At 43.9% G+C, this 128,228-nt stretch overlaps 2 protein-coding genes across 6 annotated transcripts; one reads left to right on the top strand and one right to left on the bottom strand.

The window, feature by feature from the left end:
* The first annotated feature begins 13,752 nt into the window (after nucleotides 1–13,752).
* On the top strand, nucleotides 13,753–108,281 carry ABCA1 (ATP binding cassette subfamily A member 1). Of its 5 annotated transcripts, none has more exons than XM_030470608.1 (51): nucleotides 13,753–14,076; nucleotides 14,483–14,569; nucleotides 30,720–30,870; nucleotides 35,945–36,038; nucleotides 39,912–40,053; nucleotides 40,955–41,076; nucleotides 59,146–59,267; nucleotides 61,243–61,434; nucleotides 68,609–68,692; nucleotides 73,148–73,388; nucleotides 73,980–74,119; nucleotides 74,807–74,923; nucleotides 77,829–78,017; nucleotides 79,130–79,335; nucleotides 79,427–79,603; nucleotides 80,183–80,405; nucleotides 80,741–80,962; nucleotides 81,588–81,792; nucleotides 82,330–82,443; nucleotides 82,905–83,076; nucleotides 83,620–83,751; nucleotides 84,272–84,411; nucleotides 85,457–85,594; nucleotides 86,138–86,358; nucleotides 86,829–86,901; nucleotides 87,429–87,631; nucleotides 88,638–88,686; nucleotides 88,800–88,913; nucleotides 89,262–89,410; nucleotides 89,848–89,972; nucleotides 90,351–90,449; nucleotides 91,562–91,751; nucleotides 91,902–91,996; nucleotides 92,389–92,421; nucleotides 92,994–93,099; nucleotides 93,797–93,871; nucleotides 94,291–94,460; nucleotides 95,347–95,524; nucleotides 96,077–96,192; nucleotides 96,281–96,425; nucleotides 97,099–97,222; nucleotides 97,854–97,983; nucleotides 98,117–98,237; nucleotides 98,418–98,480; nucleotides 98,946–99,052; nucleotides 99,481–99,622; nucleotides 103,090–103,224; nucleotides 103,975–104,078; nucleotides 104,194–104,286; nucleotides 104,458–104,701; nucleotides 104,901–108,281. In XM_030470608.1, exons 3-51 carry the CDS (start codon nucleotides 30,805–30,807, stop codon nucleotides 105,039–105,041), a joined length of 6,783 nt encoding a protein of 2,260 aa, XP_030326468.1. In that variant the 5' UTR covers nucleotides 13,753–14,076; nucleotides 14,483–14,569; nucleotides 30,720–30,804; the 3' UTR covers nucleotides 105,042–108,281. The 5 variants fall into 5 exon arrangements, with proteins under 5 accessions (XP_030326468.1, XP_030326465.1, XP_030326466.1 ...); XM_030470605.1 differs by having other exon boundaries at nucleotides 89,259–89,410; XM_030470606.1 differs by lacking the exon at nucleotides 14,483–14,569 and having other exon boundaries at nucleotides 89,259–89,410.
* A 1,991-nt stretch (nucleotides 108,282–110,272) lies between these two features.
* LOC115601088 (protein NipSnap homolog 3A-like) lies at nucleotides 110,273–116,263 on the bottom strand. Its single transcript, XM_030470610.1, has 6 exons — nucleotides 116,074–116,263; nucleotides 114,462–114,669; nucleotides 112,314–112,475; nucleotides 111,095–111,244; nucleotides 110,639–110,725; nucleotides 110,273–110,528 (listed from the first exon to the last, which is right to left on the bottom strand). The coding sequence occupies exons 1-6, from the start codon at nucleotides 116,149–116,151 to the stop codon at nucleotides 110,452–110,454; spliced, it is 762 nt and encodes a 253-aa protein (XP_030326470.1). The 5' UTR covers nucleotides 116,152–116,263; the 3' UTR covers nucleotides 110,273–110,451.
* Between the last annotated feature and the right edge of the window lie 11,965 nt (nucleotides 116,264–128,228).

The following is a 128,228-nucleotide window of genomic DNA, read 5'->3' as shown; positions in this document are numbered from 1 at the left end:
GGAGGTTTAGCTCCCTTCCTCAGTCAGTGTTAAGTCAGAAAGGATGGGACAAAAAGTAAAAAGAAAGAATGGTATGTCATATTGGACAGAGAAGAGGAGAGCTGATGGGTAGAACAGCTAAGCTGTAGGTAGAAGAAGAGAACCAATAAGAAGAGGTTGGTTGGCAAAGAAAGAACTCTTGAGGTGAGTTTTAGGAAAGAGAAAGACAGAAGGACAGAGGATTTTGCAGCTCAGCACCAAGAGGAAATGAAACATCAGGAAAGCCTAATTTTCATTTTGAAAATGTAGTAGTTCTGTTAACAACTATCTGACTAACAGGAGAACCCACTTCATGTGTGCCTGTGTGTCTGATACAGTTGAGAGCCTTTGCCCAGGCTGCTTAGCTGTTAACCTTCCAGCAGTTAACCTGCCGTCTGTTTGGCAAACTACAGAGGTATATCAATAATGGATCAATAATGGATCACATAACTTTGCAGGAAAGCTATGGTTTTCTTGTAGCTTTTTTTATCATTGGTTATATTTCAGTGTATTCAGCATATTTGTCTTCACTGGGCCTCAAGGCTGAACTGCACTGGACTGGATAGTCTTCCAGGCTCATTCCTGAGCAAATATTCACCATTCACCATACTCAGCATGACCAAACAGTAGTTTACTTCTTGCACACTGAATCTGTCCCCAGGAGAAGAACAGTGCTCAGCTGTAAATTCACTTTCTTCCTTACTAAGAAGTAGCTTCCTTGTGTAGACAAGCTCTAAGTCAGTTTGTGTTTAAACTAGCGATATAATGGTCTATGGAGATGGAGGAATGTCTTCCAGTAATTAGACATATTTGCAGCATGTCCCAGCAATTCAGCAATTTGCTGACTTGAAAAAGCAAGCTCCCCATGTGCATGAGCTAGGCTTTTACATTCGTGTAATGTAACTGTGGCATTGGATGCACCCTGGTTTATCCTGTCACAGAGTCCAGCTCCGTGGGCTGCTGTTAACTAGCGAGGGATGTATGTACAGGTGGGGGACAGGGAGAAATAAAGGAAACCTATTTTGTATGGAAGAAGGAGGGAGAAAAGTACAAGGGAGGATGAGGTCTGAACTGGCATAGATGCTAAATCACATTAGTTATTCCATGGAGATAATTGTGTCTGTCCAGCATGGAAGCTTGTTGATGTTTGCTTTTGTGCTACATTTGTCCTTGGGATAAATATGGATTAGATGGTTTAGAAACGAGTCTTGTCAAAAAGAAAAGGGATGTAAGAGTGTGCTCCAGGTAGGTTCCCACCCATGTATAATTTGCATAGTTGCATTAACACCAACAGATAAGGATTCATCCATTTATTTAAAGCTCATTAAACGTATGAGAAATTAATTACGCTTGTGAGAATTTGAAAAGCACAAACTTTGTTATGAGAGTCCCAGTTTTAACCATCTCTAATGTTGTCTTGCAGCTAGCCATAGTTGTGCAGGATTTAAATGTCATTGTATATGGCAGAAGGAAGCTTTTCTCATAGATTGCTTTGACAGAAGAATTTGAAAAGGGTTTTCCTTTCATATGTGCATGCAAGGCCCAGGTTCTGTAACGCAGCTTCATATAAATCAGTAGTAGTATTGTAGCTGATGTAATCTCTAACTAGCAGAAAATACTGCTTTCTTCATCCATGAATATATGAAAGGCTGAAATGAAGTTTACCAGCAGTTTACCACCTGGATTTAAACAGATTATGTAGGGAAGATAAGGGCTGATTTTGTCCTCTCTGTGGCTGGGGACTCTCCTTTATTTTGTGTTTATATGGAGCTGAGCACAACTTGTCTTTGGCTGTAGCTGGTCACCACTAATATAATATAATCACTCCTCTGATCCAGAGCAGCAGGGAGGAACTTGACACAAAGGTGGGTGGCAGCGATTTGTGGAAGTGTCAGAAGTGGGGTCATGTGTGTTGCTTTGCAACCCCTCTCTCCATTACCATTATCTAGACATATTGTTGCATTCAGTCTCTACTGCATGGCCATACATGGCTCCAAGTCAGTTGGTGCATCTTAAAGAAAGGAGAAAGGCCTGCCATCTGCTCCGTACTGCTGCTGCCAGGACTCCGCAGAATACTAACAACAAAACAAAGCTTAGCTGCTGGCAGTCTCCACCTAGGATGCACCATGGAAATACAAGATGGAAATACAAAACCTTACCGTCTGCAAATCAGTCACAGGAACAAAAGCTGGAAGAGACAGGGTCTTGAGATTCTCAGGAAAGTATGGGTGAAATAAATGTATGCAAGATTTGCATGCAGTTGTGATAACTCACTGTATGTAAGGGAATACATAGTTAAGTGCAAAGTATATTACTGCTCACATTTGAAGACACAGGTCAAAACTAGAGTTTTAAGTGCTGTTTTTTATAAAATCAAACTTGCTTTTTCTTTGTTTATCTTCACCAGAGTTTTCCTCAGCAAATTATTTAGGCACACAGGCTAGCACATCATCAAATCTTAAGACACATGCCAGAAGATTGGTCAGTGAGGATGTTCTCTAAAATTGCAACTTAAGAGGCAAAGGGGTGTGTTTGACTTCTATTAATGGCTAATACCAAGCATGTAAATTCCATATGTCAAGCAGTTTTTAGTGCATGGCAGGCATAGTACTGTACAGTGAGAGCATCTGTGAACAGCAGTGGGTCATTCAAGTCTCCTGTCAGTTCCAGTTGGTAGGGTAGCCAGTAACTCCTGTACTGCTGGAAAATTCTGAAACCTGAAGCGCAGAGGCTTGCATAAAGCTCTGGTAGCAGTGAGAGTAGTGGCAGTAGTTTTCATTGACATTCCCAAGGTGGCTGATTCTTTGTGAACAGAGGAGGTGCCTCAAAACTCCTGACTGCTGGTCCTCCCCTAAGCAGTTACAGTGTAGTGGGATTTTCACCATATGTTTTCCTGTGATAACAGGGCTTCCAGCCATGGCACTGTAGTTGGTTTCACACCTCTTCTAGCTCCTCTGTGGCAGCATGTACAGCTGAGCATGTTTGTGATACAGCAGTGTTCAGGTGTACTTCCTAGTAACGCTCTGCTCCTTGTCGGGTGAGTAATGTGGAAAAACAGGGTGGGAAGATCCCTTAAGAAATAATTTTCTGCACAATGTTTTTCCAAAGTAGGATTAACTAGACTTAAACTTTCCTAACAGAATAGCTGGCCAAATTTCCCCAGAGTACGGGGTGAAAAAATGCCATGGGTTGACACAGTGAGAAAATTAAAGATATATCAGTGTAAAGATAATAGTGTAAATATAGATGGATTCCTGTTTCACACTGTCATTCAGTGGTAGGTTGTAATGAGTTTTTCAAAGTGGCAGTATGGAAGAAGGGTTATATTCCAGCTGTAGGCTGCAGGGACACAGCTGGGGCAAGAGCAGCTAAGCTGCTTAATGGACAGAGGATGCTCAGTTTTCCTTGAAAAATGACCCAAAGAAACCTGTGAAAGAAAGAACATATCTTTTTTTTTTTTCTGTTGAAGAAGTTTGTCCTTGTGTAGGCAGGATCGGAATGCATCCACCAATCACTGCTGATTCTGTTTGTCCACATGCAACAAGCTAACAAAGAACAAGCTAATCAGAACTGATAAAAACATCAATAATTATTCTCTGAAAGATTTGTGGTTGAATCAAAACTGAACAATTTTTTCTTCTCAAGGGCATTTTTTGTTTGTTTATTGTCTTACACTTCTTTCCAGTTCTTCTGACCTATTTGTATTTGTCGTTGCTTTTTTTTTAAATATTTCCATTAAAAGGGTGGCAGTAAGGCTAACAGACAGAAAGAACAAAGAAGGTGGAGTCATTTTATGCTTGAGTTTAGGGTAAGAAAACATTTTTTTATTCTGTAGCAAGCAGATATTTTTTCATTTTTACTTTTCTAGAAAACCCATCTCCCATTTTTAAAGGCTAATTCTGGGGGCAGCAAAGCTTCGGTTAGCTCAGTTAGCTCTACAGCCTTGGTTCCAGCCATGCAGCCTGAGTTTTCCCAGCTGTAATACGCTATAGATCACTTGCTACATATGATCTTGTATGCAGGAATCCACTCAGAGCACAGTATTACCTTATTTATACAATATTATGTGCTTATATGTCTAATGTGTAGTTGCACAGGGAGGAATTTTGCATAAGCCTTCTGCCATCAGAGATTTATTTATCATGACTACTGAGGCATGTATAAACAGGTAGTTAATATTATCCTTAAACAGTCCCCTAATCATTGTGCACAAACTTTAGAAGTAGAAGAGGAAAACAGGTAAGACATTGTGGCTCCAGAGCCGTCAGTCTAGAACATCCCAAAGAGATTCTAGCATTTGTTGGCAGCTTCAAAGGTACTATTCTGTGAGAGGTTAACTTGATGATTCATCAAAAATAAAAACAAACTAGAAAATTAAACCTGAATGCCCAAACTCAAAATTTTCTAAAGCAGTCTTGGAGAGCAAGAATGAAATTCTGAACCTATCACTGTGAGTGTATTCGTTAAAGTGGCAGAAACTGGGACAAACACTTTCCATTTAATCGAGGACTTAAATTGCTGGGCAGCTTTTAAAATCCAGCCTTAAGTTGCTTTTCAGAGTCAGTGAAATGCTTTACCTTGATGCATGAAAGGGACTGCAAAACATGCAGATGGGCTGCGCAGAATCTGTCACTGGGAAAAACTCACTAAGCTCAATCAGTAGCAGGTTGAATCTAAAGAAGACTGAACTTCTGTGAAAGAAATTGGTGGATGGTAAACATGTATTGTAAACAAGGAATGCTGACAGACATCCATATAGTTTCTTGTCTTTTTAAGATGAAAAAGTGGTAATGGAATGGGGAAAAGAAAAATGAATAATGTCCATATGGGCCTAGTTTAACATGAAATATACTCTGTGAAGAAACTCTGGATATGAAGTTGAGCTAATGAAGTAACACCCAGTTGATCAGCCCAATGAAGGTTTAGAGGGAATATAATCCTGCAGGAATGGATGAGACCCAAAGCCCATCTAATTAATCTCTAAAAGCAATCACAACCAGATGCATTACAAAATGGTGTGTGAGCACTGAAGTAACTCTACAAAGCTTTATCAACTCCTGACTCCCTATGATTAGCACAATGTATTGTATGAACTACTAAAGGCACTAATGGAAAAACAATGCTTTTGCAGATGAGATTGTATAAGTTTCCTATATAGTTTTCTCATATCATAAGAATCATAGCTTCTTATGAGGTAACACTGTTTCTGGCACCTGGATTGCAAGAATTTATCAAGGTTATATTTCATTGATTTTAATAAAGAAAATGGAATATGCCAAAACCTAAAATGCATGTTCATCTTGTGGTTAACCTTAGGAGAGCTTTATATGCTAACATAGGAATTCAGTTTGTCTCGCATCCATCTGTGTGTGCATCCCTTGTCTTGGTGTTACATAGCCCTCAGTTTTCTCATGCCTTCCATTTCTTTATATAGGTCTTTTGGAAACTAATACTTTTGGGCTGATTACTGGGAATCATTTTTCACTGTAGATTTCTTTCTGGTATGATACAATGAATGATTCGATAGCCCACACATCACTTAAGACAAGTCCTGGAAATCTCAGTCAAAAAACTTGTCCCTGATCATAACTCCCTTTAGAAAGTATGAAAGTCAACAGTGATGACCAGCTTAGGGAGGGAGCCTGGACAGAGATCACAGGGTACAGCAATTGTAACAGATTTCTTTCTGAAATGTGCAATAAGAAAGTGGACAAGTTCTTATGGCTATCAAGAAAAACAACAGCTAATGCTGAAGACATTGCTTTTCTCAAGGAAAAGAAAATATTTTATTGGCTGCCAAGGAAAGGCCCAATCTAGTGGATCCTCACTTGGGAAAAAAATGACTGGTTTTTGTTCCTTTTAAGGTAGTAGAGTCAGTAAATCTAGCTAATTCCTGTACAATTACGTGCAGCACACTGAAGCCTAAGAAATGAAGGAAACAGCTAATAGAAGAGAGAAGAAGCTCCAGAATTATTAGTTTTTATGAAAGGTCTGGCTAGCATAACCAGGAGCAAGTGTAGCAGGGTAGAATGATTGTGTAAAGACTTGAGGACAGAGAAATGGAGGTTGATTGCCTGTCCTTCTCCAAAAGTAGAGTGCCTCTACAAGGTTTCATTATACTTGTTACAGGGGGAGGTGGGATTATGCTGCAGCAGAAGCATCAAAATGACAGAGGTCCTCTAAGGACAGTTCTGAGCAGAAACAGAAGAAGTTCTACTGAAGGAGAAGAAGGATCTGGATATTGAAGTTAGTGAGTTTTGATGCTGAACAATAAAAAGGCAGCATTTCACACTTGAGCATGCCACATGGGGATACAGAGGAAGACTGGCCAAGAACGATAACAAAGGATGTAGCTTAGGTACCAGAGTCTCTATGGAAATATACAATAGATTGTGTCTATTGAATCCCTGGGAAGATTGCTGATATCCTGACTAGTGGCTGCAGAGCCTCCGGCACCAACACTGGAGGCAAGTTAAAGACAGCATTTGCAGCAATGGGATTAGTCTCTCCAACTACCTGGCAAGATCACACAGTAATGGGTGGACAGGGTGGAGGGGCACCAGAGAAGGTTAACCAGAGAAGGTTAAACTGGACCATGTCCTCTTGCTGCAGATGCCGCAGAGATAATTAACAGGCACAAGGAGATCCTGTTCTTCAGATTAAGACAAAATGAGCAAAAGCAGGATGTGGCCCATCTTGGAGCCAAGAAGTGGATTACGTCGGCAGAGCATGCTGGCTACACCCTAGATCCAGTCCCGGATGCCTGCAAGTAGCTAAAGAATGTAGAGGTCAAACCTGTTGCCTTGATAAAAGAGCTGGAAACATTCAGAAAGTGAAGCTATTTCAACAGGGCAAAAAGTAACAGCTGGCAGAACTAAAAATCTGCCCAATTTTTTATTTAAAATACAGTGCAAAGCAACCCCCAAACTGAACACCTAGTGAGAGGAAAACAAGGTAGGCAGTACAGAGCAGACTGCAGTGTTTGTAAGTGTGGAAGATAGCTTGCAATTCTTAGCAGCTGTAGAAAGATTTGGGTTTGAATAGAGGTCCTTCATTCTGGAGTATGAGTTCATCTTGGTGTCTTGGGAAACTCAAGATTTGCAGAGACACCTTTAAAGCTCACTTGCAGAACGTTCTTCTCCAGCTGTATAAAGAGAACAAAAGGAGAATCTGGTCTCGGTCCTATCTCTGGAAAAAGTCATTCCCGGAAAAGGAATCATGAAACAGGTGTTTCTTGCCTCCTGGAAAGCAAGTCCTTGTAAAATGTCATGAACACACAAAAGCTCAGTAATGTGGAGTACTCATGAGCTCAGTAGAGGCCAGGGATGGGAAAAGAGGAGGAAATGGTTCTGGCAACAACAACAAGAAAGTGTGACTTTTACTTCAAGGGCACTGTAGTTCATGGAGACAAGAAACCTGTATCCTCCCTTCTCATAGATGTGGAGATGCTGTCAGGAGAAGGATGGAGACACTCGTCCAGCTCCACAATGGAGGTTTGATGGGTACAGAGTGAGCTGGAGGAAGCTGTTGTGAAGCTGAAGAGCCTAAAAGCACACCTTGGCTTGGGTGGAGGCCAAGGGGCGCACTGACCTGTGTACTGCAGTGAGGCTAGATAAATAAAAACCTTCCAGGGCCTTAGAATGGCTTGCTCTGAGTATAGCTCTTCTGCTAAGATGGGAGGCAAGGGACAGCACACTTTCCTCTGTGGTGTCTGGTCATAGTGGTGCTGAAGCAGGATGTACAGTTAGGGAGTAGTTCTCTCTTTCCTTCTGGCCCCCAGGCCAGTTTTGAACATTTGACAGCGCATTTCCTTCCTTTCTTGACTGTTGTTATCTAGTGAGGGAAAAACATCAGTTCCTAAACTGATCTTCAACTTGCCACTGAGATTTGGACTGTATGCTGTTGTCTACAGCTCTAGAACTGTGGGTGAAAGAAGATTGTTAGTCAGGGACTGACTTTATCTACAGTTGAAATTTAGGGGGGCAATGCCAGCATATGCAGTCAAATGCAGAAGTGCCCATCTCCGCTGACTTAATGGAGCTACTCCAATACATTCTTTCTATGTAAAAGGCTGAAGCTTTTGCAGTAATGATCCCAGTGTAGGAGTCCTTATTCAGGCAAAAGTTGCCTTGATTTTCATGAGACCTGGTGGAGTAAGGATCTTAAACAGTCAAATTTTGATCTGTCTTAAATAATTGTCTGAGAAACCAGAGTGCTGCAACTGATGTGAAATGGCATTTGGCTGCATAGAACAAAATTTTGCTGATTGACCATTTTAACTTTAATCTCATGGGCTAAGTTGGTGAAGTTTACATCCTGGTCGATCCATTTCACACGAGTGAAGATGTGTCCATCAGTACACTAGCTGAGGTTAGATAAAACCACATTGCATCCTTTTATTTGTCTGTCTTTGCATTTGACTAGGTTCTGTGTCTACGACGCTTCACTTCTTGTTTATGATGAATTTTTGATTCCTTGTTCCAAGCACTGAGGGTGTTACTAACATGGACATTTATCATGAGAGAGGAAGTGCAGAATTTTTAAAGCATGGGCTATGTTCTCATTGAATTTCTACATTTTTCATAGCTATCCATCCAATGACATTGCTCACACAGAAACCGTGACTCATGCAGGTCAGTCTAACCCTATAAATGTTGACTGGCAATGAAAATGTAGTGCGCTACTTCTGCAGGAGACCTGGTTTGGGCTAAGTTTTAAAGACTGCACTGAGGAAGGTTGAAACATTAACACAAAAATACATTCATGCCTTTATGCAGAATACCTCTCGGGAATCTAAGAAAGGAAGAAACCTAACCTAAAATTAAAAATGCTACCTTATATAAGTTTCCAGTATTTTAGTTAGTGACTCTACATACTTTCTTTGCTCTTCAAACTATAGGTTAGATCCATGATTGGAAAAATCAACTTATTTATGGCAAAGTCAAAGAATTTTTACCACGTAATATTCGGCTGAATGTGTATTTTACATCTAAAATGGAGTAATTTTTTTAACAGTGAGCTTCACAGCACCTGTTGCACATAAATAACTACAAATGTAATTTTCCTCATATTTAATGTTAAGCGTTTGTGAGAAATTACAAGGCTATGTTTGTGGCAAAAGACTCTCAAAATAACAGCAGTCAGTTGGCAAACAACCATCATGAGAGATGGCTTTTAAATCACCCTTGTTAAACATGAGGTATGTTACATTAAGAAATGTAACCCATAACTGCTTAAATCATGGCTTGCTCATATCTGAGCTTCAATGTATTTATATTTTATTTAAAGGACTTAGAAGCATCTTATTAATGACTGCAACCAGTTTGAAGCCTGTATTTATACTGAGATGGAGAGGATGAGAGCAAGCTCTTTTGCCCTCAGCAGGCACTGGGACAGGCCTGCAAGTTCTTTGATAGGAGGGCAGTAACTTCACAGATTTGCTTCTTCACGTGGCACAGATAAGCACTTCGGAGCTTCTTTGCTGCAGGGCACAATGGAGGACATAGGGGCATTTAAACCTTAAACCTTAAGCCTGTTTCTATCCAGGAGGAACATCTAAACAGCATCTACCTGTTACCAGTATTTGTATAAACAGAAAGGTGGGAAGAATAGTGAGTGTGGCAGGTTGCAGTAAACAGCATGATGTAGTCACTTGTACACACTGGGCTGTAAACCAGGCAGGGATGACTAACTCATGTTAGGAAATATAAATTGAAGCTAGAATGCTTATGTTGCTATAAAATAATGACAATGCAATTATTTCGTACTAAAAGTAAGAAGGTCCTTCCAGGAAAATCTTATAAAAGCTGTCACCGTCCTCTGATTCAGATATTGCAAATCAAGGGAGAGTAAAACAAGAGAGAGCAGATGCTTGAAATGCAGATTAACTTCCAGTGTGTATCCCAAGATAAAATAATGAGGAATTTTGAAGTTGTGCTACAACACTGTCAAGTAACAGAAAAGAGGTGAGCAAAGCTCTTTGAAAAGTAATTTTCTGAATATAAGTATTACTAATCTGCTACCTTTCCAGATTCCTGAATTTAGTCCAAACTAGGTCATCCAGGGCTAAAAAGAGCTTGGGTTTCCAGGTGAAATATCTCAACAGCTGTCTGCAAAAGGTGTCTTAAACTGTGGCTTTTTTTTATTGCTGAAAATTGTGTTAGACCTCTTCAGTTTATACCAAGGCATTTTTTGATGTGCTTTAAGCCCACAGTCTTCTCTAGTATACTGATGTTAGAAGTCATCAATCTTGCAGAAGTCATCAATCTTAACAATGGTGTGTTTTGCCTTGTAGAATTAACAAGTATGAAGAAACAACTTCCTCCTTAGCAACAACACAATACTTTCCTGTCTTCAGTTCCACCCCTTCATTGCACTACATAATGTCTTTTCCATGAACAGCAATTTATGTGTCCTCTGATTTCTCAGTAACTGACGTAGCTTACAGTCCTTTTGCAGCTCTGTAGCTCTTCCCTTGCACACAGCCTTCGACCCCAGTATGGGCTGCTTGTTCCTGCTTGGAAAAGAACACTGTAGTGAGGGAATAGGTTGAAGGAGAATACTAGCCTTTGGAAGAGAAGAAAGGATCAGGTCTAATCTGAAAGTGCATGTCATGGGAACTGTATTCTGGGCATAACCAGCAGGCTTTTAATAGAAGGGGGCTATAAGGGAGGAGACCATGAACTCTTCTGTGCCAGTCACTGCTGCTTTCAGCCAGCTTCAAAAGAGGTGGAAACAACCCACTGTATGCCAAAAGGTCAACTAATGAAAGCAGCGCATGGCACCTCTGCTCAAACATATTTGAGAAAGAGCAGCAGCCTTTAGGGCAAGAGTCACTGGAGGAGACGTGAGGAGGTCTGTGAGGAGACAGAGGAGGAGGAAGTAGAAGAGAAACATGAAAAGGAGAGACACAAAACATGGAAAGGAGGGTCTTGGAAGGAGGCACTCCATGCCAGAGCACAGGCATCCCTGGAAGGAACTGTGGCCTGTGGAGGATGCACTGTGAAGCAGAGGAACAGTAAGAGGCAAGGAACAGGGAAGGAAAATGAGTAAAAAGCAAGGAACAGAAATAAAAAACCATTATGTGCTGACCCCAACTTACCACATTGCCCAGTGCCTCACAGAAGCAATTGGGACGGACTGAGTATAACACCTTTTGAAAGCAAGGGATGTCAAAGACCAGGAAAAGGATAGGAGAGGTGTTTAACTGGAGCTGAGCTTGGGGAGGGAGGAGAAAAGGTCTTTCCCTAAGCGTTTATGTCATCTCTTTCTCCCCTCAGTATCCAAGCCAGTAGCTGAAATTTTGTGTTAATTGATAATAAATTAAATTAAGCAGAATTCCCTGGTTGAGATTGCTTTGCCAGCAGAGCCCTATCACACCTTTCACAGGACACAAAAGCCAGCATAGTGCTTTCTGTGGATGTGAGACTTGGGAGATACAAATGTCTTTGAGAAACCTATAGGAGCCACATCTGCTCATCCACTCTCAAAACTCAAGCCACCCAAATAAGAGTACAGCCAGTGTTATTCTTAGAAACTATTCTCAGTGTGGCTATTGACTTTGTGTTTGTACAGGCTAGCCATCAGATCTAAATATGCCCCCGCCTGTTGTTATCCTTCTTGTGCCATTTGTCCGTGCTTTTCTCTCAGTGACGTAACACCACTCTCATGCAACCAAGTGAATGCTGAAGTGGAGAAGTGCTGTCCAGTGATACACAGATTTCTCACCACCCTACAGGTATTTTAATAGAGCAAATTAAACGCTCCATTTGCTTCTCCTGAACAGCTGTATATTAGCTGGTTTATTGGAAAATGATCTCCATACGCTATAAAACTTGCCACTGATACCAGTTTCCAGAATTGAAAAAACTCAGCCTTATGATGATACTGAAAACTCCAACACTCTCCTTAGAGGAACCTGGTTTAAGGAGACACCAGTAGCAGGGCAATTTTCAGCTCTTTGGTATTGGCGTAGCATTGTTTCCATTGATGTCAGGTCACTAATTCTTTTTTAAAACCCTATCCGGTATATCCCACTCTCTTTCAAATTCTTCACTGTGTGAGATGAGCCGTAACACTCTGTTCACAGTAAACTAAATATACTCTTTCTCCCTGTGTTCTGAGTAAACAGGCTGAAATAATTTATTTTAGAATTTAAAATTACAATTCAGTAAATGTTTGGAAATGTGTTAAGATGGGAAGCTCTAGTATATGGTGAAAAACACATAGCTGCATTTATACATTAAAGACACAATTTTTATTTGAGTTTTACAATCAGATAAAGGTACAAACAGAGGGAGTCTGTTCAAGTTGGTGAAGTTATGCACTGGGGAAAACAAGGTCAAAATCAGGAGCTTTTTCATTTTGTCCAGCCCTGAGCACCTCTGTGAGATGGTGACCGAGGGAAGGGTTAGGGTCACTGTCGAAATGAACGTGTCAGCTTTTATTCAGTGTAGAAGGTTCTGCATTATTGGTTTGAATATTTATTGCTGTCTGTGAGACTCCAGTGCACAGTATTATTTCAGATTACAATCAGCCCGAGATCTCTGGAGTTTGCTTTTGGGTATTTGTATTTCTATGCCACTTGAAAAAATACAATGGTGGTAGGCTGAGCATTGAAATACAAGTCAGGAAACTCAAAGATACAGGTCCCTCAGTAACCATGTATCATCCAGATTGCTCCTAATAAGGCAAAGCATTAACAGCATGAATGATAACATCAACCACTTCACTGCCCAAGGCCAATGGCAGTGCATTATGTCTGTAGAGGGAACCATAATTTAGAGTTGCCTGCCTTTTGTGCATTACTTGCTTCCATTCACAGAGCATTTTATGCACTGAAAATGCACTACTATGCTTCTACAGATAGTGCTGCAGTGGTTTTAAGTGGGCCATGTAATAAGCATAGATTTTGGTATAGGTTGTGCAATGGGTGATGTTTCTAGGGGAGAAGCCCACTGGGGAGGACAAGGAACTGTGACACTGTCAGCCATCTGAGAATTTAGTAATTGCTAAGATCAATAGCACAGGCCATTTCTCAGGTAGCTAAAAGACTCATTTATGGATTTTGTGTTTGCAGCAAGTCAGGTTGGGCACTGTAAACCTTTAAAAATAAACCAAGATTTTTTTTAAAAAGTTTTGCTTTTAAAGTTGTCAATTTCTCCAAGAACGACATGACTGAATTCATCCTAATTTACAGATAAGTATCAGAGTGTTAGTCTTCACAGTTCCTTGTCTTTTCCTCACCATAAGTGATAAGGAGGACAGATTCTGGTTCTGTTGAGGTTGGTCACTACTGATTCCTGCCAGACCAGCTCTCTGTAGCTGGACAGCGGCGGATGTGTCTGTGCCCGACTCTGGCGATGCAGAGAGCGGGCCAGGAGCGGAGCGGATCGAGCGCGGTGACCCCGCAGGTAGCTCAGCGCCCGTGTTCCTGCAGGGTCTGCCCGCGGTCCGCGGCAAAGACCGCCCGGAGGCCACCGGCGAGGGGCTGCGGTGCCTCTCACGCTTCGGGGAGCGCGGAGTTTCTCTAAAGCCAGGCCGCTATCCCACGACACCCGTGTCCCGCCGCGGGAGCGGGGCACCGGGCCGACCACGCACAGGCCCGCAGTTTGTTTTTGGCTGTAACGTGCACGCCCACATGCAAATCGCGGCGTCCCCGCCCTCCCCCCCCAAACACCAGCCGCTGCAGAAGGAAAGGGAAAAATAAAAAAGCGAGGGGAAGGAAAAGGAGAGAGGAGGCAGGAGAAGGGAAGAGGAAAAAGAAGAGACAAAAAGGAGAGAGGACACTAAAGGAAAAGCAAAAAGCAGGCTGCTGGGCGGCCCCAGCCGGGAGAGGGGCAGGCGACCCGCCGCGGACGCTCCGCGCCGCCTATAAGAGCCGCTGCGGGGCACGGGCGACCGGTAGCTGCAGCGGGGCGGGAGTCGGGAGCAGAGCGTAGATCGTAGAGCGCGGAGCAGTGGCTCGGCTGCGCTCGGCTTGGCTGAGCAGAGCAGAACTGAAGTGAGCTGAGCTGAGCTGAGCTGCCCGCGAGAGCGACGGCGGCTGCCGGCCGGGAGGTAGGCGGTGGAGAGAGGACAGAGCCGGACAGGCACTCAGCGGGCTGCTGTTGGGGGAAGCTTCCCCGTTCCGCCCGGAGCAGGCGGCAGAGCGGGAGGAACAAAGCGAAGAAGTGGTTGGGGTTTTCTGTTTTGTTTTGTTTTGTTTTCGTTTTCTGGCGTGGCGCCGCTCGCTGTGCCCGGCGTGGCTCGGAAGATGGTTTATGGGGTAGCGGGGGCTTGCGAAGGGGCTAGTAGTGGTGGTTTTTTGTTTTGGTGGTTTTTTCGGTTTTGGTTTGTTTTTTGGGTTTGGGGTGTTTTTTGTGTGTGTTTTGGTTTTGGTTGGTTAGTTTGGGGCGGGATTTTTTAGGGGGTTTTGTGTGTGCTGCCTTTTTTTTTTCATACATGTATAATTATTTTATTGTAGCTGATCCTGAGCGAGGCGACTTTGGCTTGACAGCGCTCGCGTAGGGTGGCTTACCTTACCACACCACCGCCGCCGCTTCCAGCCCTGGTGGGTGCTACAAGATAACGGGAGGGTTTTTACCCCTTTCGCTCTGACGCGAATAAAGTCGGGGGAGAGGGATGGGGAGGAGGAGGCGGAAAAATGGGAGGACAGGACCTTGGGATGAGGGGGAGTGTAAAAATAAACGATCGATCCGGCCGCTTTTGTGATGGTCAGGGGGGCTCAGCTGCATGCAACAAATCCTGCTTCTGCATGCCAGACTGTTGTTAAGTCTGGACTGCTACATTACAACATATCATCAGCCTGTTTCAAAATAAGTGCTGCTTAGTTCTGGAGGTGCACGACTGCCCAGATGCTTAAAATATATCAGGAAAGAGACTTCAATTTTAAATTAAAATTTCATATTAAACAGTATTTTTGCATGTTTTAAACAGAAAGTGGAAGTGCCGTCTTCCCTCCACCCCCATCCCCGCAGCTGTTGGCCTTGGACATTTTAAGATTGTACAAGTAACTTATTTGAAGGATCAAAGTTGATCTTTAGTGTGTCAGAATAGACCTTACTGAAGCCAGAGGGATGTAAACATGTGCTTACATACTTGTAAACGTGCTAAATTGAAGCCTAAAGATGAGTCACAGTTTCTTGAAAACTATTGATCTCACTAAAGTTCATTTTGGAGGTGCCTTTGAAACTGAGTTGGTGCTTGTACTGCAGAGAACAGTCATATCTTGGGGATGTTCCATTAACAACAGATGGCCAGGCTTGCTGTCGAAAGGCTTTTGTAATGGAGCAGTCTCGCTCAGTTTTGAAAGAGGGTCATGGTAGTATGCATTCAGTGCAAATGCTTTTTGTGCGTGGTCCTTATGGCACAGCTTGCCTTCCTAAAAAGTGGGAGTGGGAATGCATGCTTCGACTTTCCCATAATACAGATTAGTGCATGATTAAGTTATTCAGATGAATGCGTACTGCCTGGGACTCTGCAGTGTGTTAACTGGTGTAACATATACAAGTGCTGTTGGTGGGTCTTCACAATTCACTGTGCAAATGTGAATTAATTTATGTGAGAGTGGTGTGAAACCATCTGTATCTGATAAGGTCTGGACAAGTAAGGGCAGGAGTCTGATGCCTTTGTTATGTCATGGAGCACCTTATTTCTCATGTAATCATAATTTGGTAGGGCCAGTTAAGGTAAGAATTAGTAGTCAACTCTTGACAAAGTATGGATAAAAGTTCAATAGCGTTGAATGTGAGAGTGTTATGGTAGAATTAAAGTTGAACGTGCTAAGTTGAGAATGCCTGGCTTTAAAAAAATAATAAAAATCACTGCTTTTTTTTATGCTCACCATAGGTGTTCTGGGGATATACCCGCTGGCCTCTGGGTTGCAAGAGATTGCAACTGCTATCGTCTGAGGTTCGAGTCTAATAATCAAGCAGCTAGCCCTAACCATTTACAGTAATTCTCCCCAGATAAGTTGCTGCTGAAGTGCACTTAGCCATATGATGTAAAACAAACTCCGTATGTGTACCTAGCTATATGTTAGATCTTGGCATTTGCAGGAATTGTGGTAATCCTTTGGATATCAGTTCCAAATTTCTTCTGAATACATCTGCATAGCAGTGCAAGCAGGTATGTTGAAAGTTTCTTAATGGTGTCACCCAGCAAGATTGAGGCATGTTTATAAATCGGTTTGCCACAGGCAGCTGCTGGCAAACCTTTTTGTAATGCTAAATTTGTTTTCAAGAACATGTGTCGCCCGGTGCTATTGGTGCAAGCATAGACTTGGTCCGGCACTCCAAATTCAACATCTACCATTACGGTATAAATAAGAGTGGCTCCTGGCAAAATGCAAAATTACAGAAAATGAAATCCCAAGAGTTTAAAAAGAAGGTGAGTAAAACTATTTTGGCTTTTGTCCAGGAGTAGCCTTTACTCTGGCGTTCTATAAGCTGAACTGGCTGTGCGAGGGTAAAACGGTCTGCTGTGGCTCAAGTCACAAGCCGTAGTGACTTGGAGAAAGTGGCTGGGGACCTCCTAACCAGATTCTGGGCTGGAGCATTTTCATGTGTTAGTCAAGTGTGATACACACAGTTCATGAAGCAAGTCTCCTTGACTTCATCTCTGCAAGCCTGTTGTCTCACCAATGAGTTCACCTGGCAGAGTCAGACCCACAAAGACACAGCAGGAGGAGGATGGGTCCTGAGCTCATCCATCTGTGGCCAGATGTGATCAGCTCTGCTGGTGTTTATTATATGTGTTGCACCATGAAGGCAGAATATTTCTTGGGGTGTGGTTCCTTCAAAACTTTAATCCAGAGTAATTGAAGGTTGCTAGTGAGCTAGTAATGGACCTGCTTCATTTTCCCCCAACTGCCCGTTCTCTTTTCTCTCCTCATCCATTTCATCCTCTGTGCTGCCACTGGAGTTCGCCAACCCACGGTGAGTAGTTGATAGCAAACTCTTTTTGCTTGGTGATTTTTTTTATTCTTTATTTTTCTTCATCCTGTCTTCAGAGTCTTCTCATGGCTTTGTAAGCACTGGTGCCAGCACAAAGATGATGACAGGAGAAGAGCAGAAAGGGAACCAGACTGCCACTTTGTTTAAGTAACCTCAGAGCAGGCACCCCTGGTGTTTATATAGATCTCCTAGGCTGCGCAAGACACCAAATCTTGAAATAAGTTCAGAGGCCAATGCTGACCAGACACCAGAGTGTTTCTGTTAGGCTGGTTATTCCTGGTGACTCCTGCTGTGAGAGGGGCTAGAGTCAGGACACCCTGTTTAATAAGACGTTTTATACATGTGACATATTTTCCTTGTTCATCTGAGGCAGGTAGGGGCTCTACCCACTTTCTCCACGTCAGACTTAGTAGAAATTCACTCTCTCTGAGATTGTCTTATATTTATGCTGGGTGAAGATCTGAACCTTGAATGCTTGAAAGTTTTCTATGCAGTTAATGAGCATGTACATCCGCAGTTTACTGATATTAAGAGTATTTTAATCTACAGGTTAAAAACACCATGGTGAGACTTCACTTGCAGTGTTCAAAAGATGATTGCCACAAAAACGTTGAAATATTTCATATTCTGTAGCTACATGTCATGTATTTCTATTGGTCGTATGAAAGTCACACAGAGCAGCTCAGAAGAATTAACATGATTTGAACTACTGACTGGAGCACCCTGTTCTCTATTTTTCTTTTTTTTTTTTTTTAGTCTATTTCTTTAAAATATGTGGCAGCAAAGCTAGTCTTGTCTTTTTTAGCAGTTGTCATTGGGGGGGAAAAAGCATGTGAGCTTGCCTCAAGGACTGAGAGGGAGACAGTGTAAGATGGAAAACTGTTGATGCAGCTTTCCTGACACAACAGGCTAATACTGTAGGAAAATGGGAGCATTCAGACCTTTTTCACTGGGTTATTAGTGAAAAAGCTTGGTCATAGGTAGTAAGAATGCACATCAGTTTGAATGTCATAAATATCCATATACAAGCTAACCTTTTTCCTCTTGTGTTATTTTCTGGAGGAGTGTTGCTTAGCAGAGCTCTAATTAGAGCCTAATGTGATGAGATGGGTTTGTGTTATGCTAACTTTGTTAGGAACAATTGGTATTAGGCAGAAAATCGAGAATGAAAGAGCCTTTCCAAGGCTTTTCTGGTTCGGACTAGATAGCAAGGTCATTCTCTGGGAAAGAACAAACAAAGTCAGAGCCTCTGACCACACAGTTCAGAGATCGCTCTGGAGATCTGGTTTCCTTTTTAACAAATAACAGGCAGGGCTGCGTGGAAGATAGAGGTGGCCAAAACCTGTTACTACCCTTCTTGCTTGGCTCCCTGGAACAATCTGCAGTTTTGCTAGCACATTTCCAAGTGAATGCTTGTTACCAGGAGCAGGCAAGCACACCGTGCAACTAATACTCATTAGTGTTCTTGATTGTTAGCTTAGTAAATGCTAAAATTGAGCCCTGTAGAAGCTCTCAGAGCAGCGGCGGTGGTGGCGTGGGTGAAAAGAGCAAGGCTAGGGAGCAGGAGAACCTGGTTCCCAGCACCTGTGCCCATCTTCTAGTGGCTTGCCCTTCTTTCCTCTTACCTGCTTTCAACATTGTTGTAACAATGACATGACAACAGACTTTTCATCGTAGGAGTGAAAATGTGTTTTTCTCACCCGTGGCAGGTAAAGCATCTTTTTAAAGACAGTGTTGCTAGTGTCAGCAATCTAGGTTTACGTTCCAAGTTTTCAAATGTAGTGTCTGCTTTTCCAGGTGAATTCTTTTGCCTTCAAAAGAAACAAGCAAATTATCATGTGTTCTTTGTCTGTGAGCTGTATTCATGGGGAGTATATTGATATTCCAGGGATCTGTTGATGTCTTTTTTCCTCTTCCCCATATTGTAACTGTGCTCTCATAACAAGAGTCTGTCTATGGCAGCTGATAAAAGCAGAATTAGGAACAAATTTGAATGGATTAAAAAAATCTGAATCCTCATCCAAACAACAAAACAGCACCAGCTTTTTCTGAGCACAGACACACAGACATTTCATTCTGGTAGCAGTACAGGAGTCAAAGTTCAAAACCTACTCCTCCCCTAGATTAAATGTTCCTGTTTAATAAACTAAATTGATCCTGCATTTTTCATTTTTGTTTTACCTAATAGGCAGTGTGTTTTTTATCTAATTTCTTTGTTTAAAAGTATTTTAGACATTTTAATTATTCTTTACCCTATTAAACCAGAGCAGTAATTCATACTGCTTTGTTTCCGAGCTCTCTTAAACCTGTATTTAAATATTCATTCAAAAGTAAACAGTATGAGTTTTCCTACTGTCTTTGGAGAGATCTGGATTTGCTTCCTTCTTCTAGTAAACTGATACCATCACCTGTATACAATCTGTTTCCAGATTTTTTTCAGGTCATGTTTTTCCCATGTTATTTTGTTGTTCTCTTGATTGCCATGTCTTCCAGACCTTAATTCCTAGTCCTTGTGACCTGCTTTTAATTTTCCCCACCACTACATCTATCTTCCCAAATGTATTTATATATAAAAGCAGACATAATTACAGTCAATTTGGTTGTCTGTGGGAGTAGGCTTTCGCTCTGTTGGAACTTTCTCAGCATCATTAAGGATAGCCTAACCTAAGAATAAATAAGTGTTTTGGATCCTGTATCTACTAAAAGCTTGCAGAACTTTCGTTCACAATTCTCTCGTGCAAGCTTTCTGCTGTTCCTTTTGGTATTTCATGCCACTTCTGTGCTTATCTGAAGTGTTTTCTGTTCTGAGTCATTTGCTTGAAATTTGGTAGGCAGCAGCTCTTCACCTGTGCTTGGTTCCTTGAAACTATTGGAGCGAACGTACAGAGCTCTGTCCTGAATCCTTCTGCATCATGAGATGTAGCTTAGGACATGAGCAAAGTCTGTCAGCTTTCTCTTAGATCTGTCTGTGCATGATATTAAAATAGCTGTACGTTAGGCTGCTTTGCAAGTCTAACTGTTGTGCTGAGCCTAAGAGTTGAAGCTTCAGCAGTAGTGAGGGTATGGGTTATACAGCTAGAGTTAAAGAATATAAAGTGTGTAGAACAACTGCTCCCTCTGTGAATCAGGCAAAAAAGGGAAGATTGGCACACACTTTCTGTGTGTGCTGCCCTGTGCGACACCAGGCACCCGGGCTTCCTTATCATGTGTGCCAATTATTTTCATATTCTTCTATGAATAATCGTAGAGATAAGTGGTTATTGAACTCTGTATTGGTTGCCATTACCAGAAATTCACTCCTCTCCGTAGCTGACACTTAACTGCTTTCAAAAGTACTTGGACATCTGTTTATCACTTGAGTGAATTACTAGCTTCCAAATCCATGCAGTTAGATTGTAGCCATGTGGGAGCCAAGGTCTTCTTGGAGGCTTTAAAGGATCAAACTCTGCTCAAGCTGACAATGGCTGCTACATACTGCCTTTGCCAGATTATTGCTTTTTTCCAGCAACGTCATTTCCTTTCATTGTGCTAGAGGCTTTTTCTTGGCTGATGTTTTTCTTCATAGTTTAGAGATATTTTCGTTTCATCTGCTGTTACTTACATCTGTGCTGCAGATATCAGTGTGGTTGTGTAGGTATCAAGCTTAACAGACAGCTTATTCTTTATGCCAGTGAATCTCAAAGGCATCACTGAGATGTTTTCTACAATATAAGCCATGTTGTATTCTGCTCTGCTCATGAACATACATACTGGTTTATGGCATGATGGTCCCAAATAGGAAAGATTAAAAGGAAAATAACAGTAAAGTTTCTTTTGATGTTACAGGGCAGGCATACACCTCAAACAGCAGTATAATCTTGTACTGGGTGCAGTTTGTGTCCATGTCTTTTCCCAAGATAAAGAGCAAGTCACAAAAACAAGATGTAGAAGATATTCTTTTCCAAAATATCCTGATGGAGGTGATGGCAAAGCTGTAAGGCTTGGTAACTTTGCTCAGTAGAAGATACAAGCATACCAGTGATGCTCCCTGTACTGTGCAGTAGAATCGTGGAGCATCTATCAGCATTACGCTTTGCTAAACCAGATGTAGGGCTGCTTTGTCTGAAGTGATCCAATGACCAGGATGTGTTATGGAAGGGGTGGTGTTTCAAAGTGTTTCTGTCCTAATACCATCTGAGCTCATGGATTTCTTTTTCTAAAAGTTGATGAGGCTGATGACTTTCATGGGGAATCCCAGTCTTCCTTCTCCTCCTCGAGGCTGCTGCCAAGCAGAAAAGTACTTTTTCCAATGTGAAATAATTCATCATTTTTCCTTGTTGCAAAGATAATGTCCTTAAGTAGGATGCGTCATCAGCTGGCAAAAGAGACAGAGGCTGTGTAACACAGCCTTTTGCAGACTGTGTACTGACGATACCGTAGTTACTCAGAGATCAAAGCTTAATGGCATGAATTGAGCTCAAATGTTGCAATTATTATTTTAGCAGGATATTCTATTATTTCGAGATTCCACTAGAGAAGAGCTCATTCTTTGAGAGCCAAAAAAAAAAAAACAAAATCTGCCAATATGGACTATGGATTTTTGGACATTGGCCGTGACAAAGCAAATTACCTTTTGTGTTTGCTTTTGCCAAAGAATGGACTAGGATTTGGCTTTCTTTGTAGGGGGAAAGTAGGGGACGTTCAATGTGATGTTGAAAGTTGAAATGCTTCATGTATTTCACAATCTTCCAGTGGAAGCTGTTTTTTTTTTTTTTGTTAAAATAGATGACTGTATTTCATTTTGAGTGTTATATTTGACATTTAAGAAATTCCTCTTGGCTAAGTCCATGCCACAGTCTCTTTCATGTGCTTTTCTTTGGGTCAGTCCAGCTGTGGTGCATGCAAGCTTGACATCTTCCATTGTACTGGAGCTGTGCTTGTTTTCACCAGTGAGCCTTTAAAGCATGCTAGAAGTAACAAGAACCAGTTGTTGTGGTCATTCTGGCAGGCAGGCATTGCTCCCCTGTGACCTGGGACAGGTTTTCAAAACAGCTTGACATGTTGTGGCACAAAGGAAGCTTATAAAATGCCAAGCTGTGTCTCAGAATGTGGCTGTATGTAAATGTCTAAGGAGGCACTGAAGACCTTGGAAAACATAGTTCAATTTGCGTTACTGAGTACTGTGTAAGCTAGTGCTTGACTCTCTGGGAGACTGTCCGCTATGGTTTAATTCTGATTGGTAGGGATGGGCCCACCTGTGGCTCAGACATACATCTTAGGAGTTTAGTTCTCACAAAAGAGGAAAATGGATACTCTGAAGACGGATTTCAGGGCTTGTTATGTTACTTCTGGGCCAGGTCTTTCAAAATCATCATCTACTCAGCTGTTCATAGCAGAGCATTCAAAAAGGTTCAGCACATAATACACTGACTTTTGAAAACCACATTTGCACAGTCCTAGTGCCAAAGCTAAATACCTTTGGAAATCCCTTACCTTTTTGCCTAATTAGTTGGGAAACCAGACATCTGCCCCTAACGTAACACTGTATTTGCTCCAACTCTTACCATGGCAAGATCCAAGCTCTTTTCTCTCTGTAGTACCTACTGCAGCAGACAAAACCAAGTATGGGGTTATGTCACTAGCGTTTTAATAACAGCAGTTAAAGCAGGCTATGACTAGGTATTTTATTGTCAGCCTGTGCTAAAACAGGTGGAGTCCTTTTTCACTGATTATCTCTGTCTCCAATCTTTGGTGAGGTTGGGCACCTTAGAAAACATCTATTTGGTGTTTTGTAGCTGTGTGCCTGCTGCCTTAAGGATTCTGTGGATGAGTGAGATGCTATGTGTCTCAGTTCTGTCTGGACCAGAGGTGGCAGATTGCTAGAGGGATTCCATGAGACTGTTTCATCAGCTTCCTGATGTTTTGGCACTATCCTTTAGTATTAGGTTTACAAAATTTGACATGCTCCTCAAAGAGGTAAAAGGAGTTAAGCTGGTGCTGGATTAGCATGAAGGTAGATCTTAAAGTATGTCTGTCATACAAATCATTGTTATTTAGAGGGCAGCAATGTACTGGTTGCTTTCTGTGTTAGTAAGCACTGGAGAAACAAAGACAGAACCTGCTTACTACCTAACCTAAGGCTGGGTAGTGTGCATAAAGTGATGTAAACTAGTAGAGGATCTTGCCAAGAATTGCCACCCCAATACTGTTGTTTGTGGTCCTAATTAAATTCTTGCCTGCTGACACAGAAGCTCTCAAATTCCATTGTTAGCAACAAGGAGTCAGTGTAACCCTTGTGAACTGACTGGGGTCATTTTTGAAGAAGAAAGCATTTCTCACTGATTGACTTTTTAGATGGAATAGGAAACGTGATGTCTGATACTCATTTGGCAAATGGGAGAGAAATGTCCTCTGTGGGGAGGTTATGAAAGACCTGCTTTTAGTATCTGTGTGTCTCCACTGATAACGATCCTGTGTCCCAGGCAGCAGGCTGTAGGTTCAAAGCTCACACCTCCACTGCTGATCCTGCATTGCTTGTGATTGCTACAGAGTTTAACGGTGCTTAAACTAGGAGACTGAAATGTGAGATCTGGTGGCCATATTCTCATCTCTGCTTTTGCTTTGCTTTGTGGCCTCAGGTGAGTTGCTTTAACTCTCTGTGCTGCTAATGCTTTTCATGGCACCTTTTTGTAACTTAGTTCAGGCTCTTTAGGTTAACCAATTGCTTTAAAAGAGAAATACTGTTATTCTTATGAAGTCATCATTGTTTGGGTGGCAATTTCCCCTCTTTCCTAGAGCTCCAGTAAATAAGTTTTTTCACTTCTTGAAAGTTTGATACAGGAATACCAGATCTGCTCCTATGGGTTTTGCAAGCTTTGTGTTAGTTGTTTTGACCACAGAATGGACATTAGTTCTGATTCATTGTGCACCGGCTCTTTCTGATATGATGTTATCTTCAATTAGATTTCTAGAAGTGGGATAAAAAATTGCGTTTGTCCGCAGCTGCTTTTTATCTAGCCCAATCTCAACAGAATTGAAATTAACGCTGTCTCCTCCTCCTTAGTCTCATTTGAAACTGCATAGATGAAGAGTGCTTTTTCCTTTCTGGGATTTGTGGAAGTTACAGTGAGGGTGCCCACCAAGTACCTGTGCCTTGAGAGCTTCTTAAGGTCTTGCAGAGTCATAAGTTGTACAAAGTGGATGTAGTTGTGTAAGCCTCTTGGTTATAGCTGCTATGCTGGAAGAAGCTAACATCCTGGTGCTCTGCGGAGAAGTGGCCAGCACACTAGACCTTGGTTTGGGAGATGTGGATTTAATTCTGGAATCTTGGCTTAATCTGCACTTCTGTTACCCAAAAGCCCATCTAGGCCAGTACTTCTCTGATGTTTTTTCTTGTTTGAGTCAAAATGTCAGTTCATGAGGTGGGCACTTCTCTCTCACCTTGGGGTTCTCAGCCATCATGGGAACCTGCTCTCAACTGATGGCATATGGAGCACTGGGGGACTTCAGCCTTGGATCTGGGCTTTGCAGAGTTTACATGGCTTATGATATTGCTTTCTTCACAAAATGCAGCCTGACACTGTCTAAAGGAAATGAAATGTTAAGACATTTCTCAGCATTTCCAAAGAGGACTGTATTTCCGCTGAAATCTGTTGTTTGTTCTTTTGTTGTCCCTTTTCTTACAAAGTGGGTTTTGTTTGACTTGATACATATGTAGGCAAAAGCTGTTGGAGTTAAGCAGATGTACAACGTTTTGTCTAAGGCAGAAAGTGTAAAGTGCTATACCATGTCTGATCATGGGAGAGGAACAGCACTGGCGCTAGTAGCTCAAACCTGTGCTGTGTCCAGCAAATAATGCCTTCCTCCCCACCCTTCCATAAGGGCATCATCTTTAGATATTAGACTGGTGCTCTGCGTGGCTGCTTGGTCTGTGTAGCCACCAGGGGTGGTAGCTGTTGTGATATGGGAAATCTGACCAAGAGAACAGGACAGAGGCTGATATCTGATTTCATGGATGCCACTGAACCTTCATCAACTAGTAAAAGCTTTTAACTCTGCTGACCAGGACTGGGTTTAAGCCATTGTGGAGACATAAAGGGTCTTCCTGCCAGAATCCTGAAATGTTCTAGTCTCATAAGGTTTGATAAGTTCGGCTTGTTCCCTGCCTAAATAGTGATTTCTTCACTAGGGGAAAGGGTTTTTTTTGCCCCCAAAAGAAAGCAAACAGCTGCGTTGTTTGCAGAAAGCTGCTTTTGAAGGCTGTTTTATGTTTACTTAGTACAGACACCAGGCATGGGGGTGGGGAATTGATTCTCTGCCACTTGAGCCTTTTTTCCCCTCTTTAAATCTACAGCTGTAAAAATACATTGCTTTGTATTTAAGATAAATTGGACCTGGAAACTCTTGGCATACCAGCTAATGGACTTTTCAACAGCTATTCTACTTCCAAGTAGTGAGTAACCCTGATGTAGAAAGAAAGGGTTGGTCAAAGCATGTGTTTCATTGTCAGCGCTTTCAAAGGTTGCCTTTTAGTCTAGCTTTCTCTTAGGAGTAATTTTCTGAATTGCAGCCCTGTAGGTCTGGAGGCTGTGCAGGGTTTCTGCGGCGCGGGGGAGGTGTCACGTGTAGTAAGGCTTCTGCAAAGGCAGACCATGGGACAAGTGTGTGGATCCTGTGCTTTAATTATGGTGGGTGGGTTGGCCACTAGTCTGGGCAAGTGGAGAAGGTCCTGGCTCGGTATTAGAACTTTGCTGAGAGCAAAACAGGAACCCCAGGCTGGATCAGAAGGTACGTGCAGATTGCTCTGCACCTCCCATCTATCTTCTGATGTCCACTGGTTCTGCAAGCTAAACAATCTCTTTGTATTTGTAAGGGTAATCTCTTCCCTAGGAAGAGACTGGGGGAAGCTCTATCAGAAGGTCTTGCGAAGTATTCGGATGTTTTTCCTTGATCCCTCCCTCCTGTATATTTTTGTCAGGAACTGGGAAAAGTTGAGACATCGGACAAATAGCATGTTAAGTGTGCACATGTCTCAATGCATGTTGGTGGATCATGCAGGGACCTTTGTATACTGGATGCCCACCATTTATTTGCTGGCAAAATACAAAATGGCTTCTTAATCCTTACTTTGTCTTGGCTAGCTGGTTAACCAAATAGTCGTTCCTATATCTACGCGTTGCATAGGGCATATGTCTGGATTTAGGACGTTATTCCAAATGTGCATTGCTTGTTTGAATTATCAGACAGCCCCATCTGATGACATCTGTTTATTTGTGTGAAGATAGTTACTGACTGTTAAGTCAGTTTGAATTTGCACCTATGTTACTAGACTGCTGCCAGTTGTACCTGAAGTAGTAGGTAGTTTGAGTCTCCCGTGGTGTGCTCCATGTGGTCTAAGTTTTGCAGTTGTGTACTGTATGTGGTGAAGAGGTGGAGAAATGATGAAGCCAAGCTAGACAAAAATAGATTTCTGAGTGATGAAGACAAGTAATTCATAGTTTTCCAGTACAGGTGTTCACACAATGAAAAGATTGGATGTGAAAATTGGATGTCTTACACAAAGACCTCTCCACAACTGAGCTGCATTACTTGTTGCAGTTAAGGAAATTCTTCCTACTTTCACAGAGCAAGTGCTTTGTAAAAGCAAGAGATTGCACTTTCAAAGTGTCTGTCCAGTATTAGCAGGTATAAATCCCCATTCTCTTCAGCAAAGCTGTGATACTTTGCATTACAGAAAACTTAACGCTATGGCAATGGATTTACGCAGCTTTTCTTATTCTAGACAGAAACAGTATTGCTCCTTTAGACAGTAAAGTGTCAGGAGTGATCATGGATACCTACTCTTGGCTCAAAATTCTACTTAGGTGAGACCCAAAAGCCTGCGTTGAAAACTTGCTGGTATTTGTGTCTTCTGGCTCTGTAGTGCTAAATGGCAAGTTGGATTACCCAGCTATGTTGCACTTACCAGACTAGTCTGAAATGGAGATACAGATGAACTTCAGCTCCATCTGAGCTTGGAGTGTTGCATCTATCAGTTTCTGCATCTCTGGCTTACAGTTCTTGTCTATTTTCAGCTGGAAGAACATCTGAAAGGGTGCTAACCCATTTTCCTCTGAGATTCTTAGTTTGCAGAGGATTTTCTGATGTGCTAGTAATTCAAGTGGACCTAGTTAACTTGTATCAAAAGTGAACCAAATATGTCAGCCTCTGTGGATCAATATCAGAGACAGCTCTAGGCATCAACAAACCTGTACTACCTGGTCTGTAACAGATACTGGGGCAGAGTATGTCTTTGAAACAGTCATGACTGTAAGAAGAACTGGACATGGTTCAGGTTTTGTGCTGATGGTGATTAGTCCTGTATTAGATCCTGTCCCCTAGTTTAATCACAGAATCGTAGAATCATAGAATAGTTAGGGTTGGAAAGGACCTTAAGATCATCTAGTTCCAACCCCTCTGACATGGGCAGGGGCATGTCGCACTAAACCATGTCGCCCAAGGCTCTGTCCAATCTGGCCTTGAACACTGCCAGGGAGCTTCCTTGGGCAACCCATTCCAGTGCCTCACCACCCTCACAGTAAAGAACTTCTTGCTTATATCTAATCTAAACTTCCCCTGTTTACGTTTGAACCCGTTACCCCTTGTCCTATCACTACAGTCCCTTATGAAGAGTCCCTCCCCAGCATCCTTATAGGCCCCCTTCAGATACTGGAAGGCTGCTATGAGGTCTCCACGCAGCCTTCTCTTCTTCAGACTTAGCTGGTAGTACCTACATCTGGGCCAGGTTCTTCAGTCTTCAGGCACAGTCTTTATAAATCAGTATTTTTGTTTCATTTGAAACTTGTATCCAGGCAAACTAGCCTTATTTGAAGGCCAGAACATTTGCTTTGGTCCCTGTAAAGTTTAGTTGGAGTCCAAGCAGATGGCCACAGCTGAATCTTTGGCTGCACAGGCTTCTGCTGATCAGCTGAGATGTGTTAAATGATTAGATATGTGCCCTTATCTCACTACAGTTTGCCAGTGCAATGTGAACCCTACACCCTCTACAAAGCAGTATTTCTGTGTTCTGGATCCTGTGGGCTGACTGCAGTTGTGAAGGACCAGTGTCTGGATTTTCACTGGTGTGGATTAAACCCGTGATTAGTTCAAACATCCCACAGACTGCTTCAAACTTTATTCTGCCTCTGTGCAGGGTATTAAGGCACGGAAGTTGGGCGTATTTACATTAGTGGCTTGGTCCCTTTGGCTCTCCCTAGGATCCTTCCTGCACTCTTCCTATGGCACTTTATATTTGTGGATTTTGGTGTTTGGCTGTAATTGCTAGAAAGCATTGGTTAAGTAGCTTGTTGCAGAGAATTGACAATGTTGTAGAGGGGGAATATGGAGTGGGTACTCTTAACACCCTTCTGAAGGTAAAACCAGTGATTGTAGAAGGTTGTGCAGTCCCTTCCCGTGCTCCACTTCTGTATACTGAGCTTGTCCAGTGGCTGCAGGATTGGACTTGGGCAGAAAGGCTTACCATTTGTGGCACGCTGCAGAGTACAGCAGAGCACATGGAGGTCTGTGACTCACAGACCAGTATCTTTGTGGGGAAAATGCTTGAAAAGAGCAATTCTCCTAGTGTCCTGTGAAAGATTTTTGCACCAGGTTAGTGGTCACAGAGCACTTGTGCACCATGTAAGTAGCATTCCAGGTTGCTCAGAGGGCGAGTAAAGGCATTGTTGCCAAATTCCCTGAATCCTGAGCAGAAATGGGTCAGTGGAAGGGGTACAGAGGAGGAGTGGTAACATTCCCTACTTAGTTTCATCTCTGGCTAACATGTTAATTGCAGCTTTGCGTAATGATGACATGCAGGCGAGGTGCTGCAAAGCTCCAGTATATCCAGGCCGGTAAGCAAAGGTATGCTTTGGGTCTATGAGCATGTGTGCACAGTCCTCAGCAGCCAGGGTTTGTCATCTGAGATTGTTCTGGAAGAGCAGTGTTTTTTTCTGCTGTGGATGTGCTATTACCCTGTCAAATGTCTGAGTGTGTGTAGGAATTCACTAACAGCCAGATGTGCATGCAGCTGGAGTGTGTTAGCATCAGGGTGCTCCAACCAGCAGGAAGCACTGGGCAGGGGAGGAAGGCTCTTATCAGGGCAGTTGTGCATCCCTCTGTGAAGGAGCATCTGTAGAGGTCAAATCGGTGAATTACAGCAGCACGTGGCAGAAGTTCATGAGCCTGTGCTGACTGTACACTCAGCTGCCTGCATGCTGACATGAGGTTCAATCTGTAGGGTTTTGTAGGTGTCTGTTATTGTTCTTTGCTTCCCTGTACTGGCATTAAGAAGCATTGTTGTGCTGTTATGATACTACAGTGTAATTATCTGTAGAACTTGGTGTAATGGGTTTAATTGTTTTTGTTAGTCATGTTAGGGAAACTTTTTTTTGTTGCACAGACTTATATTGTTAGTGACAAGTTTTTAGTCTGCAAGTCATTGTATTAATGTCATTTACTTTTGGGAGAGACTTAAAAGCCACAAGTGTTCATTAACTTAAAGCTCACAGCCAGAATTGCCATTTATTGTGTAGTCTTACTCCAGCGTAAGACTGGTCAGAGCATTTCCTGGGCAAGTCTTATGTTCCTAGCACAATTACGGATTTTGGGAACATTTTCAATGCAGTTTGCATTCAGGCATGCAACTCTGAATCTGAATAGGGCTAGGGTACTGGTATGTGGGACAGTAGAATCAAAAGCATGTGTGTTCCCAGTTTAACAGATGTTGGAGGGAATGGTTGTCTCACTGTGTGTTTGGATCGGCTGCTAGCTGTCCTGTTAACACTGAGCCTGTCAGCAGAGTGTGTTCAAGTACGTTAATCAGATAATTTGATGTGGGTTAACTAAATTCCTGTGTGGACACCTACTCAGGATGAAATTACTCTTAATCTGAAGTGGCCTTAAACTCAAAGGTAAATTAATCTATGCCAAACTAATTCTGGTAAAAAGGTTTAATGATGCTTAACTAATACACAGGAAGCTTCCATTTGACTGAATCTTCCTGGAAGTCTGTGTGTACCCAAGCCTATGTAATGATATTATTAATAGCCACGAAAATAATGAATGTGGTTTTTGACCCTTTATACTTTCTCATACTCTCACAAGGTGCGTACTGAAGGCACCCAATTGACAACAGTGTTGGAAGCCAGGTGATTACAAAACCTGAACACTGATTCAACAGCAATTTTCCATTCACTTTATCCAAATATGAACGGCTGCAGGGCCATTCTTAGTCACTTACCTTCAAGGAAATGGATGTTTCTCCTTTGCCTGTTAAGTGCATAGCACTTTCTCCTGCAAGTGGCAGTGTTAACTGGACTTCAAAACAAAGGCTTTCCTAATTTGGCATCAGGCTTTTCACCATTATAAAAGTAAATATGGAAAGAAGCTGAAAGGAAAACCAAAAAGGGTTGAATTGTATGGTTCAGCCTCCTTCAGGAAGAGTCTCTAAGTCAGCTTTCAAAGCCTATGATTTATTTTTCCTTCTTCTTGCTCTTGGAATTTTTGGGCAGGAAGGAAACAAATTGTTGTCCGACAGGTATGGCATTCTTTTGTGCCTTGGAGCTCTGAGGTAAGAGACAGTGAGTCTAAGTCTGATCTTAACTGAGGCCCATGAGACTTGGCTGGAATGCATCGGGTAGGAAAGCAGTGGTGCCTTTTCTGGTCTGGCTGATACAGCTTTTCCCTTTCAACTCCTTTTTTTTTTCTTTTTGCTTTTCTTTTTTCCCCTAGTTAATGCCCAGCCACATCATCTCTGCTGTGTTCTGCCACTGCTGCTGCACAACAGGAGGGAGCTCCTAGGCTTTGCTGACAGAAGATGGCTTTCTGGACGCAGCTGGGATTGCTGCTATGGAAGAACTTCACCTACAGAAGACGACAGACTGTAAGTATCAGCCAAAGCATTTTTTTTTCTTTTTGAGGGCTAAGTTGTAGCCTTGTAGCTACAGGGAAACATCCTGTATCTTGATGTTTTATCTCTAGTGGTCCCTGGCAGAACAACTGATCTGTCTTTGGAAAGACCCAAATCAAATTGAAGAGTGGTGGGTGGACAGAAACCAGGGGTTTGAAGGTGTTCAAGACTTCTGTCCTGAATCCCAGCATGAGAAAGTGTCGGAATAATGAAATGCTCATGTCAGACCATGGCAGAGAGTGTATCACCGCCATGTGCGGCAAGGAAGATGTTAAATGAAAACCTGTGCTATGACCTGCTCTGCTCTGCAGGTGAGGCATTGCCAGACTGCTGGGATGTGCGCTCCAGTCTAAAAGCTTTTGACTGCTGTAAGCTGCAACAACAACATAATTGTGCCATTTCCTAATGACAGAAGTGGTGGAGGCAATAGCAGGCATTTTCAATCAGGGAGAGAAACCCAAGCCCGTTGTGTAACTTTACCGCAGGAGGTATACTTTAAGGAACTGGCATGAGACATGTTACATTGGCGTTAAGACAAATTCAGACAATTGATGTTTTTCTACCAAGGTGCATTCTGATTAGTTTAAGTGCTAGCCTCACCATCTGTTAGTGGTGTGGGAATGTACCTGTTAGACAATATGCAATCAGAGTTTTTCAGCGTGGACAAAGGCACAAGAGCCTGAATCCAGTATGCTGTTCTTAAAATTTGTCTGCCTTTGCATTAATGAGACCTCACAGAATGCAGTAACTCCTGCAGGCAGCTAAAAGCCAGGAAAAAATGTGCTATTTGTCCTCCAGGGATTTAGGGGATAACTGTGTTGGACAAGGGCATGTCCTGTACAATGGGCCTCTACAGAGGATCTGTCCTGTTAGATCTGACCTTGAGGTGGTATGAGTAGGGAATGTGAAGGGAACATGAGTTGCTGAGGTGGTGAGTGGAAAGTGGTCTCTCCGATAAGCTTTCTCAACCCTGCAAATGTCAGGGTGCTTGCCAGCTGGTTGGGGCTGGGTTGTTTTAGAAGCTTGGAGTCACAAGGGAGGGGAGGCTATCATATTCACCACTGGAGATGGAGACAGTCCCTGAAGTCTTTGCTCAGGTGTCTGACTGAGGCTTGTTTTCATAGGACTTGGGTCCAGTGAACTCAGAGCTCGAATTAGCCCATTCTTAAATAAAACCAGACAGAGAAGGCTCATGGCATCTTTGATTTTTCCTGTATGCCTCTGTGGTTACAGAGCTGCCAGTGATGGCAGTAATATCTATGGGATAGATATTAGCAATAGGCTAAGCGTGTGTCAGTGAAAAAGGCCTTCCTGCTTGTAGTTTTGTCATGATCTTGGATCTTCTCAGCTATTTCTTGGTACTTTCTGGCAGCTTCTGTATCAGTCTCCCATGAAGTAGCCCAAAGAGGTGGAACTAGAAACTGCTCATAGTCTCTTGTTTCACACTGGTATTATCAGTCCATTCACAATGAAGGCCTAAGACATTGCTTGGTTTTGTGGGGTTCCTGTATTTGTAGGGTTTTTCTCATTAGTGGTTTCCATTTGCACTTTACCTGAAGGTATCAGGAGGGGAGCCCCATTTAACAGAAACTGGCAGAAAAGTAGCAGAAGATCTCACCACACTGTTATCATGGCTGAACAGTTTTAGCTGTTGCTTTTACTTTTAGGAGAACCGTTGTCCTTGAGCTGGGTGTGCTGGTGATGGCTCTGTCCCATTTGTACTTACTGAAGAGGTGGCCCAGAAATAGTTTGATCCTTAGCCTTCTTCCCACAAGAGGTGTGGGCTAGCCTTTGCTTCCCACTGAACCCTCTGCCTTGGCTGCTGTGAGTTTGGGCTGCATTGCGAAAGCTGGGGTTCAAAGCTCACCCTGACATGTGCAATTCAAAGTGTTACTTTGTACTGGACAACTTCCAACAGCACTGGAGTGTGGGGGAAGGAGCTTACAAAGGGGAGGAAGAAAGAAAATCATGTGTGGGGTTCACTGTGTAAAAACACTTCTTTCTCCCTGCTGTCTTGTGAATGAGGAGATGCCTCGAACTTGCATAGAGAAACTGGGCAGCTGCTGGTAGTCCCTGCATTGAAACTGGACCACAAAGGTAAAGAGAGTGGTTGACAGTGAGACAGGGTGATCGTTCGGTTAGTTCTTGCTCAACAGATTTCCTGTTGACACAGTGTAGATCTCAATATTTAATGGTATCCTGTGTCATCAGCCAGCTGGCATAAATTTGGCATGCTTCAGGGACTAGCCTCAGTAAAATTAGGAGCAGTTCGTTCTTGGCTGAGTACTGCCTCTGGATTCACCTGCCCAGTGCAAATAGGATGTTCTTCCAACTCCAGATGGAGCAGGAGTGGCAGAGGGGTTGGAGATTTGAAGGTTATTTCACTATCTTTTACCCGGCTGGTCTAGCAGTTGCAGCATGAAAGGAGACTTGATTTTTCAGTGTCTACGTAAGTATGAACCTGAGTGAGACATGTCCCCTTCAGTATCTCTGTCTTTCTTCCTCTGCAAAGGCCACAGTGGATGAAAAATGCTGTCACAGGAAGGTCAGGAAGTGTTAGGGAAGGAACATACTGACCTTTAGGAGCAGAGCAAGAGAATTCAGTTTTTGTTGAACAGCACCAGAGGCTAGCCAGGGAGTCCAACCTATTGAAATGCTACTGACACACTGAGCTTGACCCTGTGCAAAACTCTGGTACAGTAGTTGCCAGCTCTCTCTCACTAAGGGCATTTCAATGGCTGCCATGAAACAGCAAGTCTTCAGCTGTAAAGGTGTAACTCAATCAGTCCAAGCTGCATCCCTCCTTTCTCTGTCTTCCCTTGAGACTGTCAATCTGAAGTTAGACATATGTGTGCAGAGGTATATGGCGTTGTGCATGTAGCCTGCATGTGGTTACCTTCATGATTGTGTAATTAACCATAATCAGGCATGCTTTTGAGGAGCTTCTCTTTGAGGAGCTATGTGTGCAGTTGGCCAGGCTAGCCCTTCAACAACAGCATTGTTTGGACACTACTGCCCACCCCAGTGTGGTGTCACTGGGGCAGATACTTCTCTGAGCAAGCCAGGGCATGATCTCAAGGGCAGCATTTTCTCACTGGTTCTGTAGCAGTAGCAGGACTGTGAGAGGCTAACTTGAGTACCCTGAGAAGCCTCCACAAGCTCAGCTGATGCCGCTCTTCCCAAACAAACAGTGTAGTAGCAGTTGCATGCTCCTTGCCTACGGTCAGAGTGGCAGAGGGCTGTGATGTATGCCAAAGCATGGCCATTGATGCTGGAAGAGAGAATGACTTGTCCTGGTTTCAGAGCCACCTTTCTGTCAGGAGGAAGAAGAGCTCTGCTATGCCATCCTGGCAGCAGCTGCGAGGGGATCCTGAAAAGGGAAGGAATATACAAGTTGTCAGTGCCCCAGCTCTAAGCATCTGACCTCTGGGAACCAGACCACTGTTTAATGCAGGAGGAAGCAGGCTGTGACTGTTAATGGCTATGTGTGTGCTGCCACTACATTGTTTATTGTACAAACCGAAACCAAAGATACTGAGACATCTGCCTGGCATCTTTTTTAGTGTATCTTATCCAGTAGTCATACAGTATGTGCATGAAAAATAACGGGTGGGAAACAGTACCCCAGACTCGTCCTGCAGAGCCTGGCACTGTTACCAGATGTGCCTTGGAGAGTCTGATGCTCAATTCTTATGTCTTCCAGATGGAGTTGCTATTGGTTTGATGTCAGCCATTAAGGGTGTCTGTGAAGAGCTATCTTAGATGGATCAAGTGGCATTTGCTTTAATTTGATTTAATGCGCTGTTATTACAGCATGAGATTATTTTGAGGTACGACAGTGACCTAGAAGTCTCATCTCAAAGTTTGCATGGAGTGTCTTGGGCTGAGTGTCAAGAGCTTAATTTTAGCTGTTAATGGTGTAACATGGGAAAACATGTTTGCAGGGATTCTCTATCCCATTGGTGTGCAGGTCTTATCCTGACTATTCGGCTTGTAATAAGAATGATGTAGACATCATATTAGAGAAGATGGGGTTTTTCAGGGAAGAAGGGGAAAAGATTTCTCTTTACTCAACTGAGAGAACACTCTGGTTTCCTTCTCCCAAAGGAGGAAAAACATAACAAGTAGCAGCATAAAAAGCTTTACATTTCCCTTGTCTCATGGCTTACCTAAAATGTATGTTTAGGCAGCTTTTCTGGAGTGGGAATGGAGGGGTATGGCTGATGAAGCTCAAGCCTGGGAAACCTCAGCTTGTGTCTCAGAAGCTCTAGGCTGAATTGTTGCTTTCTCCGCATGCTTCTGTGGGATGCAGCACATCTCAGTGAATTTTTTTGTGCTTCAATTTCCTGTCCGAAGAAATGCTCTCCATTTAATAGCAGACCTTTCTTACATTCGTGTCTTGTCCCTCTAAATAACTTGAGTTCTTTGTCTTTATCTGACACTCACTACCTATCTGTAGGTACCCTGGACCAGCGAGTGCCTATCTTTGGGAACACATGTGTACTAAAACAAAACAGAAACTAAGTATGAGCTTAATTTTAGAAGCTCTGCTTTCCTGATACCAGTGTACTTGTGCAGCACTGAAATGGAAATATTTGGCATAGCTGTGCACTGGCACAATTTCTGTGCCTGATATGTAGGCACAGAAAGGGTGTAGAAGCTACATGGTTTACTGTGAGAATGGGATGCAATTCCTTCCCACTACTTCTAAAATATGAGGCCAAAAATCCAGCTCAGTTTTGGAAGATTCACAAGAAGGTTTCTTTCAGTCAGGGAACAAAAAGAACTACAAAAAGCCAGAAATAGCCCTTAAGCACATCCAGTTTAGTCCCATAACTGGCACATATCAATGAGAAAAGTCTGTAATTCTTTGCAGATTATCCTCTGAAGCTGGAGGAACAAACTTCTTGGTCGTGGAATGCATAGGCAACCTGAAATGAGGCAGTACTTGCACAACTGTCCTGGCTTACAAGCGGATTGTCCTGGAAACTCTCTTCTGTCCTGTATTTTGAATATGATGTCTTAATATTTTCTTTGTTGCTTCCAGTTCCAGCTGCTGATTGAGGTTGCCTGGCCTCTGTTTATCTTCTTCATCTTGATCTCTGTAAGACTTTCATATCCGCCCTACGAGCAGCATGAATGTAAGTACCAAACACAGCAGCTGTACCCAGAATGGTGGTGGTTTAGTAGTTAAAAGGTAATAATATAGCTGGCAAGAAACAAAGAACAGGGGCAGTGGTTACATACTTCAGTCAGAAATCTCTAGAGAAGTTTTAATGGTTCCTTTCCTTCTACCTTGGGGACTGCAGTGTGTTCTGACATGTTAATCTTGCTCCAAATTATACACATTGTGGATGTTTTTCTTGACATTTCTCCCCCCCCCCCCCCCCCCCCCCATATATGATGTATTAGCTGCGAATTTGCTGTAGAACTGTGGCAAATCTGTAAAACCAGCATAGAACCCAGTCTTACTTCTCATTGTTGACCTGTATGTGACTTAGCATAAAAAGAAAGCAGTGTTCAGATCTGTAAGAAAGCAATCTCATTTTCAGGCAGTAATGTGTGTTAATGTAACACATTAAAGAGCACAAGAGCAATTCCATTCTTTCTAACTATTATACTGTCAATTCTGTATTCAGTAGATTCAGCAGTCATACATTTGTGGGGAAAGGCTATTCTACTTTTTTCTTTACCTTTTAAAATGGGTACATTTCTGCTTTTCTTTCAAGCAAAGTTTTTATTCTTGCTCTGCAAATAATGATCTTTAGGCCTCTGTGATGGTTGCCACTTCATTCAGGAAGTGTGACTTGTTTATTAGCAACATGCTACATCTTACTGTGGTTGATGACAGCCTCATACTGCAATTAGCTGACTGTGGAAGAGCTATTTCTTTATCTTTCCTTTGCCTGATTACTGCAAGGAAGGTTTAAGGGTCAGCATAACCTGATTTTGGAGGACATCCTGAAGTGTTTCATCCTTAAAATAGGTAAAGAACTGGCTCTTGCAGCACTTACCCTGTGGCTCTTTGTGATGGCTGGGGCATTTTATGCTGCTTGCTAGGCTATCAAGGATCCTTTCAAAGCTGAAGTGTTAATGTGCACAGTTTCCCATTACACTTTGGACACTGCTGGTCCATGTACTGCCTAACTCACTTTCTACAGTGCTTGGCAGTGTAATTGAAGCTTCCCTAAATTAAATCTCATGCTTTGCTGCATGACATTTAAGTTGCCTTTTCTGACTGAATGTTATGGTGGTATTAGGAGAGACACCTGTAATATGGAGCTGAATTGAAGCGAGAGAAGTAATAAGCAGTTTACTCAGCTGGTATAAATAACTAGCAGCCTCAATGGTTATTTGTTTTAGATGTCGCAGTGCTGTATATAAAGTCAAACCTAGCAAGAGCTGCCTTTTTGTAGAGCTGTTTAAATTGGGCTTGTTAGTCATTAGCCTCCTAGTAATCCTTTGCTCTGGCACCCTGGTGCAGAGTTTTGAGTCACCTGCAGCCCTTTTCCCTTCCCATTTATGTTGACTGAAAATGGTTTTGTCTGCCTTTTCCCTATTACGACATTAGGAACTGCTGAGTGTAGGGCATCTTGTAACTTTGTAACTCACTTTTTTTAATGGATAACTCCTCTCAATTTTTCAAAAAGCTTCTGAGAAAATGTAACTAAATTTCATTTAGGTCTGCGTTGGTTTCACTGAACACTCATTTATATGCTGACAGATACAGATGTGTTGTATAGTGGAACATTTTTTTGCTAAACTGTGAGCAGAGGTAGAAAGAGAGAAACCTTGAGTTCATGCTGAACTGTGTGGCAACCCTGTGGATGCCTTAAGGGAGACAGGAATGTTATCTGTCATGGCAGTGTTGTATGCTGTTATGAAACCAGTTGCAGGTAAATGCCTGATGATAGCAGTAACAGAGCTGCATGCAAGTGCTTTGTAGCCTCCAGATAGCCTCAGTATTTTAATGGTATAGTCCTTTTCAACAAATAGGAAAGTTTTTTCCTATTCCTATCCTATCCTATTTTTTTTCAGTTCTCTTCTCTTGTTTGAGGAGCCCAAGGATTGGGCTGTTTCTATGGGCAAAGTTTCCAGTCAGGGCTTTTTATTTCTAGCAGCTTGGCCTAGTGCAGTCTAGATCTTGCAGTCTTGCAATCTTAGATTGCTATTGCGCAAGATTGCTGACTTGTGTTCTGTACAGATTGACTTTTCTGTTCCTGTGACTGTTTAAAGCATTCAAAATGCACTTCATTTGGGGGAAATAAATCTGACAAAAAGTGACTTCAGTCTCCTCCAAAAAGCCAGATGTTTGCAGCAATGTTACTGAAAATGGTGTGCTGTTACACTGTTTTCTGTAATCTGTTAACAGTAATCTTACTTAAAACTGGCAGATTCCTGCTTTCCTCCTCCAGAAACTGCTGTTACATGCATCACTGTATGTAAAAAGCTACCGTGAATTCTTCATGTGTGCTCTTCTTTCACATTGCTTTTAATAGTTTGAGTTCTTCACCATGTAAAATAAAAGACATGAAGTAAAGAGAAGGTGATTCTCTTGGAAATGTTACAAAAAGAATCTGCAAGTCGTAGCATTTTCCCTCTTCTCCCTACCCCAAAGCCCCTCAGCCAAGAAGAATAAGAAAGCGAAATGAAACAACAGCCAGAGAGCTCAGGTAAATAGCTTTTCTATTTTAAACAGAGAACTTAAGAACAAACAGTCCCGTGGGTACTGGAAACAATGAACCTTTGGTTCCTTCACCTTTCTCCTGGACAGAGTTTTTGGCGTTCTCCATTGGAGGCTTGATAAGCTCCCTGTCTTCCTTCAGCCTTCTATATTAACCAACCTTGCTGTAATTCGGCAGCTTTGACCTCTCTTCCTCCTGTGGCTTTGGTATGTCCATTGTGGCTGTGGAGGTAGGGAGCCAGCCCTGACGTTTGATTGCAGGCACGCTGTGAGGACAAGGTGGGCACCAGAGGAGGGAATGTGCATCTCTTGGTCAAAGCCTTGAGCAACTGCTTTGAGTAGCTGTGAGAGATAGTGAGGAAGGGGCATAACTTTCCTCTGCTCCCCTCCCTTTTGTGGGGGTGAAGAACTGAGTCCATTTGCAGAAAGCAGCCTAACAGCTTGTATAAGGTGCAAGGGAAGCCTTTCTTCCCCCATTGCTGGAGGTTAGGGGATTCAGGAGTGCCCAAGTGGCGTACTGGTGGAGATCTGCCACAAGTAGTTTGTTACTGCTTTAACTCTTGACTGGAATGCAGAACATAAACAGGACATAAACTCTGGGCTATGATGTAAGTACGTCTTCAGCAGCAAGAGTTAGACTTCAGCATAAAGGTTTGAAATATGTCAGGCAGATGCCTAAATGTTTTAGGAACTCTGAAGTTTTAATACTGACTGGAAATCAAGCTGGTATGGGACAGCAATGACATGCTTAGGGGAACAAATGTAGGCACCCACCACACAATCACTGAGCCTTTGCTTGGTGTTTACAGTATGTGCAATTGAGGTGAGCTGATTTTGAAAACCAAAAGGACTGAATAGGAATATTAGGTGTATTCAGAACCCAAACCCTGACCGCGGGTTGTCCAAGTGGCCTCAAGCCAAATCCTTGTGTTAGTTAAGCATGCAAATCTGGAGGAGCACAGCAGGTTGGAAAGGATGTGTGCATGTGCTCACCACTGCCAGGCTTTGGAGTTGCCTACTGTTGGGCATCCCTCAGCAAAAAGTACTATATCCCTGTCAGTGTGGCCAAAACCATTGCTGCAAAGGTGACACTAGCAAAGAGCTTCTCCTACAGGCTTAACAAAGTGTAGTTTTTCAGTGGAGGAGGCTAGAAGAGTGTGGGGAGCTTAACATGAGCTCAGCCCTTCTTAGTGTTGGCTGTTCAGCTCTCTCATAAGCAATTTGGGGCAGTAACCAGCACAGGATTAGCACTGCCTCTCAAATGCAATGCTGTGCAGTAGTGGCTTGTATCTTGTGTTTCTGTCTGCTAACTCTTGTGTTTCTGTCCTAGGTCACTTCCCAAACAAAGCCATGCCTTCAGCAGGAACCTTGCCATGGATACAGGGGATCATCTGCAATGCCAACAACCCTTGCTTCCGCTACCCGACTCCTGGGGAATCCCCTGGTATCGTTGGGAACTTCAATGCCTCCATGTGAGTCTGCCTGCTTTTTCCTCACCTCTGTTCTTGGAGGAACACGTAGAGAAGGAATAATTGGAAGTCGCCAGCTAGCTGTGTAACCTTACACAATCAAGGGTTTTGCTGTTCCTGTTGCCACTGAGGTACCAAGCTCGCTACCAAGTTCAGGGGGGCTTAGCAGGGGGCTAGGGTATGTGTGCAGTGTCCCTGAGTCCAAGCAGTTGAAGCTCTTGGTGAATGAAAAGCTCTGTCTTACCTCTATGTAAGCAGTAAGTCCATTCTCTTATCAGTTGCTTACAATTTGGCCCATAAAAAGGCAAGACACAAGCTATTTTTTCAGAGGGCCTCTTTCCTTGATTAATGAACCTCTGAGATGGACAGTGTAGAGTGAGGCTGTTAAAAAGCAAGTCAGGGGGATACTCCCTGACATTTGTCACTTATTGCTGGCTAATGTGTTTCAGAAAGCTCAATTTATGGGCAGCTTCCTTACACCCTGCCTTGCTTGCCGCACTCATACTGCTCTAGGCCAGCTAGGCTTAATGCAGAGTAAAATGTGTCTGCAACTTGTAGGAGCATCTGAAAGGAGCAAGGACATACTTAAATTACTGTGCTTCTAAGAGGAAGCAGTTTACAGGCAGAAGGAGGACCCCTCCATCCCCATCTTAAGTAAATGCTTTCAAATGCATGGAGGTTTTCCCGATGTAACTTTGTTTGACCTTGCATTAGCAGCCATCACTTACTGGGCTCCTTTCATTGTCTTGGGGTGGTAACTGAAGAAAGGGCTTATTGTACTGGAGAGGGCAGTGACATAACTGAAAGGGACTGCAGTTTGGAATTGGGATGTGAAACTGTATCTATGGATGCTGGTTCACCGAGCTGATGACTGCTGGTTGTTTTTGTGTTTTCCCGTCACCAGTGTTTCCCGCCTGTTCTCAGATGCCAAGAGGTTACTTTTGTACAGCCAACAGGATACGAGCATACGGGATGTCCAGAAGGTCCTGGGAAAATTGCGCAAGTTGGGAAATTCCTCTGGCACAGGTAATGGCATGGTAGAAGGAGACACCTACATCTGGCATTTATGTTCTGGTTAATTCTGCATGTGTGTAAACTTCTGAAATGTACCGCAATGGGAACATGCATGGTTAGAATTTACAACTCACAAAAACCTTTCCAGTGCTGCAGAAGTACCTTAAGCCTCTCTTGTGCCAGAGCTTTGTGTGCCCTTTAGCTTCTTCAGCAGAAGAGAAGAGGGACGGTCTGTAATGCCAAGAATAGCAGCTCTTTTGGATGTGAAATTACCATCTTCAGCCTACTGAAGTCAGTTAAAATGCTGCCTTTCTCAAAGGAGTCCAAGCAGCGGGTCTTTTTGGAAAACACTAGTTATTTTGCTATTTTGTCAGTGAAGTAGCCAGTGCAATATAGTTACAATGTAGTGCTCTACCCCCTGAGCTCCAGAGAGAAGTGTCCTGGAAGAACACAGATACGGAAGAGCTGATATTGGCTCCAGTTTACAAACTCAGAGCTGATAATTATCAGAGAATTAAGTCTCTATTTCTTTTTTTTTTTTTTTTTTCCTTTTGTTTCTGTATGACTGTTTGGTGTAGAATGCTTCAATCTCTGCTATGGTCTGGCAGGCTTTTGAATGGCAGGGTCCAGAAGAAAATATTTTGTCTTTGGGGCTTGCACAGCTCCACTTGCCATAAGAAATAAGAATCCTCCCAGTTTTAGCGTGCGCGGGAAGGTCTGGTGTGCCTTTCTGTCTCGTGCAGATGAATAAGTGGCTAGGGTGAGATCACTCAGGAAGCTTGCAGCAGAGCTGGGACATGAAGCAGCTCTGCCAAGTCTCAGGAAAAGTGGCAGTTCTCATGTTATTGCTGGGTCTCTCTGACATGGCAACTTGTTAGATTTTTTTTGGGGTACTCTTCTCTGAAAGCTTATTTCTCTTGGCTGCTGTGTTAGTGCTGCATGTGTCCACTGGAAATGATGGAAAGTAATGGTTTAGAAAGAAGTACACCAGAGAAATAGAGGTGGGAACACAGCCATTAAGTGTCTTCACCTACAGTCTCTATCCAGGCACGTGGAGTCTCTATCCAGGCACATGGAGTTCTTTGAATGTAGTGGCACTTTAGCATTTTGTGAAAGCTGTCCCTGGCTTTGCAGTTGTGAGAGCTCTTCCGAGCTCTCTTCATTTGGGCATGGCTTAGGCAGGCTCCAGGAAGAAAAATATCTGACCTGGTGTGATGTGAATAGTTTAATGTCTGATGTGTCCTGAGCATGCTTTTAAAGCAGAGATAGTAGGTTTTTTACATCCTTTCTTGTGCTGCTCAGTACATTGCAGGTCATTTTGAAATAATCTGTATTGCTAGTGTCAGGTTGGCAGATGTTTACTGGCTGTATGCACAGACACAAATTGTGCAAGGGATTTGGCTTGGATATATAACCTTTCTCTCTTCTCTTCAGAGCTGTGCAGAATCCTGATGTGATCAGATCTGCAGGTGGTACTGTGGTCTACTGACTTTTGAGCATAAGCTTATACTTTCACTTACACATAAGTTACCCCCTTCCTTGCTGGGCTCAATACCCGTAGTGCCGGGTTCCCCTCGTTTAAGTGGCATCGTCATGCTTTTACCTAAATATGCAGGAGTTTAAAGGGGAGCACATGCAGAACGAACAGTTTGCACAGAAATGGACGCATAATGGACACAGCCAAAGTGAGCTAAGATTACTATTTCCCAAAGAGAGGTTTAATGCTCTTTTTTCATGGAGATCTTCGTTTGTCAGAATGACATATTTTTGTTACTGGATTTTATACTTCATGCCTGCAGTAGTATCTGCTAGTGGACTCTTCCAAAGAGAGTAGATACTGGTGTTTTGTATTGAAAAGTGCAGTGAACATCAGGCATGGGTATTTACAAGAAAACTTATCAAAGCCATAAGCTGAAACTCTCATTGCTGGGAAGGTTTGAGGGGGAGGAGTGATTCCGAGAAGCATCCTGCATAAAGAGTGTTGTACAAGTTGAAAGTCAGAAGGCTCATGTTTCTCTATACTATAAAGACTAGCAGACTGGCTGCAAAAATATGCCTCAGACTCAGTCATCAAAGATTGTATTTGTATAATAAAACATTTCAAATGTGTAATAAAAAAAATCAAATCTCTCCATTAGAATGACAGAGTGCCCATTGTTGGTAAAGCTTATAGGAAACAAAGCCTGTTTGTCCTTTTCGCGATATGCTCATTTACATAAAGCCTCCATCTTGAGGGTCCTTGCTGCCCACTACTTGGGTGCTGATTCATTCTCTGGCAGCATGCATAAAGCAGCATCTTCTGTTCTTACAAGTACTTGTGTATTTGTGCGTAGAAGTGCTTAATTCCTGTGCGAAGAAAAGAACTACAGGTCAAGCCTTCAGCTATTGTGGACAGTGAGGTCTGAGAGGTGCTTAAATGCTTTCCTTTCAGGGGCATTTTCTCCAGTGGCTGGAAACGTAAGATGACAGTAGGAGTAGATGTCAGATATAAGCACACCTCCAAATCCGAAAGCACTGCCTTTATACATGTATTTTGCCAATTAGCAGGAAGGCTGATAACCTTATGAGCTAATAACTGGAAACATTTGTAATACCACCTCTGTCCCAGCTCTGGCCTAGGCCTGAAGCCATGTGGTCCAGAGAGATGCAGCTTTGCAGCTCATGTTTCCCTGTATGTTTTATGCTCCCTATTTGTGGAGTCTCTGCAGCTTCCTCATACCCTCAGGCTGGTGTGATGTCCTGCTCACATATATGCTTCCCATGGCTGCCTCCTGGCTTTGAAAGAAGCTTCAGGACATGATCTTCCACTAGCACACAAATTGGAGCAGTGGTATAGATTTTGTTCTAATGCTAGTCATGCAGAGCATGCATATCTGTATTTGATTTCAGATGTTTGAATCTGCCAAAGTCCTTTCATTTCAAGCTTCTTTAAAACAACCCTCACAAACCAGTGTTCAAGGTGCAACAGTTAATATTGCTTGATTTGAAATTAGGCATAGGCCGAACCCTGGGGAAGGAAGACTTGTGGAGGATGGCAGGGTGCTTACACAGGTGCCTGAGAGTCAGTGTCTTAGTTAAAAACAAGTTAGGACACTCAGGTTTGTTAAGGCATTGCTGTGCACTCATACCAACAGGCTTTATGTCTCAGTCACCTTTTGATGAGATAGGAGGTAGCTGCTCCTAACAAGATTGTCCAGGAGCTTAAGGAGTGACTCCTGTTCTCTGCTGCTCTGAGCTCCAGAACAGCTCCCTGGCCGAGAGACAGGAATGTGTTACCAGTAGGGAACAGCCCACCGTTGCTTCATGTAGCACGTTTTCCGTCCAGGATGAAGTACTAACCAATGGTGCGAGGGAGTTCAGCACAGGCAGCTATCACGCTGTATGGGTGCTGCTGTCCTGTGGCCACGTTCAGCAAGCCCTGAGCAGTGAAACCTACGTGCAGGCACACACATACCTTAACATAATCAATTTTGCAGGCAGGTGCCAGGTGCCCTCTCCTTCCCAACACTTGTTACATCTCTGTCCAGCGATGTCACCAAGGTCTTCAACACTCATGATAAGGCAGAGTGCAAATCAGAACAGAGAGTCAAAGGCCTTGGTGACGGCACTTCCAAGACCATGACATGGCTGCTGGGATTGCCACCTGCAGTAGGTTTGGGTCATTGCTTGCAGGCACTGGATTTGCAACCAGCCTCAATGCCACTCTGGCAGGAGATAGTGTTTGCAAGAAATAAGCTTTCCTCCTGTTTTGAAAGGTGGAGATACAGCTTGCTGTTGGCTGTGGCACACCATTTTTCTTCCTTTTCTCTACAGGGCTCCCCAATACTTTTTGTTCTGCAGTGCCACGGGGTAATAAATCAACAGGTTAAAATTAAACCACCTTCTTTGGTTGTTGCTAACAGTTGCACATATCAGCCAGTCTAGCTGGTATTTACTTCATTGCTCTTAGTTTTCAGTGATCCCAAAGGGCATGTTTCTATTTTTCTTGAAACCAATCCAACTAAACAAAAATGGAGCAATGAAATAGGCAGAGGAAAACAAACATCACCTAAAATTGCATCAGTTTTCAGGCTATTGTTCCACATGTCCTGCTTTTCCCAGTTGTTTGCTGGATTAGTATTGCTTGTGGTTTAGGAGAAACTCTGATGTTCTCTGCTGATGTTGCACCCTGCTGTACAGATAAAAGTTGGGACTGAAGGAGTTTGCAGCCTCTCTGGTCAATGCTAATAGTGCTACTTTTATTTAACACATAAAGGATGATGGAGGGCTTCGGCTGAAGAGCAGCCTTGGGTGAGGCCTTCTGGTGGTATGTGTGCTGCTGTGTGATTATCAGGGTGCTCAGGAAAACAGGATGTTTCACCTAGATGACGTTAAGATGATACCTGACTCCCTCCTCAGTATCTTCTTCCTAACAAAAATGACCCCACACCCTCAAGCTAAACATTCAAATGGATTCTTATACCTGCCTACCTCTCCCTAATTAAGGTGGCCTCCTCCCTGATTTGCCTGGAGAGGGATCCTAGCAAAAACCAGCCAGGCCAGAATGAGGACAAACAAAACCACACGTACACTTGGCCTTCACCCCCAGAAACACCTGCAGACAGCAGGGACGGCAGAGTGGCATTCCTGCCATTGCATGGCTGCACATAAATATACGGCTGGGGTCTCTGATGCAGCACCCCACAGTGACGTGCAGGTCCTTGCCCTTCCTTGAGGCCGGGAAAATGTTGCCAAAAATTCTGCCTTGTGGTATTGGTAGAGAGATCTTGACTTGTAGCGGTGGGTGGGAAGGCTGCTTTACTTCGTGGTTTTCAGCACTTTGTGTTAGCCCTCAGCAGAACTCCCCATGGCGCTCCTGGCTGTGGCTGCCTCCCAGCCCAAAGCATCCAGCCAAGAAGAGGAGCCTGGTGTGACTTCTGATTTGGTCAGATGCGATCTGTCGGGGATGGAGCAAGTAGAACAAGCTCCCATACTGGATACTTGGATTGTGCAAAGGGTTTTGTAGTGTGCCATGTTGGTCAGGCAGGTAGGAGATTCAGGTAGACATGGCAGTTTTTCTACATTTGCCTAATGAATTTTTATTTAAATCACTTGGTCACTGAATAGGCACAGACTTGAGTGTCTTTAGATTTGGTAGGATTTTTTTTTTGGTATGTGAATGGAAGTCGTGCGGGTGACTGCAGATCTTCTGGAAAAATCTTTACAAAACATTCCTAGAAGGTCTTTTACTATAGATAGTGGCCAAAGCCTCTGTGGGAGTCCAGTGGGACCATTATTTTTTATTGTCCTAAACTGAAACTGGGAGGCTGACAGTCAAGAGATATGCAAGGGTAGAGAAGAGTTTTTATGACACTGTGGGTCTACTGTGGGTCTCAGGTTGTGTGTTGCTTTTATTAGTAAGGTGGTATGATATTTGCTGAATTACATATTTGCATATTTAGCACTTTCAGTAGAGACTACTTCTGCTTTCCCTAATACTTCAAAGCCAGAGGTGAGATTGAAGTAATAGAATGATGTTGATAGAGGTTTAGTCATAAAGGTCTGCTGCAGCATTAAATCTGTTGCCAGGAGAATCATACTTGTTTCTCATGGGACTGTCCATGAACTTTCAGAGGTTTCTTTATCTGTAATAGCATTGCTATTGCATGACTTTGCTTAGAGGTTGAAGTGGGTAAACAGATAGGGTGTAATGTGCATCTGGAGTGCCTGTAATGTGTCTTCTGATTCTGCAGAACTGGGCTTTAGTTCCTGGTTTTGGTCTGAACTTTTTTTCTGCTGAGATGCTTTTGAAGTGAGAGATTTAGAATTATGCCGGCTAGGATCTTAGGTATGGATGTGGGAGGGAAAGACTGAAATCCCTTTGAAAGTGGAATTGAAAAAAACCCCATGCAGTGTTATGTTAAATCTGGCCTTGCTGTAGTGTCTGTGTTATACAAGGTGACAGAAGGTTAAGAATTTATGAGAATTCTATCACAGAAGACTAGGAACCCTATTTAAAAAACATGAGGAGAATCACAAGCCTGTCAACATTGGACTGCACTGGTGAAGGGCTGCACTGGCAATTTGGTTACTTTAAGACCTGGTGCCAGCTAATGGTTTGACTGCATGCTGGGGAGCCAACAGTGCTCATATCTACAATTAGCAGCACAGCTATTCCAACTGATACCAAATCACTGTACCTTAAAGGCATCATCCTTATCTTTCTGTTAATTGTCTAGATAAAGACACAGTGGTAAAGAAAACAAGAATTACTTCATGCACTTGTTACTATATAAGTAATACTAGCATCTGCTGCAGAAGCAGAACAGTATTAAAAATTTCTGGGTGCTTTCTTTAGTCTCCTAAAACTCTTTAGCCTGTTCTGTCAATGCTGACTTCTATTTTGAACCAGCAAATAAAACTGAGAGTGTTAAGTAAACAATTACACCTTTTACACTCTCCTATTATCTCCTTTTTGTGTGCAACCTGATCAGTACGGCTGGCTAATACCAGCATTCTGTTAGTGAAAACTTATGCTCAATGTTAACTCCAATTTGCATTTATTTTCTGTTCTCCACTCTGACACAATTTCTGGATTTGTTCTCAGTGACTTCTAATCTCATTCTCAATAAATTGCCTGATTTGTGGAAGATTGCACTTGGTTTATTTAAGCTACATTCTGAGGCTGGTTGAGAGCAGGATAGGGACTTTTCACATTGAGCTTGGTGTTAGCAGTCCCCTAGGAAATCTGTACTGCTGTCATCTGGTGAAAAGTTCAACTTTCTTGGGGGATTTCCATGGGACTGAGCTCTCATGGGACTGGTGGTTATGAAATTGCCACAGTTGGAAAAAGCCCTGTCCGCTCCTTCATCCGACTTGGTACTAAAGCTGGAGTGCCTAATTTGGATCTGACCTCCTGTATCTCTCAGGTTAATATTCAGCTTTGACAACTTAGTGTTCAGCTCTGGAGCCTTCTCTAGTAATAATATGTTTTCATCTTCATTGTGCATTATGAATACTACCTAATTTTTACAACATTCCTGAGAAATTAACAAATGGCTGCCAAGGAACTGGAGCCCTCATTCTGAAACACTGTAGGATGTGGCAGTTTTCAGTGTAATCAGCGTGCAATAAAAGGTGATGGCTTTGAAATATTGTTGATGTTGATTCAAAATTCCTTTTTTTTTTTTCTTTTTTAAAAATCCATGAAAGTTCAATTTTTGTAGGCAGCCTTTTTCATGGGAAACAGATGCTGTTTTATTTAAATATTTTTGGTCACAAAATAAGTGAGTGTTAATGCCAGGATTCTGGCTAAAAGCAGACAACATATTCTACCACCTGTTGCTACAATTCTTCGCAGCTTCAACAAACTGCAGCATTCTTCATCTCCACCCCTAGGGTTCTTTTTTGTGTTGCCATGTTTTATCAGGTAGTGGTCATGTCTTGTTTCAGATGTATTTTTAGTTCAGGTTACATGCTTACATCATACTTTGCATATGCTATTGTTTCCAAAATTCTGGAAAAATCCACTGAAATTAAATGGAAAAACTGCAGAATAAAAAAACCCCAGGCCTATATTTTTACGTGTTAACTGTTAAAAATTAACTGAGATTGTTAAAACTACGTATTGCTTATGCTGTGGCCTAAAATCATCAGTTCATGAAAAATTGGTGTAGCTTTGAAAATTCAGTGGAATGCAGCTCACTTATTAGCTGAAGATCTCACCCTAGCTTTTTTATGCTGACCGGGCAGCACTGATCTGCTATATGTGCAGGAGATTTCAGGCTTATCTGTGAAACACCCTCTGTAAATGGCCAGTTTCCTTCCTTTTCTAATTTAGTTTTTGTTTTAAGGATGGTGCATTAAAGGACCCTTTTAAGGGATTTTAAATAAAGATCCTTTCCTGTGCGTTTTGTTGTTTTATTTTATTCTTTTCTCCTCCCTGAACCCTTCTGTTCTTCTTGCCTTTTCAGAGGCAAATACTACCTGTGTTAGTCTTTAAATGCGTTTTTGCTTGACACTGGCAGGTTTACATGACTGTAGCCAGCCAGAACTTAATAAGCATGAACTATTACATTTCAGAGGGTCCCTTCTTTGTAGTTTTTCCATCTATTTTAGCAAGTGCATTTGAAACATAACAGGACCACATCTGAGGTTGACTGAGCATACATGTATGCCAGAAGGGGATTTGCTGATCGGACAAAGACAGCTTACTGCAAATATAGCAATATCTCAACTCTAAGTGCTTGTTCTGACTTTTGCCAACTGGCTGCTTAGGAAAGCAGCAGCTTGTTTTCTACCAAACAAAATGCTACTTCAGAACAGTAGGGACAAAATCCAACCTACCAACAGCTTTACCACTTGAGACAAGATGTAAAGAACCACACATGGAAGTGTGTTGTCCCAACAACTTTCCTTATAGCAAAGGCACAGCTGTGTCACAACGTGGTCAGCAGATGTCAGTTACGCCTGCATGCCTATACTACTACCCTGCTCCGTTCACATACTTGCCCACTGCCCAGCAGGTGGGGGAAAGTGTGCTGTAAAGCCAGAGATCAGAAATCAACACAATGGAGTAGCCCTCTAAGGCCCCAAGTTTCTTCACCTACCTAGTCTCCTTCCTTCCTTTGCTTGTTCTCTTTTGCTGCTACCTGAAGAAAGTACAAAGAATTTCACTAGTGCATCCATATATAATGCAGAGGACCAGTCCAGCAGTGCATGCTCAGTTTTCTTCAGGTTATTTGCACTGCTTTGGGACTCTGGTACACAGGACCAAGTTCCTAAAGCAGCAAGAGACACTGCTGTTTTCTATGTCTAATGTTTCTGTCCTCTGTAAAATGCAGTAGATACTAATATTGGTGCAAGTACTCCACGGTGTATTTTCAGCCAGCAAGTTACGTCAGTGCTGAATGGAAGGAATTGTTAGTATATCAACAGTCCAGAAGAACACCAACCTGAAGGATGAGCTCCTCAAACTATTAAAGCAGGGACTGTTGGGAGCATCCCAATGTGAACAGCAGTATACTGTCACACTGAGGATACAAGAGATGTGATCTCTGCCCAGGACTTTACATGAGTTTGGGTAATCTTATCTACTGAGCATCTGCTTTTCAGTGTTTCCCAAAGATTGGGAAAGTTCTTTTTAACTGTTTTGAAGTATTGTTGCTCAACAGTCTGATTTATACTAGTGAAGGGGTGAATGGTTGCAAAGGTTGCCCTAAACTCTTGAATTGGTTTGACCCTTTGTTCTGGAGGTGGCTTCTGCTCTTGTGTGCTAGATTAAGGGCATTAGGACTTGGCACTAAATCCAGAAGTGAAAGGTCCTCCTGAATGTAGGGAAAGCAAGAGCCACTCTGATCTGCTGACTGCAGACTTGATATCTTGGTAAACTTTAAAATAAGTCAGATGTGAAGTTCCCTGAATTTGTGACGAGTGAGAGGAGGGGAGCCATGGCAGGGCGAGGCTTCACACCCAAGGGAGGGGTGGGTTCTTCTCTTCTCATCAACCTTTCTGTGTAAGGCAAAACAAATAAGTACAGGAGTCAGGGTGCTTTGGTCCTGGGCAGCTCTGCCTGTCATTTTGCTTTAGGTACATCATTACCCATGCCAGTTTTGTGGGGGAAGCCTTTCACACTGAGTAACTGATGCTGTGATAAGTTTTGAGTAGCATGGTACTGCTGGGATGATTCTGCCTGCTCTGTTTTGGGGCTTGAAATGGTTCTGATATAGGTGTTTCCTGTTTGCGTTTGGGCCAGCAGTTTCCCAGATGCAAGCTCACATAGCCAGCTCATGAAAACCCTTCTGTTAGTAATGGTCATTTGATTAAAATGTCCAGCCCTGCTTTTTCCTGTGACTTGAATTTCCACTGAATTTAAGGTCACTTGCTCAAGTACAAGGAATTCTGGATAGGGTTTTTCTTGGTCACAGCTCATACTTTAAATTTCTGCTTAGCTCCATGCTTTTAATACTATAATGTCATTCCTTGTATGCTCCCACCAGCGTTTGCCGTTAGAATAGTGGTATGTGGCTGGATGTGACCATGGCATTTGTTTTCCAGTCCGTCTGCTGATTAATTCTTTCACTGTATTTTACTGTGTCTGAGTTGATGTTTTGAAACATCTAAAATGTGTGTATTAGCTAGGGCATAATGTTCCTAGTGCAGGCAAAATCCAGTCTTAACAGCAAACACTTTCTGCCTCTTCAGAAGCACTTTAATTTCTCTGAGCTGGGTTTGACCTTTACAGACCTTCTCCATAGCCTGTACCAGCCCTGAATGTGTTCTGTATACCACTCCTGAAAATAATTTGCTGCAGTGATGAAGTATCGTATCTGGTCATACCTGAGTTATGTCATCTTTGTGGCTAACAAGCCAATTTGAAGGCCGAGAATTTTGCAGTTTGCCCTTATTTTGTGAAAATTAGCAGGAGAATTTTCAGCCAATTATAACTGCTATGCAGTTTGGAGCTCTGCTTGGTATTTGCTTCTTAAAGCAATACAGTGAAGATACTTAGGATGTTTTCTTTAAAACTGCTTCATTTTTTGCACTGTTAAAATAATTTTTTTTCTTTTTTTTTTCCATTAGCAAGCTGCATTTCACAGTTGTCTGTACTGATAACAGAACTTGGCTTGCAGCAGGGGAAGACACGAGAATATCTCTCCTGTGGTGTTACACTGAGCCTAGGGAGGTGGTTGGGTGTGCCTCTTCATAGACAGTAGCTCTGCAGGCGGTGGGTGACCAGCCGGTGACTTTCGTGTCAGTGCCTTGTGTCTCTGCTTTCTCATGCAGAGTTTGTTGTGTGTGTCATACAGGAGGGGGTTCTGATGGCATGTGGGAGTTAAAGCACTACACAGTGAGAGGTTTGAGCCTTGTGTTTCCTGCCACTTTCCATTCAGGTTAGAGGTGGGATCTCAGCTGGCTTAAAAGGGCTCTGCATCCTTGAAGCCAACATACCACGAGAGAAGGCTAACCAAGGACCGATCTCTTGTGCGTGCACCACTATATGGTGTCAGCTGTGCTTTCTGCCAGAGTGACTGTGCTGGCCACTGTTTTTAAAGCTCTTCCAAGTAAAAATGGTGACTTGCAGATGAGTGGAGATGGTCCCGGTGTTTGCAGTCCCAAGATGAGAGGGAAGGCCTTGGGTGTGTCATTTCCCTTTCTCCCAGGAGAGATCCTAGCTGCTGGGATCAGCTGCAGTAGAGGCTGCCTCCCTCTACTCACATCACTGTTTGGCATGGCAAATATATGAAGATGATGATCTCTGGTTAAATGGGTGTTCTTATCTAATGTCTGCAGAGGCAGACAGACACAGAGCAAAGAGCTGTAGCCTACCATAAAAACAGGTCAAGCCATGGCTGCAGAATGAACAGCACTTAGACTGTGAGCAAATTAGTCTTGTATTTTCACACTAGCAGATGCTGCACAACATGCCTACTGAGCTGTTTGATTTCTTGTTAGCAAACCAAGGTACAGCTGTCCAGCTACTTCAGTTTCAGCTCCTGCCAGTATCAGTAGGGATACAGGTAACTAAGAGAGCTGTTCCCACCACACAGGAGGTGGGAATACATATAGCGGAAGGCTGCCCTATAGGAAAAGGAAAATAAAAGCGTAGTAATCGCTTTTAAAAAAACCCCAAAAAACCACCCAAACAAAAAAAAAACCCCAACAAACAAACAAACAAAACCCCCCAAAACCCAAAAACCCAACACCTCCCCTCACCCCCCCAAAAAAAATACTTTATCATGCTTTCTATATGTGTTGTCCAAAGTTAGGAATATAATGAAGGCAGATGAAAATTTGCTGCCTTGGCCTTGCTCCATACTGGCCTATCTGAAAGTTTTGCTTTTCACATTGCAGGTCAGGGTCATTGGCTCAGTAGGGTACAATGCTGTAACAGGCCAAGATCTCCAGCTCTTAGTCAGCTTCCTGTGGCCAGCAGGACCAGGGCAGGGATCATCCCCCTGTACTTGGCACTGGTGAGGCCACACCTTGAACCCTGCGTTCAGTTCTGGGCCCCTCACTACAAGAGAGACATTGAGGTGCTGGAGCGGGGCCAGAGAAGGGCAATGGAGCTGGTGAAGGGCCTGGAGCACAAGTGTGATGAGGAACGGCTGAGGGAACTGGAGGCGTTTAGTCTGGAGAAGAGAAGGCTCAGGAGGGACCTTATCGCTTGCTAAAACTACCTGAAAGGAGGTTGAGTGACATGAGAGTCAGTTTCTTCTCCCAAGTAACAAGCAATAGGACAAGAGGAAATGGCCTCAAGCTGCGCCAGGGGAGGTTTAGATTGGATATTAGGAACAATTTCTTCACAGAGAGGGTGCTCAGGCATTGGAACAGGCTGCCTAGGGAAGTGGTGGAATCACTGTCCCTCGATGTGTTCAAAAACCATGTAGATTAGGCCCTCAGTGACATGGTTTAGTGGTGGACATGGCAGTCCTGGAGTAATGGTTGGACTTGATGATCTTAAAGGTCTCTTCCAACCTAGCTGATTCTGTGATTCTATTCTATTAATTAGCCCCTTCATGTGCTTGTGTCTTGCAAAAACTCCTGTTACTGGAAGTACGACCAGTGAACAAGTGATGCCCAGGGTGAAGCATGCCTGTATGACCATGGAGCATCGTGACCTTATCCTCCAGTGGTGCCTGAGTGCTGTGGAGTGATGTTGCACAGTCTTGAGAGCCAGCTGTGCAATCAGACTGGTGCAAGTTACTGTTCTCATGTGAGAGTGCTACAGAGGTTGCTGCACACCCACCTTCCCTGCTGCAGAAGCATGGTTTTACCTGAGTGGGGAACTGGAAGCTACGAATATGAACTCTGTGCAGGGAGAAGAGGATGCCTTATTTGGTCACTTGCCACTCTTCCGTACCTTGGTCTTTCTATGAACTGGTGGAGACTTCTGACTCCATTGTGCTGGGAACCCACTTGTCTGTCTTGTCTCGTTCAGGCACTTGTGGAAACCTGTTTACTCTGAAGAATGAAGCTAAAGTTTCTCATGCCCTGTCCTGTTACTATTATTTCAGCTTGCTCGTGATGCCTTAATGCTGCTGTTATGAAAATGGTTGGGTTGCCCTATAAGCAGTCTCTGTGATGAGAAATAAAAAGTCATAATTTAACACCAGCTTCTCTGTTGCCTTGATGCTTGCCTATGAGGAATACAGACTTAGCCAAAGGCTAGTAAATCCTCCAACTGCAGTGGATATACAGAAAATAACGTGTTTTCTGTCTTGCACGTTCCATCAGGAGGGAGTGAAAGACAAATAGTCATGTTTGTAGACAGGACAGAATGCCCTGCTTTCCTCTTAGCTTCTGAATTAACATATGGCGTGAATCCCCTTCTCCCCCTTCTTTCACTCAGCTCCTTGTAGGAACTTATGGCATGTGAAGCTGGTAAGTAAACAATAGATTTGACTTCACATTGTTTTCACTGAGCTTGTTAGCTTTAAACTGGCTGAAAATCTGATTTATTGTGGACGGTGGGCACAAATCCTTTGGGCAGAAACCCCACAAATTGAAGTCAGACCTAGCGAGCTCTGTAGTCTATGATAGAGTGAAGATATGTTGAAATACCACTTGTATGCCTTTTATTTTTAAAAGGCAGTGTTCAGGATATGAAAACTGTAGCCACAATTTCCGTGGGGTTTTGTCTTTCTAACATATTGTTTAATTTTAAAAGACACTGCACCATTAAGTTTCTGGAGGAAAGTATGAGCCCTCCATGCTTCTAAGTGAAGCAAGAAAGAATAGAAGTTTGAGGGGAACAGTCTTGCTCTGTAAATTGTCCCTAGAGGCTTTTTTGTCCCACTTGTCTGTGGATCTTCCCAGTGCTGCTGGAAATGGTTACTGCTTACTGTGAGACCCGTCATACTTTAGTGAGAATAGAAAATTAAAACTGGTTCCTCGCTGTGGTTTCTCTTGCTTTTCCCTGCACTGAGCCACAGTTTGAGCTTGTGAAAGTAACTGGGGATGTGTTTCTAGAGCACTCTAAAAAATCTCTGGCTGTGGAGAACATGCAGACTGTGGACAGTTTCTTCACTGCACACTCAGTGCTTCAGTTCTGAGCTGCATGGAATGGAGACCCCACATAACACTGACTTGCTATTTTTTATAATGAACAATTTTTGGTTTGCTGTTTGATTTAACCAGTAATATAGCAAGCATGGAGGTTCTGGTTTTCTTTGCTAATTTTTGTGGATGTCTTGAGCTTCTTGAGTAGGTTTTATTTTTTTGTTGTTGTCCTCTTGTCACAATGATTTGATTCTCAAGCAAGGAATGACTGACCTAGGTCTGTGTTCAGGCATGAAGGTGCTGGAAAAGGTTGAGATGTCAGGAAAATGTAAATCTTACAAAGATGTAAAACAGCGTGTTGGTCCTGTAGGAGATGTTCTGCAATCTGAAGATTGTGAGCGTCCGGTTTCCATGCCCAGAATTCAGCCCCCAAGGTCGGTTTGAACTGTGTGGAAACAAAGGACAGCTGTGCCTTTCATGCAGTCAGTGTCCATGAAATTGTGCCATGTGTGATTGTCTGATCCTGACCTGTGACTTGAGAGAGGAAGGTGGTTTTGTGGTTAAGGCACAAGACCTCCAGCTCTGGGAGCTCTGTTCTGCTGGAGACTTCCTTATGTGACCATAGGGAGGACCTTTCTCTCCTGCCCCGTGTGGGAAAGGGACTTCTCCTCTGCATGTTTCATGTGGATGGGGACTGTCTCCTGCTTTGTTGTGCACAGTGCCTGAACTGGAGCTAGGTAGAACAAAAGCATTTCAGACCCTACTGGGCCTGCTGGCATTGAGGGTTATATGCATGGCTTATAAGCAAAGCCTCTGATTATGTTCTCTGCTGTTGGTCTTGTGGGATTGCATCTGTAAAAGTAGTCTACCATAAGGACAAGCTACCTCAGTGTTTCTTCTGCAGACGATCATCCCATTGGCTGTCTTTGAGCATGATTGCTCAGTTTGACCTCAGCTTCATCTCCACATTTGTACCTGGGGCTTGTCTTCGTTGCTGAGACCTGAGGTTTCATGTGGTGGTGAGGGGAGCCTGCGGACTGCAGGTCCCCTGGTTTTCTCTTGAAGATGAAGGGGAAAGGGAAGGAGAGACTGCATGTCCTTGTCAGCAAAAGTACATCTCTCCGATGCGCTGTCTGGATGTTGCAGATGCATTGTTCTGTGCCAGCCGGCTTGCAATAGTTTGACTGTGCGAGTGCTCTTGGTCAGTCTCAAGCATGAGAGAAGATGCACGGGTTAAATTACATCTGAGCTGACATATTTTGCCTCACATTTTTCGAGTAATTTGATAGTGTGTCTGAGCTGTTACGGCAGGAAAATATTGCAGTAGTAGGCCTATGGTTGTAAAATGTGTTGTTCCATTCCACATGTTTGCATTATTAGGTAACCTTGATATTACCCTTCAAAAGACTTGCCTGTTTCTTTTGTTTTCTATTTTTGGAGGACTTCTTTTAACTAGTGCTCTTGTATTTCCTTAGGCCCTAGTGGCAAGCTCTCTTGGAGGAAAATGGCTGCTTTCAAGAGGAAACTTCTACTAACTCTTGCCTTTTTGAAGTATCTAGGGCAGGAATTTAGGCTGACTGCAGTGTTTGGTGCTTTTCTGTGGTTTCATGTGCAAGTCATTATGCATGCCTCCATGATGAAGGAGGATTGCGCAAGACACTGAGCCACAAGTGCTGGAAGTAGGACCAGATGGGGTAGGGGAGCAAATGCGTGGTGAGAAAGGCTGGCTATTTGCTTAGGGCACTGCAGGGGGACTGTGGTGTTGGGATTCAGTCCCTTGGTCTCACAGAAATTCCATATGTGGTCTTGAGCAGTTATGACCAGTGAGCAAAGGTTTGTGACCAGACGGCTGGAAGCCAAGCATTGTCCCACAAGCAGTTTTGGTGACTTTATGTTCTGTTCCCTTCGTGTTTTCATCCAAATGATGATGAAAACTCCTTTGGACATTTGTAGGAGTTGCCTTGGAAGGCAGCTTCAATTTTCAGCAAATATTCTATCGTAGAGCAAGTATGAAAATGCTCAGCATGACAAAAAGGCAAGTGAGAAATGCTCTGTTAATGCTGGGCTGGTTAACTGCGGCCCTGGAAGATGACAGACTCTTTGTTACTCCCCGTCGTGATTACAGACAGGTTAGCAGGAATCCCAGTGTAGTTCAGGTTGCTTTCCTGCAATTACTTATAGATTATGTTCCTGACCAAGAAAATCCTGCTTCCATACGGCAAAAAAACCCGAAACCAAACCCTCAGACAAAAAAATCCTAGGCAAACCCAAAAGCAAAGCAGCAATGAAGAAACAGAAAAGCAGGAGAATTATTGCTTGGTTACATTTTCAAAAAGGTGTGTGGCCCTTTAAGAGGAGCTAGAAAAATGTTTTAAAAGGGAACACATTAAATGAAAAAGCTTGCAAACATCTGATCTCTGCATGCCAGTGTGCCTGCAGCCAGCCACCCCTTTGTCCATCTGAGTTTCTGAACTGTTGATGATCTCACCCAAAACCAAACAAGCTGCAGAAGTGTTTAGGGAGTTCAGTGCATTTGGGAAGTAACCAAGGAATCAGGGTGGGGGGAATTTTTCCTCCAGTTGCAGTGAAGCAGGGTGCTTTAGCCTCCGCTGGAAAGAAAAGGGCATTTTTATGTTACTGCAGGAGCTGTCTCTTTTTCCCAGCCTTTATCCCAGGGGATAGTGTTTGATTTTGGTGCAGTGGGGCATTTGCATGGGGTGGTCAAAACCAGTATATTGCTGAGTGGTCCTGCTGTGGGAGGAGAAAGGAGGGCGAGGGAGGAACTTTCGTCCCAAAGTAACCTCCGTGTTGCCTCAGCAGAGGAGGGTGATTTACTTTTTCGTGTGGAACAGAAAGGCAAGAGGGAATTTGTAACTGGAGATGTGGCTGAGGGAGCAATGACCGTCAGTAACCCCGTGTGCTTCATGCGCAAGAGCAGAGCGTGTGGCTGCCTCCCCTCGATGGCTGCTCTGCCAAGCTCAGCCCAAGAAGCAGAAGTGGCACCCGCACCCCTGCCAGCATGCCTGCTCCTCCAGCAGCTCTCGCATGAGGGTTGGGCTTTCTGGAGGCTATCACCCACTGAGCTAAGCAAAAACCATGGAAATGGGGAAAAAAACAAATGTTCTGTAACAGCTGTTCCCTATAGCAAGGGGAAGGTGCAAACCCTTGGGGCTCCCTTGCATTACGTTCCCTTTAGGGCTCGTTGTTTTCTATTGTTTGCTGTGCGCTGCGGCATCCTCTCTTTCTAGAGTAGGAAAGGCAGTGTGACACCTAGCTGGCTGAACTCGTCTGGGCATGGAAATCTTCACCCTTGTAAACTTGCTCTCTCAGCTCCTCCTGGCATAGCTCCTTTCCTTATTGTATCCCTAACCCAAAACAGGGTGAAGGTCAGTTGCCTAAGATCCAGGCTTATAATTTCCGGATGGCTCTCCTCTGCTGCAACAGAGGTACAAATTTGTTTTAAAGCCAAGAGCTGAAACACCAACGGCTTTAGAAGGTGAAGCTTTCGAAAAAGAAAATGTAATTAAAAAGCATTTGCAGAAACTTTGTCAACCAGTTAAGATTCTTTTCTAGACCTGTGTGCAATTCTCTGTCACATCTGTGTGTCTGCATATGTCAGACTTTGAAATTTATGGTAGAGTACATCTACTATTAATAACATACAGGCTAGTAGATCCCTCAGTGGTCCATGCACCAGCTCAGTCCCGTGTTTGGTAACAACACAGGGATTAAGTGAAGCTGAATCTTTGTGCAATGCTAATGCTGGAGTAGGTTTCACCCAAGATTAGGGAAGCACCTTGGTGTGCCTTGTTGCTTCTGCGTATGTATGTGCAAACTGAGCTGAAGTAATAATGTTAAAGGAGTTGCTTTTAAAGGTTCCTTTTTTCTTTTTAATTGAGATCAGACATCATGGATTGACATCTCTGAAAGCTGCCAAGTTTCAGAGCAATTTGCCAGCAGCTCCTCTTTTCCCTTTGTACTATGGTTTGTGTAATTCCCCCTCCCCCGTTTGTCAGCTTTCTTTTCCTGTTCAGAGTTCTCACGTGAGTTTCCATTCGGCGTTGCCCTGACAAGAATGTTGCTTGTTTTGTTGCTTTCCAGACTTGAAACTTCGGGATTTCCTGATTGACAATGAGACATTCTCAGACTTCCTCCATCATAATGTGTCCATGCCATCATCTGCAGTGCAGGATCTACTGGATGCAGATGTCAATCTCCAGCAGGTAAAGAGCATTTTCAACTACTACCATAATGTTGGTCTACTGTTTCATCCACAGTGTAGGACCGCTCTGTGCTAGGTGTTCTACGAACACAGAGGAAAATTTAATCCCACCTTCTCTCTTCCCTCTTACCTTTAATTTAATGTCTTATGTGGTTATAAGCTGTAAAATGATGCTGAGATGTGTGGAAGGATGCATTTGAGTATTATGGAGTACGAGTGAGTACTGATCGAAAATGAAACTCCTGAGTGCTCTCATGATGGCCTTCATAAAGATAGGCAGTGGAGACCCTGTCTTGGGATGGCTGTCTGCCATGTCAAGCTTGGAACATGTGTTTTGCTAGGCGGAGTGAATTAGTCCACTAGCATCCTTTCTAATGTAGAAGTCAGAACTGGTTCCTTCAGACTTCAAAGGAAGAGCTGTGATTTTCTTAAGGAAGTGCAAAAGGTGATGTGCAAAAGGAGGATGAAATCCATTCTGCTACCCAACTCCAGACTAGATCTTCTCTTTAAAGTGGAGTTGATAAATAGTTCTTTCAGACTTCATTTTCATGAAGTTACAGATGCTGTCCCCCTTTGCACACGTTGTCTCATTCTTCAATGAATTCTATCAACCCATCTGGTTTAGTGTAGTTTGATAATTACTCCTAAAAGTTAAAGATATGTTCTACTAAAATGTTGAAGACACCATGGTTTCAGATGACTTGAAATGGTTGCACAGAATTGGCTTGGTGTGACTGGATGTTTTAGTTTAAGGGGATAGGCAGAGTCATTGTTCTAGGGTCACATGTTATAGACCTCACTGCGTTTGGAAAGAGGGACTTTTCTCCAAAAGAGCTTAAAATCTGAGCAAATAAGGTGGGCAGACACAGAGGATGGTGGAAGGTTTGGTCACCTTTACTTTTTTGACTGAGCATCAAAGCACTGGGAGACACTGGTTTTCTTTATGTCCGCCCAGGGAAGCTGCTTTAGACTCACCTCAGGTCTCCTGAGTATTATTCTAGAGCCACAGGAATACCCTCAGCATGGCTACAATGGCAATAGTATCTCTGCTGGCAAAAAACCTCACCCAAACTGTTTCAAAAGGCCAGCCTTTTTGATACGAGAGTTATCTCATTTATTCAGCTGAGTTTGCAGCATGGAAACATCCTATTTTTGGCATATGGATGCAAACTAAAGTTAAAGGTTTGCACAAGTATTGCATTATAAATCTCTTCCTTCTCCTATCAGTTCCATCTGCTTGTTTTCTGAACATAGTGCATTTTTTTCCCCCTGGACTGTTGATGCCCTTTTGGTTCTGAAAGATGAGAAAATTCGCAGGCTTACCAGCGTGATTCAGGAACTGCAAACTCCTCTGAGATGTAGATCGATCCTCTTTAGTTCTAAGATAAAAAAAGGTAGTTTTTTTTTTTTTTCTTTTCCACTGGTACATTATCTGCCCTGAAATACTGCAAAATGTTTCGCTCAGCAGTGAGTAAAGAGATACGTTAGAGGAAGGCAGAAGGTGATCCTGACTCAGAACAGCACAGAAAATGTGCCAGGCGGATACCTCTACAGAGTTTGGACACAGGTCTTTTGCCCTTCACATACATTTGCCAGACTTGTGTCTGGTCACAAGCCTTGTTTTGTCTCTGTGGCTCAGTTCCCAGAAGACTGAAAGTTAGGCAATGTCTGTACCCTTGGTTGGAGGAAATGGCTGCTGTGAAGAACAGAATCACTGCTGCTCTGTGCAGGTTTGTAGAGAGGTGCAGAGAGACCTGCCTGCCCCAGGACTTCTCCCCTGTGTACCCAGCAGGGAAACATGTTTTTTCTTGGAATTGGGTTGTACATGGGTCAGGGCTGCGCAACCTGTAGAGAAGAATGCCCTCTTACCTCTATCTAGAAATGTTATGAATGGTTAGTTTTTTCTAGGAGATAACCAATTTTGTGCTATGAATCTTACACAGAGAGAGACTTACATGATTTCTCCACTTTTCCAGGTCTTTTTATCCGGTTACCGAATGCAAGTGCAAGATCTCTGCAATAGATCAGCACTGTCTGAATTTCTTACAATCCAAAATCAGATGGTGGCCATGGACTCTGAAGCCTACATTTGTACCTTGCCAAAGGAAAAACTCCATGCAGCCGAACAAGCCTTCCGTGCTAACCTGAGTCCTTTGAAGCCCCTTCAGGTGAGTCCTCTTGTCCCGCCTGTGAGGGGCTATTGTTGACACAGTGACATTTCCTAGGGCTTTCAGTCTAGGAATTCATCCCTGCGTTTCCAGAGTGAACTGTTCATTGGAAGTAAGAAAGACGAAAGATTGTGTTTATCACTGGAGCATGAACAACATTGCTTCTTCCTGTCATTCTTACCCTTCCTGTTGCAGTATAGTATTTGCAGAGCATGAACATATGTGGTCTGCAATTCAGTTTGTCAAGAGAAAAATATTTATGCTGAGTAGTAACAAACAGGCTCTTGGTTGTGTCTGTATTTTGGTCAGATGTTGTGTCTTGGCTGGAATGAGCCCTCTGCCCCTATGATGGGTCCACTGAGCGCAGAATTTTCTAGCCACAGTCTTTGAGTATGTTCAATTCATACAAAGAAGGCTCAAGTTCTAAAGTCCTGTTTCAAAGATTGACCAGCTGAATGGGGTTTGGAGCAAGAATTCATTGAACTCCATGAAAATATGTTATTTAGGGGTGACTGGAGCAGATTCAGCTGTTTATCTAGGAAACCCCAGTGATGCTTTGTTATATGTCCACTATATCTGGTAAAATACAAAAGCTTGAGGAAGTTAGTGCTGGAAATATCAGTAGAGAAGAAGGGACCACAGAACCCACTCTCTTACCCTCTAAAACAAACACTCTATTGTCTGCTGTGGAAGAAATAAACACTTCGGCTGTGCACGTTTCCAGATTTGATGAGCCTTTCAGGACAGAAAGTCATGTACCACTTGCTTGGCTTTGTCCCCAGTCAAAGAGGGTCATTATCAAGTACTGGAATCATATTACTGTTCTGCACAGTACATAGTGGTCAGTACTTCTTTCCACAGCTCATCTTCTGTCTTCCACGTGCCCTCCATGTGTATTTTTTCTTTCCTGATTGTCCCCATAACAAAGATGGGCTGTTTGAAAATGAATAGTTATAAGTGGTTTCTTGTGTTCAGTTAGATGCATGCATTTGCTTTAAATCTTTCAGAGATGCTAGAATTCTGGAGTCTGAAGGGGGTGAAAATAGCCAGCTATAGTACAACTCAGTATTGGTCTTCTGGGCCCTCTGGAAGCTCAGTCTGGCTTTTCTCATTCGTGGCAATCCCTACAATTTAGATGACAGAAGTAGGTACTGAGTGTATCTGTGTTTACATCCATATTGTTTGTTTGTGAAAGAAAGCAGTCAGCAGCCACCCTGTGCCACTTGGCAACAGCAAAGTATATTAAGACATTATGTGCAATTTTGGGGGACTTCTCAGAAGCTGGCTCATGATTTTGGCCTCAGAGGGAAAAAAGCTTGAGTCCAGAAGCCAGCAGTTCTAAACCTGCTGTATACTGTACACCTTGTAAAGGTTCACGATTCTCCTCAGAAAAATGTCACAGGCTACCCTCTAGTTAAGCTTCTGTAATGCGTCAGTGAATGAAATAAAACCTGACTGGCTTCAATGTCGCTAGACAAAATGCATAAATTAAATCTAGGATCATGACCAGCACATTTGTAACTTAGTGTTTTCAAAAGCTAAGAAGTGCCTTGACCTGCAGTACCATCTTTGAACAAAGAAGGAACTTTCTGTTCATGAACAAAGGAGGCTTTTGACATAGTTTATCATTAAAGGCATTGTGGGTCAAATCTTGGACATGCACACTGAAGATAGCATGTACCGTATCTACTACAGAGCCTGTAAACCAGTGCTAACAATTTGCCCAGAAATTTCATTTTAATTTTTTTGCTTAATCTGCTTGATATACTTCACAGTATGGCACTTCAGTGAGTGAAAGTAAGGACCAAATCAAATGTAGGTATAAAGCAATTTAGAGGCCTTTTTTTTTTTTTTTTTTTGCTCATGTAATAGGATCTGGGCTCCACTAGCTGCAGCATTCTGTGATTTATGGAGAGGCAGCATCTTAATATGATTAGGTCAATACAATTGGGGTGAAAATGACTTGCAACTGTGTGCAATAACTGTGTAAATTCAACACCAAAGGCTTAAATAGTAATACAGGAGGTTTTGCCACTGGGGCAGTAGAGCAGCTGTAATTTCTGGAACTATCTTAATCCAGAAGACTCAGGCCAGCATCTACCTGCTTGTTCCTGCCTCTGTACATTCCCATTTGTTGTTCCCTCTGCAAGACGACGCAGTACATTACATCATGGAATTGATCCAGATTAGAAGTGACTGACCTGGTTGTGTGCTTACACAAACATTTGTGCTGAAACGTGAAGGGGAGGGTGCAAGATTGAGAACCCAGTGGACAGGGCGTATGTGTGTGTGCGGGCTGAGACCCTGATGTCAGCACCAGCGTCTGCCAGTGTGTGCATTTGCAGCCTGAGGGAAGCTGTAAGTGTTCTAGGTAATTTACAACAAACCAGTAATTATTAGCAAATTACAGACGGAGCACAGTTTTGAAAAAGAAATTAAAGTGCATGCATGGTGAAATACATGAGCTCTAAATGTCACGGCACTGTTAAGGATGTTTTCTTTTTAAAAGGAAGGCAAAAAAATACATACTTTTCTTTACATACCTGTTCATCAGTTCTATCCAAAACAGCTTGAGTGTTGCCCAAAATGCCATAGCACAGTTAAGAAAAAGAAAGACTTCTGATTAAAATTTTCCACTAGGATTTCTAGCTCTGCCACCGATTCTCTGTCTGACTTCAGTTTAGTTCTGTAGCATGAGAAAACAGAGCCAAGCACATAGAGGCATGGTGGGGGTTAAAGTGTGTCTCCTTATTACTTCTTATGTAAGAACCTGTTTGGGAAGCCTGTTCAGATAAAAATCCAGCAGAATATCCAGGAGTGATCACAAGGCACCAATGCACAGGATCAGCTTTCCTTATTGACTATTCACTCTACTAGAAGCAACAAGTGTCTAGAAAAGTCAAATTTGCTTTTCCAAGACACACAGTTTTCATCCATTCTATGAAGCTTTTTGGCCAACGAGTACTGCGGGGCATAGGACATCTTGTACAGGCCCCTTGTGGACACATCTTCTTGAGATTTACCTTGCACCAGGTGTACTCAGTGAGACTGTGAGGCAGGAGAAGCTGGTTTGAGAGCAACAGTGAAACAGTACCTCTGATTGCATGCACACAAATTTCCTTTCTGGCTTTCTTCCTGTGCCAGGCCAGCAGTTGTCCCATGGAAGAACTACACAGTTTGCAAAAGGCACCTACGGTCAGCAAGAGCAGTGGCAATAAGTCAGAGATGTCCCACTGGACTGGTGTTGAGATGGGTGGGGACTGTTTCCTATCATAATAAGACCTGTCTGTGGGACAGCTTTGCCTCTGCAAAATTATTTGGGGGGAAGGTTAAATGACAAAGACAGTTCAGATTCGTCCTGTGGGATTTCATCTCTGCAGCGCTGCCTCAGAAGGCCTTTGCCACACTCACTTCCAGTGGTGTGAGTCTGTAATAAGTCACAAATGTGTTGTGGCTTGTGTACTATAGTGGTCCTTGAAGGAGTGTGGATAAACTAATGAAAATCTGGTTGTTTTTTCCTTCCTTTGTAATACGGGTGGTATTTTGTCATATGGTTAGCATGAACTGAGCATTGAATAATAAATGCATTCCAGTTGAAAAATGGCTTTAGAAGAGGTCTCTTAATGTAAATATATGCTGCAACTGAACTTGTGGCTTTCCTTGCTCTTTTGAGAGTGTTTCCAGTCAAGGACAATGATGTCATACTTTTAAGCAGCTGCACTTTGGGACTTTGACTCCCAGGAAACAAAAGCAGAAGCTTTAAAGCACATGACTTTTCTGCAAAGTGCAGTGTAAAGTTTCTGCTGAGATCAGTATAAAGTTATAATAATTCTTTCAAAGCAAACATGGCACAGTGCTCTTATTGAGCAAAACCAGTTAGCTTTATTATGCAGACATTGTTTTTTGTTCACAACATGAATTTTGTTGTGACCTCTCAGCACTTGAAACATATGCATGTTAAAGAAACACACTCCTGCATGTTAAAGAAACAGAGTTGTCCATACCTTCTAGCAAGAGCTGACAGGTGGACTTATTCAAGGCTTGTCTTGATTGTGCAGTCAACTCTAGTCATCTCAAGTACTTGTCTCTATTTTGAGTCTTGTAGCATGCATGTATAGAGTACACTCGGTGCAATCCATACCTCAAGAGATTATGATGCCAGCCACTAACACAGTAATTGTATGGGGCACCTCTGTTCAAAACCTGCTAGAGCTTTGTCTTTCCACAGTGTGACTGGAAAGGGTAGGTGATGGGGGTTTTGCAGCGTTTCACTGTAAGATTAGTCACTGTCCATCCATATCCCACACCCTCAATGCTGTCCATACACAACCCCGTGATGTAGTCCTGACACGTACTGAAGACAGTCTCACAGTGCGACCAACCTTCCTGGAGCTGCCCAGAATCTGGAGGACTCTTACGAATGTAATGAACTACTTTACTTGATAAGCCACAGAAAAAAGTTATTTTCGAGGGAAATGCATCTATTCAAAGAAGATTGGCCACTTTTAACTGATTTTTGTCATTGTCTCTGGAGATACGACTTGAGAGACTCCCTGAGTGGGCTTTTGAGTGCAAAGGGTGGTGGTAAAGAAAGCAAAATTCCCTCCAGAGCAATGGAGTCATTGCAAGTTCTGATGAGAAATGAACTTGGAGTGCTGTGAATTTGTTAGGGAAGAAAGGTTGGGGTGGTGGGGTGTGAAAGGATAGGTGGGTTCTCCTCACATTTCAGGGTAAGTTTGCAAGATCTGTGAATCACCTAAGACTTGCATAGTGGGCCAGACCAAAGTCCTGTTCAGCTCAGTGTCCCCTGAGTGCTAATCCAACAGTGTCGCATAATGGAGACATGTAAAAGAATCTAGCCATGGGTCAAGTATCTAACAACATTTTGTCAATGTAATGTCCTATTAGTCAGTAGCTTGCAACTCAGACTTACTCAGCTACTGCTAGGATCTTGGTGTTCAATAGCACCTGGTAAGCTTTTTTCCTTTAATGAATTCTTTAGAGTCTTTCTCAAACCCACATTTTCTCAAACCCACAATGCTTTCGGTACCTTCAGCATTGCACAGTATCTACTGAATTTCTCCATTTTGACCAAGTTCTGTGTGCAGTAGCTCCTTTGGTTTGTTTTAAACTGATCTTTTCACTGGAAGCCTTCTAGTACTGTATGATGAGGCGCAGTGAATAATGATCCCCTATTCCCATTTTATGTCCCACTTGTAATTCTACAGACCTCTGTCATAACCTCTGTTTGTCCTTACAGGTCCCATTGGAAGAACTGTAGTTTATTGTTCTTCCTTCAGAAGCCATTCTTATCTTACGTCATACTTGTGGCCTTTTCCTGTACTTAAGTTCCTTCAGAGATGGAGCACCCAAAATTGCACATAGTACTTCAGAAGCAGGACAGCACTGTAGATTGATGTTGAGCTGTCTTACCACTGTAATTCTAACATCTTTCTGTGTGGCAGTACCTAGGTCAGAGCCATCAAAGGGTATCTTAAGGTATAAAACTGTCTTCTCCCTATGTACTGTACTTTGCAGCACTGAATTTCATATAATATATGCAATAATTTATACCAGTGTGATAGCATGAGACCTTTCACTAATCCTTTGCAACTGGCTTTTAACTTCTCACTGTTCTGAGCCAATTAGTATTATCAGAAAAGTCTTTCTCATCCACACTGTTCCTGAATCACCTCCGAATACACTGAACAACACAAATCTATGTAGAGCTTGATAAGGTATATGGAGGTGAACAAACACGTCTACTGTCAGGCATTAATCTAGGACTTTCTACCTCGTCATGTTGCTGAAGTGGTAGTGCAGCCGTGTAGCCTTGATATTTTCCGCCTATATTTCTTTAAATATGTATTGAAGGTCTTAACATGTGAGGAGTTTGAATTTCTTTTCTTTTAGCCCTAATGATATGTCTTGATTTATCTGAATCATAAGGACTGTGTTTAGTAGAAATCCACAGAGGTCAGAGAAACCCGCCCTGAATTTGCAGCTGTCTTTGGAGCAGGCACTAACTGTGCACTCAGAAAAGTTAGCTGGGTCTTAAATGCCCCAAGCAGATCAGTGGAGCAGTACCTATTTATAGCATCTGGCACCAACCAGGTCTTATCACCCTCCAGCAAATCAACTGGTACAAGTGAAAGCCTCCAGACTTTGTTTCCACAAATTACCCCAGGAAAGATGTGAAAATGGAAAGCTTAAGCCCAAAAGATGTGTGCTAAAATGAAGGGCCTTGGCTATTCCTCTATGTGTCACAATGCTCTAACTTTAGCATGCTTTCAGATGCTGCAATGTGTAGCTGCGAATGTGAAATCTTAGGAAATTATTTTAATCTTCATACCCTTGAAACATGGATTGTGTCCAAATATTACCTATGCAAGATAATCCAGATATGTGAAAAGACAGGGAAAAGAACCCCACAAACCAAAACCCAGGCCCACTGGTTACATGTAGAGCAACCGGAAACAAGGAGTTGTCTTCAGTGTGACTCTCTGCTAGAGCAAATATTTTCCTGAAAGCTGTGCCTTCCACTTTTGGAAACCTGTCAGTCTTGTTCTTGTGGTGACGGTGAGTGTCAGCTGTTTCATGGAAGCTGGTTGTTTTAAAATACATCCTTAGTTTAGATAAAAACCATCCAGTCCTGATGGAAGGACTTGAGTGATGAAGATGATGAACATTGCATCAGAAGTTCTCTGTATCTGAGCTGGTATTTGTGGAGTCCCACTAAAAGCTTGTGTCTTCCAACTGGCCTTTTCCTCTCTTGTATAGACTTGCATTCAGTTCTTAGCACTGGCTGGCAGAATTTCAGGTCTGTTCATGTGCTGTCCTGTAGGCTGTGCTTGTTTTGTGACCTGGAATGCAAGCCGTCCTTTGCACTGTAAGTGTACATGCATGCATTTAGCATTTTATTGGGATGGTTCTGGTTATACCATCTGTGTACCGAATCTGTGAGGAAGGAAAGGGGTGTCCCCATCACATGGTGGGGCGCTGAAGGCCACGGCATTGTAAGCTCAAGGTTGCACAGAAAGCCAGCTCTGTCTTTCCCATCAAGCACTTTGCTATGTAAACAGTCTGTACTACTCTTCTTTACAAGAATGTTTACAAGAGTTAATTTCTTTGTGCCGTGCAGTAACTTCTAGTTTCTTTTTCTTTCTTTCTGCAGAGACTTTCTTTTAATTCATCATTGTGGGACCTGTCAGAAACAGTGGAAGCTCTGAGAGCCAGCCTTCGGAAGCTTGTTAAAGAGGTAAGGAGGGACTTCGTGTCAGGTGAATGCATCACCTTGGTTGCTGTCTTAACCTGCAAATTGAGTACAAGCATGTGTCGCCTTGGTGTAACTCAAAAATCAAATCCCTCGCTTGCTTTGGAGCTCCCCCCATCCTGCAGCCATTCTGTGTGTCTGTAGAGGTAGCACGCACTTTGCAACCCGTTGGCGCTTCCCCTTACAAACACCAGAGGAGTTTATCAGATGTGTGGCTAAAGATTTGGGTCTTCACGGTGGGAGCAGGAATTAATACTTTTTCTGTGGGTTTTGGCTTCTCATCAGTGGCACAGCTGTTGGGCTTGCAATACATGTGCTATCTAGCAGTGCCTTGCAAACTGCATGTAAGGTTTGCCTCCTTTCTATTTTTTTCACTCAGTTGCCAACTGTGTCAGGGTTGTTACTCGGTTGTAGGTACTGCTTTTTGGGTGTGGTGAAGATATAGCATACGGAAGAGATGTTATGGCTGTTCCAGTCTAAATTAGTAGCTATAGGCTACTGTTTGCTCTTTGACTAGCTTTCTGAGGGAGAGATTGTTTTCCAGTCATTGTGGGGCACTCAGTGCAATGGCATCACGACACGGGCTGAGAAGAGCTCTGGCAGAGCATCATAGCGATTTACAAAGTGATATTATAGAGACTGCAAGTATTTGATTTTGCAGGTGAGATGATAGATTAAGAAAAAGTCCCGTGTGCCTAGCATGAATCAGAAGTCCAAAACTTGAGGGGGGAGGGGGCTTGAGCCAGCAACTTGTCTTAGTTGCTTTTTGGCTGGCTCTGACTTTGGCGTGCTGCTACCAGACAGCCTTTTTTCTCCCTTGAAGCCGAAATCGCAGCCATCTAAACTAAACAACGCTGCCGCCGCCGCCTCCTCCTCCCCTTCTCCCGTCTTCCGCGTTCGCAGCAGAGGAAGGGAGCCGAGCGCGGTGAACGGCAGTAACCCCTGGGAGCAAGCACCAGGGCGGGTCACTTCAGGTTAGCTTGCGCTCCACTCCCACGGAGGGGCAGCTGCCGGGAGCCAGTGCCGTGCCAGCCAACAATTCCTGGCACGCATCCCTCTCCAGTCCCACAATCTGCCGCCGGGTCCCCTTTACAGTGAAACTAAGACGATTCCACGATCAGCTTCGGCTAAGACCGTGGCAGGGCTCTCGCTGCTCGCAGGCAGGCTGCCCTTCAGAGTTTGATTACAGCTGTTTCCCGTTGCGTCACTTCAGCTCGCCTTTTTTTCTCGTCTAGGATAAAAATAATTGAAACCATGTGATACTCAGTTTGCTGATGTGGCCGAAAGCGTCCCAGGGTAACGTGCCTTTTGCTTGGCAGCTGTTTTGGGTAGGACTACCTTTTATTCTGTCCTATTGCTGTGCAAACAAAGGCAGCTATTTTCCTCTGTGTACCGCGTGAGCTGCTCCAGATGGCTTGACCGAAAGTTACTTATTGTCTGGCAGGCCGATTTCTGTGTGAAAAGGAGGGACTTGCTCCCTTGTTTCAAAGGGCAGCAGCTTGAGGGGGTGGAGAGACCTATTGTTTGTGCCATGTCTAGGAGCCTTTCTAGCAAGGAATTTTAATTAAAGAATGGTCTGAACGAAATATTTGTCTCTGAGTACGGGGATTGATTTGATCTGTGCCCCTGGGCTCTTTAAATCAACCTAACAGGGCAATTTAAATGGTGAGAGCAAGGGCAACTATTAAACACTTAGAAAGCCAGGTCTGATATCGGAGAGAAACAGCTCAGTAACCTTTAAAACATGGGATACTTGCTTCTAGCATCTCTGCATGTCAATTGCAAAGTTATTGGTGCCGAAGATGAAACAAAGCTCCTTGCTCAAACTGTTTTAAAATTATGTGCAAAAAATGTATTTGATAATGCAGTCCCTCTGCAAGATGATTAATACCTCATACTTTCCTGGGAATTAGCTACACTTCCTATTTGTGTGCCTTTGCTCATGTTAGGGAGATGATGGTACTTCAGCTAAATCAGTTGACTTTCTGCTGAGGAAAATTTTACCTGAGGTACCAAAAAATCCCCCAGGTGTCCCTTTGAATTGAACACTCAAAACTGCCACACCTGAAATGCAGCCGTGGCCTGTTGGGTGTTGAATCAACAAATCCAAAAATCCACATGAGCATATGTAACCAGCAAAGGCTGTTGTGACATTATTTTTGTTTTCATTCATGTCCCACGATGCTGGTATCCTGTCAGTCACCCTGAACCTGTGGAGCCAGATTGAGTGGCACCAGGGTGCAGGCAAAGACAGCAGTGAGTAGAGAGGAAATGAAAGTATACTTGAAGCAGTCACTCCGGACAGACATATTGAATCCCCAAGCTTTAGCTGTTCTTACAGCTGTCTTCTACCGTATCAACGTGTCATGTGTTTTCAGGCAGCTAAAAGTAGAGGCTCCCTGTGTGACACATAATGGCTGCTGTTCAGCATCCAGAATTTCTGTCCAGGTGTTGGCACATCTAAGCAGGCACAGAAGAACATGAAGGGCCAGGTTTGCCTCCCAGTGTAAGGCCACGCATTCTGGGCATGCTTTCTTTGGGTGAATTTGGATTGAGCTGTTCCAGCACAAAATCGCCTTCTGCATTGTTGCTGGCTGGCTTTGTCCTAGACTTCTGTTATCTGCTTTTCATTTAAATAAAGGTGACAAAACTAATACGCAGTGAGCAAAACTGGCAGATGGCCTTTGGCTGACTCTGTTATTGTCTCTGAAAATAGGGCAGTTGGGCCACAGCATCTGAAGTTGTTTCTGAGATGCAGCTGGTGAGCAGTTACAAATAGGTGTCTCAGCAGCTCTGCTTGCCCTTTTTTAGTACATGTTGCTGTTCTGGGCAGCACAGCAAGAACATCCAAGTTAATGTCACCCAATATTTCAGTAGCAGTCAAGGAATCAAATCAAATGCTAGAAAGATTTAAAAAGGGATAGAGAAGCAGCTGTAAAATGTTACCATGATACTATATAAAACTGTGGATTGTCCATCTGATATGGAATACAGGTCTCGATCCTTCATCTCCAAAAAGGGGTAGCAGAACTGGAAACAGTTCAGAGAAGGGCATTAGGACATTTAGAAGTAGACTGACTTTCACACAAGGAACAAGGGAGTAGGCTGGGACTTGTTAGCTTGGAAAAGAGATGAGTTGGGGATGTGACAGAGGTCTAAGGAATTGAGTGGCCCAGGAAAAAAGACATAGGGATTGAATGTTGTCTCTTCCAGTGCAGAAAACATGGCACCAAATGGAGCTAAGCATAGCCAAGTTAAGGAGAGGAGAGAGGAGGTTCTTTCCAGTGAATGTGTTTGGTGTTAAATGCTTGTGGATGTTCAGAACTCTAGGAGTTTACCATGGAATAAATTCATTGAGGGTTAGGAAATACAAGTTCCCCAAGCTGAAAATAAATAGCAGCTGGATGGTTGCTTGGAGAGGTATCCTACTTTCTTGCCCTTGCCTTGTATTTTGCTAACATCCACTTATTGTCACCATCACAGAGATTACTGAGATAAACAGACTTCTAGTCTGTATGTACACACCTCTGCTGATGTTCTTACATCTCCAAGCAGAGAGCGGTGCTTGAGTGTACCATGAAACCGGTGCTTATAGAGGTGCACTGCTCTTTCCCTTATGCTGAACTTGGCTGTGTCTCTGAGTATGGCAACATTAATGCAGTGAGTGTCTCACGCTGAGAAGCTGGTGGTTTTGTTTATGACACATTGCAGGTAGATGCTTATGCCAGACAGATGAGCCTGGTGTCAGGCCGGTAGGGCAAGAGAAGGCTCCTTGCTGTGGCTAGCTGTGTCCACAGCTCATGCTGTGATCAGGCTCCACGCTGCAGCTGCGCTTGTTTTCAAGGGTTTTCTGGGAATGCTGTTGACAATGGGGCAGGGAGGTGCTGAGGCAGGGACAAGCAATACCAGTGTAGGAGGTCAGACTGGCTGCTGGAGTAAATCAGTGGAGTCTTGCTGACCTTGGTGGAATTGTGCTAGGTGGCACTGCTGTGGCCTGCAGCTCATCCGTGGCTATGTCCCATGGGTTACACTCCCTTCATGTTGTTCCTTGCTCCATCTTCTGACTCAGTGCACCCCACCTCACTCGGCATGAAGGGGGCTCCACTGGAATGTGAGCTGTTGAGCAACCGGGAGGAGAAGCAGCTTCCATGTGAGAGGGCAGGAGCCATCCACAGAGCTGGAGGAGAAATCTTGAGAGTAAAGTTTGGCAAGGGCACATTCCTTATGCTTGCATGTACAGAAGAGACTTCTTTCTCTCTATGTTCTCCCACCGTGGCAGGGAAAAATGTGTTTTTCCTGGTCTTTACTGTTGAGGTTGTGTTCAAGGTGATTCTCCTCTGTTCAAAAACAGATGTGTGATTTGAAAGAAAATGGCAGGATGTCCTTTTGCTGATCCTATTTATCCCTGTTTCCACTCTCTTCTCCTACCTTCCCCTCCAGTTGCTGAGCATGAAGAGCTGGAGTGACATGAGGCAAGAGGTGATGTTTCTGACCAATGTGAATGCCTCAAACTCCTCTACGCAGATCTACCAGGCTGTGTCACGAATTGTGTGCGGCCATCCCGAAGGTGGAGGGCTCAAAATTAAATCTCTTAACTGGTATGAAGATAACAATTACAAAGCGCTGTTTGGAGGCAACGGCACTGAAGATGATGTAACTAACTTCTATGATAACTCCACAAGTAAGTGTAACTGTGGCATGGCCTAAGGTCCCATCTACTTTGTGGTTGTCATCACTAGTGTTTCCCAAACTTCCACAGATGAAATCAGGTGGTCCTCAGGGACAGCATACCTTCTGCTGTTTCAGAAGGACATGCCCATGATGCCTTCTGTGCACATGCCCTTAAGGCCAGCAAGGATATCAGCATGCAAGGGATTTCCAGGGGCTTTGTGCAGAGTCCGCAGAAGGGTGTGCAGCTGACCTCCTTCGAGGGCAGAGGGAGCACAGACACGTGCAGCCTTTGGAAATCTGGCCTTTTCTGGACAAATTTTGTTCGTGCCACACAGTGGGGTTGTGGGAGTGGTGCAGAACCAGCAGTGTGGCTCTTAGTGCCGGAGGCTACCTGGGTACATGTTTTTGGGGCAGACTGTGGAGGCTGGGACTGAAAAAAGGGGCTTTTTGTGGAGCTTTGCAGTAGAGGAGGGGTTTTGTTGTCTGACAAATGCTGTGCTGTCAGCTGTGGTTGTCCTTGAAGCCCACACAAATGGGGCACATAGCTTCTGCAGTTGTTGCTGTGCTGTTCAGCCACTCACCTTTGTCCTCTCCTCCTCAGCACCTTACTGCAATGAACTGATGAAGAACCTGGAATCCAGCCCGCTTTCCAGGATTATCTGGAGGGCTTTGAAACCGTTGCTGATTGGGAAGATCTTGTACACTCCAGACACACCAGCTGTAAGGAAGGTCATGACTGAGGTAACTCTAGCCTTATCCTCTGATACATAGAATGAGGTATGTGCTCTGGCTGAGCTGCACTAGTTAAATTGGGCCCAAACACAAGCCTAGAAAGGATTGCCTGCAAAGCACAGCCTCCCTAGTTTCTCACCTCCTGTGCACTTGGTCTTGAATGCTCAAGGAGAAAAGGCCAGGCTGAACTCTTCTAGACTTCGCTAGAACCTTTCCTGGTCATGCCTTTTGATTATGCACAGGCTTTGCATCTCTGATGTAGGATATAGGAGTGGGAAAGACCTTGATAGGCCTTCAGGTGTCCTTCCTCTGCTCCACTGCAGGCTGGTCAGCGGATCCTTAATCATTGCTGATTGTGGTTTACCTAATGTGCTATCTAATTCCTCAAGCTCCCTCAACAAGACTCTTCTAGCACATGGGGAGTGGCTGCCTCTGTGTGCCCTTCATCTCCAACACAGAGTCATTCACCACCAAGGCTTGAAATGCAGTGCTTAGCCACAGGCATCCACACTCCCTGTTGTTGTTTTTCTTACAAGTGCACTTGATTTTCTCTACTCTGGTCCTTGCAGAAGCTGAACTGCTGTTTGAATATAAGCAACACTCAGTACTTTGGTTGGCAGGTCAATGCACCCTCTCAGCCTGACGTGGATCTCTGCCAGCTTTAGGAAATAACCTTCCTCTCCTCTTTGCCAACAGGTGAACAGGACATTCCAGGAGCTGGGTGTGTTTCGTGACCTCGGGGGGATGTGGGAGGAGATAAGCCCGAAGATTTGGACGTTTATGGAAAGTAGTCAGGAAATGGATCTCGTTCGGGTCAGTATGCTGTCCTTGCCAGAACCACCACTGTCATCCTCTGCAATAACTGATGAAATATTTATTTTAGATGGTGCTTCACTGCTGAGCTGGGCAGATAAATAGTATGGACGAGACTCCTTCTTGAAACACGTTGTGTTTGTACAAATCTTGCATTATGCTTGGCATTCCTTCCTTCATGTAACAGCCTGCTGGAAAAAGGAGCAGTGCATGTTAACACCTGCTAACATCTGCTCCTGTGGGGAAATGGGCTGCTTCTGCTACAGTGTTGCCTTAAGGCAGTATGAATATCCGGCTTGTGGTATTTTTGTAAACTGGGGACCTGTGGGGTTGTTGACATGTTCAGCTTCCTGAGCTGTGCACCTCTCCACAACAGTGGTCTCACGATAGCAGCGAAGCATGTGCTCATGTACCTAGATCAGATGCTGGAGGGTGCCAGGTGGCCTTGGGCCCTATTGGGTGCAGTAGGAACTGAATGGTTGTCATGCTAGATAGAGCTGAACCTAGATGCCTGGCAGTATCTGGCACAAATCTTGTAAAAACTTAATTTGGAGTTGCATGGCACACTTAATTTAGTAATACTTGGGTGATCATGGGAGAAGAGCAAACATCACCCTTTGGCTGGTTGCTTTGTAACGTGCCATGCATACTAGACCTTGAAGAAGGGCTGGCAGTAGTGTTTGGATTTTATAATCTTTCTGCTGGCCTGTTGGCTCCCTGGAGCATTGTGCCATGTATTAGACCTGCATTAACAGGGCATTATCTGCTTAAGTGGCTTAGCTCATTGTTGCTTCCCTCAGGTGCAACTCTGAGGTGTGGATCCCTGCACCCTGTACTGATGTCTTTGGAAGCACAGCAGTGTAAAACAGGGATCACACAGCACAGAAACAGTTGTAGCTTTTCCTGCTGTCACTGCAAAGTGGCTGGTTGGGTGTCCTGGTGCAGCTGTTATACAGAGACCTCTCCAGGTCTTTTAAGCCTTGAAGTTCATTCCTTGTTTACCCGATGTAAGGCTGTGCCGAATTGTCTTCCGTTGTACTTCCCCATCAACATGACAAACACTAGGGTCAGAGACATCATTTTCATCACTCCTGTCTCTCTGTCAGCTTTATGAAGGTTAATTCTGTAGATACTGGCATCAGGGAGGTGAGATCTGGGGCCACCAACTGTAAATTGAGCTGTTTGCTGCAGAGTGCAGACAGAAAGTCAAGGTTTGAATATTGGTTTGCAGTCCTATCCTTTGAAAAGTGAATATTGCTGCCTTTTTTTTTTTTTGTTTTTTTTTCTTTTTAATGAGCTCCAGGCTTTTCTGCTTTTTGTGTTTTATGCTGCTTGTTAACCCTGCTGGATCTGATAGTTAATTCTTGATCTTTCCAGCAGACTGGTCTCCACCTCTATATTGGTGCAGTAGCAGGGGTTCATTTGTTGTCAGCTATTGCAGTTCACACAAGCAGGACTACTTCACTGTCAGTGCCTGGGCAGCTCCCAGGCACCATCCTGTTCAGCTTAGAGATGCAGCACAGATCACTTGTACACGAATAGGCTGAAACATAGAGTTGCTTGTTTATACCTGCCTTCAAGGGAGGTTTGCTGGTTGTTAGCCACTGAGGCTGCCATGCTGCCAGGTGACTGGTCATCACCTCCCAGCTTTTTGGGTTGTGCAATATTTTTGGCATATTGCTTCCTGCTGTAGGAGAGGAAAGTGCTTTGCTTGCCCATCTCTGGCACTTCCAGTTTGATGCTAATGCAGCTGGTAACATCAGGGAAGACAACACATACCCCTGCAGTCAAGGAGCTTCACTGTTGCTACTGCACATGATGAGGCTGAGCCCCTTTCCTCCAGGTATGGTGCCCTTTCTACTGGGGGTGGCAGCATGAGCCAACCTTGAGAGACCACATGTGAAGAGAGCACAGTGCAGCTGATCCCAGTTTGCTTGGATTTTCCTCTCGCATGTTCTCCTTTGCCAGCTTGGCCTGTTCTGTTTCCCCAGTTTGCAGTGCTGTTATTGTAACTCTGTGAGCCATTGCTTTCTGGTTTGCTGGTAACAGCAGAGCATGAGGAAGCTCCTCACCTCTCCACTTCATTCTTTGTTCAGGCAGAAAATCCATTCTCAGTTTTATTGGTTAGGATTTTTACAGTTTTCTTTCTTGTGCAGGCTTTTTTTCCCCTCTCCCTGACTTCAGCTCAGCTGTGTCCTTTACAATTAATGTTCCTCTCCTGCCTTTATTTTGTCTGACCAGTGGACAGGTTTCTGCTTCAATGCCAGGTGCTTCTACCTGGACTGCACTTGTGTGATGCATTGTGCATACATGTACTGGGGCACTGGTCCATCCTAAGAAAGCCAGCAGTTAAACCAGGTGAAAAAAGCACTGTCCCAGATAGGAGAATAGAGAGCCAGGACATCACAGCTGTACCAGGGCTGCTTCAGCCAGTGTTGATGGTGCTGTGCCACAGCCCTTCTCCCAGCCAAGAGCAGAGGTTGTTCGGGAGAGGTGAGCAGAGCTTGGCAACCACCATCATCAGAATGTGTTTCTCTGTGCACACATTTCCCTCTTCTTTGTTTTGCTGATACAAGAAGACCTAGTTTGCATGTGCAGGGTGCAGAGCTGTGCGTGGCTCTCTGCTGCCCTCTCCTTGGGAGAGCGGTGACAGGACATGGAGGCAGCCAGCCAGCCAGCCCGCAAACTACACCCGATGGGTGCTTTACTGAGGGAGGCACAACCTTTGCAATGGGAGGGTAAAAGGAAGGACCCCACCACACTGATCTTCTCAGTGTGGCAGATGGCCTCTCCCTGCACCTTTTTAAAAGGCGTTTTCCCCGTAGTACTTGTTTCTATGATGAGAGACGAGGTCAAACATTAATTCTCAACAAGCATTTCTCCTTTGAAAACAAAATATCTGCAGACATTGCTGAAGAGCAAAGCTCTCTGGGACCTGCACATGCCGTCTTCCAACTGGACAGTGGAGGATGTTGCTCGGTTCCTGTCAAACCAACCTGAGGACTTTGAGACAGCAAATGGCTCAGTGTATACCTGGGTGGACGCCTTCAATGAGACAGACCGGGCTATCCAGACCATCTCCCGCTTCATGGAGGTGAGATCCTGCTCATGCGGGCAAGGAGCTGGGGAAGGCAGTGGCTTGGTCTCCACCTGCACTGTGGGTTCCTGCGAGGGGAGGATAGATGTTCCTCAGTCCAGACAGAAGTGCTCAGTCCATTCCTCATTCTGGGGAGACCTGTAGCAGCCTTTCAGTCCCTAAAAGGGACCTACAGGAAATCTGGAGAGGTTCTTTCTACAAGGGCAGGTAGAGAGAGGACAAGAGGGAATGACTTTAAACTGAAAGAGGGTAGATACAGATTAGATATTAGGAGAAAATTCCTCACTGTGAAGATGGCGAGGCCCTGGCACAGGTTTCTCAGAGAAGCTGTGGTTTCCCCATCCCTGGCAGTGTTCAAGGCCAGGTTGGATGGGGCTTTGAGCAGCCTGGTCTAGTGGAAGGTGTCCCTCCCTGTGGCAGTGGGTTGGAACTGGATGAGTTTTAAGGTCACTTCTAACCCAAACCATACTCTGATTCTATGATTTTCTGTAAATGACCAGGCTTTTGCAGGCTTGAGTGCATGTTAGAAAATACCATTTATTTATGTGCCTAAATATAGATGTAGGAACCTAACTGTAGGTCTTATTCTTGAAGTTCTCACTTTGGCCTCTCATGTGGTTTCCCACCCTGTTGTTACAGGGCGACTGAGAGCTGCTGCTTGCTTTGGCAGTCTGGCAGCTCCTGTTTCAATCTGGGGTTTTAGCTGAGGATTGTAGTGAAGCTAGCAGCTGCTTAAAACTGAGGAAGACATAGTGAATAAGGAAATTTGTTCTGCCTGTTACTTGACTGCCTTGGCAGAAGAGTGTAAACAGAAACAGGCCTTGGCTTGTCGGGGGCCTGGTCCAAAGCCTTCATGTTTCTCCACTGATTTTTAGAGGTTTTCAATCAGACCTAGTTTATGGTTAACAGAGGAAATAAGACTATCTATGAAAATCGATGCTTGGATGGGATCCGGTAGCTAGTATGGCAGTGCTGCCTGACCTCTTATCCAGAAAATACCTCTGCTGGGGTCTTTCTCAGTGATACATGTTTGACTGGCAGGTGGCCATCAAGAACCTTCTGGTTTGGTAACTTTTCCCATAAGCACTTCCAAATCTGTCCCCTTTTAGTGTGTTAACTTGGACAAACTGGAGCCTGTGGCCACAGAAGTCCGGCTTATAAACAAGTCCTTGGAGCTTCTGGATGAAAGGAGGTTCTGGGCTGGTGTAGTCTTCACTGAGATCGCTCCTAACAGCACAGAGCTCCCTCAACATGTGAAATACAAGATACGCATGGATATCGATAATGTGGAAAGGACCAACAAGATCAAGGATGGGTGAGTCCTGGCATCCTGCCTTATGAACAATTTCTCATGGGGATCTGGTGACGAGGATTTCTAATGGGAAGGTCTTGTTCCGTTGGTACAGGTACTGGGATCCTGGTCCCCGTGCTGACCCCTTTGAGGACATGCGCTATGTTTGGGGAGGCTTTGCCTACCTGCAGGATGTAGTGGAACAGGCCATCATTAGGGTGCAGACAGGCACGGAGAAGACAACAGGCGTTTATATGCAGCAGATGCCCTACCCTTGTTATGTCGATGACATGTACGTATTCAGGCTGCTCAAAGGCACACAGGAGGATTGTGGCTTGGGAGGCATGGGCTTTTGTCACTCCACAGGCATGTTTATGTCCTTACTATCAGTGGCGGAGCAATCTCTTTAGTCTTCCTAATTCCTGGAACTAGGGCACTTGCATGGTGTATTTAGAATATGTAATGACTTGCAGAGTCCCTCCCAGGAGAAGCCTGTCCGTACAGGACTTTCACATACAGAGTACATTCCCGAGATGTGGCCATATCGCCAAACCCAGTACAGACAAAAATAGCACTGGGAAAAAACGTGGAGACCTAGGCACAAGAGAGTGGAAAGACAACAGCTGAGAACAGTCCCCAAGGAAAGCAGGTCTTCGCACTTTCTCTTCCACTGAGCTGCAACTTCAGCTCCCACTCCGGGCTGGTGATGTGCTCTAGACCCATCAGCCTCACCTCATGGTGAGACACTAATCCTATGCTGCTTTGTGCAGTGAAGCCTTAGCTGTCACATGCTGCGCTAGACCTGAGTGGTACCTGAAGTTGCAATGATGTTTCTCACTCAGTTCCTGGCCTCTTTCCTTCTTTTTCTCAGATTTCTGCGTGTCATGAGCCGCTCCATGCCTCTCTTCATGACTTTAGCCTGGATCTACTCAGTAGCTGTGATAATTAAGGGCATTGTGTATGAGAAGGAAGCCCGGCTGAAGGAGACAATGAGGATTATGGGACTTGACAACGGTATCCTTTGGCTAAGCTGGTTCATTAGCAGCCTCATCCCTCTCCTGATGAGTGCAGGCCTGCTGGTGCTGATCCTTAAGGTGAGTTGGCTGGGTTGGTCTGCGGCAGCAGCATCTAGAGTCTTGAGAGCCTGCTAAACAGTTATCTGCACTGGCACGCTGAGGGGGAGTTAAGTGTGTTAGACTGTGTGTTGACCAGCAGCTTTCTGAAACATGGTTTTGGCTAGATGGCTGGAAACAGCAGGGGGTTTTGTAGTAGATTCAGTGCTCTTGAAAATGTACCACTGCTGGGGAGGCTGCTGTGCAAATTGCAGCAAGCCCAGCCTCCCCAAGCAGCAGCTCTGCAGACCTGCTTGTACTAGAGTCACCTTGGAGAGCCCTTTCAAATCCTGAGGCACCTGTTTTTCTCTTTCCAGATGGGGAATCTGCTGCCGTACAGCGACCCGAGTGTAGTCTTTGTTTTCCTCTCGATCTTTGGCATTGTGACCATTCTGCAGTGCTTCCTCATCAGCACCATGTTTTCCAGGGCCAACCTGGCAGCTGCCTGTGGTGGCATTATCTATTTCACACTATACCTGCCTTATGTGCTGTGCGTTGCCTGGCAGGACTATGTCAGCTTCTCACTCAAGATATTTGCGGTGAGTCTTGAGGAAACTGTCCTGGGTACCAGGTCTCCACCAGTATGGCACTCAGCAGCTCTCTAGCTGGACACTAATAACAAGGGGGGAGGTAGCAATGGGAGGAGATTTTCCAGTGTAAGAGGCTATCAGGGCTGGGTTTGGTGAAGAGGTTGACTGAATCTGCTGGGAGCTGCCGGAAGAGTTTTGTTTGCTTTGGTAGTAGAAGTAATTCAGCCAGACTAAGCTGCCTTGGCTAAGCCAGACTAAGCTGTGATGCTGTACCACCAGATATGCAGGCTGAAGAAACCAGCTGCCTTTCCTCTGCTCAGCAGTTCTTACCTGTCTGGAGAGGGTGGCAGTTAATGATCTCCTCCTTAGCATTAAAGCCCAAAGAGCAAGGGAAAGAAAAGAGGGAAGCAAACAATGCTGGGTGGTGGTCCAGCAGAGACTTCAGGCCTTGATTGCTGGCTGGAACCAAGACTGAGCCTACCGCTCCCTCTCTGCAAATATGGTCAGGCTCCTTGGATCTTTGGCTTCTATAAGGCTTCTGGACCACGTCTCTTAGCCTTGTGCTAGAGCTGAGCTGTCCAGTTGGAGAGTAGTTGTGGAAAACTGAATGCATGCTCATGTCTCCCATTTGTAGAGCCTGCTGTCTCCAGTGGCCTTTGGCTTTGGTTGTGAATACTTTGCACTGTTTGAAGAGCAGGGAGTTGGTGTTCAGTGGGACAACTTCTTTGAGAGCCCACTGGAAGAAGATGGCTTTAGCATCACCACATCTGCTGTCATGATGATGTTTGACACCTTCCTATATGGTGTCATGACCTGGTACATTGAATCTGTCTTCCCAGGTGAGGTCTGCTTCTGAGGGAGGATCATGTCTTCACAATTTTAAATAGAGCCTTTCACCTACTCATTTGCCAATGTGGAAATTGGGTCCATTTTAAGCAGAGCCGCAGAAAGCTTATGGAGTAAAAAACCACACACGAGCATCACAGTAAGGTTGTTGCTGCTAATAGCAGTGACTATTGCCCAGCACAGAGGCTGTGCCCCGTTGTGGCCATGGTTGAACTAGTCTCAGAACCTTTACCATACCTCAGCTGTTGCCTTCTTTGAACTGCTAAATCAACAGGTCCTGCTGCAAGGGGGAAGTTGAGAGTATCAGCACCACATGTGGCTGCTTAGCACTTTCCAGCACAGGGCTTTTAACTATAAAGTGAAATTTGGTCTCTTACCTGCAAAGTTTGACAATCATCAAGAAAGATCTCTTCTTAGGTGTGCCTAACTTAGAGGCTTACTGGGGGTTGAGTACTTCCCTTCTTGTCCTGAAAGCTAATATAAGAAAAGGGATAGATACAGTCAGGCTCATGTAATGCTTTTCTCTTCAGGCCAGTATGGGATTCCCAGGCCCTGGTACTTTCCTTTCACAAAGTCGTATTGGTTTGGTGAGAAACCACAGGACAGGGAGCACCGTTATCCTGACCAGAAGGGGCCTTCGGAAGGTAGGTGCTGCACATACAGCCTTTCTGCAGTGAAGTGTTAAGAGTCTGCCTTTTTGAAATGAGTCCAAGGACAACAGGGCTGACATGGCTAAGATGAAATTAGTCATCCCTTTGTTATCATGGTTGGGTGCTCTGATCAGATCCAAATAAATCCAAGGTACTTTTCCCACTTGGGTGCAACTGGGTACTCCACCCTCATGGAGTTGAGAATTCCTCCCAGTTTTGCTGACCCTGGTAACCCTGGATATCTCCCAGTTGAGCTCAATAGAGAGAAAAGAGCTAAAGGACAATTTCTATGGAAGATTCCTGTCCCCAGGGAAGAAATGTGGTCAGTTCTTCATGTAGCTCTTCTCAGTTTGGATCTCCACAGACTTGGGGGAATGTGATGTTCGTTAGAACTCCTATGGAGTTGCTGTTAAAACCTATCATCTCTCTCTCTACTTTGCTCTGTTTTCATCTAGTCTGCAAGGAGGAAGAGCCTACACATCTAAGCCTTGGTGTTTCCATCCAGAACCTGGTCAAGGTTTATCGTGATGGCAAGAAAGTTGCTGTAGATGGTCTCACACTGAACTTCTATGAAGGACAAATTACCTCCTTTCTAGGACATAATGGAGCAGGGAAAACCACTACCATGTAAGAACAAAATAATTCTTTAAGACAGTGGGGGAAGTGACTTTGAATAATGCAGTTCCTATCAGCATGGTAGAGGTAGCTATACAATTGCAATGTGCAAGCTAGTGCAGAACAGCTCAGTGGAGCTCTGCCGATTTCCTGTAGTTGTGCTGCTGCTTCAGAAGATGCACAGATACAGGGGGCTGAAACTGGAGATAGTTCAAGTTGAGGCAGCATCGAATGAATCTGCTGGCAGCATTTTTTAGTAATGCCATTTGTGATTCTGACTTACTGGTGTAAGGAAACGAGTTGGGACTAAAAGAATAAACTTTTAGAGGAAAAAATGTTTGCTTTAAACAGAGTCATGTGGGTGTGCTTTGATCACTGTTAAAACCATTGGAGGTGATACTTTTTCTTAATCCATTAGTGAGATGTTTCTTAGGCTGCTTTCCTCATGTGGGAGTTCCCCAGGGCTTCCACCCGCTCTTCATTCATCCATCCTGGCACATGCAGCAGCCATTTCCTAGAGGAGGAGCCTGCTTATCTGTTGTGTTTGTCCTTCAGGTCCATCTTGACTGGCTTGTTCCCCCCAACATCGGGTACAGCCTTCATCCTGGGCAAAGATATCCGCTCTGAGCTCAGCAACATCAGGCAGAACCTGGGTGTCTGTCCACAACACAATGTGCTGTTTGACTTGTGAGTAGCATCTGTGAGATGCAGGGCTGGTGTTACCCAGCAGTTGTCTGGGTTCTTCAGAAAACAGTAGTATGCTTTCAGCTAAGACATTCGTATCTTTATCTGTCCATGGTGTGAGGTGGTGTGAGCTCGGTATAAGGATATTTTGTTTATTGGCAGATTTGTACATGCCTGTGAATTATCAGTGAGAGCCTACGCTTTGATCTTTCATGTACCCTTTAAAAAAATCTACTGTGTTAAACTTAACTAGGCCAAATGTTTCCCCAGTACCTAGTGAGTTGGGATGTTTGGGGTACTCTGTTAAGCACCCTTAAAGGAGGATTACTTACATTAATGCTGAGTAGCCACACTCTGAAATCAGGCCAATCTGAGCACACCCAGTCTTGTAGTCCCTTCCTGAAAACTTGGCCTTAAAAGATGTTTTCCCAAGCAAACAAACATGCCTCCTATAATGGTAATGCAAGGGATAAGCCCAGCATGGTGCTCTCTGCTGTACCCTGAGCCTGCTCCTCTTCCCCAGGCTGACTGTGGAGGAGCACATCTGGTTCTATGCACGGCTCAAAGGACTGCCGGAAAAGAAAGTGAAAGAGGAGGTGGAGCAGATGGCAGTGGATGTCAGTTTGCCTCACAAACTGAAAGCTAGGACAAGCAAACTCTCAGGTAGGTTCAGCTGCTTTTATATTTCTCAGCTGCTTCCTCAGCCCCTGAAAAATTCTTCTGGGTTTCACAGAGACTGCATCATGGACCTTGGTTGGATCCTCCAATTAAGTATAGACTACCACAGTTAAGCACTTAGGGAAATCAGTTATTTATTAAGTACCTTATCAGTGTGTCTTAGTAAACTTAAGATAGCGTAAGATAGTCTTACACTATCTTGTGCTTTCTAATGGCCATTAAAAGTCACTCACTTTCTCAGAGTATTGTATGCTTATTTCCACAATAACATAGTCCTGCTACATGTGATATGTGTTCTCCAAATGCTTACTAGTATGTTTAAGTTTAATGAGTTTATGTGAGAGTTGCTCAGGCCATAATCTCCAAATCCCTTGCTGTTTGTTAACCATATGTGCTGGTTTCTTATGCTGGCTTCTGTTTCTTCACTTGGTGTCCTGGAGTGTCCTTCCCCCTTGTTGAGGACCAACAGGATTCCTGTATCAGTCTGTACCAGATAGTTGAGAGACCAAGACTCCTTTGTCTGACTCAACTATCAGCACAGACTGTGCATTTGACCTTTGGAAGGATCAACAGATGGCCACAGGTTGGTGTTAATGTTGAAGAGTGTAATATAATTCCTGACTGCTGCCTCTGGCATGCTTCCACAGGAGGGGTACCACTTGGGGACCTACTTCTGCAGCTTAAGCTCTGGAGACCTATGCTTCAGATCTTCAAATATGATTAGGCCTCCAAGCTGGCAACTTGCTACTGCCAGTGTTGAGATAGCATGATTCACTTATCAAAGGGCTTGCAAGGTGTCATTTACTGAAGTACAAGGAGAATTGGACACCACTGAGGAAGGTCCATCCAGATGAATTATCCTCTGCCTTGAAAGTGATGGGACCCTGAAGGTCTGAAACAGTAGCAGTGCTTAGTCTTCTAAGTATGCAATTCTGCTTTCTGTCAGAGAGCTCATTATCCACTGTGCTGCAGCTACTGCTGTTCCCCTCATCTCTGCATCAGCCTGAACACCTCTTTCTGTGCCTGTCAGGTGGCATGCAGAGGAAGCTCTCAGTTGCCTTAGCCTTTGTTGGTGGCTCCAAGGTTGTCATTCTGGATGAGCCTACAGCTGGGGTGGATCCTTATTCTCGCAGAGGGATATGGGAATTGCTCCTGAAGTATCGGCAAGGTATGTGGTCTTTTTCTCTTCTCCTAATAAATGTGTCATGGAAAACAAAAGAAAACCAATCTAATTCATGACTGATCTCAAAATAGCAACATGTCTTTGTCAATCTGTTCTGGCCTGCACTGAGGAAGGAACAAAGAGCATGCAGGACAAGGATGTTCTGATCTCTCATCTATCCTCCTTTCTGATCTTATTCATGTTAAAGCTTGTGAACAAAGTTCCTCACTGGGTTGTGAGGGCAATTGAAGTCAGAAATTCACTCCTGTGTTCAGCAGTGTCCTGTTCTTCTCTGTGCAATCAACCCTGCTCACATGAAATTAACCTGTTTTTGCTGAGCATGACAAGGGCCTGCAAAGACCTTAGAGAATAAACTCATGACAGTAATTGTGAACCTTTTCCATACTGCTAGCCTCAGTGAAAGGTGCTTGGACTTGTGGCATCAACATCCCATGCAACTTCATGGCAGGATCCAGATGGTTGTGGCTTTGGCTTGGGAACATAGGTATGGTTGACTTACTAGCAGTGTTTTCCCTTGCTTTCTTCCAGGTCGCACTATCATTCTCTCCACACACCACATGGATGAGGCAGACATTCTGGGGGACCGGATTGCCATCATTTCTCATGGCAAGCTCTGCTGTGTTGGATCTTCTCTCTTCCTGAAGAACCAACTAGGAACAGGCTATTATTTGACCCTGGTCAAGAAGGATGTGGACTCCTCTCTGAGCTCCTGCAGAAACAGCAGCAGCACAGTGTCCTATCTGAAGAAGGTACAGATGACTCTTCCTGCTCATATTTATCCTTCCTTCATGAAATCTTAACCTTGCAGGGAAAAGCAGCTAAGATTTTATATGATGGAATGTCTCAAAGAGAAAACCCTGATTCTTTCAAAGAAGTGTTACTTGTTTTTATAGGTACTGTACCAAATCATGTCTGGTTAAACTGTTGCATGGGGCATACATCTCCATTATAGTTTCCATAGTGTCAGTGGTTCAAAGCTGATCAGAGAGATACAGAATAGATGAAGTGCATGCTTTCGTAACACACACTTCTGTAGCTGCGACCTCTTACTTGTATTTCAGCCCTTTGGCGGTGGTATGTCACCATTACTTTCTAGCTCTTCTGTGGAGTATCCAGCATATTGTAGCATCTGGTTGGAGTTACCTAGAGTGTAGCATCTGATGGGCCCCTTTTTGATTAAACAGCAGGAAACAATGGTTGTCTTCTCTTTTGTGACCAGGATGACAGTGTTTCCCAGAGCAGCTCTGATGCTGGCCTTGGCAGTGACCATGAAAGTGACACACTGACAATAGGTGAGGCTTGGAAAAGAATGTAAGATTCAGTCCAGTGCTGACATTGCTCTATCTTTGACCTTGGACAACTGCCTTAACCTTGTGCCCCTGTGTAGCTACAGTCTTCTGACAATTATTAAATTCAAGAAATGGTATTTTTAAATCCATAAATATTGGAACATTTTTCTTTAGCGGGTCACTTTGGGTTCAAGCTGTCTTGAGATTTAATAATGACAGATTAAATAGTTGCTAGGCTTGTTAGTGATGTGTAATATTTGCTGGTGAACTGTACATAAGTAACTTGCAGAGCTGCCAGTAGCATGTAAAAGCTCTCCCAAATTCTGCAGATAAAAAGAATAGCCAGGCTTGAGTCCAGGCTTTCATCCAAGCTTGTGTTAAATGTAAAAAGAACCAGACTTTCCATGGAAATGAGCTGCTTTCCAGAGATGTTCCATTTTCTCTCAGCAAGGTTTTCCAGACTGAGATCTTCTTTCCACATAATAAGCAGTAAAAAGATGAACACTGTCTTTTCCTTTTGGTTCTTCTAGATGTCTCTGCAATTTCAAATCTCATTACAAAGCATGTTGCTGAGGCCAGGCTGGTAGAGGACATCGGCCATGAATTAACCTATGTCTTGCCGTACAAGGCTGCTAAAGAGGGAGCTTTTGTGGAACTGTTCCATGAAATTGATGACCGTCTTGCTGATCTTGGCATTTCCAGCTACGGCATCTCTGAAACCACTCTGGAGGAGGTGAGTGACCTGCAGATCCTCTTTTGAACTTAAACTAGGCAAAATGAATCATGGCAGAAGTAACAATGAGACGGAGTCTTGCCTCTTCCCATAAACATTTATTGTGGAACAGGCAGCTTTGTGTTCCTCTCCAAAATGGATTGCCTTCTGCCCTTTCTAAGTGTGTGCTCATAGAAGCGTACAGTAAAAACTGAAGTGTAGTACAGACAAGTATAGACAGGTCCTTTGTACTCACTTGCACTTTGCTGAGATGTCATGTGAAGGTTGGCTCCCAATTTGGATTCTAATGACACTGTAAACACTTTTGAGGTATTTTTAGGGACGCTTTGTGCTGCTATTATCTGAAACATACATTTCAGTACTGGAGAATGTGCATTACAGAAACCACTTAGACGTGTGCCCTTGTCAGGGATGTTTTTATGGCTTGTTCCTTGTGGCTGTGTTCCAACTGACAAGTCTCCATTTCTTTTATCACAGAAGTGTCATATACTTTATCCCCTGTTTATCTCCTGTTTTTTTGAATAATGACAAGGGAAGTTGAAATGGTGGTGGTGCTGTTGCTTATTGAGGTTGCCCTCTAGGTCCTCCCACAGCTGTGAAGGCCTGTGTCTGCTATCTGTAAGCTGAAAATGGAATTTTTTCTGGTTTAGGAGAATCTGTGGAACAAGGTCCACAAAGGTGCCTATTCAGGCATTAACAGGAGTGTGAGCACTGTCAGAATAGGAGGAAAATGGAATTCCCTGAATTTAGTAACTAGTTCTGTCCCTGAGACACAGGAGCACTGGGAACTGACATTGGAAAGGGGGAATGGCAGGTATGTGGTTACACGCTGGCTCCTGAAAGCTAGAGAGAAGCCACAAAGTCCTTGTCTCCAGGGACAGGAGAGACAGGGGAGAAACCCCGTATCTTCTCTTCTCATGCTGCATTTGTCTTGTGCTCTCTCATGGCACTCCCCACTGTATCACTCCTCTTCTAATTTTCACTGACGCTTACCATTGTTTTTCAGATCTTTCTGAAAGTGGCTGATGATAGTGGCGTGGATGCAGAAACCTCAGGTGGGTGTAGTTGTCTCCTACAGTGTCAAGGGGCACTTCAGGCCTTGTTTTTTCTGGGGTTAATTGGAGATTAACTGAAGCAGCTCAGCTAATCCGAACTGTGTTATTTTCAGATGGGACATTGCCAGCCAGAAGGAACAGGCGTGTGTTTGGAGACAGACAGAGCTGCCTTCGTCCATTTACAGAAGATGATGCATTTGATCCTAATGATTCAGACATAGATCCAGGTACTGCAGGGGCTCAAGCCGGTTTTCTTCTTGTGGACACTGTTTTATGTTACAAATGCTGCAGATCGTAAGGCTGAGACTGCCAAAGGAGTGATGGCTTATTTGCCTTTAGCAATAGTGATCAGTGCAGTATACACAGCCTGCCAAATTCTCCCATCAAGGCTCAGAAAGATATGGGTCAAAATGCATTCCTGTGAGTTTCTGTTGCCATCTTGATCATCATTGTCTTTTTTTTTTTGGTTGAGTGAGAGTAGCTGCTCCAGCCATCACCCTGTTTCTCCAGCAGAGAAGCTCCCAGAGAATGTCTCTCTGAGCTTCTGAATGAAAGTCATTTCTTCTTGCTAGCAGAATCCAGAGAGACAGACCTTCTCAGTGGCATGGATGGGAAAGGATCCTACCAGATGAAAGGCTGGAAGCTCACCCAGCAGCAGTTCATGGCTCTGTTGTGGAAGAGGCTGCTTATTGCCAAGAGAAGCCGGAAGGGCTTCTTTGCTCAGGTGAGAGCACCCAACATCTGCAGGGTCCCTCACCAGGGACAGCTCTGGACCATGCATTGTACTGAGAGTTGAAGGTGGGCAGAAAACCTCAGTGGAATACAGATAACCAAAATGGTCTTCACTGCACATCTGAGCAAAATGGGACCTGTGCCAGTGAAAGTAGTTACATATTAAGCATGTAGTTATGGTATTCTTGCACAGCAAGGATGCAACGGAGATTCAATTCCCAATTTGGCCTTGAGAGCAGCATTTGCAGGCTGAATCCTCTATATCCCAAATGAGTGCCCTGATTGAATGCCAGGATAGGTCTTGAATTGGTGTCTAGCAATGCTTTAGTGTAAATAGCAAAGACCTTCCTGGGAAACTTCACATGTAGCTCCTGATGTCTCTGGGAACACTCACATTAAAAAGGCCTTATTCTTTCCTTGCAATTTCAGATCGTGCTGCCTGCTGTCTTTGTGTGTATTGCTCTCATGTTCAGCCTGATTGTTCCTCCCTTTGGAAAGTATCCCAGCCTGGAATTACAACCCTGGATGTATGATGAGCAGTACACTTTTATTAGGTATGTTTCCTGTGGCCTAATAATTCTGTTCTCTGAAAACGTGAGTTACTGATTTCCTTACTGGGTTGTTTAAATTTGTTTTCTGTGTTTAGCTCAGAAGCACATTTTAAGAGAGTCCTGTTATTTTCTTTTTGGACCTTTAAATGCCAACTACTGGCAAGACCATATCAATTTCTGAGTGGTGCTGACTCTAGTAATAATATGCACAAGACCAGGAGTGTGTGTGTCCTTCTAGGCCAAGCTTTTTTCAAAGGGAAATCTGCACCCATATCCTTTTCCTGAGCTCTTTCATTGTGCTGTCAGGCTTACTCTGCTGCCACTTTTGCTGTGTGCCTGTCATCCCACCGACCTGGTAGTCTTTCTCTGCTTTACCCGTAGCAATGATGCTCCAGAAGATCCAAGCACTCAGAGGCTTTTGGATGCCCTTCTCAATAAACCTGGCTTTGGTACACGCTGTATGCAGGGACACTCCATCCCGTAAGTAGAACTCTGGGCTGGGAAGGAGGAGCCCAGCCCCAGCTTCTGGTCACCCAGTAGATTTAGCCAGCTTTAGGGTACAGTAGTCATACATGGCCAGACCAGGATTTAAGCCAAAAGAGTTGCAATTATCTTCATTTTTTTGGCTAAGGACCTTTTAGAAAATTACCAGCCCTCAGCATGGTGAGGGAGTGAGGTTTGAGTGCACGTCCTCACTGACAGAGATGGAAAGGAGACAGTAATCTCTCCCTTAAATTACTGTTTGGTCCTGAACGTGGAAAAGGACCTAGTCATGTTGCTGTATGTTGTTGGCTATAGCTATTCCCATTCCACAGTCCTCTGTTTCTATCTTCACTAGGAACAAACAAATGCCAGCAGAAAGAGTGGAGAGCCAGACAGCATTGGTGGTGTTTCCTAGCTCTGCCACTGAATAGCTGCATGGCCCTATGTGCTGGTCAGTAGTGGAAAGTAAGCTGTATCCTGCCAAAGAGGCACAGGAGCTGGGTTACTCCACCCATGGAGCACTGTGAGGAGGCTGCCCACTGATGTTGCCTTGGGGAGGGCCTTGGGCACTGGACCTTGGGCCTTGGGGAGGAGCCATATTTTGATGCTCCAAAGGCAGAAATGTCATCCAAGAAAGACTGCCTGCCATGATCTTAGCATCATAGAATATCTTGAGTTGGAACTGACCCATAAGGATCATTAAGCCCAACTCCCTGCTCCTTGCAGGATTACCTGAAACTAAACCATATGACTAAAAGCATCACCCAGACACTGCTTGAACTCTGGACACTGTGCATGCTGGGGCTGACTGAAATAAAGCACTCGCATGTTGTGGAGTGAATGAGAAGAGGGGAGTGTCTGCATGCTGTGAAGTGAATGAGAAGAGGAGAGTGTCTGGTACTACTCAGTTTTGGCCAACCTCAGTCTCCTGGGATCTGTTAGAAGCTGCAGAGTTGCTCTGAGCTGTTCATCTCATGAGGTCAGGCTCCTTTGAAAGAACAGCCTGCCTTTCCTGGGGACTGTGGCATCTGTTATTTAAATGGCCTGTGAGAAAAGGCTCTCATAGTTGTTTTAAAAACTGCATTTGCCTTGCCTCTTCCCTGACACAGAGACACTCCTTGTACTGTGGGGCAGACAGAATGGACCACTGCTTCAGTCCCAGACTCAGTCCTGAACATCTTCTTGAAAGGCAACTGGAGCATGGAGAACCCTTCCCCATCTTGTGAGTGCAGCAATGAGAAGATCAAGAAAATGCTGCCTGTGTGTCCCCCTGGTGCAGGCGGGCTGCCACCACCACAGGTAGGAGGGAGCTCAGTGATACTGCAATGAGGGATGCTCCTGGAGAGCAGAGCAGCTGGGTGTGATTCTTGTGTGCTGCACACAGTTTGTTTGACTCAGCATCTGTGTTTTCTGATGGGCATTTATCTGTGTTTTCCCTGCTGATGCCAGCGCGAGCAAGATACTACTGACATCCTCCAGAATCTGACAGGTCGCAATATATCAGACTACCTAGTGAAGACCTACGTGCAGATCATTGGGAAAAGGTAATTGTTGAGCACACCCTCCTCCTTCGCTCCCCATCAAACGCTACTTGCTGCATGGGGGTGTTGCACAGATCAGGCAAATAGGCCTGTGCAGCTCAAACTCTTAAGCAGTGGGCCAGAGCCACTCAGCTCCAGTGGTGTTTCTGCTTTATTAGTTTCTGCTGCGGCAGCTCCGTGGGCTGTGTCCTGAGCCTTGCAGGCACAATACAGAGCAAGTCTAGTCTCCAGCCTGTATTGGAGGGGGATTACACCAAAGAGGAGTAGTGGGACTTATGCCAAATGTGAGAGGCTATTGCACTCTCTTTGCCTGGCCATGTGCCTGCAGCACTGTTAAGTCTGTGTCTTCTCTTGTTTCATGTGTTATATATCAGCTTTCTTTTCTGTCTCTACAGCTTAAAAAATAAGGTCTGGGTGAATGAGTTCAGGTAAGTTACTGCCTTTTCTCTAGCTTATATGTGTCCACTAATCCTCAAGCACCGTATTAAGCAGGACAGACCCACCCCCCTTCACAGTTTGTTTTATAATTTTTAGCTGCCAAATGTTGAGGGAGCATGTTTAAGGATAAACTGGGACAACCCCAGAGCACATCACTGGAAAGCATGTTTGCCTTATGCAGAGAGCAGTATTGGCTTGAAAAGATTTTCAGGACCAGCCAACTGATATTTCATTCTGGCAAGTGCTATTTTCCAAGCAGAAGAGCCAGGGAGATGCCCTGCTTTGACTGCACTCGCAGCAGGGGATAGCAGCATTCATCGAACAGAACAGCATGCTGAGCAGTCATAGGATGGGTATTTAACCCCAGAAAAAAAGGAGTAGGAGACATCATGGCTAAGCATCAGTGTAGGAAGATCAAAGTAATTCCTTTGTGTAGGAGCAGAGACACTGCCCTTGGATACAGTGCAGGAAAAGGAGACATCTGGGGACGGAGGAGGAGTGGCATTTTTTGGAGGTCAGCAAGTAGTCAGGTTTTAGCATCACTTTCTACCTGAACTTTCAGGTATGGTGGCTTTTCCTTGGGAGCCAGCAGTTCCCTCATGCTTCCTCCAAGCCTTGAAGTCACTGATGCCATTAAACAAGTGAAGAAAATCTTGGAGCTAGCACAGGTGAGTAGCTGTCTTCCGTTAACCTAGGATGCACGAATGTCAGAGTCCTGTTACTTGGAAATGACTTGCAAGCCATAAAACGGGGTGCATGTTAGTTGCATCCAGAGGCTTCTCCCTGTTGCCTCTGAGCTGGGGTCTCCCAGGCATCTGGGAGCAGCAGAAGGCTTAGGGACACGCTCACCTGAAGCTTATGTGGCCCACATGCTGATGTGGGTTCTGTCTGAAACCACTTGCAAGTGGTGGGGATTACAGTCACCTCTGAGTGTTTTGTGGCAGGTCAGGGCAGGCTGTCTTGGGGAATTAACAAGTGGCTGCCATCTTCTTCAAAACCTCGCTTGAGCCCTTCTGTGCTGAGTCTGCCTTGACTAAGAAGAGAATATGGGCCACTGATTTATTCTGAGGCTGCCTGTGGGCTGCAATGTCTCTGAAGGTTGCCTGCAACCCTGGCTAATACTTACTGCTGGGAAAAAAAAGAAGCCTAAGGCTGACCTCTCATAATGGTGGGACTGCAGAAAGGAAAGAGGGGAGGAAAGCTGCAATTTCTCAGCCTTCCTGCTACCTCCAGCTTGGGAGATACAGGCTGCAGAATGGAAAGAAAACTGTCAGAGCTGTGAGAAACGTGTGAACCCTGCTAGACTGCAGTACATGAACGAAGGTACTCTCAGAGGGGAAGTAACTGTTTCTTTGCTGTTTGCAGGGGAGTTCTGGAGATCGGTTTCTCAACAGCTTGTCAAGTTTCATGAAAGGCCTGGATACAAAGAACAATGTGAAGGTAAATTAACAAATCCTCACTGCTGTGCCTGTTATTTGAAGCTCTGGTAACCTGGAGTGATTTTTAGTTAGCAAAGTCACAGCAGTTTGCGTTGGACAACTGCACAGACCATAGCTCTCTGTATTTGCTAGTGAAGCAAATGCAGTTTGCATTCTTGTGTGGGTTTCCCCAAAATTTGTTCCTCCCTTGGAAGTCTAGGCCTAAGGCTCAGGAGTTCAGTGCTGGGTCAGTACTAGCTTTCAGCAGCCTCTTGTGGTTATTCATCAAACTGTATGTTCTGTCCTTGAGCAAACTAGTGGAAGGATGTGGAAAGAAATCATGTGCCCTCAGTAGAGGAAAGGATGTTCTGCAGGGCTTAGAAACCTGTTGGGTAGCTGATGTATCTCATGCCTTTTTGATGCTGACATGGTCTCTTACAGGTGTGGTTCAATAACAAGGGCTGGCATGCCATTGCCTCCTTCTTGAATGTGATCAACAATGCCATCCTTCGGGCTAACCTGGAGCAGGGAAAAAATCCTAGTGCTTACGGGATCACTGCCTTCAATCATCCACTCAACCTCACCAAGCAACAGCTCTCTGAAGTGGCCCTGTAAGTCCTGACAGGAATGTGGCTAGGTTTGGGCTCATCAGCTGCTGGTTACTGGAAACAGGCAACATGGGAGGTTTTAGCCTCACTGGTGGAAATTCAGTGGCCTGTGATATTTAGGCTCTGACATGATGGCCTTATTTTCTGTGGTCTGGGCAGGTGGCAACATGTGCTGTTGAGACTTGCTGTTGAACAGCACTGCTATGCAAGCTTTCTATGTCCCTGGAAGCACAGCTTCTAAGAACCAGTGTAGTCTTCAGACCTGCTGCTGCTTGGGAAATTCCTCTCAGCCATATCCAGAAAGGTGGCTCTTTTGTCCCAAGGTGCCACTGTTCGACTAGGAACTTGATAGATCCTGTTCATTTTTGCCAACTGTCTCAGCTTGGTGGGGGGGGTGTCACACAGTAATGCACAGTGCTTACTGCACTTAGGCGCTGCTACCACAGCCAGAGTCAGGAGTCATAAGCTGTGTGCAGATAGATCCTTCAAATCTTAGAGCAGTGGCACATAACAGTCTGAACTTTAAAGAAACAAAAATCAAACAAGCAAAAAGACAAAGCCCCAACAACCTCAACAAATGCATGAAGTAAGAAACAAAGTGGTTGTGGTAAGGAAGGCAGGAAGCAGTCTGTTATGCTGAAGTTGCTAATCTCCAGGTTGTGGTGCTCTTCTTGAGATGCCAAGAGGCTGTTCATGTTCCCTTTGTTGTATGGCTGGAGAAAAATTGCAGTTAAGACAGCCTCATGTGGCCATCCTTCATTCTGCAAAACAAGAATTGCAGAAGGAGAAACAGTTTCTATACTACCCTGCATGAGCTGTTTTATTTCGTCTCAAAGGAGCCAGCACCAGCATACAAACACTTTGCTTTCTTCTCCTTTTTTTTGTCCAGGATGACCACCTCAGTGGATGTCCTAGTCTCTATCTGTGTGATCTTTGCCATGTCCTTTGTTCCTGCCAGCTTTGTGGTTTTCCTTATCCAGGAACGTGTCAGCAAGGCTAAACACTTGCAGTTCATCAGTGGTGTGAAGCCTGTGATCTACTGGCTGGCCAACTTTGTCTGGGATATGGTAAGGGCTTTGTAACTGTGCTAAACTGTCCTCCCTTCTGTGTTTATAGGATGTCTGTTGCATTGAAGTGCAAAGTGCAGTTTGGGCCAGTGGGCACTATACTAATTCGGTGAATTAATAACTGTGCCTGTTACTTCTGTGTTTACTCTTGGGTCAGTGGTTCACCTCAGAGGAAGAAGGAACACTGAACAGAGGATGGGAGGGCAACCATAAGCTCAATTATCAGCGTTTATTATGTCACTTTTAAAATACATGCTCCAAAGTGTTTGCTTATGCAGCCCCTTGTTCTGCTCCGTTCAAAGCAGGGTTTTTTTCAACACGTGGTGTCCAGAACCTCTGAGATTCTGCTGACTACTTCCAGAGGGACCAAGAAGCATAAATCCATGTGTGCTACATTGTAGTTCACACATGTGACACTTCTAAGAATCTCCCATTGGAAACAGCTTTGGGAACACTGAACAATGTTGAAAAACATTGGTTCAGAGCAGAAAGACACCTTTCATTTTTTTGTCATTTGGAAACAAATCTAAAGCCATATTTTTCACCTTCCAGTGCAACTACATTGTTCCAGCCACGCTAGTCATCATCATCTTCATCTGCTTCCAGCAGAAGTCCTATGTATCCTCCTCCAATTTGCCTGTGCTGGCTCTCCTTCTGTTTCTCTATGGGTAAGGGACTTCTCATCAGAAAGATGGCTGGGAAGGCTCTTAGACTTGGAAGGTGCTTTCCTGATATTGCTGCCTTTCCTCTTGCCAGGTGGTCCATCACCCCTCTGATGTATCCAGCCTCCTTCGTGTTCAAAATCCCCAGCACAGCATATGTTGTGCTGACCAGTGTGAACCTCTTCATTGGCATCAATAGTAGTGTGGCCACCTTTGTCTTGGAGCTCTTCACCAACAACGTATGTTTTCCCAGAAGCTCCTCGCTGTCTTGGGCTGTGAAGTGTACATTGTGGGAAGAGGTTGAGGTAACTCCCTGTGGGAGTTACCTATTGATTGTACCACTGCCCGTAGGCATAAGGAGGCAGTCCTTGATGATGGTCCCTTTTGTTACAAGGCTTGTTTTAGCTTAGTAAGAACATGTACATGTTTGTAGATAAGTGCCTGGCAGAACAGGAACCTCTCCTCAGGCTGCTGTCAGTCCAACCCATGAGCTAAACTGGAAGACCACAGCCATTGAGATAACCAAACTGTGCAAGCACAACTTTCCTGTTTCCTCAACCTGTAGCCTTTCTGCACATTACTGTTTGCAAACACTGCCTTTTAGACCATGACTGTTTGGAGGAATTTATCCTTCAGTGCAGTTTGCTTGTATTGATAGCATCTTGAACAAGGCAAGAACAGTGACTGTCCTGAGGAGCCATGGCACTGGCTTTTGGGAGAGCATTTCTAATCCTCGAATTTTAGGGGATGCAGTGGTGGGGGAGGGAGGGGTCAATCACAACATGCATTTGAACTCATTCTTAAAGGTCTTTTCCAGCCAAAATGATTCTATGATTCTGTGGGTCACACTTGGCAGGTGGTGGCTGCTTTCTGCTCAGATAGCTCACTGGCACTTGATTTTTGTCTTAACAGAAGCTGAACAATATCAATGACATCCTGAAGTCTGTTTTCCTCATCTTCCCCCACTTCTGCCTGGGACGGGGACTCATTGACATGGTGAAAAACCAGGCTATGGCTGATGCTCTGGAGAGGTTTGGTGAGTGAAACTGTGTATCACAGGGACAGTGACCTGAACTGAACAGGGAAAGCTCAAGTCTGCTCTGGATAAGCAGCACCCTTTGCTTGTTTGACTTCTCAGGAGCTAAAAGTGCACAATTTGCAGCACAAATCTGATCTAAGCTGGCAAGTGTCTACAGCTGTCCTTTTTAGGTTGTTTCAAGGACAGAAGAGGGCCTGCCAGATAGATTCCCACAGTTTTGAGTTATTAGGGGCATTAAACAAAAATGCATAAACACAACTGTATAGAGAGGATCATTAGGCCAAGTGTAAGGAGTGGCTGAGACCCTGGAAAGCTGGATGGTTCTTTTTTTAATGGGATGCAGATGACAGGCCTGAGTCAGTATTTCTGTGCTTCACTAACCTTTCAGAAAGTTGGGCCAGCTCTCCTTTGGCAGACTGAATTCTCCAGGCCCATGTCCCAGCTTTGCTACAGCAAGAAATACACATGCAGCCGCAACTGGTCCCATGTGTGGTCTGTCCTTTCTCTCCTCCCACTGGCTGCATTCCAGTTGCCCCAGTGCCCAACTTGGTGAGCTCTGCAGGAAGAAATGCTAGCCTGCTTCTGTTGCTTGGGAAAGGTGACTGTGCTCTTCGTCTTATTTTGGCAGGAGAAAATCGTTTTGTGTCTCCTCTGTCATGGGACCTGGTGGGAAGGAACCTCTTTGCCATGGCAGTAGAGGGCGTTGTCTTCTTCCTCATCACAGTGCTCATCCAGTACAGGTTCTTCATCAGGCCCAGGTAGGATGTCTGCTTCACTTCACCATTGCAGGCAGCTGAAGTTTTCATTGGTGCCCCCCATGAAGTGGGGAGAATATTAACTGTGGAGGCCCTGTCATCTTCTGCTAAGGCTTTAGCATGTTACTCTCTCCAGGCCTGTCTATGCCAAGCTGCCTCCTGTGAATGATGAAGATGAAGATGTAACCAGAGAAAGACAGAGGATAATTAGCGGAGGAGGACAGAGTGACATCTTGGAAATCAAGGAGCTAACCAAGGTGACAAAAGTTTTGTATTCCTAAGACTACTCGGTACAAACCATGCAGTTCACCAGAAGCCTCATTCAAAGGCATTTAGTGGGGTCAAAACCAGAGTGTGTTTGGAGTTTTGAACATGTATGGCTCAAATTAGAGTTCTCATTGACGTGGTCCTTCTCATTCTTTTTCTCCTGATTTCAGATTTACAGAATGAAGCGAAAGCCAGCTGTGGATAGGATCTGTGTTGGAATACCCCCTGGTGAGGTAAGCTTATCTGTCAAATTCCTTGCTCTGCTATTGCTGCAGTATTTAAGAGCAACAGACAGCAGAGAGTACGGTAAGATCAGAAACAGATTATATTCAGATTACATCAAAGGAAATTGCCTGGAAGTTGAAGCAGTTTCTGATCCTGTGTCTCTCTGCCTTTGAAGAAGGTACTCAACTTAGTGTCTGGGACCAGAGGCCAAACTCTGGTACCCTCAAGGGTTGGCATAGATAGCCTGTGGTGGCACTGCACCAAGGTGGCACCACAATTTGTTCATTTTCGCAGCCTAAAGACTTATACTGAAAGTAAAAGCCCAGAGGCTTTTTCTCTGAAAACGCACAAAAGACTCCTTCCAGGTGTCCTGAGGGCCAGATTTGCTCCTTCCCATCTTGTCAGTGCTGAAATGATGTAGCTGAATCCTGTTCTCAAAAACACTGCGCTCATCTGCTCTTTTGTATCACCAGTGCTTTGGACTCCTGGGAGTAAACGGTGCTGGCAAGTCATCTACTTTTAAGATGCTAACTGGTGATACAGATGTGACAGGAGGAGAAGCTTTCCTCAAAGGAAACAGGTGAAAGACCATGCATCTTTCTCTGCTTTGTGTCAAAGCAGGTCCTTTGCTGCTTTCTTCTTCATCTTTCGCAGCCTTAGTTCCACTTTCAGCAAGTCTAAACTCTGCCCCGCATCTCCCTTTTTCAACTCCTGACACCTGTTTCAGCCCTTTGCTGAGTCTGGTAAAGTATTTCATGAGCTTAGGAAAATTGATTTATTCTGGTAGTCACTTCTCAGTATCTGCCCCCTCATGTTCAAATATCATATTGAAAAAAAGAGGGGGCGACAGGGTGAGAGAAAAAAGAGTTTGACCAAGATGGACTTCTAGGATCCTGCATTTTTGTTAGTTCAGTGATTCCAAAAGCACTGTTCCACTTTCCTCCTTTTAACACCTAAAATAGCAGCATGTACTTCTGAAATCCTAACAAAGGGGTTTTTCTTTTGCAGTATCTTGTCCAACATCCAAGAAGTCCATCAGAACATGGGCTACTGCCCACAGTTCGATGCTGTTAATGAGCTGCTGACAGGGCGAGAGCACTTGGAGTTCTACGCACTCCTGAGAGGTGTTCCAGAGAAGGAAGTCTGCAAGGTAAACCAAATGCCATAGGACCCACTCCAGTGACCAGTTGTTCCTGCTTTCGTGCACCCTCCCTGCAACACATGCAATGCCATGATGCGAAGCTGTTGAAGATACTGTATGGTGAAATCTATCCCCCTTCCCTTCCAGAGCAAATCAAAGTTGCTAAAATATACTAAATGGAAGGTCAGATACTTTGGGTCCTGAATTCTCACAGTGGATGCATTTCTCCACTGAATGACTTCTTTCCTTTAATAGTTTAAGGGCTGTGAAGCTGCAGGTCATGCAGAACCTAATCTGCTGTCAAGAGTTAATTCTTCAAAGTCCCAGGGAGGAAGCACTCTACAGCTTAACAGAAGCCTCATGCTGGCTGTTACATCTTTCCAGTTGATTGTGCTGCATCCTTAACGTCCTGCTATTTCAGCATTCAGACATGGTGTTACACTAACAGTCTTTAGGCAACTTAACAGCAGCTGCCAGTACCATACAGCATCCTTCACAGTTTTCATTAAGTGTCATGGGTGCTGCAGAGCAGGAACTGCTGTAGGTAGGAAGATGACATCTATACCCAGTGCTTTGGATAGGGTCAGATCTGGTGCCTAGGGTATATCCAGGTAGCTTGAATCCCTCTTTGAGAGTAGTGATGATGGGTGAAGTCTGCAGGCTCCTTTGAAGGTTGCTGGTGAGTTCCTCTGTGTGATGTTCCCATCCTCCCCATGTAAAAAGAGACCCAGTTCTGTATATGATCCAAGTAGTAGCTGAATCTCTTCCCCCTAATACTTTTTAGTGCCCAGGGCAACAATGCCTGGCCATTGGCACCAGTGGTAATACTCCTGAACAACAAGCCAGATCCTCCCCATCTGTCTGAAGGGCTAAGGTGCAGCACAGTGGGATTGCTGTGTGTCAGTAGTGACCATGTCCCTGCTGCAAGTCCACAACAACTGGAAAGCTAGCTGCACGGGGCAGTCTGCCATTCTTTTGGATCTACAGGTGCATTCCCAGCATCCGGCCTATGAAAGATCATCTCTAGAATGCTAATTCCCTCAGGGGCTGGATGCCTCTCTCTATCGTGGTCCAGTTGGCTGAGTGACACATAACATCATCCTTGTAAGGAAACCTTTCCTTCACAGCTGCCAAGAGCTGCCTCTAAAGGCTGAGGGTTCGTTTCTCTTTTGCAATCGCTTTGTCAATTCCTCCTTCCCTAGCAAGTGATCCCAGCTGCTTGGCTTCCTTACCTTCTAGTTCGTGACCGTCGGCCCCATTGTCCCAGCATCAGAGCAACCAGGTGACAATGTGCTCCCCTGGAAGACAGATGAAATCTTTTTGCATATTCCGCAGCTCGGTTGAGGTCCGGGATCAAGAAGTCACCTCTTCTTCTTCTTCCTCTTCCTCTGATTCTTGTAGTAATAACTCTTGTTCAGATGCCGTCCCCTGTAGTACATGCATTGGGTCTTCATCTTTCTTCACTGCACAAGTTGCTCTTTGTGGCTCTCGTTTGCCTTTCCCCTTGCTTACAGGGGCAACTGATATTGGCACAGATTGGTCCTTTGGTTAGCTGCAGTGTCTGTCACTGGGGTTGGAGTAGCTGCAGAGTCTGTTGTCGGGGTTGGTGTAGCTGCTGTGCTTGGGGGTTGAGTAGCAGCGTTGTCTGTTGCTTTGCCATCAGATCCAGAGACATCTTTTTCCAGAGACACTGTAGGCGTAGGCCCAGCCCCAGCACGTTTGTCCCTCTCTGGTGTAACCAGGACGACAGCACACCTCGTTTAAGTGTTCTGCTAATTTTTGCAGATTTTGCACTTGTTCAGGGGTGAAGTTCCAAAGCACTGGAGGGGCCCATTGTCCCAGGAGCTTGCCCATACGATCCCGCACACCCTGCCACTCATGACTGTCCAGCCTGGGGGAAAATCTCTTGGTGGTCCTCCTATATCGTCTTTTAACGCTAGACAAGACCTGAGCCTGACCCCTGCTTAACTTTCAAGATGAGACAAAATAGGGCATTCTCAGGGTGGTGTAGCCGTGGGTAAAACACACACCGTACGGGTGGCAACATGCTGATCCCCAGCACAAGCAGGAGGCAAGTTTCAAGGGTATTTAAAGGCCATCCAAAACCTTCAGAGTTCTCAAATGCTGCTGTAAATAGCCTGGTGGGGGAGCAGGAGGTGTAAGGAAATATCTTCTTCATAAGTTGACCCCCAGAGGAGGAGAAAAAAAGATGTGTAGTTGCTAAAAAATTCCATTATATACCTCCCAAATTATAGAGGTCATGACCATTCTGGGAACACAAGCCAAACCAGTTTCATGATCAATGAGTGTATTGTATTACTAGTCATTACCATGAAGTACAGTGGAACAATAACCTTAGCCCAGGCCCCCCAGCCGATAAACACTAAAACAGCAAATAGTGGCTGTAAGTAAGGTACAACATGCTGAAACTCTGAGATCAAGCACAACGACTCTGAGAGTAAATAAATCAACATTGTGATGAGTGACTATTAATCCGAAACAATTAGTGCTTATCACAAATACGATTAGACACACTCTGGTCAGATCTGTCATTATCTCAACCCTTTGTGCCCCACAAAGGGGCACCACAAAGAACTGTCGTGTTTTGAGCCCATCTGGTAACTCGGAACCATGCAGCCGCTCGCTCACTCTTTCCCCTTCTTCCTCCCCCCGCTCCCAGAGGGATGGGGAGGAGAATTGAAAGAATGTAACTCCCACGGGTTGAGATAAGAGCAGTCCCACAACTAAGGTATAATACAAAACCACTACTGCTACCACCAATGATAATAATGATAAGGGAAATAACAAGGGGAGAGGATACAATTGCTCACCACCCGCCGACCGATACCCAGCCCGACCCGAGCAGTGATCTGGGCCTTCCGGGTAACTCCCCCCGTTTACATACTGGGCATGACGTGCTGTGGTATGGAATACCCCTTTGGCTAGTTTGGGTCAGGTGTCCTGTCTCTGCTTCCTCCCGGCTTCCCGTGCCCCTCCTGCCTGGCAGAGCATGAGACTGAAAGTCCTTGATTGGGGTAAGCACTGCTCAGCAAGAACTAAAAACATCGGTGTGTTATCACAGACTAAAGTCAAAAACACAGCACTGCACCAGCTACTAAGAAAGAGAAAAATGACTGCTACAGCTGAACCCAGGACACTAGCTAAAGCCAGTGCTGCTATGAGCACTACACTGCTGGTTAATGTGGCTGACTGATGTCAAAATCGTGCTTTCTGGACAGTTAATGGCAGCCATTTGATTTTCTGGCCTCCCAGGGGCAGGATTGCATATATCCTAACCTAAAGGTGAATCTAAAGGGTGTTTCAAAACCCATATCCGTGCCACATGAGAGCCTCAGATCAGTGGCCCTTCTACGGACGAAAAATGTTTTTAAAGCTAAAGCTCATAAGGAAAATCTCACTGTGTAGATCGATGTTGCTGTGCTTGACTCAAGATGGTGGTGTGCTCTTTCTTGTAGGTTGGCGAGTGGGCAATTCGGAAACTGGGTCTTGTGAAATACGGAGAAAAATATGCTGGGAATTACAGTGGAGGGAACAGGCGCAAGCTCTCCACAGCCATTGCCCTCATTGGAGGGCCACCTGTGGTGTTCCTGGTGAGTCTGCAACCTTTGCTCATTGACATTTTCCTTAGAAAACAGAAAAATCAGGTTCAAATGAAGAGTAGATTTTCACAGCCAACTAACGTTTAAATACATCATTAGTCACTTAAACAGGAGCAAAGAGCACATGGAAATAAAGATCCCTATTTAAATGTACGTGCAAGCTATAATGTGACTATGGGCTTCTATTTCTGAAAAGTCACGGAGTAAGTAGGGTCTCAAACATGATGCCAAACTGCCAGCTGTGTAGCATCTTTACCACTTTAGTACAGCTGCAAAGATTTCTGTACCTGCAAAAAAATAACAGCCTTCCTGGCTGGACTCAAGCAAATCTTACTATGCAGGAGAATCAGTCCTATGTTTTTAATAATTCAGTGAAAATTGGAAATAAATATTTTGGGATTCTTTAGATTAAAATTGGGGATAAATCTTAGGATTATTAAAATTCAAAGTGCAGGAAAAAGTAGTCTAATGCTGTGTTTAAACAAATAGACTTTAACTTGTTTTAGAACAGCATATTTCATGTTATACTTGCAGAATAAACAGTACTTCTGTGTTTTGAAAAAGACGTTTGCTAATTTAAAATCTGGAGCATAAATTATTTTCTCATTTCAGAAAATAAGTCAAACCTGCTTATTTTCAACGTTTCCAGTATGCATAAACAGAATGGACAGTTATTTCAGAGATGAGTTATTTGTTGGTAGAATGTAACAGCATAACCTGGGTTTTGTATGTATTTTGCAGGATGAGCCAACAACAGGGATGGATCCCAAAGCACGTCGTTTCCTGTGGAACTGTGCTCTGAGTGTAATCAAAGAGGGAAGATCAGTGGTGCTCACATCTCACAGGCAAGTAGCAACCCAATTGTATCATACCCTGGCTTTTGCATTTACCGGGGCTGGATGCTAAACTCTGTTTGGCTGCTCTGCCCTCCACTGCTAATGAAGTTGCTTCTGCCTACAGCATGGAAGAATGTGAAGCCCTGTGCACCCGAATGGCGATAATGGTCAATGGGCGATTCAGGTGTCTGGGCAGTGTCCAGCATCTAAAGAACAGGTAGCTGTTTTCATTTTACACCACAGAGTTGTCTGTGTTTTTAGGGAGATACAGTCAGACTTAATTCCTCTGTCTTGATTGCTATTCTGGCTATGGGAAAGGCTGCTAGATCTTAAACTGTGCTTCTATTGCAAAGACACTTAACTCCTGTGCTGGCGCTCTTGTTTACAGGTTTGGAGATGGTTACACAATAGTGGTGAGAATTGCAGGGGCAAACCCAGACCTGAAGCCGGTTGAGGAGTTCTTTGGGCATGCCTTCCCTGGAAGCGTCCTGAAGGAAAAGCATCGGAACATGCTCCAGTACCAGCTTCCCTCTTCACCATCCTCCCTGGCCAGAATATTCAGTATTCTCTCCCAGAACAAGAAGAGACTCCACATAGAAGACTACTCCGTTTCTCAGACCACACTTGACCAAGTAAGTTTTTAGTAGCCTGTCTGCCAAAAGCTTCTTCATGCAGAGGTAGGAATAAATCCACCAATTTATTGGACCTATCTTTTAAAGGCATGTCAGCAGAGTACTGGATCCCGGGACTAGTTCAGGAAGCTCAGTGCATAAAATGTCCTGAATTAATGAAAAGTCAGGGTGATGGGTGACATGGCCTTTTTTCTTGCAGGTATTTGTAAATTTTGCTAAGGACCAAAGTGACGACGACCACACTAAGGATCTGTCACTGCACAAAAGCCAGACTGTGGTAGACATTGCAATCCTTAATTCCTTCCTTCAAGATGAGAAGGTAAAAGAAAGTTGTGTGTGAGCCACTTTCAGCAAAGAAATGATGAGCAGAATGCAAACTTCTTTTCCCTGGGATAGGATACTCCCAAAGAAGCTAGAGGAAGAGAAACTGGACACTCTACTGATAACCATTCAATGCAATGCAATTCAATGCAACAGAAACAAAATTCCTTTACGGGGCAGTGCCTCATGGAGTCGTCTTGTACTGTGCTGAAGTGAAAGACTTGAACTTAGCTCATTCATTACAGTATAACTCTGAAGCTGTGGTAAAGCACCCACCAGATGCTGTGGGATTTCAGCTATACTGTGTCTTGTCCTGTACAGTATGCTTTTAGTAGCATTGCAGAAATAGTTCACTGTGGAATCGTGGCCAGTGGTTATTTATAGGTATTTTAGACATGCATGTTTTAGTCTTTAAAACATTCGTGTTGTGAGTGGGAACTTCGTGGTGTTACATCCATTGCTGGCAATGAATGCACCAAGAGAGTCAGTGGCAAGAAAAGTCACCACCAGTGTTGTAGCCTTAGGTTGTGAAAACTTACCTGGTCAGCTGCTTTTCCTAGACTGGTGTAGGTGAGTTGATGACAAATCTGGGGCCACAGAGCAGTACTGTGCAGATGGGATGGCAAGAGACAGGCCATCATATCTGTACATCTCCATCAGTAAGTGGTGATACGCAGAACCGTGAACCCTGCAAATGCACAGGATTGACCCACCAGCATCATAACCAATAACGTACTCTGACTAGGGTTTTGTGTAGTTAAGTACTCTCCTACTCTTTGAGGTACTGCAGCAGCTGCATGAACACCTAGTAGGAGGAGGTGGGTGAGAAGCAGATCTAGTGTTTGGACCACAGCAGCAAACTCAGTAGTTGTACAAGCTGCTAATGCCAAGAGCAAACTCTAAATCATGAGATGTCACTCAGATACGTAATATCTGCTCTTTAACCCCTGCTTTGCAGCAGAAAGGTACCCATAATCTGACATTACTGCTTAGCACAAGCATGTTGCCATTTCTGGCTTTGACAGATAAAACTAGAAATGAGATGTAGATTTTTTTTTTTTTAACAGTATTATTTATGACTTTAAATAAGTAGGTAGCTTAATTAGGGATTGAAAGTGCTTTCAGCTGATCTTTGTAGCCACAGTATTTCTTTACATTGTGCCTGCAATGCTATGCTCTCGTTCTGTCGATTCAGTGATAGCAATGTTCACGATCTGACCAAGTTCCAGACTCTAGCAATCAGCTGCTATCTGCAAATACTGCAAGTTGTTCCCCTAAAATGTTCTTGTTTGGAAACTGGTATAACATTAGATTAAGGTGTAAGTTTCTGCTTCTATTGTGCAGTGTAGTTTCAGTCATTAGGTGATCCCTAACTGGAGAACACATCCCTATTACACATGTGACAAACTGCCTCAGTAAAAATCCCCTTGAAGGACAAGATTCTTCAAAGTAGTAGTGCTACAGTTACATCAGTCGATAATTTTTGAAGTTTTACAAAGCCAGAATAATGTTAGAGGGCATATTATTTAGTAAGAGCAACCAATTCTCATTGACATTGTACAACAGTCATGGGAGAGTATGCTTTCATTAAGATGCTTACGGGCCCCTTTACCTTGCTTTTACATTCAGAAATAGGTTTGGTAATGTGGTTTGAACCCAAGTGCAGTTCCCAGGCTATTCAAGTATGTCATGCCCCTGCCTTAAATACCTGTACAGGTTCAGCACTAGTTCTTGATGCCACTCCACCATGAACCAGTCATGGACCGTTTTCTTCTGTGAATGTCCACAGCAGCCCAACAGTGAAGAGGCTGGTGTGAGCCAGACAGAGCCTTGGGTGACATGGTCTAGTGTGAGGTGTCCTTGCCCATGGCAAGGGGTTGGAACGAGATAATCTTAAGGTCCTTTCCAACTCAAACTATTCTATGATCCTGTATTTCCAGCTATACTTGGTAACACTGACCAAATCAGCTATTTTGAAAAACAGTTAAATATTTAGCACAGGTTCCCAATCCCTGCTGTGTCCTGCCTTGGGATAAAGTAAGAGCTTTCTACATGCTCTGCTGAAGTGCCTTTTTCATACTATTTTTTTTTTTTTTAACTGTATTTAGTACATTGCTAAGGGGATTGAGAAAGGAGTATAATGGGGATTGGTATACCTCACTTAAAACATGATTTGTTATTACCTTTATGGCATTGTCACCCTATGGGGATGAGTAACAGGGTGATGAATATACCAGACTTCCAGGTGCAGAAAAATTACTAAACAGCTGAGCTACAGCCATGAAGACTCTGCAAGTAAGTCATAGCTGCAGCTGTGTTACAGTATCATTGAAACAACTAGCATGTATTAAAGGCTTACCACTGCTAAAAATCACTATTACAAATCAGCATTAAGTCACCAAAGTGAAGGGCTTAAGTTTTGCACGGCACCAAACTAGTGCATGTAGAACTAGAACGAGTTCTAGAAGGATTCAGATTTGGTCCCGAAAGGGCTGTGGTTTGGTCTTTGTAACTGCTCATTTAAATGATTAATTTAGCAGGAAACAACAGTTACATCATAATCCTCTTTCCTTATCCCACCAACAAAATTCTTGATTCCTATTGCCCTGTGACTGTCATGCTCATACAGAGTCTACTATCAGTGACAAAATATTACAGTAAATACATATCTTAACCAGACTATTTCACAGCTCTGATCTGACTCATTTGTACTGAACAGACAGCATAATTCAACTCTCACATGAAGATTTGTCATGCAATAGGTTCAGACAGCCACTAACTTACTCGTGTTGGGGGAAAAAAATCACTCTAGAGTCACATACAGTATATGAACCACTCTTGGTAATGAAACTGCGCTGAGGTGTTAACTTATTCTGAATCATATTACTATTGACATGTTGCATCCCTCTTTCTTTGTAGTACATTTGTATTTTGGTAAGGAGCTGTTGTGTTTTCCCCATGGTTAAACTACCACTTTGTGCTTATCCTTCCCTCCTGAATTATAGCTGGTCCTTCGTTCCAAGCACTTTATGCTATCTGTAATGGGATCTATTTTTTGCACTGGAATATCTGTTAACTTCGCAAAAATCTAGAGAGATTTCACAACTTAAATTCCTAAGTTAAATCCTTAAATGGTCATTTTCAATAGAAGAAAAAAAAAAGTATATATATTTGTATTTGCTAATATCTGTTATGTGAAGTATTAAAAGGCACTCTAATTGCCTTGTATTAAGTGAAAAATAAAGCTGTTGTGGCACCACTGGTCTTCAGAGTGTCATTTTTGCATATGTTCTTTTGAGGAGTGCTCTTAGAAGTTCTTGTTTTGCCCATTTTGTTTTGTTTGAATGTTGATGTATAACATACAAGCAAGTTCCAGTATCTGTACAAATTGGCACAGTGCACATACTATTTTCAGCCAAGTGAGCTGGCACAAGATTTGAAAGGGAAGTGCTACTTGAAGTTTCTAAAGGTAGTAAATAAAAAGGACTCTACCCAGTCCTGAAAAAAGTGATTCGTGCAACTGTCAAATCCAGCTGCAGAGCACGACAAACTTAACTTACCTGGATGTTTAAAGCCCAAGTCAGTTACCTGCCTCTGAGTATTTCAATTACAGAGATATGGAAAGCTGAAACTATTGATGACTGCTCCCCCTCTTTGCTAAAAATAGCCTATACCTGTTTGCACTGACAAAGCAAAATGTTACACTTCAGTATAAAGACGCAGAAATACCCTAAACTTAATGAATCCTTAGCTAGTATTAAATTAAAGGAAATTAATTATATTATTAATTATATTATATATAATTTAATTATCCAGTTAATACTAGCTTGATTTAGAACAGCAGTTTACAAATGAAAGCAGAATAACGGTCCAACTGCCCAAAAGAAAACTGATGTTAAAATTTTGCCTACTACTGCATGTAATCCTACCACCAACCAGTTAAGTTCTAGGATAAGGCCAGTTCTTGAAGTTGCACTCTCAGGAAAATTCATGCTAAATAAGCCAATTAAAATTTCCTCCCTTTTGTGTTTTAATCTAGTGTCCAGCTGGTGTTTTGGGTAATGTGCTTGATTTATCAACCACTTGTCAGAAAACCACAAACTTTGGAATAAAGCACACCTCTAACATCCTGAGAGTTCTTTACTCAATGCTGGTGACAAGGAAAATAGTTTCACTAAAAAAAATTACACTGTTTTTAGTACAGCTCTTTTTTATTCCAATAAAAAATAGAACTTTGGGGGGAAAAAAGTCCTATTAATTCCATGTCCCATTTTTCAGCTCATGTTTTTGTTATTTAAAAAACCCCAAAAAAGTCCTCTGAGTTAACGGCCATGAGGTAGCACTTTGAATCAGCTTGGTAGTGATGGTTTATCAATCATTTATACCTTAAAAAGTTGATTTGTAAAATATAAGATGGTGGTCTCTGAAGCAGTGCTTGTTCCACCCTGAGAATGTTAAAGATGGCTTTGTTGGAGGGAGAGGAGTATGAACACGTGTATCGGAGCTGGGACCTGTTATATTCCCTTACTACAGCAGCTGGACCCCACCCACGTGCCTTGGACGTAATTGCCTACAGCACGGGTTTATTTAAGTGCTTTCTGTGAGATCCTAATGCACTTCACATAAGCAATAATCATCATTAGGCAGATTGCACGAAGATACTTCAGCAGAGAAGTTAAATCAATTTCTCATTGAAGGTCAGTGATTAACCTGTGGGAAAGCTTCCTGTGTGCTCTGCCAGTTCCTGACCTTTAAATTGCAGAAGGAGGTGCTCCACCCCACTGTATGCAACATACAAGCGTGACTCCTCAGCTCATGTGCCCTCTGCTGTGCTGCTGCTCACTTCAGCTTAGTGGCTCCATCCACTGCAGCACCTCCTCAGTGCAACTCCAGCTGCATTGATGTTTTTCATGATTCGGAATTAATATAAAGTATCCCAGTAAGGAGCCTGATTAAAACATAATGGGATAACAGACATACGGGGGCATTCCTTCTTAACCCAGTATGCAATAGCCAAGATGTGGTAATTACAAGAGTCACTGAAGTACATTATGAAAATGAGATCAGCTCTGAGCTGCGATAGAAAAGAGCATTTAACTTAAAAGGTTTGGTAAGTGATCTACCTATGCAGAAAAGTATTAAAAACTAAGGAATGAAAATAAAAGATGGGTGAAGCGTGGTTCATGCCGTAAGTGACAGGGCTCAAGTTCTGTTTCCTGGGGAGGTTGGATATCACCATAAACTCGGCAATTGCTATCAGGGTGCAAAATTTTACTGATTTACTCTGCTAGTGATCAACGTTTTGCATCCATTTACTGTAAACTGAAGAACAGCTGAAGTCACGAGGGTGTGACAATCCATGTTATAGCACTTCCTGACAGCACTTCCATCTTGTCCTTTCTGCCATCAGTTGCATCCTTAGAAGAAGGTTACTTTAGTGGCGAGCATGGCAGAGGCATCAGGAGCATATTTTGCTGGGACTCCAAGAATCTGACACTGTCTCGCACTGAAATTAAACACATGTTTAATTAAGACAGCAATCCAATGAGAAACAATACTTTACTCAGCATGCATGCAGGTAGCACTAATGAGTTCTCTCGATCATTCGTCTCTTACCAGCTCCTACCACTCTCGCGTCTTCATGAGCTCTGTGCCTTCCTGCTGCCCGCTGATCTGGACTCTCATTCCACCACAGCACGTGGACTGAGAAAAGTACACAGTCAGCTGAATGCTGTTACGCTGCAACACAAAAGGTACTAACACTCTGCCTTCACCAGCTAGGTGCCTTGCAGTTAGCAGAAACAATTCTCCAGGCAAGTAAGTGGTGGGATGATCCTTTGCTGAGTCTTTAAAAGGTTCGACTCTTTAATATCAGATCTGAGAGTCCTCTAAAACAGCAGTACCTGGCTTATAACCCAATACACAAAGATGGGTTCAAGGACTGTTTACAGGACTCCGCTGATCCACACCAACATTTTCATCAAGCCAGCCAATCCTGATCCAGGACAAGGGCTTGCCCCTCTCCCTCCACCCCTTCCCATGCCAAAGTCTGTATCAGAAATCGAGTCGTACCTGTGTTAAGTAATCCGTACTCTGTGTGGAAAACACCAATCAGTTTGGTGTAACCTGTATTGATGTGAGCATTGATTGCAGCTCGAAATGCTTCACCCCACAATGCTGGCCCACCAGGCTTCATCTGGAAAGTAACCCATTCATACACCCCTAGAAAAAAAGGCAAAGATGACCTCAAGGAAGGAAATACGTAACGTGCTGTTTCTCAGTTTATGGCCATGACAAAGTTACTGTGAAACCAGTACTGCAATTCAGTGCTGCCATTTGGGGTCAGCAGGACATGAAACTGCCCCTTCATCCCAGCATGCACAACATCTCACAGCTTCCAGGGGCTCACAAGAACACAGGCTTGCTGACTGGAGCTAGTTCAAGTGTAAGTGTAAATACCAGGACGCTGAGGCACAGAAAGCTTCACACTGAGCCCAACTTAGCAATATTCAGTGTTGCCTGGGAAGACGCAGACTACTTTGCAATATCACAAGTACTCATACATGTCTGTGGGATTTGGACAGCTGACTGAACAATGCCAGCTGGCCTTTTTTAAGGCGGGAGATGTTTTCTGGCATTGAAGTGGTTTATGATAGTATAAACCCCTTTGACTGCAAATGTTCATATACTGGGAAACAGTCAATACTATTAATACCACATTTACCACAGAGAGAATCAATATACATATGGAAAGGACATCTATGCCTAATCTACGATTGTTACAAACTACGCTTGACTTGCACGCATCTTTAAGCGGCAGGGATTTTTTTTTGTTTTTCTGTTAAAACTATAAGGCGAAAGCAAGAGTAACATCAAAGTAAATTGATAAAGTGAAAAACCTCTGTGAAAGAGAACAGTCATCATCTTCAGTGTCTCCAGGAAATGCCCTCTCACTGATGGATGGTCAAAGCACGTCCAGGATAACTGCTCTGACCACTACTACAGCAATGCCATTTTGCATGTTCACTCAGCAAGAGTGAACCACGCATCTCTTTGCAACCTCCATGATCACGGCTCTAGTCAGTAATTAATGGAAGTCAGCATAAAATCCTTCTCAAAACCTTTGCCCTTCATCTGTGTTATGTCACCTTTTCCACATGGGCGTGAAACTTGTGCACTTGTCACACAAAGGGTTATAGAACCACGTGATACCTGGTTTAAACTTTAAGCCATTTTTTGTTGATCTGTCAGCATCAGTAACTTTACTCAGCAAAAGAGAAGATAAGCTTACCCCCTTCTTTTGGAGGCTTTCCAAGCTGACACCAGGGTACCAGATAAGCAACCTCATTGTGCTGCTCTTCTATCAAGGGGAGAACTGGAGAGATGAATTTTCCCTGCCAGTCTTTGTCATTGGCTACTGCACGCCGGACTGCTGCTCTGTGGGCAAAGTTATCTGTAAGAAAGGAAACAAAAACCCAAGGAAAAAAAACAATTAAAAATGCACTTAATGTTACATCAGGCTCAATCAAAATGTATAATTACAAGGCGGCAAGCTGCACTTCCATAAATTTGAAACTGATATTTTTAAACAGCGTATTAGCTGGAAGCAGATGTGGTAAGTTTCCTTTAAATTCTGCAGAAATCTCTGCTTTAGCACTCAGATTTAAATGGTTTCAAGCCAAAACAAACTTTCCAATAAAGTTTATAAAATAAGTTAAAATACATTAAGCAATGTTACTGTTAAGATACACATACGGCATCTGCAGGGATTACTGGATGTGGCAACAGTTACCAAGGATAAGGAGATTTGGAGAAAGCACAGTGGATGAGGAAGTGAAGTGGCAAAGAAAATTCAGAAGGAATATTAGATGACTGAGAGAAAATTAAGAAAAATATGAGTTTTGGTTTATATAAAATGCGATAGATAAAAATTACACGCATAGATGTAGGTTTTGTTTGTCCAGCTACATTAAGAGTTATTAAGTGCCCAAAATCTAAACATTTCCTCTTTGTTTTCTTATTTCTTACTTAAAAACAAATCCACTGAGTTAAGAGCGTCTGAATTTCAGTTGGTTAGGCTGCAGTGGCATTTTAAGCAGCATGTTTATGCAGAACAGCTTTCAATAATACAAGAGAAAAATCCAGCATCTGAGAAAACAGGAAAAGCCTGGAGAAATACCAGTATCTTGGGACTAAGAGAAAAATATACCAATTATTTTTAACTACTAAAAAGATATCAGCAGAGGCCTGGTGAATCAAGGAGAAAGGACGTTGTCACTTACACATGTAAACACCATTAGGAAACAAATAAAAATTACAGATTTTTCCTTATGTTTTAATGTTAAAAGTTTCTCACAGATTATTAAAAAAATGTTGGGGTTTTTTTTTAGAGAAATAAATAATAGCCAAGGCTAAAAAGGTAGAGAACCAGGACAATTTATTACTCATAGATGCACGAAAACTTACAATATTCCCATCGAGAGAGAGCTGGCCTCTTCACCTCTCCGGGACAAAAGGGGTGACCCTTTATTCTAAACAGGTCCTGTGAACATGCTGGATTTCAATGAGCAGACTGAGGACCTCAGAAACAAAACTATCATCTGCCTCAGCATACAGATATACCCTGGACCAGCAGATGTATAAAGAAAAGATACCTGTGCATCCTCTCATCTATCCGTAACCCAAGTAGCAAGTTCCTCTGGGCTCCACAAAGAGCACAGCCAGCACACCTAGTCTGTGGTACAACTGTAGCTTGTCTTGGCTCACCAGCAACTTCCAGGTCAGCAACAAATCCAACGACATATAAAGTTTATTATACTGCAAAGAAGCCTGTTGCTACCAAGGCCGATGCAATAACGAAACACTTTGTGCGCTTGGGAAGTCAGAGCTGGCGGATGGCTCCCACCTCACCACAGTGCAGCTGCAGAAGGAGTTTAAACACGTAGACTGCATGCTCATTATTGTAGGGGAGTGACTGTTATGCTGAACTAAAATTTGACAACAATTATACATGCATATAAACTTACACGGACAGCATATAGATTGTCTGCACTTACATGTATTATCTTATTAAGGATAATAAGGATTTTTTACACCCATTTTGAAATTCTGAAAAGATCTGCTGTTCAGGAACCGGCCCTAAGTTAAGAACATCTACCATGAAGGAGCACTCTGCTGCAGTTCCTCAATTATACCTGTTTTGACCAGAGATTGCTGCTTAAGAACAGCTGTAACTCTGTCATCCCAACATGTCAAAATTGTCCTTACAGGCTCTGCAGCATTATTTGCAGTAATTGGTACAGGAACAAATATTTTTGTGGGACACTTTCTTACAGTAAGGGCAACAAATACAAGTTGCGTAAGCATTCTCCTCACCTTCCTGCCTAGGAGACAGGGAACACAGAAAGAAGAGAACAGTGCAAAGGGATGCTGAGCGTACCATACTTCCAAATGTGGACCACCTTATTCATCGCTCCCAGCTCTGCAGACCAGATTCCCACCACCTCCGAGAGAGCTGTGCGAAGGTAAAAGTACTTGTTGGTCATCTCCACAAACTCCTTCATCTTCGATGGCTTAATATCATACGTGCGAATTTCATAGAAAACGCTATTATCTTGTCTGGGCCCTGTAGCAAGGAATGCGAGTACCTGAGAGACAATAATGGGAAAAATCACATTATTTTACTGGGGGCTGGGGTACTTTGTGATCTCCACTACAAAAGTACCTTGTGAGTTTTTTCTTTGGAAATAGCTCTTGTGGGCATTACTTGCTGCAACTCATTTCAGCAGTGTGACAGACCGTGACGTGTCTTTTATTCACCACGCTCAATTGTTTAATTATTAGCTCATAATAAAACAAGATTTTCCTTCTCTCATACCCCTTCCTCAGGAAGCCAGCAGCAGGATGCAAAAAGTCAAAGCAATACAAAGAGTCAGCTAAACACATTATTAAAAGGTGAGGCTGCCAATGCCACCAAAATAGAGGCAACATCAACAGCAGCCTGCATTACCCTTACCCGACCAACTCGCATTACTGCAATCTGTTTTCCAGTTGCAATCTTGCATCAAATTAGCAAATTACATATTGTTGGCAAAAGAAAGAAGAAGATATCAGCACTTGGGAAAAGACTGATTTCTTCCAGCACGAGGTTTCTAAAGTCTGTATCCCTGCCCTTCGCTGGCTGCTTCCCAAAGGCTGGTCAAGGACAGTATTTCTATTCATATAAACCCCTTCAGAAGCCCCAGAATATGCTTACTTCGCAGCTGCTTCAATAACCTGGAACATGCTACTCGTCTCTCAAATAAAAGCAGAAAAACTAAGGCGAAACCAAATCTTTGGCCTTAGCCTGTATTTGCACAGAGTTGGCTTTTTGCACAGACGATGCCATTTTGGATATGTCTAATTTCACAAGCATAGCAGGTATGCGCACTGTACAGCTCAAGCCACAAAATACAGTCGGCCAAGATCAAAGGTCTTGTTTCCTAATGACCCTTTGAAGTGTTGCACATCTAGTTTTGGTTGCCAACTGCTGCAATATTTATGGTATTTATTGGTTTCTAACTCCCCACAGGATCCTGAATTAATAGCAATCCTGCACCAGTGGCCCGTCCAGTGCCGAATTTCTGCAGGAAAAGAGAGGACCGGACGTTTCCTGCCACTCAAGCGAACACTGGACCGGTCCTGGACCACTTCTCCCGCCCAGAGAACAGCACACGATTCTGGCCAAGACCCGGGAAGACGCTCGGCACGACGCGTGCCCGTGCTTGTGAACAGACCCCTTAAAGGGGATGTCGCGACAACAGCCCCTGCCCATGGGGCAGCGCCCGCCCGGACACGGGGAGAAAAAACACAGGCGGGACCTCCGGGCAGCCTGACCTCACCTTTGCCGCGCCAAACCCACCCGTGCCGCGCCAAACCCAGCCCGCGCCGCGCCAAACCCCACCCTCTCGCAGCGTGGGGCTCGCACCCTTGGCCCGGCTTCCTGCCGCCTCGCTCGCTTCCTGCCCGCTGCCTCGCTCGGCTCGGCTCGGCCCGCAGCGCCCCTGCCTTACCTGAGGGCGGGCCCAGGCCCGGACCAGGCGGGCGGCGGCGGCGCCGAGGGGCCGACGGAGCGTCCCTGGGGGCAGCATGGCGAGCAGTAGGCCTGTCGGAAGGCGAGCGCCACCGTCCGCAGCCCGTCACGTGGGAGGGCGGCCCTTGGGCAAGGCGGGGCGGGGCGGGGCGGGGCGGCGGGGTCTCTGTGGGCGGACGCAGGGATGGTCTCTGCAGCCTTCCCGCTGCGTGGGTCGGGGGCCGAGGGTGATTAACGGCCGAGCTTCATTCCGCTGATGGATGGATGGGTGGGTGGGTGGGTGGATGCACGTTCATGACTGCCTCAATACAATTAATCGTAGAATAATCATAGAATCAGCTAGGTTGGAAAAGGCCATCACGTCCAACCTTTTACCCCAGGACTGCTAAGGCCACCACTAAACCGTGTCACTGAGGGCCTCATCTACACGGTTTTTGAACACTTGCAGGGACGGTGATTCCAGCACTGCCCTGGGCAGCCTCTTCGAATGCCTGAGCGCCCTCTCTGTGAAGAAATTGTTCCTAATACCCAGCAAAAACCTCATCTGGTGCAGCTTGAGGCCGTTACCTCATCTTGTTATATGGAAAGAGCCCAGCCACCTCCTTGCTCCATCCTCCTTTCAGGCAGTCTCCCGTGAGCCTTCTCTTCTCCAGACTGAACACCCCCAGTTCTCTCAGCTGATCCTCATCACACTTGTGCTCCAGACCCTTCACCAGGTTCGTTGCCCTTCTCTGGCCCCGCTCCAGCGCCTCAATGTCTCTCTTGTAGTGAGGGGCCCAGCACTGAACACAGGATTCGAGGTGTGGCCTCACCAGTGCCGAGTACAGGGGGATGATCCCTGCCCTGGCCCTGCTGGCTATGCTATTGCAGATACAGAATTATAATTAAAATTATAATAGTTATGTAATAATTATGTAGAATTATAATTTAAAAGTATCCTGATTTATTGGTGAGTCCTGGAACTCTGTGTCCCCCACAGGTTGCCCTGGGGCAAATCACTCAGTAAATTACCCACCCTCCAGTATTGGCAGGATCAGACTTCAGATTGTATGGATACAAATCATCTGTGTGCAGTCCTCCTCCAAAAGAAAGCCCTGTGGCTTTTTTTCTGTAGCTGGTTTTGGTAAATCCAAGGTTTTCACCAGGGATCACTGTCACCCCATTGCAGCTATATGCCCAACTGTGTAGTTCTTACTTCCATACCGTTACCGAAGGGTGGGATTTTGTGATGGCTGAGACTGTGTGACTTTGTGGAATTAAGTATTGACCAGAACAAATGTAAAGCTAAAATTTCTATTGGTGCCGGTGCATCCAGTGTTTTATTCATGGGAGACAAAGCATCTCCTAGCGAAGGATGTGTTATGGAAGACTATCTAAATTAACATGGCAATATCTTTCATGATGCCTCTTAACAGGGGCAGCATATTCCTTCTCCACGCTCAGTAACTGATTTTGATGGCCTCTGCATGGAATTAAGGTGAAGAGAGAAATGATAGATTCATGCCTGTGGAGCTTTCATGCTTTTTCTCTCAATTATGGGCAATTTTTCTCTTTGTTAAAGACAAGTCCAGGAAGAAAGATTGTCTAAATTAAAATGAGATAGAAGGGGTAGTTCTAACAAGCACATTAAAAGAGTTGGCATGGCAAGAATGAAGCATCTGCATGGCATATATGTTACACATTTGTTAGCAAGTGGTATTCTTGGTTAGATTTTTTATATCAGAAGAACTGAGCATAATACATGCTTAAGTATTTTTACAGTATGACAAATAATTCTCATTGTTTCTGCAGCAGAACACATGAAGTGTGATTACTGATGCAGTTTCTGCTGGTTTAAGATCGGTTTAATGTGGGGTTTTTTTCACTTATGAACAAATTGTATTTCAGCTGAAGGCAAGGAATGAGATGGCAAACTCCAGAATATTTAAGGTTGTCCTCTATTTATTATTTGGATGAAGTAATGTTGTTCATGGCCATCTTGTGCTGAAATACTCCTTCACATCTTTGAAAGCTTTTATTTTTATTGTTTGAACTTTTTCTGTGTTTGCTTTCTCATCAGAAATGGTCACACAAGACAGGATTTGAATCGAGTAGTCATAAAAAGCAGGGTTTGTTTTTGCTAACCTTAATAGTCAAGAAGAAGCTTCGATTTTCTATTTCTTTTGTGTAGTCAGGTAAGAGAAAGGTGAGTGGGTTTTTCATATTTGAGCAAAACGGTTCAATACAGGGCAGAGCTAAAATGTACAAAAAGTTGCACTGGAATTCAGTCAAGGTCTGAAATGATTCCCTGAAACAATTCAGCAAATGGTTTTATACAGCAAGTATATTTGAGAAAACTGAGTGCAGCTAAGGAAATGCCCAAGCCTTGTGGATAAGGCTGTTCTTTCAGCTCTGCATTTTTGCCTAGAACTTGTATTCACAATACCCCCTAGTATTTTCTCATTCAGGTTCTTCTGGAAGCCCAGGAGTATAACTTTCTTTCCACATGGATGTGGCAAAGCCAGTAGTGGAGCCTGCCACTCGCAGGTCTGTTTACCAATGCACAGAATGGTGAACAGGAGCTGTGCCTCATAGGCATAAATTTCACAACTCACAGGTGGTATAGGACATCAGGGAAAGACAGCATTCATCTTATAGAAGAAATAATAGTGGATAGTATCTGTCACAAATGCTTTTTGATGAGAAGTTTTAATTTTGGTACTGAGTTGATGAATCAAATGAAATTCTTAATTTATGTAGCTGTGACTGCCAGAGCTGCCTCAGTTGAAATGGTTTATTAACAACTTTTAGTATTGATCCAAAGCTCCATGGAGGCAAAATGCAAGAAGGCGATTTGTGTGTGTTAGTGCATTTATGTGTGGTATTCCCCCCATGCAACATTTTCATGCATTTTCATTTTCCCATGGAAGAGGAAACCCTTTTTATCTGATCTGTATGTGACTTATGGATGTGAGCAAGCACATCCTGGGTAGGATTTTTTATTTCCTTTGTACTAGCAAGGTGATAATGAAAGAAAAGTAACCATCTATACCAGAAGACCTCATGCTGTAAAGAGTAGCTTAGGCTTCATTTGTGATGTTTGCTTAAACACAAAGAAAGTTACTTACAGTTACATCCTTCATCTTATATTTCTTCCTTAGAAAGGCTATTTTCAAAAGCACAGGAGGGTGTAACTCACCACCAATATTCAATGGCAGCGCTTTTGGTAAGGCTTGAGAAAGGTGTGCAATAAGCTTGTCTAGTGTAGGTGTAACAGACGGGCTTCCACTGTTAAGTTTTCACAGATCTCTCATGCTGAGTGCTGCTCTTCCTCTCGCTTGTTTTGCTGCTGGGTGAGCAAGCAACAAATGGTTTTCTGGTTTGCACACAAGGCAACATTCCTGAATGTAATGCAGCTTATTGGTATGTTCCCAGTAGGCAAGAACATGTAAATATCCTTTGGTTTCCATTCTCTCAGCTGTTCCATATGAAAATCTGAATAACATCTTATCAAAGTCAGTATTTTCTTCCCTGTTTTTCCTAGGCAGTTTGCATTCCTCATCTCATGAAAACAATCTGCACTGTATATAAATATTTATTGCATGGCACTGATGAGAATGCCTACAAAACCCAGTGTCAGCTTGGTGTTTACAAGTGGTAAGAGATACACTAGTGTTCTTTGTACCCACAGCCTGAGGACATGCTGCTTGAACCAGAGTCATGTTGGGGTGCCTTACCAGGCAGTGAGCGTTGAGAAAGCTGGCTTCATGTTTTTGCTTTGCTGGAGAAGGCAGTGTGAGAGCATCATAGTGCTTTATCTCTCTGTGCTGTCTGCTCTGGGATAGCCAAATATGTGCTGATGTTTGGCACAAGCCCTGACCACACCAAGGTGGAGTCCGTCAGCTATCTTCGCCTGGCTGAGGGACTGCAGCCTTTCAGAACTGCACAGCAAGAAGATAAAGTGCAGAGCAGGCGCTTATGGCTATCTGAAAGGGAATTTAGCTGCTTCATAGTGCTTGGTTTTTGAAAGCATTTAGGCCTGATGTTTGACATCATGAAGCCTTGTGTCATTGTTTATATCGCACTAGGAGGAGATAAATTGTACTGTATCAAACATTCTCTACTCATCTTGGACACAGCTGTAGCAAGGACCAAGTAGCGGGACACAATGTCCATTTGAATTCAGTTCAAAAGAAAGTATTCAACATATGTTTCCTGTCCTTTTTTAGAGGACCTGTTTCTTAGAAGCTTAGTGAATAGATTTTTCTTTCTTCTTTTTTATTTTTCCTGGAAAATCTGGAAGGGTTTAATGATTCAGGAAGAGCGGATGTGTTAAAGATAAAATCCTCCAATCACTTTTGTATAGTAAAATTGTTTTATTGCAAACCTCTAATTTAAAAAAAGAAAAAAGAAAAATTTTTCCTATCATCAGGCCATAAATACTGATTTAAAGTGTTTAAAGATTGTATTAATGGCCACTGCAATTGCAGTTGTTCCTCACAGAATACCTACTTGGGCTTTGTGAATGACATTTTTAAAATTGGAGAGTGAAATATTTCTTTTAGTCAATCCCTGTTTAGATAATTAGGCAAAAAAACCCAAATGCTCTGCTTGCATTTTTTCACAGATGGGGTGACATAAGGTAGCTTCTGCCACTGTGGATATTTCAAGCATGATGCATCTGAGAACTGGGAGGTCTGTGCTACAAAGAGCATGGAGAGGAGACAGTGTCAGTATGCAAATGAAGGTTTACACGAGGAGGACCTAACTGGGTTGACTTTGCACTTCACAGGTACTAACTAGCTCAATTAACATTTTCCCCAATAAAATTAAGACCTGAAAGGATGCTGATAAAACACCCAGATCCTCTTGCCTAAGTTAAAATGCTCTACAGCCTTCTCTTACTTGCTTCTCTTTTCTGTATACAATAAGATCTCTTCTGGGGGTGCAGAGTGAGATTTTCTCGAGGATTTAGCCAAGGTTGCACTTGTGTTCTGAACCTAGGTTTGCCTGCAGAAGAGTGTAAGTTGGGAGCTAAGTGTTCCTTTAAGGCTGGCTCTAGCTTCTCTAGTCTGAAAGCAGGTAAAGCCAGACGGCAGAGGTTAATGTTTGAGGGTCACACCATTATTCCCTGGGTAAGTATTTTCTGGGTCTTCTACACACACACCTGGACATATTTAACTTGGAGAAATCCAGGGTGATTTCATCTGAGGATGGAACAATAGTGTGCCTCCTAACCTCCTGATTTGTCTGAGTCCTCACGTGGTGGAGGAGGTAAGCGTAAGTGCCTGTTGCATCAGATTTGTATGAAGGAAGATGTAGTCCCACACAAGACTGCTACCTGGGGAAAGCACCTTCTTTCCTTGCAGTCCCATGCCAAGCCCAGACCAGAGGTGAAGAAAATATATGGTCCTGTGCAAGCATAAGAGAGGAGGGCAGGCTAATGGGGACCACTTTCCTTTCTTGGGTGATTTCTTTAACCCTCACCCACCTTGGGTCCAAGATGAATGCAATCAGGCCACTCTCAGACAAGTGCATCCCATCCCCTCATGTTGTCTTGTTGCTGTGCTTGTGCCAGTGGGAAGCCCTAACTGACTGGCTAACCCGCTCTCCCCATGCTGCCTGGCTCAGCCTGATCCTTGCAGTGCCCAATGTGGAAGGTGAGCACTGCTGATTTACTGCCTCATTAACGCGGGCGGAGAACCATCAATGCTGGCACGTAGTAAGCATGTAATTTCTAGGTATTTTCTTCTTTATCTCTTTATCTGTGACCCACTGTAGTACCAGTAATACCACTTATGACATCGACCCACACAGCCTGCAGCAAAAGTCTCAATGGCTGTGTTAATGAAAGGAGCTCTGTGATGACTGTGCTTGGCCTCCCTGGGGTTAGAGGCAGCATGTCTTGTGTTGTGAGCAAGCTCCTCTGCCCTAATTCAGTTCCTGAGTTTGGGATTAAGTCCTGGAGGATTTTTCATCAATAAAAAGCCCGAAATAATGAGTGAGATTTCCAAGCAATCTCCTAATTATTGATGCACTGCTTAGATAAACATCTCTTTCCTGTAGAAAAACAGTCTTGTCCCACTTGCCTGGGAAAGTTGTTCCTTCTTCCAGTCTCTGTAAATACCCTCTTTCATGGCTTCCTTTGCCTGGAGTTGCGTTGAAATGAGTACCAATAATAGGCCTCTGTTTCTGCCTTAGTTACTCTTCCCTCAAGCCCTAGAAAACTTGCTTTTCTTCGTGTTGCAAGAGAAGCTCCTCTGTTACACAGTGTCTCTTGACACAGTTCAGATGAGCTGCAAGTCTGTGCTAATCACACAAGGGATATTTGCAGCAGTACTTGTCAGCTACCTCTACATCTGTCTGCTGTGGTGTCATCACCATCTCCATCCTCCCAAGCTGAATCCTGGTGCAGTGAGCACAGCTGAAGGCTGGACTACTTCATCTACCTGTGGGTGAGCTATGGTTAACACAGGTTGAACGTGCTAAGCAGGGTATAGCTCAGTTAAATAAACCAAGCACTAAGAAGGTGGAGGCTGGGAGCAGAACAGACAAGTTCTGCCACTACACTCCTCAGAGCAATCCCTAGGGTGGTACTAGACAGCAAGAGCTGTGAGATAGACCTCAGCACACCTGCTACCACACGGATGACTGTAGTGCCTGAATAAACTCCAGGTAGACAGATATGAATTACGTGGACGTGCAATGTGAAGAATGTTTGCAAGTGGGCTTAGCTTACCTTGAGATTGTGACTTACAACAGTGCCCACTCCCTTTAACAAAAAAAAAAAAAAAAAATACAGGCTGCTTTTTGCTTGCTTACCTCTACCCATGTGGGACTCATTCTTGCAATAAAAAGTAAAACCAAACAATGTTTGTGTCTTTTAAAATGCCCTCACTATTTCTGGATTTCTTCAAGTTAAATACGTCCAGGTCTGTGTGTAGAAGACCCAGAAAATGCTTTGAATCGGTGCTCTCTGATTCTAATTGCAGAGAGGTCTCTCTTGTAATTTAATGCATTAAACCCAGAGTAAACAAAATCCTTCTCTTTTTAAGTTAGGAAGCCTGTAAAACTCCATATGAAGCTTTGATTCAGAGTCTTTTGGCCAGTACAACTGAAGGAAGGTGATTGTGTATGAAATTCCAGTCTGGAGGGAAAGCCTTATCAGTAAGTGTTTGAGTGATTCCATGTGGATCTCTCCCGCAGTGATACAAAAAATGAAAACACCAGTCTGAACCAGAAATCATTCTGATGCTTGTAATCATCCTATGGCGAGCAGGAATACACTTACTATAGTGAGAATCCTCCCAGCAGGCTCAAACAGCTTGATACTAGGAAACCTGTGAGTCACAGCAATGTTAGGCAAATTGGTTTAATCATTCACTCGGAAGGCTTCAAATACCAATGCTAACCCATGAGATTCCTGGTATTCTGAAGTCCCCACATTTATTTGGAAGCTGCTAGTATCCCAGCAGTTTGATGAAGTCACTCTTGACAAACTCGGATTTTTTAAAGACACCTGTAGTATTTCAGAACAAATTTTTTTAAATAACTTCTAAGAGAAAACACCTATCCACATGGACGTCTAATGGTGAGCATTCCCACCAGATTTTACAACATCTACACAATCTGCAACTTCATATTACCTTGTTTGTGCTGTGTCTAACTTAAGCAAATTGTTATTTCTAGACCTGCCCGTCAAATGAAGGAGCTGTGAACTGGGGTTCAATTTGCCTAGGTCTGGACAGACTTGCAGCAGCAGAGCTAGGTATTTCTGGATCTGTGGCCCAAAAAGTTGTGGTCTATTAGCCAGGAGCCTTTTTCTTCACGCTTGGAGACAGGTAGCTGCAGTAATCACAGCTCAGCTGTAATGAGAAGGTAGACTGCTGCATTTTTGCTTTATACGGCAGGCAGGCCTATCTCAGTATAAATAAGTGACACAGGCAGCAGGACTTATAAGGAATGCTGAACAAAAGCCAGGGCTGGTTTAACTTAGAGGAGAGGTGACTCAGGGGTCATGTGATCCTTTTTCATGTAATTACAAGAGTGCTTCAGGAGAGAAAGGTGTAATCTCTTCTTTCTGTCCATTGTGGATAAGATAGAAGCAGCAGGCTGAAATTACAGGAAGGGAAATTTAGATTAGATGTTTTCCACTTGTTAAGATAGTGAAACATTTCAAAAGTTTGCCTGGGAGAAAGTAGGATACCCAGGCCTGGAAATAATAGTGATGGTGATGCATTCACACAGCTGGTATGGGCTACATTAGCATTTATAACCTGTGGAATATGGACCATAGAATAACATGAGACATGCAGGGTCCATGCAGTGTGAAAGAGCAACGGGAAAACAATCCAAAGAAATCCCTTGGTCTGCAGCTAGCAGGGATGTGGCAGAACTCTGCCCTCTGCTCTGAGGGGTTATTTGACATGCTGGTGGCAAACCCAGTAAAATAGCATTTTGTAAAATGTCAACACTTTGATCAAATGCTGAGTGATGTTGTACTCATGCATTGCCATCCCTCCTAATTGCCATCAAGTTCAGAAATGCTAGATGGCTTGTAGCCTTTTCTTTCCTGATTAAAGAAGGTTGGGACATTTTTGACTTTCCTCCCAGACACCTTGTCTAAGATAATGTCAATTTCTGAGAGAAAGTCAGTCCTATTTATACCCTGAGATTTTTACAGTGTTTTGCTAACAAGCAGCTACTGCCAAGAGCCAGTCCTTTGTCACTGAAAGGCTACACAAGCCTTCTACATTTCGAGTGACTTCCTGAAACAACCAGAGATGCCTCAGGATTAAACACTGCAGCTCTGCCCCCTATACGCCACGAGGAAATTCTTGCTGAGGTTGGCACAGACTTGTGCGAGGATGAATGCCATGCCATAACTTGGTTTGGCTGTTTTCCTCATTATGCTCTCCGTGACGTTGAGGCTGGGTGTTTACCAAAGAGTTGCCCTTTGGTAACCAGGAGCTCTTCCATCGGCCAGCAAAGAAAATGGACTCCTCTACTTAGAGCTGGCAGCATTTCAGAGGGACTGGCTGTGGTGTTGGTGTTGAATCACCAAGAAAACCATGGCCTTGTTTGCCTGCTAGCAGGGCACATGAATCACAGGGAACTTCTACCACTGGTAACAAAATGACAGAATGTGAAGTCTCCATTCCTACAGATTCACTCTTTTGACCCTACCTCATGCACTCCTATCAGTATTTCCCATCTCCCATTTGTGTCCTGGTAGATAGCTCTGGCAGGCAAAAAAAAGTGCCTAGATGAGTGGACCACTTGCCAATGCTTACTGCTGCCCATATGGGTGTGCTTCTCTCTGTCTTTCCCTTGGAACAAGCATTAATAAATAGCTGATTTCCATTAACCTAATTTTCCCTGAGACCTCTGTCCTACTTTTGTTTGAAATTAGCAAACAGGTTCAAATGATATTACGGGAAGCAGACAGATGAACAAACAGATAAGAGGTAGTGTAAGCCTGTAAGCTCTTGTTTTCTTAGAAAACGAGCCTAAAACAAGCACTGTTTAATCAAATTGTTGCTGCCTGTAAGTTTGTCAAGTCAGGCACCCAAGACAAAGCCTGCACCTCAAAAACCCAGGGGCCAAATCTAGCAAAGTCCTTGAGGGGACACACAGAGTATAAAATCCTTGCTCCAGCTGGTCTGATTTAATCCTCATTGATCCAGTTCAGCACTGTTCCCTATACTGCTTCAGCAGAGAGTGGGCACAGGAGTTGAGGACACCTTTGTGGCTGACGGATGGGACTGAATTCAGAAGGGCTGGGGTTGGTCCCTGTCTGTGGTGGTGCCTTCTTTTGAGGCCACAGGGAGAAGCTAAGGTGGTGGGTTGAAATATATGGCAAGGCGGAATCTCATAATCTCAGTACAAAGTATTGCCTTCCAGGACACCTTTATTAACCTTCTTGTCCTGTGATTCGGAGCAAAACACTGTTTTTTAAAAAGCATCACTGGGATTGAACTGGGCATTTTTTGTGTAAGTAGCAATGCTTAGAAAGCATTTTACACTTTTGGTCTCTCCCACAGGGTAAATAGTAGTTATATTAATAGTTTTGGGTGGTCTGTACTGTACCTTATTTACTGCAATATGCTCTGGTCTTTGTAAGCATTCCACCATGTTCCTCTTCAGAATGGCTTTCATTCTCCAGTCCAAGGATATGAGTTTTCCCCATAGTTTTCCAGTCTGTCACTGCAATATTATTTGAATTACATAGTGCCACCATAAGTATGACTCCAGTCCATATGGGGCATTTTTGACTGGTGGCTTGTCTCAACATCTTTGGAAAAGATTTTGGTAGCTTGAGATCCATTAGTCATAGGCAACAGGTTTTGTGGTGTGCACACTAGCATCTCCCAGACCTTCTGTGGGCTCTGATCTATAGGAGAACCCATGCTCACGGTGGCCATTAAGATCAATTATGTCAATCTGTTCACTTCTGCTACCTTCCTCTACTGCATCGCAAGCCACACACACACTGGCCAAAGTAAACTGCTGGAGATCTATGCCCAGCCACTGCCAATTCTTGTAAGGTATCCCTTGGATCCCAGAGATCTCCTGGCTTTATTGAATTCAAACATGGCTTTCTAAAGAGAAAAAAAGAGAGGACCTTTGGCAATTTCTTTTTTCTATGTTACCTCAGTGCACATAGCATAATGCTTCTTTCCATGTGTTTGAATGTTTTACATCCAGAAAAAGACCCTTTGTTGAGGTACCTGAAAATCCTCAGGCTGCATTCAAGTGCAGCTGTATGGCTTAAGCTCATAGCCCTGATGCAAAGATTGCCTGCGCAATGTTCACATTGCATTCCAAAAATGCATTTCCTGCAAGAAATGCAGGGAGGATGCAGGAAATGCACAAAGGATTCCTGTCATACCACCAGATGATATGCTAGTTTTGTGCCATCATAAGCCCACAGTATTTGTTTTCACTGGAGATCAAAGCCATTATTTAAGCAAGTCTGTTATTTAAGCAAGTCATTTTAGCAATAATCACATACCCATTATGGGAAGTAGAAGGGTTTTCCATTGCTCTCTTGGATGTGCTAACCTACAGTGCAAATCAGTCTGCCTCCCATAGGTGTGTTCAAGGAACTGCTGCATGAGGAGCTGCTTTTCTTTGGGAAAGCTGAACGTTAATATTTTACCTCCAGAAACCAGTGATCTGTTGGTATCAGGTGAGCTGCTAACACACTGACAAACACTGACTTGCAAAAAGAGGCAAAAGTCTCCCATCCAACTCAGATAATCCCCTCAAATCCAAGATGTGAGTCAGGTTTATTAATCTGAGGTCACTGATGGAAAGGTGCTCCCCATTCAAGCAGGAGGAAGGAGGGACAAACCTGAGTGCCTCAGAATATCATTCTCTTGCTTTTCCACCGAGTTCCAACAGCTCAAGCTCAGGCAATTTAGGGAAATTCAGTCCCTCCTTGAGAGCTCAGCTCAGCAAAGCTCATTCCTGAGGCAGCTGGCTTGCTGGCTGTTCTGTGGCCACTTGAGATGTGGTAAATGCACCGGAGCTCATGCTTCAGCACTGCTTGACCAGCATCTAAAAATGTGAATGTGAAACTGACATATTTGGGGTCCACTTTTTTGCCTGCCTCATTTCATGTAAGTGACTATCTTCAGTGGGACTGAACCATGTGTTTAAGAGGGACTGAGAGGTGCCAAGCTGAAAGACATCTGGTTTATTGCCATGCAAAAAGCAGCCTTTTCATATTGGCTGCAACACTCACTTGCATCTGTGGCTTGATCGTGTCATTTAGCTTCTCTACCTTGGTTGTTTCACCGGAGAAGTCAAATTGCTAAGGTTTGCCTTTTTGACAGGAGGTGTAGGAGGATTAATTCATGAGTGTGCGCCCTGGTCTTCAGAGAAGTCTGTCAGCATGAAAAACTATAATTAAGAATTGTTTGTCCTGCACTTGAAAGTACTTGCACAACAGCCTTATCCTGAGCACAGCCTACTGCCACTACTGCTTAAAACAGTAAAGGTTGAATGTACTTAGCAGGATCAAAATCAGACTAAAAATTTACATTTAAAACAGCCATTGGAAATCCAAAGTTTGGGAAGAATGTAAACCAAGGGAGACTCCAAAGGCCAAAGCAGTCGGTGACAGCTTTCCACCGCCTCCAGCAGGCTTTG

The sequence above is a fragment of the Strigops habroptila genome, chromosome Z, assembly GCF_004027225.2.
Source record: "Strigops habroptila isolate Jane chromosome Z, bStrHab1.2.pri, whole genome shotgun sequence".
Taxonomy (NCBI): Eukaryota; Metazoa; Chordata; class Aves; order Psittaciformes; family Psittacidae; genus Strigops; species Strigops habroptila.
This window is presented reverse-complemented; position numbering and strand designations above follow the sequence as displayed.

Coding starts and splice junctions, on each gene's coding strand:
- LOC115601088 (XM_030470610.1), bottom strand. CDS start 116,151: ATGCTGCCCCCAGGGACGCTCCGTCGGCCCCTCGGCGCCGCCGCCGCC. Junction 111,245..112,313: donor AAAGCCTCCAAAAGAAGGGG/GTAAGCTTATCT, acceptor CTTTTTTTCTAG/GGGTGTATGAATGGGTTACT. Junction 110,726..111,094: donor GTACGGATTACTTAACACAG/GTACGACTCGAT, acceptor TACTTTTCTCAG/TCCACGTGCTGTGGTGGAAT.
- ABCA1 (XM_030470606.1), top strand. CDS start 30,805: ATGGCTTTCTGGACGCAGCTGGGATTGCTGCTATGGAAGAACTTCACC. Junction 74,924..77,828: donor AGGAAATGGATCTCGTTCGG/GTCAGTATGCTG, acceptor AAATATCTGCAG/ACATTGCTGAAGAGCAAAGC. Junction 80,963..81,587: donor TCTCACTCAAGATATTTGCG/GTGAGTCTTGAG, acceptor TCCCATTTGTAG/AGCCTGCTGTCTCCAGTGGC.